General features: G+C 27.0%; 3 protein-coding genes across 5 annotated transcripts; all 3 read right to left on the bottom strand.

Moving 5' to 3' along the window:
* Window positions 1-7148: 7148 nt before the first annotated feature.
* LOC136087892 (uncharacterized) lies at window positions 7149-7619 on the bottom strand. Its single transcript, XM_065811512.1, has one exon. The coding sequence runs from the start codon at window positions 7617-7619 to the stop codon at window positions 7149-7151; it is 471 nt and encodes a 156-aa protein (XP_065667584.1).
* Window positions 7620-12787: 5168 nt separating this feature from the next.
* LOC101239974 (lysosome membrane protein 2) lies at window positions 12788-79346 on the bottom strand. The gene is made up of 13 exons (XM_065811283.1): window positions 79170-79346; window positions 74359-74519; window positions 74102-74246; window positions 69548-69781; window positions 69369-69472; window positions 69041-69096; window positions 64992-65061; window positions 40378-40556; window positions 26520-26638; window positions 25535-25608; window positions 19778-19832; window positions 14820-14999; window positions 12788-13179 (listed from the first exon to the last, which is right to left on the bottom strand). The coding sequence occupies exons 1-13, from the start codon at window positions 79302-79304 to the stop codon at window positions 13156-13158; spliced, it is 1536 nt and encodes a 511-aa protein (XP_065667355.1). The 5' UTR covers window positions 79305-79346; the 3' UTR covers window positions 12788-13155.
* A 769-nt stretch (window positions 79347-80115) lies between these two features.
* LOC100214458 (TAR DNA-binding protein 43) lies at window positions 80116-108151 on the bottom strand. Of its 3 annotated transcripts, XR_010642068.1 has the most exons (8): window positions 108128-108151; window positions 107611-107907; window positions 97576-97754; window positions 90268-90408; window positions 89847-90041; window positions 86073-86376; window positions 80741-80880; window positions 80116-80672 (listed from the first exon to the last, which is right to left on the bottom strand). XR_010642068.1 is itself a non-coding variant. In XM_065811282.1 (7 exons), the coding sequence occupies exons 2-6, from the start codon at window positions 107885-107887 to the stop codon at window positions 86074-86076; spliced, it is 1095 nt and encodes a 364-aa protein (XP_065667354.1). In that variant the 5' UTR covers window positions 107888-107907; window positions 108128-108151; the 3' UTR covers window positions 80736-80880; window position 86073. The 3 variants fall into 3 exon arrangements, 2 of the variants coding, with proteins under 2 accessions (XP_065667354.1, XP_065667353.1); XM_065811282.1 differs by lacking the exon at window positions 80116-80672 and having other exon boundaries at window positions 80736-80880; XM_065811281.1 differs by lacking the exons at window positions 80116-80672; window positions 80741-80880 and adding an exon at window positions 84691-84918 and having other exon boundaries at window positions 108128-108150.
* Window positions 108152-118594: the final 10443 nt, after the last annotated feature.

The raw sequence follows: 118594 nt of genomic DNA, 5'->3' as shown, positions 1-118594 counted from the left end.
TTATTTGACCATTTAAAGAGGTACTCGACGATAAGATTTCAGTTACTTTTTATGATAAGAAACATTTACGTCGTATTAATGTTACGTTACAAACGAAGCATTACGTTATTCTTTGTAAAATTACGTTATCTGTTATATATATGTTTTATGCATTGCATTTTATCATGTCATGGTATTGTAACGCAACTGTAAATACAATATAATTAAAAAACAAAAACAAAAAACAAACGAAATTAAAAGTCATCTTTTATTGTTGAAGAAAAAAATAGCGAAATTTATTCACTTTTTTCCGTTAAACTGAACGCGACGGAAAAGTGTATATAGCTTAAAAAAAAAAAACCCAACACATCATCATGAATTTGTAGTTCTTAAACTTCAGCTATGCACAAAAGTTTAATCGAAGTGGTAAATTTAATCAATACTTTTTCAACTGGGTTTTTTCAACTAAAAAAAAAAAAATCAGGAAAATAAATTTAATAAGTTTTTTTAATCTTTTTAAAAGAACAATCTATTAGCTATACAATTAACATTAACGAGATAAGATAGCTAAAAAAATAATTAAAAAAAAAATTGAATAAATAATTATATAATCATAAAATGAGTTGTATCAAAGTTTAATCAAGTTAAGGTGAATAACACAAAAAATTAAAAAAAAATTCAAATTTAATATTTAAAATGTCTTCCTTTGGCTCAATAGCAAAGAAGAACTAGTCTCTGCATTGGTTCAATCAATATCATCCACATCTCGTGTGGCACTTTTAACTAGTACTCGTTCAAAAGTTGTTTCAAATGCTCAGTTGATTGAATTTAATGGTTTACCAATTAAGTGTTAATCCATGACCAAATATTTTCTATTGGGTTGATTTTTGGTGATCTAGGGCACCAAGGCAACAAATTGATCTTCTTTGTGTGCTGGAACCTTGTTTTGCTGAAAGATGTATTGCTTGCTTCTGCCGAACAATCGTCTTGTCGATGGAATATATATTGCCAGTAGAAAGAATAGAGTTTTTTAATTTTTAAAAACGGAAAACGAAATTGACAAATCAAAGTTAGGAACAACAGTTTTGTTCCATAAGTACAGTGCTCGATAGTTTATGCAAAATTGATTAAACTTTGTTTGACAAAAGGTTTCAATTAATAAATTATTATTTCGTAAAGTACATTTGTTTATAGCTTTATGGGTAAAAAGATCTTTAAAAATGAACAATGGTTGTTCACTTTTACAACGAAACATAAAACGTAAAATATTACAGACATACTTTGACGTTTTTAAATAAAATATTTGAATGAGAAAAACGATTTTCGAAACATTAAACGCATTGCGTGTTTCTGACGATGGTAGAGATTTCGTAACTTACTTTTAGAGGTATTTTCCCAAATAATATTTGCATAATTTATATATCTATGAATAAATGAGTAGTAGAGTTGAGTTAAATTTTGTTTACTTAGATAGTATCTAACTTTGTTCACTTAGATAGTATCTAACCTAATATAGAATTCTAATACTTTTAGCCAATTTAATAGAAATAAAGTTGGTATGACACTTCCGTGCAATATTTTCATCAATGTAAATGCCTAAAAATCTTGTAACCGACTCCTTTTGTATTTCAATTTTATCGATAAAAAGTTTAGGTAAATTATTTGGTAAAAAACGGTTTTTTTGCGAGAGAGTGGAAAAGGATCCATTTTGTTTTATCAATGTTTAAAGTTAACCTGTTGCACTTAAACCAGTTGGAGATGTGATTGAGTTCTTTATTCATATTTGGAAAAAGCTCATAAATGTCATTGTTTGACAGAAATAAATTAGTATCGTCCGCAAACATGATACTCATAAGGTTAGAAGCTTTATTTAAATCATTTACATAGACTAAAAACAAATGTGGGTCTAGAATAAAACTCTGTGGAACACCACATTTTATGTCAATTAATTTTTCATTTTGAAAATAATCTCCATAGAAAATAAATTGTTTTCTATTTGTCAAGTAACTTTTACATTGTATATACTTTTATTAATTTGCCATTAATTCCGTAAAATTTGAGTTTTTTAAGTAGAATTTTGTGATCGACCGTGTCGAATGCTTTTGATAGGTCAATAAAAATACCTAGTGTTTATTGTGATCTACTAAATAAATTAGAGATTTCACGAATGAACTGTGTAATGGCTTGTTTAGTTAAACAATTTTTTTTAAAACAGAATTGATTTTTATATAGAAGCTTATTTAGATTAAGGTAATTGTATGTTATATTGTATTAATTCTTCTTAAAATTTTCGAGAAGGTTGAAGGAACTGAGATAGGGTGATAATTTCAACTTTTACCGTCTTTATAAATTTGAGTAACTTTAGCTATTTTTAATTGGTCGGAGAATACACCTGCTGAATAGATACCCTGAAGTCTTTATAAAGAATACATTTTAAATTTTCAAAGCAATCTATGACTAAGTTGCCATTTATTTCGTCCGCACCCGTAGCTTTGTTTCTTTTGAGAGATTTGTAAGCTCTCATTTGCCAATTTAGTTCCTATATCAATGAAATATTTATTAAACTCGTTTGCAATTTCATTTGGTTTATAGATATTTGTTTTATTTATCTTAATTACTTTAGGAAGGGAGTTTGAATTTGTTTTTCGCATTCCTGCTATTTCTTTCAACGTTTTCCAAGTATTTTTTTGAGTCATTTTTAAATTTACTAATTAAATTTGAATAATAATTTTTTTTTAGTTTTTTACGAATTTTTTCAAATAAATGTTGGTAATTTTTATATTTTTGTTGGTTTTCATTTGACTTTGTTTTTAAATATTTTTATTTATATATAGTTTCTGTTTGATTTTAGAAGATTTTCTTTGTCTTTTGTCCGAAGTCCTTTGGTGACCCATGGGCTGTTCAAGGGTTTTATTTTTATTATTTTTCACTAAGTGGGAAGTTTGCATTGTATATTGAAAAGAACGTATCAAAGAATTTATTATATATTGTATTTGCGTCATCATTAAAGTTAATATGTTTCCAATGCAGAAGTGATAATTGATATTGGAAGGATTTTATATTGTTTTGGTTGAAGACACGTTTTTTTATTATATTTTGTTTTTGGGGGTTATTAGAGGATACGGTATGGATTGTTAGAAAAATGGGGAAACGAGCGGATATGTCGGTTTTATAATTCCTTTTTGTAATTTCTTATTATATATATCTGTTGTAAAAATATTATCAATCAACGTCGTTAAAGCTTTGGTTATTCTAGTAGGGCGATTGTTTAAAGGAAGAGCTCCTGCCATAAATATTTCATCATAAAAATTTTTTACTTTTTTATCTTTACTGTAAGTTAAACAGTTCATGCTGAAATCTTCAATTATAAAAGTAATTCTGTTTTCTTTGCTACCTCTGTGAATGATATTATGCTTTAAAAAGAAGCTAAGATTTTCAGACGCACCATCAGGTGGTCTATAACAGCAGCTTAATAGAATATACTTTTTTTTATTGTTTAAAATTCCAATATTACAATTTCTTTATCACCGTCAGAAACGCACGTATCATTCCTAATGTTATGTACAATGTGTTCCTTAACGTAAATCAGAACTACTCCACCCCGTTTATTTGTTTGTCTTTCTAAAAAAATTCTTTCGAAACCTGGAAATGGAAAATAGAATTACCTTTAAACTCATTCAAAGAAATCCATGTTTCTGTTAAGCAAATCTTTTAACGTATATTCTTCCTTTGCGGTTCACAATCTGAATGTTTAACTCATTTCTCCAAATCATTTTTGCCAAATCTTTAACTGCCCAATGTAAACGTTATTTGCACCATTTTCGTCTTTTGCATCGGTCTATGATTGTCATGATAGGCTTTCTTATTGCAATGTAAGACTCAATACCTTTTTTTGCAAATGTTCTTCTAACCAGTGATTTTTAAGTTTGAAATATAATTTCTATTTCAGTTTCTACTCAGTTCTAGTAGCGTTGATTTAATTTCTAATTCTAATTTTACTTATAAAATAATTCCCATTTAAGTTTTAAATCAGTTCTCTTAAAATTAATTTCAGATCAGTTCTTATAATTCCAACAACTGTACTTCTTATTTCAGTTCATAATTTAGTTAATACTTCACTTCTGTCAAGTTTTTCTGGAAGTTTCAAATTTTCGAGTCAACAATATTAAAGCAATTTCTTAAAATAATTTCTTAAAATAAAGCAAACAAAAATTGTAAAACAATCATTTAACAATTCAATTGAATTGAGGTTTTTTTTGAAACTGTGAGAAAATATATGCTTGATTTTCAGTCACATACTCTTGTTTCGTAAAAATCTCTAATGATTTTGTCATTCAATTACGGCGCCCAACAATTAAAATTCCACAAAGTGAAAAAATCCTTTCTGCAAACGCCTGTGATGCTGGAGCAGAATCAAATCTTCAGCCAATATTAAAATCTTACTACAATTGCTTTTGTTTTGTTTCCAAAATATGAATATGACGATATGAATATGACGATATAAATACGTTCTGACAGGGATAAATCAGTTGAGCCAAAATGAGAATGGGTGTCTTCCTCATTTATTTTATGTTCAGACTCTTCAGACTCAGACTCTTTTAGATTTTATGGTTGCGTAGTCTTCATGTAATAGTCTGATTACTTTAACCATATTAGACTCATTGTCTAAAACAATTAGCATAACTTGATCTCCTCTAATACCTAAATGGTCAAGACATTTTTTCTCGTATCTCACACGTGTGCGAATGTTGAAGTGCCGTCAAATTTTGGAAAACATGTTGTGTTTGATCAATGGTGGTGTTATAGAAACACCCAGATATTCTAAAGATCGATGCTGTGAGACCCTTCTTTGTCTAACCATCGCAACAAGTTGTTACTTTGCGTGCAAAAATCAACAAGTCAAAAAACGTTTGTTCAGTTTTGCAGACCCTGCAGTGTGAAAATTAAAGTTAAAATTATAGCATTTAGTGTTGTAATTACAATAATTATGGGTAAACGTGAATTAAAGTTGAAATAAATATGTAACTTTTGTTAAATTAGTGTTAATGTAAATTTGCTAAAATTTACCATAACTTTACTTTAAATTTTAGTATTTTTCCATAAATTCCGATAACTTTACAAAAATCATGGTTAACCTTAAATAATTTAAAATAACCATGTTGTAACATCATGGTTATTTTTGGTTACTAATAATGGTTATTGGTAATAATGGTTATTATTTACATTTAACTATAAGTTGCTTTTCATTATTTTTTTTATTTTGGATTTCTAGGGTTTTTTCGTTCTTTTGACGCTCCGATAATATGTATTTTTTTTAGGCAACCCACTGCACTATATAAAGTTTAAATTCGGCTAACTCTAAAATATCACAAATTTGGCTACTGGAAATTTCTATACACTCTTATAGGCTAGTTTGTTAATTTTGTTAATTAACTGGCAATTTAAATTTTAGCTCAAACGTTACTATCATCTTTCAAAATGACGGCTGATTGAACAATGTCAGTGGGTAGCTTGTATTGCCAATCATTTCAATTACACTGTTCTGAAGCAGTCGATGTTCACTCAATTTCGCTGGCTACTTGGTTACTTGGCGTTCAAAGCACTCTCCTATCGTCTGGATCTTGGTTTTTCTACTATTTCAGGAAAATGTAGAATCGTTATCGTCAATTTTACGCTTTAAAAATTGTTTTTTTGCATCTTGTTTTTTCTTTTCTTTAATGTAAATTTTGTGTGCCTCTTTATGTAGTCTCTAAATATGCATTACCAAGTTACTGGTATTTTTTTCGGCAATAGTTGTGCCACATGCGTCTTCGTTATTTTGTCCTAAACTAAGCATGTGGATGTGTCGGTTTTTTTATCGTAGATTAAAAATTTCCATACATAACTTTCACGTCTCCTACCAGCCAGCAACCTTGATAAACTCATTTTTTTTAATGATTGTTTTTTAACTCATTAGTATCTTTAAATATTTTTTTTTTTGCAACAAAAGATTAAAATGTGGCGTTGATACATTTAATTTTTTTGTTACAAAAGAAATTCAAAGCATGGCAAACAAGCCAAAGAGCACGTGACCAGATTGGTGATCAGACATGTGCAACAACAATAAAGGAAATGTAAATAAATTGTCAAAAAATTTTTTTGATAAATTTTACTTTTGAATTCAATAATTTTCGTTCAGTAATAATAAACAATTTTACTTTTATTTTTGTCATGATGTTGATATTCAATTGTATTTCAGTTTTCGTTCTTCAAATAACTCCTAATTTCAGCTTTCAGTCACGTTAACATTAACAAAATTTTTACTTCTAATTTTACTTAACGTTAACTTAAATACAGTGTCTTAAAAAATTATCCGACCAAACATTTTTTTAAATATTTTTTCTAAAAAAAGTGCTGTATTTTTGTAAATTTAGACTTTTTTGGTAAACTCAAGATTAATAAAAATAAAATAACATGTTTTTAAACAGATTTTGTTTATTTTAATGTAAAATATAAATCACAAAGTTTTCAGTCTTAAAATAAAGGAATTTAGGCCGTTTTTTTATTGTCAAAAAAATATTGACCAAACACATTATTTGTTTTATAATAAATTATTATATAACAAAAAAATTATTTTAATACTTTGTTGGGCCTCCTTTTGCTTGGATTACAGCTTCTAGACGTCTAGATTGATTCGACTAAAGATTTTGTTACTTCTGGTTGAATCTTTTCCGAGGCTTCTTCAATTGCCATTTTGAGGTTATCTTTTTTGGAAAATGACCGATCTCCAATATTTCGGTCTAAAATTTCCAACAAATGTTCAATGGGATTAAGGTTTGGTGATTGTGCGGGTCATTCCAAGACCTCAACATTATTTTGAGCAAACCACTTCTTGGTTTTTGTGGCACTATGCTTTGGATCGTTATGTTGCTGAAATGTAAGATGAGATCCTAGCCGAAGTTTTTGAGCAGATGACTTCAAATTTTGCTTTAATATGTTTCTGTATTGCACCTGATCCATTATAGTATCAATAAATTAGAGTTTTCCGATACCCCTCCAAGCCATTGAACCACATACCATCACATTACCGCCACTATACTTGACATTTCCTCTTACGCAGCTTAATTTTTAGGCTTCTCCGGCTTTTCTCCAAACTTTTTGGGCTCCATCAGATGACTTTAAGTTGAATTTCAATTCGTCGTCCACAGGATCTTTTTCCAGAAACTTAACGGTATGTTTTTGAACTTCCTAGCAAACTCTAATCTTCTTTTCATGTGTTTCTTACTCAAATATGGTTTATTACGCACAAGTCGTCCTTGAAATCCCTGGTCTCGGATACGATTTCTGTCTGTCTGATGGGATAACTTGATTCCATAACTCTCTTCAGCTTGCTCAGCCAGTTTTCGAGCAGAAATGAAGCGATTTTTCTTGACTTGTATAATTATGTTTCTATCAAAACTCTTAGAAGTCTTTTCTTTGCAACCCTGCCCCTCTTTTGTGGCTGTTGTTCCAATCAAATTATACTTTTTCATTATGTCGGATACTGTATTATGAGGAATTCCAGTCTTTAGCTGCACCTGATGATAGGTTTTACCCTGATTGACTAGATCGACAGCTAAATTTCTCCGAGAAACAGTCCAGTGACGTTTACTTCCAATCATTTACTTAAAAAAATATGAAAGCTTTTTTTTTATACAAAACTTTTTTTTTACTACAAAAAAACAGTTTTTTGTAATACAATTTCATTAATTGTATAAAAATTTGCTAAAATATTTCAACAAATTTTACATAAAATTAATTAAATCAATGTAACTCATGTTTTGTCGTGTAAGAAAGATGGCTTCATTTTAAGTCGCCATGATAACATAAGAAATTTGATTACTACATTGCTTAAAAGAGTGTGCGTAAATGTTCAATTCAAACCACACCTCATACCCCTTGATAATGAGATTTTTCATTTCCATATCACAAATAAAAATGACCAAGCTTGTTTGGATAAAAAAGCAAATGGTTATTGGCGAAATGGACAGACAGCTTTTTTGACCGGAGAGTTACTCATGTCAATTCCATGAGAAACAAAAATCTGGATATAGCTGCTATATTCAGAAAAGACGAAAAGGAAAAAAAAAGAGAATATGGCGAACGAGTTTGTGAAGTCGAACATGGCAGTTTGACGCCACTAGTGTTTGGTACAAATGGAGGTATGGGTAAAGAATGTCATAAGTTTGTTAGAATACTAGCCCAGAAACTATCGGAAAAACAAAACGAAAAATACTAAACTGTTATGACGTGGTTAAGAACGAAGTTATCTTTCGAGATTAGGTTCAAGATAACGAAGTTATGTTTCGAGATAACTTCGTTATCTCGAAACATAACTTCGTTATCTTGAACCTTATCTCGAAACATAACTTCGTTATCTTGAACCTTATCGAAACATAACTATCGTTATCTTGAACCTCTTAAACAAAAGATAGTTAAGCTTCGCCTTACTATCTTTTGTTTAAGAGGTTCAAGAACACCGTGGACTAGAAAAAATGATCTTGAAATCGGTGTTGATTTTAAGATCGATGCTCTAAATGCAAGAATCTGAGTTTTTATTTTTGTTTGTTTCTTGTCTGTTAAATTTTATATTATTGTAAATATAGTTTATTGTTAACAAAAGTATTCTCAAAAAAGTATTCATGATAAGTAGAGCATTAAACTTACCTAAATATTGCTTGGTCGGATAATTTTTTTACAAGCCTATTCAATACTAAGTTTCTTTTAGGTCAAATAATAAACCAACTAAAGCATGAATCAATAAATATGAACGCTAAATAACATACTATTCCCAATAGAATTAAAATGACAGACAAAGTAAGTATCGCTATTCATTATTTTTAGTATAATTTAGAGCGTAAACATTTTTTTTTGGGGAAAAATTTGTTTGGTCGGATAATTTTTTGAGACACTGTATCACTGCTTCTAACAAGTTCTTTGCGTACATTTCGATTAGAAAAGGATTGGTTGAACATTTGAGCGAGCTTTTTGTTGCTGAGCCTACGATTTTTTCTTTTGGTTCTGAATATGTTACTTTAGTCACGGTCACTAAGCTTCAGAGGTCTTCCAGAACGAGGCATGTCACAACGTTACCTGTTAGCTTCCAGGTTTTCACTGTTTTTCGCACGAAAAATTCAGAATCACCCATAAGTTTACTAATTGTTATGATTCTTTACCAGTCCAATAATTTGCCATTTGATGCTCTCTGACACTACTTTTCTACACATTTGTAAGCGAATTAAAATTAAAAAATTTTTTTTAATTATTTTTATTATTACAGTTATTCATTAGATAATTTTTTGCAATTAAAATTTTTTTTTGTAATTTTGAAATTATTTATTTATTTAAGGTCATGAATAGTCTTTATATATAATGTTAGAAAAACTGGCACATAGTTATGAAAAACTCAATCTCGATTAAACTTTAGTGCATAGCTGTTTAAAGTTTTAATCAATTTAATTAGTGATAAATAATTGAACGTTTCTATATGAGACAAAAGCAACAGCTTTTAGCATTTTAGAACCTCTTTAACTCTTTAATATAAAAAATCACAATATAGAAAAAAAAAATGGACAAGCAATGTATAGCCAATGATATATATACTAGATGTCTAACTTCGGTCCGAAAAGTGAAGCCGTGGAAGCCATTTCTTTTTCGGGCAAAAAAGCTTAATTTTGAATGATGCTGTCATTTTTACTGTTGTTTTTTTAATATTTATGAAGCCATTTTTTTTACCGATTTTTTCCTCCTTTAAAAGTGGCGTGTTTCTACACGAGAACTTGATCAACTTAAGCAAAGTTTAGCTTTTTTATGCGAAGAAACTATCAGTAGTTTAAATTATGCAAAAAAAAAAAAAAAAAATTAAATTAAGCTATTATTTATGAAAGTGCTGTTCAAAATAGTTCGTGTGTCATGTTTTAACCAAAAAGGGGCTACTTTGCACCAGCTAAGAAAGTGGTGAAAAGCAACCTCAGACTATATATTTTTAAGCATTTTATGGTTTTAAATCTAGTTAACAGATACAAATTTTTTTAGAGGATGGTAAGGTATTACAAAAGGAAGATAGGAGCTCGTAGTTACAAAAATTACTCAACTGAAACACTAAAATTATGTTCGGATTTAATAAAAAAATGGAACACTAAGTCAACGTATAGCTGCTAAACAATTTAATATACCAAGAAAGACAATAATTAATAAGTTAAACCAAAAAAATTTGATGAGACCAGGTAAACAGCCTATATTTTCAAGATTTGAATAAGAGTTTTGCTGCAAATATCAAATGCTACAGAGCTGCAGTAAACAAGGAAACAATACGAGCATATATTGAAAATTTGAAGGAGATTGTGAAAAACTTACCTGCAGAAAACATATGGAACCTAGACGAAACTTACTTAACTGATGATCCTGGAATAAGAAGAGTGATATGTCGTCGTGGCATTAAGTATCCAGAGAAAGTTTGTAGTTTTTCAAAGTCCAGCACTTTCCTAATGATGTGTGGTAGTGCAGCTGGTGAATTGCTTCCACCATTTGTTTTGTACGAAGCCACTAAAATTTGGAATACATGGACAGAGGGAGGGCCAAAATATTGTCGCTTTCAAAGTACTAAATCAGGTTGGTTTGATTTATTTGCTTTTAATAATTGGTTTAAAAGTCTTATGTTGCCAAAACTATAAAAATAGTTAATTAGTAAAAAGGTTCTCATTGCTGACAACGTATCTACTCACCTTAATGTTACTATATTTCAAAAGTGCAGAGAAGAAAATATTTCATATGCATGTTTGCCTCCTAACAGTACGCATCTTACACAACCCTTAGATGTTGCTTTTTTTAGGCCAATGAAAATAGCATGGAGAAAATTTTTTTTAGAGTGGAAAGAAACTCCAGAAGGTTTATGTTTTGGTGTCTTACCTAAGCAGTACTTTCCGTCGCTACTAAAACAAGTCCTTGATTTTCTAGAACCAAATATTATAAAAATCTTTAAAGTAGTTTTCAAAAGTGTGGAATTTACCCTTGTGATGTGCAACCACTGCTTGATAGAATTTCTAATAAAAAAATTGAGGCGTCAGCCATCAGTTTGTCATTTTTGGATGCTCTCAAATTGACAACAACTTTAATTGTGACAAGACCAAAGTTAGCAAAAAAGAAATTAGTTAACATACCAGCAGGAAAAAGTCTTTCTCATTTAGAGTTACTTGATATGGAACTAGATGGTTCCAGTAAAACAGAATCCTTATCAACCCAGCTTCTTGATAACCATTTATTTTATGACCTGGTGAAACCGATTAACAAGCAGATTGATGCATTTGTAATTGTAATAAATTGTAAAAATGAATATTTTCCTGGAATCATAAAATGTTTTGACGAGAATGAAGCAACAGTACGTATCATGGTAAAATCTTCATATAAATGGAAATGGCCTCTGAAAAAAAAAAAGTTTTTTTTTTATTCGTGGGATACAATAATTGGAGGAATAAGCCCTTCTAAAATTTTGAGCAAAAGAGGGATCTTTTCAGTGCCAGAATTGTTTAATAGTGTGGAATAATGTGAAAACATTGGTATTTTAATTCATTTATTTTATTTATGAGATGGCCTATTTTTGGATTTTTGTTTGTTTTATTTTTGATGTTTGTTTATTTAAAAGAAAATATTACACCTATTTAATAAATTGTTTTGTGAAATTACTGAATATAACCTCATAATTAAATTAACTTTCAGGGCTTTTTTTTTTTTTTTTAGAGTTTAAAGACCATATTTTTAAACACATAAAAATATTTTAACTATTTAAAATAAAACTCTAGTATCATTAGCTCCATTTAAGCCCTTAAATGAACACAACTTATTAAAAAAGTATGTAGTATTTATTTTAATATGAGATTTGCTCGGTATGCACAGGTGTACACTGAAAGTTTAAAAAAGTCTACACTTGGGCTAAGACAACAAACAAATAAACTCCTTTTTTTTAAAAAGGTTTGTAAAAATGTTTATTAAATTTTAAAAAAACATACGAGAATGTTTGATTATTGTTTCCTAAATTCTTTTCTGATAAGGTAGGGATTAAAGTTTTAAATAAAAAAGCTCCAAGTTATTTAACTTGGTACAGACGCTTTTAGAGCATTTCTATGAGTTATGATATTTTATAAAGAACCTAGGCTAATAAAAAACTTATCTTAGTAATTATTAAAATGAGTTTTCAAATGATCTTTAACTTATTGGTAACTTTACATGCTCTGAACATTTTTAACTTTTATTTCGCACGTCGGATATAGCTTTTGCCTTTATTACTAATGGCGGATTCAATTTGTAAACAAAAAAAGCGGCTTCACTTTTCCTATAAATAAAATCCCGCAAGTTAGTCTAGTATATATATATCATTGGATATAGCCTACATGTAGTCATGACAGCAAGTTGGCTATCGGCTGATCACTTATGGCGCATGTCCTTAACGGTCCAATAAGTAACTAATAATCTTCAATAGAGCGCTAAAAATCTATTATAAAGCGCTTGCTGGTCAATCTATTGGATCTATTTACGAAATCTATTTACGAAAACGGTTTAAAAAAACAAAAAACACAAGTCTTCATTTTACTGCAATGAAACGGTTTACTAGAAAAACTCCAATTGATTTCTTGCACTTTCTAGTAAAAAAAATGCAGAAGTTAAGTCTAATTTTTCAATTTAACAGTATAGCCAACTAGGCCCACTCTACTGTAACAAATACGAAAATATAGCGCGGTTTATGCATGTAATAAGAACAGACTACTGCGAGAATGTTTAAAAACAAAAACGTTGGTTTCTTTAAAAATACTTTTTTAAATACCAAGAGTAATTATAAATTTTTAATCTTTTTAAAATATATAAAAACTAAATATATATTTATATAGATATTAAGAATATAAATTAGAGCTAGATTTAAGAATATAAATTATTGCTCCGATATAATAAAAATCTTTTAAAAATATATAAAACGCTTTTTTGAACGCGAGTAAAAAACGTCAAAGAAAAATTTATTAGAAATCAGATACAAGTATAAAAATATAAAATTATCAGTTTATAAAAAAAAAAAAAAAAAAGTAACAGTGATTTAAGTTCACAAATATTAAGTTTGAATGGATTAAAATGATGAGATCAAAGTAACAGACCAAAACGATTACCAACCACTTACACGCAATCAGCATCTTTGAACTAAAAAAAGATTTAAAAAAAAAGTAAAAATTTTTAAAAATAAATTAAATTTGCAGTTAATAGTAAATTTTATAAGTGTTAGCCGACCGGACCCAAACAAATAATTGGCTCTTTTATTAAACCCAGCCCCGGTTATAAATTTAAATTGGCAGGAATAACTTTTAAAATATATTAATGATTTTAACACTATTAACTGCTTTAAAAGCGAATGCAAAAAATATTTTCATTGAAGTTTTTTAAAAACAATTTATATTTACAAAAAAAAGAAGAGAGAAAAAAAATTGTCTCAAACCTTTAAATTATATTCTTACTTTTTTTAAAAAAAAAAAAAATTTAATCGCAACATCGCTGCAAGCACTAATTAAGCAAATAGAAAACAACGAGAGTTAAAAAGTAAGCGACACTTGAAAAACATTGTGATTTTTTGTCAAGAGAATATAGTTCTTTCATCAATAAATCATTTTAGAGATTAGCAGGAAGATCAATAGCATAAAAATTCTTTGAAATCAGTACTCCTTTATTCTTTGGAAAGGTAATAAGATCATACCCATGTATGAGAAATGAAATGTTAGACATAAAAAGCTGAACCAAACGATACCTTTTTGAATCGTTTTCTTGCAACGATTAAAAAATGTTTTTTTTTATAGAGTTTTTTTTGTAGAAAAAGATGAAAACAATGATTAGAAAGAGCAGCAGCAAAAGAAAACCAAGATTGAGGCTTGAAACAATGAGAGTGAGGCTTGAAATCGCGAGAGAGAGGCTTGAATTCATGAGAGTGAGACTTGACTTAAAATTAATGAGAAGAAATGAGAAAAACTTTCTATGCTTGCCTAAATCCAGGAGATAATAAAAGAAGCGCATTTAGCAGAGATAAAAGACATCAGCCCAAAGACCATCATGAAAAAAATCACGAAAAGCTCAATTAGCCTTACAGTAGAATAAGAAGTGTGATAGGTGAATCTTATGTAGAAGTACAGAAAAAAGTAAAACAGAAGTATATAGAAGTTTTAGCGAAATGATCTGAAAATGACCTAAAAAGAGAACGAGGAGAAACTGAGCACAAGATAAGTGACAAGACACAAATCAAGGAGTGAAGGTAGATGATTAGGGTTGTCATGATTTTTTTTTGGAGCTTTAGAGCCAGCAACGTCAGTGATACTCCTATAAGATAGCACGACATGAAGCGGGTTGTATTCATTATCATTCTTATCGTGACTAGGATTTACTTAATAATAATTTGTAAAATGTAAATGCAATTGCAATTATGAGGAATATGTTAGTACTGAATGATTAATAGAATCAATCTTTAAGAACATCTAAATAAATAACAGCTTAGGACGGTTTCTACCACTTAGCAAGTTTAAGCAGACACATAAGCTGGCAATATTTTAGAGGAGGAAGAAGATTCGAAAACAAAAATTTATGCAAATAAAAGAAAAGTATAGAGGTAAAGTAAAAAATTAGAATAATTTTTTAATAACATAAAAAACAATGATGAAACTATATTTGAAGTTTGAATAACAATCAGGTAAAAGTAAATTAAGTAAATATTTGTAAATTATATATGTATATAACTATAAATATACAATGAATAAAATTTATATAGATGAATTCTTTAAATTAAAAACTAAATTTTTTACCTCTTTATACTCAATATTCTTTCGCTTTTTATAAAAACGTCGAGAAAAAACTGCAATTACAACCAATAAGATTAAAACACCGATACCAAAAATTGTATATGATCCAGCTTCCAAATACACTTTTGGTTTTAAAACTTGACTTTTAAACTTTTCAGCAGTATTTTGATCAATTATAGCTTGCTAAATAATTTATTTGATAATATCAGTCATTTTTGCATATAAAATATTTCATTACAGGACTCCAAGCTTTATTGTATAAGTGTAAAGAAAATAATTTTAATAAACGAAATTGCAAAACATTTTATAAATCATATTTTTTTGTCCTACCATATGCACCACTTTCTTGTATAATGTTATAAAACAAACATTGATAATTTTTACTTTTAACAATCTTGTTAATAATCTAAGTCATGAGAGACTTTCTCAAGATCAAGAACTAATCATGAGAGTCACCTGTTCAATGGAGCACATATAATTTATTTTAAAAAGTTGATTTCTTGATGCATTATATCGTAACTTTGTATAGAAACATCTAAATTAATTGCTTCACAAGATTTAAAACAATTTCTAATTTTTTTTTTTTTTTTTTTGTTATTCACCTCCTCAAGGCCACTACAGATAAGGAGGCTACTTAATAGTGGTTATAACCCTCTCTCAACTCTATAACTCCGAAACACAAACCTCGACGAACAAGGCCGCTGCGCGGAGAAACAAGTTGATTTCACAATTCAATATGATGAAATAAAAAATTGAACCCATATATTTTTATGTATTGGTTTGCAGACTTGCTTTAAAGTCAGTTTTAAACCCTGAATATTTTTTATACAATTTTGATTAGTAACACCTTTCTCAACTTTTTTATACAATTTCAATTAACAACACCTTACTTTTTTTTGAAGTAGTTACTGAATTGAGCAAGCTTTGATGTTAATATTTTTAGCCTATCACTACTGTTGTTGTTTTGTTGAACTTAATACTGAGTGTCTCTTTTTATACAGACAAAACCTTTATCTTTAATAATCTACAGATAGTTAAAACCATAAATCTTTCTTTCTGTATAGAATAAATAACGTTTTTATGATCGAAAAAAGTAAAAATGTAAAAATTGTCCAACTCTAAAGCCTATTAATTTTAAATAAATAAACCTAGTTTTTAACTTAAAACACTTTCAGAAAATTTTTGTTAGTGTTAACTAAGAAAAGTCTAATACTCTACTTTACATGAGACAAAAGTATTTTCAAATGTCTCAGATTTTCAAACATGAGAGGTATAACCCCTCACTTGTTTGGGCATCTGAGACAAAAAGAATAATGGATTTTTAGACATTCTAACCAATTTGGCCCTTTTTGCTAAAGTTATTTCTTACATAAACACTTCTATAGCTTGTAGAACAGTGGTGGCCAAACCACTGCCTGTGGACAAATAAATACCTCCAGAAACTTTTTTAAATGCCCATTAAACAATTTGAATATCTAGGAGAATGATGGTTAAAATTTTAATTCCACTGGTGATAAAGGGTTGAATCGCATTAAATGTGTTAACTTAAATAAGTCAAGTTTTTTCAATCAAGTTCACCACTCCTAATATTTATATTGCTTTAATACAAATGATTATAATAGTTAATAGTCACCTTTATTTTTGTGGAAATAAATATTTTTTGCTCACGAAATTGTTTTTTAACTTAGAATTATTCAAGAGTTTTTCTGTTGTTATTAAGCCATTTTCTGCATCTGGCTGCATATTTTCACACATACAAACTGTTTTCAACAAACTAGTGAGTGTTCAAAGAACTAGCAATTATCCAACAAACTAGCAATATATAGTAGAGGTTTTATATAACAAGAATATAATATTAAATGATCATAATTTTAATACTACAACATAAAACCAATGAAAATTATTAACAATTATAAAAAAAAATTAAAAAAGTAACAATAAAAAACCTGAAAAAATGGTGACATTTTAAGCAACTAGATAAATAGTGTCAGCTTTTACTAAGTGTCAATTTTGATGCTGTTTTTTTTAGTCTATGTGGAGCTATACTTTTATAGTGTATTTATGTATACTTTTGTAAAGTCAAATTTGTTAGAGGCAGATTCCAAGATTAAAAAAACACTCATAGGTAAATTAAGCAAAGCAACTTTTTTATTTCTAAACATGATTTATCATTTAACTGAATGTGTTTAATAATGAAATGAATAAAAAAAATTATAAAGTCTTAGAGTCTTAAGCATAATAAATGTCAAAAAAAGTTTCTTTTAAAGCAACAATTTATTTTGAAACTTTTGCAAAACAGTTTGGAATGGATAAAATTCATCTAATATTTGCTTTTCACAAAAAATTAAATAAAAGCAAACAAATTTTAAAACTTTTACTTCAAATACTGGTAAAAAACTAACTTGAGTTGTTTCTCATACTTATGTGACTTTAGTTTGTATTGGACTCCTTAATAATACTGTGTTTTATTTTCAAGTTTTTATCTTTGCTATATTGTTTAGTCATTAGTGTTAAGATTTCTTAAAAAAACCTTACGTCAGTTCATAAGAAAAAAAAACCTATATAATTAACTATTAAATCTAACTAAAAAAATTGAAATTTAAAAAAAAAAAAAAAAATTATCAAGTTGATACTTTTTTTTTAAATCTGTTTGGGTTTACAAACAGATAAAAAAGAAGTTGTCATCACCAAAGAAAAATAACTAACTCTTTTTTGAGAAACTCAGAAAAAATCTTTTTCTTGAGTTTCTTTGATGATTTTATAGATAACAAAATGTATCCTTTAGACTTTTATCCTGCTTACATCTTTAGCCTTTCAAAAAGCATAAAAATAGTTCTTATCTTCATATAAATTTCAGGCTTATATAAATAAATGTGATTGAAAAAAAATGCAACAATTTTTTTAGAAAATTTTCATGCTTTTGTATCCAGTTTGAAACAGTAGTCAATAAGAGAATAACAGTGGTCCGTAGTCATTCACTCATTTCATTGTAGTCATTCACTCATTTCATTTATTTTCTCTATCAAACAACAATTAAATGAAACATTTTATAACATTATGTACCTTAGGTTCAAGGCTTAAAAGCTTTCCATGAATATGGTCCATTTCATAGTCAATTTCATTTCATGAATATGGTCATTTCATGAATGGTCCATTTCATAGACAAAAGAACTACTTAATAGTAATCTTTTTGCACACACACAAACCTAATGCCTTCCTTTTTTAGGTCTGCAAGTTCCTCTGCAAGTTTGAGTTTTGGCTTTACATTATATGATATATGATGGCCCATTCCCAGCATTCTTTCTTTTAGGTTTATCATTGAATTTAAAATCTGCACAGCTAATTGGTTCATCCTTCAGCTTATTGATTACCCTTATTATCATTTTTCTTGGATAAGTACCTCCCAGAGGAATTAAATTTGGAGCTCTATGGTTTCAAGATATTTATGTTTGGAAAAGCAATAGCAGGTTTTCAATCATTTCAAATAACATTAGAAGAGAAACAAGCACTTTGTGTTGCTTTATTGATATTTATAATCTATTGATAGTTTTCATGCACAAACGAATGATCTAATGTTATTATATCATTCAGTTGTTCTAATAATATTAGATATTTATCAAAAATCATTAAAACAACATATATAAATAATACATATGTATCTTATATCTATGACCTTTGTTAGATATTGCCTTAATTTTCTAAATCTTTGCAGGAACTGTTTTTAAGTAATCTGAAATAGAAGTAGATTGTAGATTTTCTAATTTCAAAAAAAAAAAGGCTAAAACCAACATTAAAAAAAACCCAGTATAAACAGTAAGATAATAAAAAGACATTATTGCTGTAAATTAAAATTAAGTGATAGACTCCAATGAAACTGAAAAGATGATGAAAACGATAAAAATACATTTTTGTATCCCTCCATCATCACTTGTAGCCATTAAAAACAAAACAAAAAACAATTTAAATGTGAGCTTATTTTAATTTTACCATTAATTTATTTTAAACAATTTGACTATTGTTGATTATATAAACAAATTTACCACTCATCAGGGCATTTGTTTTAAACTATGAGCACTTGTAATCCAACATTTTACAAGCATTTGTAATCATGTTCTTATGTTCTGGGTTATTAAAAGCAACATTAATTTTTTTAGTAGTAACCATTTCAGACTTGTCTTTCAGCTATGAAAGCTATATTAATACAAATTTAAAACATGACAAGTCTTTTATTTAAACAAAGATATTATCAACATTTACTTAGTTAAAAAAACTTACAAATTCTAAACATTTTAAACTACCGTTCATTGAAAACATTTAAAAAAAAGTTTACCAAAATAAAACCTAAATGCATTTACCAAAAGATGGTATCAAAAAAAGAATTGACAACTGACCAACCAAGTCAATCATTGCATAATTGACTTTCATTCCACAGAAAATTTAGCACATTTTATAATAATAAAACAGCATAGTGAAAATAATTTAAGCTTATAATTTAATTTGAATCCATTAACTGAATTTTTCTTTCTCCAAACCTCTAATACAATAATTACAACCAAATTATTTCAAATAAATAATTACTATAATGTAAAATTTCTGTAATTACAATATAAAAATAATACAAAACAACAAAATAGCATTTATTTTAGAATAAAAGAAAGATTAAAAAAGTTTTTTTTAGTATTTGAGTAATAGGTAAAGTTGCTAAATTTATTGTTTATTACAATGAAATCTTGTGTCAACTACAATGAAATCTTGTGTCAACTACAAAGAAATCTTGTGTCAACTACAATGAAATTTTGTGCTAACTACAATAATTTTTTTTTTTTTTAAACTACAATCATATCTACTTACTTTATTAATAAAAATAAAGTAATAAAAGTTATTCATAAAATTAAAAAATAATTTTAAACTAAAGAATGATTTTATTAATTAATTGATGAATGTTAAGTAAAATTTCAAACCTCATCGACATAAAGTATTGGCAGAAAAACATCTTCATAAATGTTTTTTGTTATACTAAATTGAAAAAAAAAAAAAAAAACCTTTTTGTAAAAAACATTTTTAACAAGTGCATAACAAACTTTATTTATACAATTGGTTATAAATATATATTATTATTTAAAATATTTCAATTATCTATCTATCTATCTATCTATCTATCTATCTATATATATATATATATATATATATATATATATATATATATATATATATATATATATACATATTTTGTAATTCACCTCCCCAAAGCCAAGAAGGCCACTACAGATGAGGAGGCTACTTGTGGTTATAACCCTCTCCCAACTCTATAACTCCGAAACATGAACCTTGACAAACAAGGCTGCTGCACGGAGAAACAAGTTGAGCACGGTACTACCAGGGACGTGGTGGGAATCGAACTCGGTATATAATATTGCTGAACTTAATAGTAGTGTTAGTAGTGCCCTTTCACTACTATTAATAGTAATAGTTTACTTAATAGTAGTGCCCTTTTGAGCATATTTGACACAGAACTCTTGGCAGCCATTGTAACCGAGGTAATGGCGAGAAAGAGTTGTTTTATGAGAAAATGTGAATGAAAGTGTATGCAAATACCTAACGTACGTATACTTCAAATTATGTAATGTTAAAACATACTTAAACATATATCAAGTTTATGCAGCATGACTTTTACTTGAAAATTGCATTGTTTCAACCTCTCCTTAATTTTTGATCTACAGCATTTATTTACATTAAAAAAATTTTTTATATAGCCTTAAAATTTCAATAGTCAATGTGCCAACATAGCCAAGTGGTTAGCGCGCTGAGCTTCTGAACAAAAAAGCTGTGGTTCAAGTTCCACCACCGGCAACTTTTTTAAAAAAATTTTTTAAGATTTTTTAAAATACAAAATACTTGTGAAGTTTTAAAAAGATATACAAACATATCTAACAATATTATACACTTTAACAAACAAAAAGATTTTTAAAAAAGCTAAAAATTCTAAAAACATTAAAAAACAGGGGGGATATTTGTTGCGTATGTGTCTTGATTGAGATACTTATGTTATTTTAGTTTTACATTTCAAGTTTTTTTTACAACTAAGTTGAGTTTGTGCAAGAAAAATGAGTATACATGTTTATATATAGAATATAAAATCTATAGAACTGTAAAGTTGTTTTATTTTGCATTTTAATAAAAAAAATTAAAAAATAAAGCAATCTGATGATTTGAACTTGCACGCAGCAGTCTTAACTTTTTTAAAACATTAAGGGAGTTTAAAAAGTATATTTTATATTAAGAACTTAATTGAAAATTTTAAATTTTATACTTAAATTAAACCATTTTATTAAATTAAATTACTTTTAAAAATAATTAAAAGTTAAAGTTATTTAATATTGAAACAATAAGGAAATTTAGAGTTTTACAGCTATTTTACCATGCCCCTGTTAAACATTCTAAACCAAGTGCGCAACAACAGAATTTATATAACCACCAAAATAGTATTATACTCCATTATTTTTTGGCTGATCCCTAATCTAAACTTTTAAATAAGAATTTCACTAATAAACAGAACAAAAAAGATCAAAATTTTCCCTCACAGAGTCTATGACATGTCAATTGGAAGATTAAATAAAAAATCAAACTAGCTCATTAAGTTAAATGAAAACCTAAAGGAACTGAAGATCTCCTTTTTTAAAAATAAATTTAGTGCTGCATAATTTATGGACAATCCCTTAGTGCTTTTTAGTCTATAGTTTTTAATGGTCTAAGATCTTCTTAGTTCTGCTGTTTGTATAGCGTTGTATACAAACATCTGTAAGTGTAAACGTCTTTAGCATATGTTGAGTTTGCAGGCTTTTATAAAAATCAGAAAATTTATAAAAATCAGAAAACTTTTGAATTTTATTTTAACAATTAGAAATCTTTTTTGCTATATTAATATGTTTTTGCTATAAATATTGCTATAATTATTATAGATATATACTTATTATAGATATATACTATTATAAAATTTTTGTTATAAATATTGCTATAAATACAGCAAGATTGAAAAATTTTCAAAATTTATAAGGGAATGTCTTTAAAACAAACCTAATTAAATATCTCTAATAAGCTCTAGATATACTGAAAGAGTGCACACATTAATTTTTTTGCTCTTAAAGCAACTTTTAAAATGAATCATTTTATGTAAAAATATTGAAGTAAACTAATAATAGGTATAGAAATGGTGTGGAATAGATAAGTATAGAAATGGTAGATTTGGTGAAGACCCGTATTTTATGAGTCCGGAAAGCTAGGATATATATAAGAAATAAGTAAAAGGTCAGTGTGGAATAGACTTACAAAGACCTGTATTTTTACGGGTCAGATCAGCTCGTATTCTATTATTCAAAATATTTGGATGTGAATCTTACCAATATTTTATATATATATATATATATATATATATAAATATATATATATATATATATATATATATATATATATATATATATATATATATATATATATATATATATATATATATATATATATGTATATATTATATATACATTAAAAACAAAATTAGATTGGCAATCTAATGCCATATTGATTTAGCAATCTACTGATGTAGCTTCTGCTACATCAAGTGAGGTTTTAAAGAAGTTAGAGGTTTTTTTTATTATTCTTTGTTGTTTTTTTTACAAAAAAACATGAGTTTAGGATTTATTTTTTTGTCTACCAGGTCTATAAGCATGAAGTGAGAAATTTTTTTTCAATTTTGTTGCTATGACATCTGTCAAATCTGTTTATACAATGACTTGATGTTTAGTAAACATCAAGTCATTGTATAAACATATTTTTTAATTGTGTTAAAAATGTCGAATTTTGTACCAGAAAATGATGATTTGCGGAAAGCACTAATTTTTTGTTTTCATTTGAAGAAAAGTGCTGCAGAATTGCATCGAATGCTTGTCGAAGCTTATGATGATAATGCTCTATCGGAAGCAACATGCAAAAGATGGTTTCAACGGTTCAGAGATAATGATTTTGATGTGCGAAATGAAAAATGTGGAAGACCACCAAAAAAGTTTGAAGACACAGAATTGCAAGCAATACTGGATGAAGATGACACTCTAAGTCAAAAACAAATGGCAGAAATGTTAAATGTTTCACAACCAGCAATTTCTGACCGTTTAAAAGCAATGGAAAAGATCCAAAAGTGCAGGAAATGGGTGCCACATGAATTGAATGACAGGCAGATGGAAAAGCGAAAAACCACATATGAAATGTTGCTGTTACGACACAAAAGGAAGTCAGTATTGCATGGAATTGTGACTGGTGATGAAAAATGGATTTATTTTAAGAATCCCAAATGCAAAAGATCATGGGTAAATCCAGGAGATGCATCAACATCGACTGCAAAGCCTAATCGGTTCGGAAAAAAGACAATGCTCTGTGTTTGGTGGGACCAGAAGGGAGTGGTGTATCATGAACTTCTAAAACCTGGCAAAACTGTTGATACGCAATGCTACCGACAACAAATGATCAATTTAAACCATGCATTGATTGAAAAACGACCAGAATGGGCCAGAAGACATGGAAAGGTAATTTTGTTGCATGATAATGCTCCGACTCATACAGCAAAAGCAGTCAAAGAAACGATAACATCACTTGGCTGGGAAGAGTTACCACACCCACCATATTCAACAGACTTGGCTCCTTCTGACAACCATTTGTTTTCATTGATAGGACACACATTGAATGAGCACCACTTCAATTCCTACGAAGAAGTCGAAAAATGGGTCTCCGAATGGTTTGCCTCAAAAAATGATCAGTTTTATTGGCGCGGTATCCACAAATTTCCAGAAAGGTGGTCAAAATGTGTAGAAAGCAATGGCAAATACTTTGAATAAAATATGTTTTACTTTTTCATTAGAAAATAGTATTTTATTTTGAAAAAAAAACACGCTTATTTCATACTTATAGACCTGGTATATTAAATAATTTTTTATAATATAATAATAATAATTATATTTAAAAATGTTATCAAATAGTGACAAAAAAATATAGACAAAAAATTTGATAAAAATGCAATTTTTTCTAATGTAGTTAATAAACTTTATTTTTTATTCTGTTAATTCTAACACATATTTATTTTTATATAATATAGTAATCATTTTTAAAATTTCAATTGATTTCGTTTTATTTGAGACCGTTTTTATCTGAGTTTTATTTGGTACTACTTTTTTCTTTGATACTTTTAGGAACTCCATTATGTTCAAAGGTCTTGAGGGACCCTTAAATATATTTTTTATTAAAAATATTTAAAAACCAGTGCTTTTTTACATTTTTCAAAAGTGTTGTTTTTTAGGGAATATATATATATATATATATATATATATATATATATATATATATATATATATATATATATATATATATATATATATATATATATATATATTATATATATATATATACACATATATACACATATATAAATATACACACATATCTACACACACACAATTTATATGTATGTATGCATGTGCATATGAATGTATATATATATACATATATATATATATATATATATATATATATATATATATATATATATATATATATATATATATATATCCAAAATTTCTTTTTAGCACAAAAAATGTAAGTATTTTAATAAACAAGACAAACTTTTTAATTAATAAAACCATTTTTTTAATTAAAGTTGAAGTTTAATTTTTTTTTTAAATTAAACTTCAACTGAAGATGACTATTGATAGTCGAAACATGTATTGTTTTGTTTAGAATTAATAAAATGGTTTTATTAATTAAAAAGTTTGTCTTGTTTATTAAAAAATATATATATTCATATATATATATACATATATATATATACATATATATATATACACATATATACATAAATACACATATATACATATATACACATATATAAATATATACTCATATATACACACACAATTTATATGTATGTATGCATGTGCATATGAATGTATATAGCATTTTAAATTATATTTATAATTCAAACTATAAACAGCTTAGACATTAGCATTGTCAGACCCTCAGTTATAATGTAAGTAAATTGTATGGATGAAATTAGTATAAAAATAGTAAAAATAAAAAAACAGACATAATGTTTTTAATAAAAAATTTATTATAGATATAATAAATTTTACAATAGGAAATAGAGATAAATCAAAAAAATTTGGACAAAACTCATATGTCATAGAAACATTTCTACAATTACAATATCTTTGTTTTTATATACTGTTTTAACTCTTTTGATGTCAATTTTGTTCACATATTTTAATTTGTCAAGAAATAAAACTAGAAAACTAACACTATACCAGAGGATAACTATGCTTATTTGAAATGTATTAATAATTTAAAAATTAAATTATTATAAAAATATAAATATATAAATAAGATAAAAAAAAAGTTGTTTTGTTAATTAAAATTTTTATAATAGAAAATTTTTTTTTGAAAAAAAACTCTATATATATTTATTGAAGTAACAAGTATATTTTCTATTTTTATTTGATCTGATCAATATCTTGTTCAGTAGCTATGTATTTTTTATTTTTTTAGTTTTAATTCCCAACAAGGCTGCAAGCAACTGCTATTAAGTTGGAAGATACTAGAAAACAAAAAATAGATTTGAAGAGTATTGTATTGTAAGAGTAATGTATGCAAATTGTAAAAAAATGAACAAAGAAAGTATAAAATACCTGATTTGTTCATCTGGCTGAATTAGTATATTAATTTGTAAACGCTTGTGTGCTTGCATTACTATGCCAGTTGTCTATAACAGGTAATAAAACATTTTTTGAAAAATTACTGCCAGTTGTATATGTGATAAAACATACAACAATAAAAAATATTAGTGCTAATTACTGGATATGTTTTTCTGGTAGGTTATCTAACCATTTGAGAAATTTTTATCAAAAATTTTTACTACCAATATTTTCCTGTTCTAACATAAATTGAAACATACTTACAGAGTATCTTTTCGTTATTAAATTTTGTATTAAATAATGAAATGTATGATTAACTTACATAAAAGATAGATAGCAATTATAACTTATTTTATGCTATAATTTACAATTATAAATGTTTATTTCAATTTGGGGTTTATAAAGTAATACGCAGGTATGAGGAGAAGAGGTTACCCGAAAACTTATAAATGCATACTCTCAAGTCCTTAATAATAGTGTTATTGTTTAATGATTTTTGGAAAATTTTCCTTTTTTTTTAAAATTTCTGTCCTCCCCCCCGTTTATAAGATCTGGACTAAAATTCCCCCCCCCCCCTGTATTAAGGACTCAAGAGTACAAGGAGGGGAGGGGGAGGGGGAGAGGTTTAAGACAGTAAGTATGTACACGGTTTGACTCTCATTCTGTCTCTCCTAAAATTTAATTTCTTTCAAGAAATCAAGTTTTAGGACAGATAGAGAAGGAAAGGGAGAGGTAGTGAGGTATTAAATGCATACAGGTGCATACAAGGGGAGAGGATCCTTAATCAATGGTTTTACTGCGTACGTACTTTAAGGATGCCCCCTTTGTCAAATTTTCATTGTAATTTATAATTTATGATTAACTAGTATTTAAAAGTTTATTGCTAATTTTTAAAAAAACAATTTTAAGCAGTTATTTTTTTTTTCAAAACTAAAACAAAATCAAACAATTTAGTCTAAAAAATCAAAAACAAAAATACTGGTTCAGCATCTAGAAATGTAGCATGTAGAGATTTATTCGGATGAAGACCATTGATTGCATCAACTAACTTTTGATCCCCTTGATAGAAGTGAGGACTAGACATAAACAATGGAGGATCTAGTAAATAAAGAATAAATAAAAAATAATATTACTATTATTTTTTATAACTAAAAAAATAATAATAAAATAGTTCAGTCTTTTGCCAACTAAAAAGGTAAAAAGAATTCCTTAATTCTGTTAACCTTTTTAGTTTGCAAAAGACTGAAAAAATTAATGAAATATTTAAAATAAATTTTAAACTTGGAAAATTCTACAAATAAAATATTTTAAGCTCAGATATATGTCAGCATTAAGTTATTCTTTTATTAAGTTGTTTAATTAAGTTATTTATCTAATAAAGGCTTTATTTTTAACACAGTCATTTTAAATATCTAACAACTGCTAATTTTGTACTCTTATTCATTTTCTGAATTGCACAAGACTGCCTTCAATTAATTGTTCCCCTACATCTTTATGACATGATTATGGCTTTATGATGGCTGGTTTGTTCTATTATCATTATCGTCATCAACGATGCAGATAACTCAAATTATTAGGCTTTGGTAGAACTAACGATGCTGTTTTGGATTATAACCTGCATAGGTAAAAAGAATTTTTTTTTCAGTATTTTAGCATTCAGCATTGATACCATTTGCAGTCTTTCACAGGAAGACATGCAATCGCACGTCTTTATATGATCAGGCAAATTACATTTTGCTATGATGATTTGACTGTGGCTATTTCAAAAAACATTTTAAAAATGCGCTAAATAAAAAATATTCTGAAAAAATAAAATTAGTTACATCAAAATTTCTTAACAAATGTTTTTATATTAGCAAAATGCTTTTAAATAAAGTAACAGTTTACTGGTTTTTTTTAAGAGTTTAACTGACGGGTGTATATATTTTTTTAATTTATAATATATAAATTGTTCAAGTGTGCATTTCTATAATAAACATTATTAAAAAATAAAAAATTGTTTTGTTTTTATAAACGATGACATTCTACGACAACGAAAGTCTCTTAAACAAATTTTAATATAAGAATAATTAAAGTTAACACATTTAAAAAGATAAACAAAATTTTGTTGGAAAAAAAAAAAAGGCAATTGTTTTAGAAAGCTGTTACAATTAAATAAGTTTGACCTTAAATGCTTTTATATTATTGAAACGCTTTTTAACGAAGTAACAAAACACTTCTAATTTATTTATTTTTATAATTATGTATTTTTTATGAGAAATGTTTATCGTTTGAAACATATTAAATAAAAAAAAAAACAAAGTACAAATGTTAAAACAAAGATTGAAATGGTTTTTCAATGCGTAAATTAAATAGAATAAGCATTTTAGTTTGATGAGTTTTGTTTTAGTTGAGTTATATATATATATATATATATATATATATATATATATATATATATATATATATATATATATATATATATATATATATATATATATATATATATACACATATATATATGTATATATATATATTTGTGTTTTTGCTTTGGTTAAGTATTTTTTTTACTTTCTCTTTTGTTAAGATTTGTTTTTATTTTTTAAATTTTTTTTAGATAAGTTTAGGTAAGTTTTTATAGCACTTTTTTAAATTTTGAAAATATGTCAAAAGCTGTGGTAAACCATCAAAACATATTTTTTGCATGGTCATATAAAGACATGCAATCGCACGTCTTCCTGTGAAAGACTGATTTGGAGAAACAATTATTTACTTGTCAATACATGGATTGAAAAACATCCTTGCTGATTTATCATTCATATTTATTCGTATTTATTATTAATTGTAATTATTGCTAATTTTATGTTTTTATTATTTGACAGATGCTTTATGATGTATAGATTGATGGTTTATATTATGATGTATAGACAGATTTATATCTCTTCATGATCAGTTGAAATATGGACAATTTTAAATTAAGTTTTCTCAAAAACCACTTAATCAATTGTAATGATTTTTTATTATAATAATGCTTACATATTTATTTTTTATTTCAACAAAAATAAATTAACCCTTTACTTTACGACATGCAAGTAATTTAACTTTTTGTAAAGTACCTGCCATCATCTCCACAATTTTACTTTGTGTAACCTTTTTTGTAGCATTAATCCATAAATTACAAAAATTCTTAACACTATTTGCACAATTGCCTCTTTTCCTCAATATTCCCTTCACAACTGTCCAGTAAAATTCGATTACTTGTTGCTCATAACAGTTTGGTGGATTAGCATCCTTTGGAACAAAATTGACTCTATTTTTCTTATACCACTGGATTACTTTTTTGGAATAGTGAATCTATGCCAGATCTGGCCAAAATAAGGATGGTTGTTCGTGCTTTTTAATTAGAGGAAGAAGTCATTTTTTCAAGCATTCAGTCACATATAGATCTGATGTCAAAGATTGGTTTGTTATGAAAGGAGAGCTTTTATAACTACAACTGCAAATAGCCTGCTATACAATGAACTTGGGAGCGAATTTTTCAACTCGAACGTTCTTAAATTATTCAGAACCTTTATAATGTTTTGACTGATAATAGTATTGATTACCTGTATTGATTACCTGATTACTGATAATAGTATTGATTACCTGACTGATAATAGTATTGACTCCAATAGTCACATGCTTGGCCTGGGCATTTACATTCGTAAGAATTCACCAGTTTGTCGTGAAACTAGGTTTGAATCCACAGACTGTTCTTTCATGTGCTTTCGTTTAGCACCACTTCACTCTATTGCCTTTCTCTTTGTTCTATATCGCTCTCCTTCATCTCAAGACTGCACTCTTTTTGATGTTATTTCTGATCATATTGACCAAGCCCTCTCTCTTTATCCATCAGCTAATATAGTTGTTTTCGGTGACTTTAATGCTCACCACTCTGAATGGCTTGGCTCTAGTATCAGTGACTCTGCAGGCTTTAAAGCCCACAACTTTTGCCTTTCTCAATCCCTAACTCAAATAGTCAACTTTCCAACTCGCTTTCCTGACAACCCTAATCATTTACCTTCTCTACTCGACTTATGTCTTGTTTCTGATCCTAGTCAGTGCTCAGTTTCTCCGCATTCACCCTTAGGTTCTTCTGATCACAGTTTGATCTCTCTAAAACTAATATCTCATTCTCCTTCATCACCTGAATCCCCCTATTACCAAACGTCTTTCAACTACAGTAAAGCTGACTGGGATTCTTTCCGTGACTTTCTTCGTGATGGCCCTTGGGTAGAAATCTTTCAACTTCCTGTCGACAAATGTGCTTCTTACATAACTTCGTGGATTCAGGCTGGCATGGAATCTTTTATTCCCTCTCGACGATTCCAGGTCAAGTCTCACTCTCCTCCATGGTTTTCCTCGCACTGTGCTGCTGCGATTGCCAATCGAACCCGTTACTTCCATATTTATCAGCAAAACTATTCTCCAGAAAACAGGCGTCTGTTTATTACTGCTCGAAACAACTGTAAAAAGGTTTTGTCTAACGCCAAAACCCGCTATTCTCAGGTCATGAAATCTCGTATCTCATCTCAAAAATTAGGCTCTCGTGACTTCTGGAGAATCTTTAATAATAACAATAATAAGGGCAAATCTATAATTCCACCTCTCTTGTATGGTTTAGATTTTGTCACCTCACCTAAAGACAAAGCATAATTGTTTGCTAAAAACTTTTCATCAATATCATCTCTTGATTCCACTAGTTGCGTTCTACCTGATATTGCCAACAAACAGGTTGATCCTTTGCTTGACATTCATATCACTCCAGCATCTGTATCTAAAGTGATTTCCTGCCTAGATTCTTCTACAGCTTGTGGCCCGGACAACATACCTGTTATTGTCTTGCAGAAGTGTTCTCCGGAGCTGTCGTCTATACTCTCAAAACTATTCAACAAGTGCTTATCAGAGTCTTGTTTTCCAGCCTGCTGGAAAGCCGCATCTGTTATCCCTATCTTCAAAAATTCTGGGGAGCGATCTGATTCGTCTAACTACCGTCCCATAAGTCTTCTTCCTATCATAAGCAAGGTTTTTGAGTCTTTAATTAATAAACACTTAATTTCTCATCTTGAATCTAATAACTTACTTTCTGACCATCAATATGGATTTCGATCTTCTCGTTCTACAGCTGATTTGCTAACAGTAATAACTGACAGGTTTTATCGTGCATTAGATGAAGGTGGAGAGGTTAAGGCCATCGCTCTTGACATTTCAAAAGCTTTTGATAAAGTTTGGCATGCTGGTCTTCTCCATAAGCTTTCTTCTTATGGTGTATCCGGCAACATCTTTAAGATCATTGAATCCTTCCTTTCCAATCGTAGCATAAAAGTTGTCCTCGATGGACAACACTCTTCTTCTTATTCTGTAACTTCAGGGGTTCCTCAAGGTTCTATCCTTGGCCCTATACTCTTTTTAATTTACATTAACGATCTTCCAGATATTCTCACATCTAAGGTGGCATTGTTTGCCGATGATACTACCATTTATTCTTGTCGTGATAAGAAACCAACACCCTCTGATTGCTTGGAGGGGGCATTTGAACTTGAAAAGGATCTCACTTCTGCTACAGCATGGGGCTCACAGTGGCTGGTGAACTTTAATTCAGATAAAACTCAATTTTTTTCAGCCAATCGTTATCGCAATAATTTAGATCTTCCTATATTTATGAACGGTGATGTACTCGATGAGTCACCTACTCTTCATCTTCTAGGATTAACTCTTACTTCCAATCTTTCTTGGAAACCATATATCAAATCAGTTGCAAAATTAGCATCTGCTAAGGTTGCATCTCTTTATCGAGCTCGTCACTTTCTTACTTCGGATTCTATTCTCTATCTCTATAAATCTCAAATCCGGCCTTGTATGGAATACTGTTGCCATATCTGGGGCGGATCTTCTAATGATGCCCTTTCTCTTTTAGACAAGGTGCAAAAACGCATTGTAAACATAGTTGGACCTGCTCTTGCAGCCAACCTCCAACCATTATCACATCGTCGTAATGTTGCTTCTCTTTCTCTTTTTTACAAATACTATAATGGGCACTGCTCTAAAGAGCTAGCGTCTCTTGTGCCATCTACTAAAATTCATTCTCGTGTTACTCGTCATTCAATTAAGTGTCATCCTTTTTCTGTGACTGTTCCTAAGTGCTCCAAAAGCGCTTATTCGTCTAGTTTTTTCCTCGAACATCAGTTCTTTGGAATTCGCTTCCTTCATCTTGCTTTCCTGATTCATATAATTTGCAATCTTTTAAGTCGTCCGTCAATCGTTATCTTGCTCTACAATCTTCATCTTTTCTCTTACAGTAACTTCCAACTTTAATTAGTGGCTGCTTGCAGCCTTGTTGGAAGCGAAGATGTTTAAAAAAAAAAAAAAACCTGGAAGCACCGAGTGATCTTTCTTACATTAAGTTTCATTGCCTTCTAAAATGCAAAAAAAAAATTTTTTTGTAATTAGTTTAAGCAAATTTTTAGCTCGTTCAATTGACTTGATTTCAGCATCATTCAATTGACTTGATTTCTCCATCATACAATTCACTTGATTTCTCCATCATCCAATTGACTTGATTTCTCCATCATCCAATTGACTTGATTTCTCCATTATCCAATTGACTTGATTTCTCCATCATCCAATTACCTCGATTTCTCTATCAAGCAACACTTTTGGTATTTTTTTCTAGTAATACACTTTTAAATTTTCTTTTTTGAATACTCTTTGAACTAAAGATCTACTGCATTTAAACTTCGTAGCTAAATCTTGTTGTGACTGAGTCGGATTTTGATAAACTATGAGTCGACTATTGATTTTGCCTTCTTTTTGGAAATAAATTTTGATTTTCCACCACTTCCTGATTTTCTTTTTACGATTTTGCTTTCCTTATAATGTTTTATAACAATTCCAACAGTTGATTTTAAAAAACTTACATGCTTATGAAATCATAGAATACGCGATCAATGGAATTTCTATGTAAAATTTCAAAATTTTTCTTTGATTTTCAGACTCTTTACTTTACATTGCAAAAACTAATGAGAAGTAAATAAAATATATAACAGTTATTTTAATTAACATTGCATAAAACTTTTCATAAAATAAAAAATTGACACAAAAAATGATGTAAACACCCACTCACAAAAAAACTAATTATCCATCATTATATTAAAAAATCATTAAAATTAATTAAGTGGTTTTTGAGAAAACTCAAGTTAAAATCATCTAAATTTCAACCGATCATGGTGATATGATACATAGATTGTTCTTTTTTACTTTGATCATGTTATAAACTTTATAATAAAATAAATAAAACATAAGCCATTATAATGAACAAAAATTTTTTCACTACCTCAACAACACTTATTACAAAAAAAAGTAATTTAATTTTTTATCATATAATATTTGACAAATTTGTTATTTTTGATATCTGCTATTATTTTTGATATTTTGATTGTCAAAATAACAAATTTATTTTGCTAACTCAAATTTAAATTTTTATCATAGAAATAAAACATCAACACGGTCGTGTTAAATTTTATCAACAGCAACTAACAGCAATACACACCTAATGTCATTTGTTGAAGAATCAACAGTAACAAAAAATTTGCTCTTCCATAATGCTCTAGTTGTTGGAAATCAGAAAAAATAAATTTTATTTTTTTCTTAACAACAGAGAAGAAAAAAAGTCTCATCGCAAATACGCTTCAAATCAAGTATTTAAGAAAACATCAACTAATTGAAATTTGTAACAAAGCAAAAGCTTCTTTTAAAATATATGAGAAAATCTAACAAGACTATCACAAGGATACATATCAGCTGGTCAAAAGCATATAGAGTAGGTACAAGACTTTTTTGAGTGCGATGATAACAGTAGAAAAACCACTAGAAAAAAATAAACATTAAAAAATAAGGAAAACAGAAAAGGTTATTACCTGACTCAAAAAAAAATTTGCAGACCAAATATGAAAATGTATTAGCTAAAGTAATACATTATTACAAATCTTTCTCCATTTTGGGTGAATAAAGCAATCATGAAAGACCATCAGGCATGTCTGTGAGAGAGGCTAAAGCTTGGCAGATAGAGCAGGTCAAACTACATTTACAACCCGTTTTTTGACCTTGTATAGAAGTGAAAGAGCATCATTAGAAGAACTAGGGTAATTAATGCAAAAGCATTCCATACAGGAGCAAATAAGAATTTGTATAGGTAGAGGATGAAATCAGGAGTAATAAAATGGTGAGCACTATAAAGAAAAGCAACCTTAGCAGATGCTAACTTAGCAATCGATTGTATATATGGTTTCCATGAGAGGTCAGGAGTAAACGATAATCCAAGAAGGCGTAAAGCAGAATAGTCAGTGAGAGGGTTGCCAGTCGTTAATATAGGAATGTCAACAGTGTTGTGATTATTTTTTGCATTAAATGGCTGAGTTTTGTTGAAGTGAAAACTCACAAGCCACTTGGGTTGTAAATTTTCTGGAGGATGGAGGGTTGCCATTCATTAATATAGGAATGTGAACAGTGTTGCAATTGTTGTTTGCAATAAACAACTGAGATTTGTTGGAGTAAAAGTTCACTAGCCACTGCAAATTCTAAATAGCTACAAAAGTGAGATCAGATTCAAGAACGGCTACTTGCTCTAAGTGATTCAAAAGAGAAGTTTTTTAAGTTGGAAATGAAAATAAGTGTTGCTCTTCAAGGATGACTCTAATAAAGTGGTTAGAAAGAAATGGTTTGATTGTCTTATAAATTTTCACAGATGGACCATATTTAAAAAAAAAAGAGAAAAGGTTATGGAGAAGACCAGCAAAATCAATTCGAAAAAAAATTTTGAAACAAGGTTTGACATACCGACAAATGTGCAAAATTTTAGCATAAAATCAACTGAAAAACCAAAAACCCTGAGTTTGCCGACTTTTCTCTCAAATGCTTACACTAAAAATGTTAGCATTTGAAAGAAATGTCCGAAATTAAAATTTGAAATGAAAACAAATGAAAGTTTTGCTAAATATTTTTTAAAGATTTGTTAGCAATTTAAATAAAAAGGTTTGTATTTGAAAAATAAATAGACTGTTATTTTGCCAATATATTTCCAATATAAAAACCTTTTATTAAATAAAATGTTTGTTTTGCTTTTTTATTTTAATTATTTTAATTAGATTTATTTATTTAATTACATTTTGTAAATTTACATAAGTTTTACATAATATAAAAAATAATGATTACACAAGTTTTTTCAACTTTATTACTACAGACGTCTGTTTACTATTGCTAGAAACCATTGTAAAGAGGTTTTATCTAACGACAAAGCCTGCTATTCTCAGGTCATGAAATCTTGTATTTTATCTAAAAAATTAGGCTCTTGTGAATTCTGGAGAATCATTAACAATATCAATAATAAGGGCAAAACTGTTATTCCACCTCCTTTGCATGGTTCAGATTTTGTCACCTCACCTAAAGACAAAGCTGAACTGTTTGCTAAGAACTTTTCATCAATATCATCTCTTGATTCCACTAATTGTGTTCTACCTGATATTGCTAACAAACAGGTTCATCCATTGCTTGACATTCGTTAAGCAATGGATCAACCTGTTTGTTAGCAATATCAGGTAACAACAGGTATGTTGTAGTCTTGCAGAAGTATACTCCAGAGCTGTCGTCTATACTTTCAAAACAATTTAACAAGTGCGTATCAGAGTCTGGTTTTCCAGCCTGCTGTAAAGCGGCATCAGTTATCCCTATTTTCAAAAAATCTAGAGAGCAATATGAAGATTGTCTAACTACCATCCCATTAGTCTTCTTCTTATCATAAGCAAGGGTTTTGAGTCTTTGATTAACAAGTACTTAATCTCTCATCTTGAATCTAATAACTTACTTTCTTATCATTAATATGGATTTGGATCCTCTCATTCAACAGCTGATTTGCTTACAGTAATAACCGGTAGGTTTTATCTTGCATTAGATTGAGGTGGAGAGGTTAAGACTACCTCTTTATACTTCTAAAGCTTTTGATAAAGTTTGGCATGCTGGTCTTCACCATAAGCTTTCTTCTTACGGTGTATTAGGTAACATCTTTAAGATTACTGAATCCTTCCTTACCAATATCGTAGTATAAAAGTTGTCCTTGATGGACAGCACTCTTCTTCATATCCTGTAACTTCAGGGGTTCCTCAAGGTTCTATCCTTGGCCCTATACTCTTTTTAATTTACATTAATGATCTTGAGGGGACATTGCTTGAAAAGGATCTCACTTCTGCTACAGCATGGGGCTTAACAGTGGCTGGTGAACTTTAATTCAGATAAACCCAATTTTTTTCAGCTAATTGTTATTGCAAATAATCTTCCTATATTTATGAATGGTAATGTACTCATTGAGTCATCTACCCTTTATCTTCAAGGATTAACTCTTACTTCCGATCATTCTTGGAAACCATATATATCAAATTCATTGCAAAATTAGCATCTGCTAAGGTTGCATATGTGGTTGCATAAGGTGCATCTCTTTATCATGCTCGACACTTTCTTACTCCAGATTCTATTCTTTAACTCTATTATTCTCTAATCCACCCTTGTATGGAATACTGTTGCCATAGCTGAGGCAGATCTTCTAATGATGCCCTTTCTCTTTAGACAAGGTGCAAAAACACATTGTAAACATAGTTGGACCTGCTCTTGCAGCCAACCTCCAACCATTATCACATCGTCGTAATGTTGCTTCTCTTTCTCTTTTTTATAGATATTATAATGGGCACTGCTCTAAAGAGCTAGCGCCTCTTGTGCCTACTAAAATTCGTTCTTGTGTTACTCGCCATTTAATTAAGTCTCATCTTTTTACTGTGACTGTTCCTAAGTGCTCGAAATAATCTTATTCATCTAGTTTTTTTCCACGAATTGCAGATCTTTGGAATTCACTTCCTTCATCTTGTTTTCCTGATTCATATAGTTTGCAATCTTTTAAGTGGTCTGTCAATCATTATCTTGCTTTATAAACTTTTTTATAAATCTTTTCTCTTTGAGTACCTTCCAACTCTAACAGTGGTTGCTTGCAGCCTTGTTGGAAGCGAAGATGTTCAAAAAAAAAAAAAAAAATTTATTATTTTATTCAGAATTTATATAAAACGTTCGGTTTTTTGTTTTTATCATAACTATTCCACAGCTATTTTTCCAAATGAAAAATTTTTTTTTTCCTAAAGGTATTTTTCAAAAGGAAAAAATAAATAACAAGATAATTTCTATGTGCGCAAGATGTTTATAATATATAATTTTGAAATTGAAGAATTGTTAAATGAAAAAACTCTTATTCTTTGACCAACAAATTTTTCCGAAACTCTCTTCTATTTGGGGGCATTACAGGACAGAGTGTTAAAACGAGTTTTGATTTTTGGATTGGATTGATTCTGGCTTTTAAATCTCGCATAGTATATAGTAAAGTTGACATATTTTTTTTCTGCTTTTTGGATAAAACTGACACTTAAATCACGGGGCCATCAAAATCACAATGATAAAACATGCTATAAGAACCATATTCGAACCCGATTTTGGCAATGTTTTCCATATATGGTTACGAGACAATTTTATTCAACATATATTGAGTGATTTTTTCCTTAAGCACAAATAGGTTTGTAGCCTTAAAAGAATAAAAGCTCACTTAGTTACAGCCACAACTTTTAAAAATTTTATGGAACTAAAATTGAACTTACCTGCAAAATTTTCTCTTTTGAATTTCAGTTCGCTGCTTCCATGCTTTGAATTAAATCATTAAAATCGTTCACATGACTTAGTTTCAGTTGCTTCTATATTAAATGATGAAATGAGTCACAACTCAAAAATGTGTGACCACTTATTTTCCAAATATTTTAATTTGATTTTGTTGATTGCAATTTCATTGCCATTATTCATATACATCACACCGAATAGAGATTTCAGATTTGTACCGATATTCTTGCAAAAACAAATAATATGTAGAAATTAGCTCTTCTTTGCAACACCCAGTAATTTCTTCATGCCAAACAATTGAAACTACACTTTCCTTCTTTTTTCCATTAAGCACAAATGTTTGATTGTATGATGTTAATCATTGACAAAATATTGCTTCTTTAATATTTTCCATTCTTGGTAGCATGATTACTTTTTCCATGTCCGTTGCCACCATTATTTCTTGTGCACAATCAGTTCGATCAGCATCAAGTCTATATTTGTTTCTGGGGTGTCTGACCTATTTCATGTGAATATTTTATGTCATGCAATCTGTAAAGTCTGGAGTTAAAGTTAATTTAGAATAATTTTTTGCTCCAAAATATGTAAAGAACTAAAGGCATGTGTAACACTCTTCCTTTGTTTGATTTGCGAACGAAATATTTAATTTTTTTATAGTTTTTCTGTACGTTGATTCAGAGTAAACAACATTATTGTACTTGTTGAAGTCCCCCAACATTTTCTTTATGTTCAAATCTGAAGTAAGATATAGTCGATTAGGGCAGTTCTTACGTTTGTAATGTCATGAGACTGGTGAGTAGCTCATTATGTGTGCAACTATTTCTTCTACCGTATATTTTTATGTTTAGCTGTTGTTTTTTTTTTTCAAAAGCTTGACTAATCATTTTATTACTTGTATTTTTTGATCCTAAATTGTTAAGATTAAATTTTTGGCATACTAAATAGTTGACATCATTGTCACCAACCAAAAAATAACAAAAGTTGAACTTTTTGGATTTGCTATTATTCATTTTTTTGGTAAAATTTGTGTTTTAAATACTTTTAGTGATCTAATTGTAGCAGTTTTTGAGCGATTTTTTTTGTTATTCACTTCCTTAAGGCCGAGAAGGCCACTATAGATGAGGAGGCTACTTAATAGTGGTTATAACCCTCTCTCAACTCTATAACTCCGAAACACGAACCTTGACGAACAAGGCCGCCGCGAGGAGAGACAAGTTGAGCACGGTACTACCAGGGACGTGGTGGAGATCGAACTTGAAACCTCTCGCTTATGAAGCGAGCGCTTTACCACTACACCACTACCAATTTACTCCAGAAATCATCATTAACCTTATGTCTTATATCGTTAGCGATATTTTTGGCACATTCATATTTGCAATTGCAATCTTCTGCTTTAATCTTATGTATCAATTTTCTTTTAATCTCAGAATCTTTTTTTTTCTGTTTTTCGTGAAATTTCTTAGGATGCTCCTTTATTTAACACTGTGGATTCCTTTTTATTTTTATTTTCTAAATTCTCATCACTTAAACTGTTGTAGTTCTGACAAATAAGGTCCACTTTGAATAGATTTTTACTTATATTTTGATAAAGTTTTTAAGTTCATGAGTTTGTAAAAAGTGCAGATAATAAAATATTTGGATGCGTGATTAAAATAGATGATTTTTGTGTAAAAGTTTATAAAAAGATCATAAAACATCTCGAGCTAGTTGTAATAATTGCTCCAAATATTGTGTGGTTTTTTTAAAAACAACAACACAAAAATAGTTACATTTTGAAGTAAAATAAATATTTATTTTTAATAAAAGTCAAAATATTGATTTTCATAGAGGAAAAATTTACATACACTGATATACTTTTAAAAACGTATATCTATTATGGTTTGGATGCATAGCCAAATTTTTAGAAAAATTTTTTGGGAAAAATTGTAGTAAATTTACATGTTATTTTTTCATAAAGGGATTTCAATGCCACTTTTATCTATAACAAAACCTGTCTACATTTTTTCCGACAAAAAACTCAACAAAAATGGTTATTTTTTTAAAATAATCTTTTTTTTTTTAATCCTTAATATAATTAAGATATAATTATATGTTTATATATATTTTTATTACAAATCTCTTGTAAAACTGCAAAATTTAAAATATAAATCAAATAGTATTTTTCTCGTAAAACGTAAAAAGCAACTAAAGGCATTTTGAAAAAACAGCTGTAGTATTTAGAATTTAAATAAAATATTTGTTTTGACATTTTCAATTTAAAAATGTAAAATATAATTTTAAAATTATAAGGTCGCCAGTTTTTGCTAGCCTCAGATTCAGTCGTGTGTCGAACCTAACTTCAAGTTCAAAAAACAACTCTGTTAGGCATTATGACTTATTGAGTTTGCTTTGGGTAAAACTGTCTTGTCTCTTACTTTGAATGGATTTAATGAAAACCTTAACTTATATCAAATTTAAAAAAAAGTTTTATGTTTTTTAATTAATATATTTCTTCTCCATATGTTTTTAACATAACTATATCAAAACTAAACTTAATGAACTTTCTGATCTTAATAATATTTAAAAAACTGTAAACATGTAAATGTTTAAGGTTTATTTAGTATTATTTAAGATCAGATATAAATATTTAAGATTCAATGTTCTGATATGTTTAAAGTTTCAATAATAAAATAAAACAATATTAGATTTTAAAACTTTATAAAATAATAATTGCGCTACAGTTTTGAATAAAATTGTGTTAGAACAACAGACATTTTAATTTTAAATGAATTAATAACTTAACTATGCTTGAATAAATTTGAAAAAAAAAAAAAAATTCAAAAAAAAAAAGATATATTTTTAAAAAATAAAATTTGTTAAACTTGAAAAAAGTAATTACAACAAATAAATTGTTAACTTATAATGAACAAATATTACATATTTCTTTTATATATATTTATTTTTGCATGCCAACACTTTAAGAGATTTAGGTTGGCAGCTATATGCCATCGTAAAGCAAAGATAGGTCGGTTTTTGTATCAGCGTTGCTGAATGCGGATCTGAATTTTCAGGCTGCTATAATAAAACTACAATAACAACTATAATATCAACAATAAAAACACTAGAAAATATTTATTTACTTCCAGCTTGAGTTTGTCCAATAGGAAGTAATCCAGTTCCCCAGCATTTCGTTGGTCCACAAAAAGCTGCGTTATCAGGGTTTACTGAACTGTTCATGAATAACCATTGAGAAGTAGTATGACGATACAATGTTATGTCAAAAACAGTTATATCTTTTTCATATTCAACATAAAGAGACCTAATATAGTATTAAAACATACAATATTGTTGTTTAAATTTTGATATTTTTTATAAATATACTAGAATAAATTTTTAATATATTTGACAAGAACAAACATTATAAAATAAAAATATATTTTACACTTTTTAATTTTTTTTATAAACAAATTCACTTCTAACAAAGCTGCAAGCACTGCAGCTTTGTTAGAAGTGAATTTGATTTAGACCATAAATTTTTGAAAATAGGTATAACAGATGCTTTAAAGCAGGCTGGAAAACAAGAGTCTGATAAGCACTTGTTAAATAGTTTTGAAGTTTTGATGACAACTCTGCATAACTATAACAGGTATGTTGTCCGGACCACAAGCTTTAGAAGATTCTAAGCAGGAAATCACTTTCAGAATCACAGAAGTTAGATAGATAAAAATGTCAACCAATAGATCACCTGCTTGTCAGCTATATAAGGTAGGATGTGATGAGAAGAACCATGAGACAAGATTAATAAAAATTCTTAGCACACAATTCAGCTTCGTCTTGAGTTAATTAAGGTTCTCTCATCTAAAGTGGCATTTTTTAGTGATGATACTATCATTTATTTTTGTTTTGATAAGAAGCCAACACTCTCCAATTGCTTGGATAAGGCATTTGAGCTTGAAAAAGATTTAACATCAGCTACTGCATGGGGCTTTCAGTGGTTAATGAACTTTAATTCAGATAAAAAATTTTTTCAGTTTATCGTTATCACAATTATGTAGATCTACCTATATTTATAAACAATAAATTATCTACCCATCATCTTCTAGGAACAATAATTACTTCCCATCTTTCTTGGCAACCATATATCAAATCCATTGCAAAATTATCATCTGTTAAGGTTACATCTCTTTATCATGCTCGCCACTTTATTTCTCTGTATACTATTCTTTATCTCTATATATCTCAAATCAGCCAATAATTGTAATGTTGCCTCTTTTCCTTTTTTCTATAAATACTATAATGGGAGCTGCTCTAAAGAGTTAGCGTCTCATGTGGTATCTATTAAAATTCATTCTCCCTTTACTTGCCATTCAATTAACTCTCATCCTTTCACTGTGACTGTACCTAAGTGCCCCAAAATGTCTTATTTGTCTAGTTTTTTTCCTCAAACATCAGTTCTTTTTGGCTAATCTAGCTTTGTAAACTTCACTTTTTCTCTTCCAGTAACTTCCAACTCTAATACTGGTTGCTGGCAGCCTTGTTGGAAATAAAGATGTTAAAAAAAAAAAGTAACAAAATCTGAACCATACAAGAGAGGTGGGATAACAGATTTGCCCTTATTATACGTGACCTGAGAATAAAGGGGTTTGGCATAAGAAAAAACTTTTTTACAATTTTTTCTAGCAATAGTAAATAGACGACTGTTTTCTGAAGAATTGTTTTAACATGGAATTGGAATTAATGGTTACGGTTGAAAATTGCAGCAGCACAATGAGAGAAAAACCACGAAGGAGAACCTTGTTGAGAGGGAATAAAAGATTCCGTGCCAGCTTGAATCCAAAAAGTTACATAAGGAGCACATTTGCCAGCATGAAGATAAAAGATTTCTTCCCAAGGGCCATCACAAAGAAAATCACAGAAAGAGTCCCAGTCAGCTTTAAGGTAGTTGTAAGAGGTTCAATGACAAAGGGATTTTGATTATAAAGTAGAAAGAGATATTTTTTTTTGAGAGTTTTCAAACTGTGATTAGAAGCACTTAAGGGAAAATGTGGAGAAACTGAGCACTGGATAGGATCAGAAACAAGACACAAGTCAAGTAGAGAAGGTAAATGATTCGGATTGTCTGGAAAGCGAGTTGGAAAGTTGATTATTTGTGTTGGAGAAGTGTTAGAAGGCAAAAAATGTGGGCCTTAACAACTACAGAGTCACTGGCACTAGAATCAAGCCATTCAGTGTGATGAGCATTAAAGTCATCAACAACAACAATATTGGCTGAAAGATAAAAGGAAAGAGCTAGGTCAATGCGATCAAAATTAACATCTAAATGAGTGCAGTCTTGAGATGAAAGTAAGTGATATAGAACAAAAAGAAAGGCGATAGAGTGAGGTGGTGCTAAGCAAAAGCACATAAAAGAAAAGTCAGTGGATTCAAACTTAGTTTCCTGACAAATGGGTTTGTGTATAGATTCTTAAAGAAAAGTGAATTTTTTACAAATATAATTGAAATTGAAAAAGTTCATCTCGCAAAGTTAGAAAATTAGGAAAAAAATGTCAATAGCAGCTGTTATATATATGTTATATGCAGCTGAAAATAAATGAAAAGGCTAAAAAAAATTAGAAAATAAATGTAAGGGCTATAAAAAAAAAAAAAAAATTAGGAAATAAAGCGTGTACACAAAATAAATGTGAAAGTAGAAAAACAACTACAAAAAAGTGCTCTTCAATTTTTATTTCGAACCAAGTAATAATTTTAATACAATAATATAAGAAGATCAAACATTAAAAAAAAAAAAAATTATTCCTGTGGGAATCTAATAAAATTTCGAGCTTTTGCTTTAGTGGTACCCATAAGCTTGCGCACAGAATAAGAATCAAAATTATTTGGTGCTTTTTTAAATGATATTTTAATATCTTTAATGTTTCTGCAAAGCTCTTTTGTTTTTTTCATTTTTCTTTTAATAATAGCCCAGTACTTTTCAATAACTCTCAATTCTGGCCAGTTTGGAGGATTTTCTGTTTTAGGCACAAATTTCACATTATTCTCTTTATACCATTCTATAGCTAGTTTACAATAATGAATTGAAGCTAAATCAGGCCAGAACACAGGTCTGTCATTGTGTGATTTAATGAGAGGTAAAAGGTGTTTTTGTAAACATTCTTCAACATACATTTGACCAGAAAGTGTGGACTGAGAAATATAAGGTGCTGATTTTTTGCCACAACTGCAAATAGCTTGCCAAATCAAAGCTTTTTTAGCAAACTTGTCATGTTTTGTGTATTTAAATTTCTTATCTGCTTTTCCCCTATATTTGGCAATATAATAAACAGCACCAGAAATTTGTTGATGATCGTAGTTGATATAAGTTCCATCCTCTTCAATAATAAAGAAATTTTTAGAAATAAAAATGTCATACAACTTTCTGCCACGGGTTCTTGCACTTTTTTGTTGAGTTTCAGAACGGTTGGGCGCTTTTTGTGCTTTGAAAGAATGAAAACCATATTTGTTTCTAACTTTTGCAACAAAACTATGAGAAAATCCATACATTTTTACGCATTCCCTTAGGTTATTCTTAAAACTGTAAACCAGTTTTCTAACTAGTTTTATATCTTTAAAACCTTCCTTTCTTACACCACCAGATTTAAGTTCGATCGATTTTGTTTGAGAAAAACATTGAATAACACGACTAACAGTGTATGGATGTATTTGCAACGATTTTGCTATCGAATTGTAGCTACTATTAATTTATTTCGTGTACACGCTTTAAATGCTGCTGTTGACATTGTTAGAACACAAATTTCTTCATGAAAAGCAGCTAAAATATGCTAAACATTAGCAGAAAATCAAATATTAACATTTCAAAACTAATAACATCAGCTGTTTATAAGGCAACCATAAATGGGTATAACCACAAGGTGGTAAAAAAAAAACTCAAAATACATTACATAGAAAAACTAAAAAGAGAAAAATAGTCTCTCTTGTTGAATAGTAAACCCAATATAATTTACAATGGAATAATACAAGTTTTGCAAGAGTTTTTTTTTTTTTAAATATCTTTATTTCCAACAAAGTTTCAACTATTAAAGTTTCTGAAAAAAAAAGATGAAGTTTATAAAGCAAGACAAAAATTAATAGACAACTTATAAGATTGCAAATTATATAAGGAAAAAAAATTCCAAAGAACTGATGTTCGAGAAAAAAAACTAGACAAAATAGAATTTTTTGGGCACTTAGGAACAGTCACAGTAAAAGGATGAGACTTAATTGACAAGTAACACAAGAATGAATTTAGTAGATGACACAAGAAACACTACCTCTTTAGAGCAGCACCCATTATAGTACTTAGTAAAAAAAGAAAGAGAAGCAACATTATGACAATGTGACAATGGTTGAAGGTTGGCTGCTAGCACAGGTATAACTATTTTTATGATGCATTTTTGTACCTTGTCTAAAAGAGAAAGGAAATCAATTGAAAAGGGTAGATATCTCATTGAGCTTGATTAGATGTTTTTTTTGGTGAATTTATCCTAATATTATCTTACAAATACCTAATCTTCCTTCTGCCAATCGTACCAAAAGCCTTATCTTCAATCTCCTTAATCTTATTCTAATCTGTCTTAAGTCTAGTGTTGTTATAACTTTTAAATAACTCAACTGTAGACTAAATTGACTAATGCATTTTGGTCATTCCATATCAAACCATTAGGTAATTAATTAGTAATTAATTACCTAATGGTTTTACCATTTAGTAATTAAGTTTGAGGTGGTCCCCAGGGTACCACCTCAAACTTGCTTCAAATTTTGACCATCCACAGTATTTATGAAAAAAATACAAACCTCAAAACTTCAGCTTAATTGACCAAACCGTTCAAAAGATATAATTGATTTAATATTTACAAAAATCAAAAAAATTTAAGTATCTGGAGCTTACAGTAGACTTTTTTGATTTTTGACAGAGCATAACTATGTAAATAAAAAAGGTGATCACCTGAAATTTTGCATGTTAATAGTTTTTAACTCAAATAATCCTATTTTGCAGGTATTATTGATTGGCTTTGAGGAATTGATGAGTTATTGTACCCTAATGTTGCAATAATACTCAATAATGGAAAAATTTTTGGAAACTTTTATGTGCTGCAGTTTAATACCTACACAGACAGGCAGTACCAATTTTTTTCTACTTTTGTGTATTTAGAGCAACCACTTGTGGAAAAATTTGAAAGTGTGAATTAAAAGTTAGTTTAAAGCTTGCAGCAGCAGCCTATTAAAATATTACTTTTTTTGAAAAATATAATCAACTAAATACACTTGGCAGGCATAGAGAATAGTGTAAACAGTTGAAATAAATTATGAAACTTTTTACTGACGAGGTTCTATAAAAAGACAATCACCAAAAAAAATTTTAAAGACCTACACACTTCATCTTACGACATAATTTAAGCATTTTGAGTGCGATGCTTTTTTAGTTTAAAAGGATACCTAATAGCGCAAGTTATATTATATTTCAAAAAAATAAAAATGCTGAAAGAAGAAGTTTATATACACATAAAACACAAGTACACTAATTTCTTTATCTCTAATTTACATAACTCATAATACTGTCATAATCATTATTAGCAAGTTTGTAGTCACGAGCAATTCTACCCTTAATGGATGGAGCACTTATTTGATATATTACTTTGTCAAATGGAACCCAACACTGACTTGATCATGCATCATTAGTCCATTTTAAATTTAATTTGTTACTATGCATGAATTTTACATTAACATCTTGGTTTTCATTACAAATCTCAAGCACAAACCCTATGTACCATTCATCATTTTAGAAACATGCATTGTATTTACCAGGTTAAACATTTGAAGGATCTTTTTTTGCCAAGTTTATTTAGCAAATGGGTATCAAAGACAGAGTCGCTAGAAATTCTCCGTAAAAATAATTTCTTTCCACCTAGTACAAAACTATGATAGCTTCTTGTGCCTGGGACTGTGCTCATCTCTTCATATCATTTCTTAAGATTAAAATAAATTTCATGGTTACTGAAATCATTATTTAAAATTTAAAATTTGTTAACACCTTTAATGTTTTTTTCAGCCCTTCAAAACTGTTGATTTTGTGCGAGAATCTGGTTTGTATTTGGTGCTCATAGACTTACTTTTGCTGCTTCTCTTTTTATAGTTCCTCCTATTCCATGACATGGACTTTTGCCATGGGATGTATTTATTTTGTGATCTTCAAGATTTATCAGCATTTATAATGTGATCTTAAAGATGGTACATTAAGTTTAACAGACATTTTTAATTTAGTACAGTGACACAGCACCATCACTGAAGTATTTTACTTTATTCATTGTGGGTAGTTTGATTTTGATCATAAGGAGTAACTTTGTGAGAAAACAATAAACTGTTGTTTGGTCATGGTGAAAATGGTCAAAAATTGTACAATAGCATTCACATTTGAGTTGATTCTTTTCATCTTTGCAATAAACAGCATATGGATGTAAGGTAGCTTGATAAGCTTACCAGTAAAACCCTTGTACAGCATCTTGCACAAGAAAACTATAGCTTTCTGCAAAATCCATAAGAATAAGACAAATAGGTTGATCTAATGTTTTTATTGCCTCTGATAAGTAGGAGGATTATGCTTCTTTGAAAAAAAGGTGGTGACAAAGGTCATACAAAGTTTCGCTTAGAGTTTCAGTAAACTCAATAATGCTTGTTTAGACTGTGACAAGTGCAGCTTGATCAGTTGACACCCATTGTTTGTATGCGATCTGATCATCAAAATCAAAATCATTATTTTCAAACAAACTTTCCAAGTAAATCTTCAAACTTACTTAACCAAGGCAGTTAGAACATGTATAAAACATGCAGCTTTGACAAACTATATTACAAACACATACTTTTATCAAATCTTTGTAATATATTAAATGGCCCTTAGGTAAAGCAGCGCACATCAACTTAGCATTTTGATGATAAGAACATACTCAAACTGAGTAACTTCCATTACTGTCAACTGTGATGCCCCATTTCAGCCTTAGTTCACAGAACCTGCTGAATCTAACTTCAGCCTTAGTTCACAGAAACTGCTGAATCTAACTGTGTGTAGGGTATAACTTCTTAAACTCAAGATATTTATGAACTTTTACATTATTTACATGCACAGAAACAAAGTATTTTTTCCTGGACATTGTCTTGTGAACTCTTCGGATTCATAAACTTCAATGACTTTTTATTTAACAACATTTTCTAAAGGCTGTCCTATTTTAGCCTCAGATTTAGCAAGTATTTCTTTTTCATTTTTTTAACTTTCGAGCTTTCTTAACAAAATGTTTTAAAACTGTATTGAAAATATTTTGCAAGTTTTTTCAATTGACTAACTATCAAAAGTTAGTGTTAGTAGTTGAACTTTTTCTTCGTTCAAACTTCTGTAATTTTTTCAAGTTTGAATTCATTCATACAGTTAGGACAAACTTTTTGACCAGGTTTGATCTTAAGTTGATTTGCTATTGATATGTTGACTTTACACAATCCCTTGATAATTTTTTTCTTGTGGACTTAAAATGGATCACAACAGTATTTTTGAAGTGCTTCATATCTAGAAATATAAGCTTTTTTCATGGTGAAAACATGAAAAAGCCTATATTTATTATTCTTCCTTACATTCTACAATATGACATTTTATCATAATCTTGATTTAAAACTCTTTCCACACAACATTTCTCTGACATTTTTTACTAATCTAAAATATTAAAATCGAGGTTAAACATGTAACATAATCTAAAAAAAAACTTTTTTATATTTTTCCAGTAATAAAATCAGCAAAAATGAAGTCTCAAGTACAAATGTGATTAAAACTGTCTAAAATGAAACCAATAAACTGATTCTACATATAACTATTTCTGCATACACAAAACTTTTTAGTTTTTGGTTATATATTAAAAAATATTAAATATATATTAAAAAATATATTAAATAATAAAATAATATATATTAAAAATATATTAAAAAATATATTATATATTATAATATATTAAAAAATATATATTATATTATATATTAAAAAATAAAATAATATATATATTAAAAAATAAAATAATAAAATCCAGAAAATACTGTGCAGATTTAGATTTTAATACTAACTCTTAAAGCAATTGAAGTATTTTACACTCAAATTATAACCATGTGAAAATTATATCATTATAATTATACTATATGCATAAAATTAAACAAATACATATTATAAAATCATATCAAATAAATTAGGCTAAGACACTGATAATGTTATTTTAAGGAAAACTGATTATATTTATTCAGGGAAAAATTAAAAATATACATCTAAGTCATAGGGCTACAATCATGTCATAAGAGTATAGGTTTTTAATTTTTTTTTGGTAATTGTCTATATATAGAGCCTTGTCAGTAAAAAGTTTCATAACTTATTTAAACTGTCTACGCTACTTTCTATGCCTACAAAATGAATAAAATTTATCGTATTTTTTAATAAAGTGATTTTTTAACAAGCTGCTGCAAGTGTTAACTTTTTCCTCAAGTGGTTACTTTAAGTACACAAAAGTAACAAAAAATGGGCACAGCTTGTCTATTGGTGTTGAACTGTAACACATTAAAGTTTCCAAAACTTTTTCTAATATTTTTTAAAATCAGTCAAAAACGCCTGCAAAAATAGATAATTTGGGTAAAAAATTATTACCGTAAAATATTTTAGGTGATCATATATTTTATTTAAAAAGTTATGTTAAAAATCAAAAGAATTTACTGTAAGCTCCAGATACTCAAATTTTTCTGATTTTGGTCAATATTGATTCAATTATAACTTTTGAACGGTTTGGTCAATCAAGCTGAAATTTTCAGGATTGTGTTTTTTTCATGAAAGCTGTGGGTGGTCAAAATTTGAAGCAAATTTGGGGTGGTACCCTGGGAATCGCCCATAAATTACATAACGCAAACTTTCGCAATAAACAAAACAAAAAAGATCAAAAGTTTACCCTCGCAGAGTCTTAATTAAAAAAAAAATGTAAAAGAGCTTAATATCTCCTACTTCTGTCTTTAAGTATATTTTGTGTTGCATAAATTATGGACACTCCCTTATTAAAAAACTAGGTGATTTCATATGGAATAACCCATTTGCTAAAGTTGACTAAAATTTACTGATACATTTTTTAAATCGATTAAGTTGATTTAATTTTAAATTGATTAAGTCAATTTAGCCGAAATATGGTAATAATTTATTTTTTTGAAATAAATTGTAATAAAAATAATAAAGTAATTTATATTCACTTTCTTTTTTTTTTAAATCATTCCATTTTAATAATAATGGAGCAAAACAATATGCGTAAAGAGTCACTCTGATAACAGGACAATTTATTCCCAGATCCAATGATTTAGAAACTGCCTTAAATAATTGCTAAATATCAAAAAGTCTATACAATCATATTTACAATGTTATTGTGTAATTAGATTTTAAATTAGAATTAGATACATTTAGATTTTGGAGCTTGGAACGTATGAAAGTTTTTATAAAAATTACAAACAAGAACAACAAAAAAAATTAAATGAAATATATAACCAAAAGTTTAATAAGGCAGGCCTTCTGAGGACGCGTGCGATTGCACCTCTTATTTGACCACCATATAATTTTATTTCTTGATAAATTGGCCACAATTTTTTTGCATATATTAAAGATGGCGAGTTTTAGAAAAGCGCTGAAAGTCTAAATGAAATGATGCTTAAAAATCATAATTATGCTTATAATTACATTCGGTTAAGTAAATAACTTAAATAAAAACACACACACTCACACACACACTCACACACACACACATATATATATAAATATAAATATCTATAAATATCTATAAATATATAAATATATATATATATATATATATATATATATATATATATATATATATATATATATATATATATATATATATATATATATATATATGTATATATATATATATATATATATATATTAAATAACTTTGATCTTTATAAATGTTTTTATTTTACGCAAAACGCTTTTAAATAAAGTTTTAACGTTGCAATTTACTTCTGTTTATAATAAACACATTAAAATTTAGGAATATTATATTCTTATAATCATTTTAATATATTTTAATAATAAATATATATAATATATGTAATTATATTTTTATTTTTTTGTTCATGTTTTTTTAATATAGATTTAATTTTATAAATATTTCTATAATTCAATTTATTTTGTTTTTTTAATGCGAAAAACCTTTAGCGCTTTATCGTTAAAACTAAAACCTTTTTTTTAAAAAACATTTTCTTTAATAAATTAAACATTTTCTTTGATAAATGCAACAATTTTTTTTATTATTATTATTTATTTATACATCTACAATCAATAAATCATAAATATTTACATTATTTTTAACTGAATCTTAAATATTTTTTACTAATTTAAATCGTTTATAACTATTTCTACGATTAATTTTATAAAGAACATTTAATCAACGTGTTGATTTAAGTCGTAAAAAAAAAATATAAACAACAACAACTTTATTAATGTAAAATCACTTTAAAAGTTTAAACCTTTCGCTGTGAAGTCATTCCATTTTTTGCAACAATAGAAATCGGAGATTTCAATGCAAAACACATTAGTACAAAAAAACTGGCTTTAATGTCTTTCTGTAAGACGTTAAAGTTTTTTTTACGAAAGACTTTTTACAAAAGACTTTTTTTATAAAAGAAAAATCTTAATGATAGGTTGCAAAAAAAAAAAAAGAATTAAAAAAAGATTTGTTTTTTAAAGGTTTTTTTATAAGCCTAATTTTTTTTTTTTAATCTCACTTTAATCTAATTTTTTAATTATATTTTAATTTTAGTTTAGTTTGGATTTTCAGCGCCTTTTTAAAATGTGCCATTTTTAATATATACAAAAAAATCGCGGCCAAGATATCAACAAAAAAAATTATATGCATGATCAAATAAGAGGTGCCATCGCACGCATCTCCTCAGAAGGCCTGATTAGGTATAAATGCAAATTAGATAAAACTTAGTTAGAGAGTTAACAAAAAATAGTATGTAAAAGTTATAATAGTACATGCTATGGTTATTAAATGAACAAACGAAAACACAAAAATTAAAATCGATTGAAAAGACATTAAGATTTTAAGATTAATACTTAATTAAGTCAACTTTTAGTCGATTAGCAGGAAATTCATAGTCGATTAAGAAATAATCGATTGTTTGATCATTTTAAGTAGACTAATTTTGACTAGTCAATTTAGTCAAAGTCAACACTAATCATTCTAGCATTGTGATTTTATAGATAAAATTTAGATTTTGGAGCTTTGCAACTTGATTTTGCCCCAGGACTCCAAGCCATCTTCAAATGGCCCTGTATGGAATGAAAATCACAAGCATCGAGTAAACAAAAGAAAAAAAGAAATCAATTAAATACATAACCAAATGTTTAACTAGGTATAAATAATGCTAATAAACATGTGATGAACTTAAAGAGAGTAAACAAAAAACTAGGCAATAGTTATAATAGTACATGTTACTGTTATGAAATGAATAAACAAAACAAAATAAACAATTTAAAGGTTGAAAAGTTAATTAAAAAGATATAGGGATTTTAAGATTCTTACTTAACTAAATCAACTAAAGTTGATTTAGTCAAGTAATAAGTCTATAGTGAATTAAATTGACTAATAGATTTTTCACAGTTGACTAATTTCGATTTTCGACTAGTTAACTTTTAGTCTATTAGTTGATTAGTCAAAGGCGATAACAATACTAGTTAAGTCTCATTTGTGATAATTTTCCCATGCACATGTACAGCAGCACTAGCTATCGCTTTTTTTTTTTAAAACTTGCCTAAAACTTTTTATCATTGCAAGAAATTGAAGCAAAAACTGTTTAATGCCGAAGCACATTGTTCTCAGATTTAAAAATCTTAATAACTTTTCTAAATCTAATTACCATTCTTCATGACTCACCAGACAAACATGTTATTCTATTGCTAAAAAGTTTAACAAGACTCTCGCTCCTAAAATAGGGTAAAATTTTATGATTTTTCAACAAATTTTATGAGATTTTTTTTTGTTGACTTTTTAGGACAAATTAGAGTGAAATTTAGGACAGTATAAAATTAAGAATGAGTTTCCTGATTTAATTTTTCAAATTTAAGTTAGGACATTTTTACCCTTTAAAATAGATAATTAACAAAATAAAATTTAAACATTATTACGTCTTATACTGTATAATACAAAGTACCAAAGTTAAACATACTTGTAATTTATTATATGCATATTATATTTATAATTTATTATATGATAGATTTTAAAGGAAAATAAGCTATAGAAACATGGAAAAAAGTACCAAAATTGATAAATTTTTTATTTTATGAAAAATTTATTAATAGATAATTATCCTACTAAGATTTGAATTGAAAGCAAACTAAATTCTTTTAGAATTAAAATAGAATTAGAACAGAAGTCTCTGGTAGTTATTGAAAACATAAACTCCTGCTCTTAATGTGTTATAAACAACATGCAGCAGGCATGAACCAAAGGGTATTCAAACCTTTTATTTTCTCTGACAACTTTAAAAGTCTCTCAAACTTAATATTTACATTAGGATCATCCATACCGATATGTAGTATAACTTTTTCTACAAGCTCATGAAAATGTTTTAATAATTTTTCAGCAGTACAATGTGTTACAATAACTGTTCTGCAGTATGCAATATTAATGCACTTGTGTTAATTGTACATCAGCATCATACTTTTTATTAAGTTGCTGAGTTGTAGATTCATCAAACTTAAATGTAAAAACAGAACTCTTTAAACCCTCCAAAAATAATGTTTTTAAATACTGAAAGATGCCATACTCAGACTTGAACAGGAATGGCATGCGATCAAGCACTATTGCTGACCATAAAAATGATTTTATTTCTTGATTACTAACCACAACTGTTTAGATGTTTAGATGATTTTTAATCATTTTAGAGACGTGCTGAAAAAAAGAAACGCTAGCTAAACTTAAACTAAGAAAAAAGCAAAAATAATAAAATAATGAAAAAAGAAAATCTTTACGAAAATGAAAATATATAAGCACTAAATAAATTTTTTTTAAATATCAAAGCGATAATTACTTTTTGTTGCATTTTTAATTGCGTTTAAAACTAATTACTTAAAAATTTATCTTTTAAAATGTTTTATTGAAGTTATGCTTTTACAAATTACTTCTGATTGTTTAAAAAAACCCTTTTACAAATTATTAACTAATGGTTGTTTAATGATTGTTGAATGAAATTAACTAATGATTGTTTAATGAATGAACAAATTTTATTTAAATTACTAAAAAGTGTTATATATATTATTTTTAAATTGTATATACATTTATATTTTCCAAAAAGTTGGAGGAAAAAAATGGTATAAAAAAATATTATAGTCTAATTAAAACAGCCATTTTTATTTATTTCATGGTCTGATTTAGTAAATCCAGTAAAAAAAATAAAAAAAGGTTTAAACAATTTTTTTTTAAAATAGAAAAAAAAAAATAAAGCAATTAAATCTTTCCATTGCAACGGAAGGTTTTATTTTACTTATTCATAATTTAAAGTATTTTAATTGAATAGTTAGTCAAGTTAAAAAAAAGAAAAAGTTTTAAACAATTCTTTGTAAAAATAGAAAAAAAAAATAAAATAATAAAATTAAACCATTCCATTGCAACAGAAGATTTAATTTAACTTATTATTTAAAGTATTTTAAAAAATAATCTTTCGAAAGATTTTTAGAAAGACATGGAAAAATAGTTTCAAACAGATTATTATATTTAAACTTATCATAAAAAAAACATGCCTACATAAAATAAATTTAAATATAACATTTGTTAATTTACACAAAATACGTTAATTTTAAACAATCATTATAATTGCTTTCTTATTTTATTTAAAGCCTTCGCGTAAAGTAAAAACTTTAGTAAAGATCAACAATTAAAAGTTATTTATAATATTTATATATATATATATAGTTTTTTTATAGGATTTAAATTGTTAAAATATCAAAACTGTTGTGGTTAAATTATAAAGAAAAAATATTATAAGTGTGGTCAATTACAGCATGCAATCTCACGCCATTCCTGTCCAAGCCTGCATACTGCATAGTGTATTCAGACTTTGTTTCACTTGTTTGTATCCTTTAGCAACATTTGAATCTGGGAACAAACATTTTACCATCTCTTTTGGTTGATGCAAATAGCAAAATTCAACACCTTTAAATTATGAATGATTTTGAATTTTAAAATTCGAAATCATTCATAGAGAGGTGTTACTAATATTTGAAGCTTTTAATTAAAATACTATATCTTAACTTTAATAAATTTTGATAGTACATCTCCTGCTTTAAACCTTGGCATTTAAAGTTTGCTAATTGGATGGCTACTTACTTGTCTAGCTCCATTTTCACTGACTGAAAAGGTTTTCTGGCATAATTTGCAACTTGCAAAATAATGATCACTAAAATTTACTTGGATTCATTTAAACTATTATGCCCACCATTTATTATAATATATTTTTCTCTTATAAATTTAAACAAACAGTTGAAAACTGTTTGAAACTGTTTGAAATTTGACAAAGCAATCTCAAAACATTTTTATAACTTTTTTTATTTTATAGTTTAATTAGAAAACTTATTTTATCAATAAATTTGACAAAACTAACACATACATAATAAATATATATAACACACTAACACACACATATAAATATGTAAAAAAGAAATAGTAAAAAATACTTGTCTTACTTTATCTGTTAATTCTCTATTTCCGGATGATTAGAAAATGATAATCCAGAAATGGAGAAAAAAGAAGTTAAAGTTTGATAAGTATTTCTTATTAATTCAGAGCTCAAAATAATTATTTGAAGGTTGCCAATTAACAATGATTGGCAGAAGTGATAAAAATTGAAAAGTAGATGACTAAATAATTTTCCAGTTGATCAAATTTTCCTTAAATTTTTACTTTAACCGAATTGCATAAAGGTAACATCAAACTGTTTGTTTGTCCAAATATCAATCCCACAATAATATCTAGAAAATTTTATTGATTTTTTTCTTTTTCCTTCTTTTATAAGTTTTACTTTTTCCTCAGCGGGTGTTTCAGATACTGATTTCCTTTTAAAAGAAATGTTTTTCGCATTTTGCATTCTTTCCTTTTTTCCTCTTTAACTTTTTTATTTTTCAGATTTTTTAATTTACAGTTGATTAACTTTCGAACTGAAGGCTCTTACAAAATTAATGTTACAAGCCTTCCTGGGAAGCACATGCAATTGCATGCCTTGTTTGTCCACGCTTAAAGTAATTTTTTTAGACACTAAACACAACAGTTCACATCTTTTAACTTTTTTAAAGCCTAAAAAAAATCCTAAAAAAAGAAAACAAAATTGTAACAAAATATCAAGTTATAATTAAATAAACTAGAAAAATTTAATAATTAAAAAAGAAAAATTAAAAAAAAAACTTTTGTACTCTTTTTAGAGTGGTTGTTGTTTTTAGCTACCAAGTTTGATACAACTTGAGGGTAAAAAGCTATTATCTTATATAACAATTTATTATTTTTGATATGCAATTTATTCACGATTTTTATCAGTCTGTATAATTAACAAACTAATTTGCTATGTATGCTAGAACAATGAGAAATTTTTCTTTTACGTTTATTTGCTTTGACGTCTTTTCACTTTTAAAAATGTTTTTGCTATATTTGACGTTTTTTTTCATTACTTGTATAATAGGAAAATAAGAAAATAAATTGCTATTTATTTGTAAAATATATTATTTAATTAATAAATTTTGTAATGATGGAAGAAATTAAATAAAAAAATAGCAAGGCTTCTTTTATAAATGTATTTATCACATTTGATGTATGTCTAAAATTGTTTATTTTATATTGCCTAATTTCTAACATTAATACATGTTGCTAGAGATAACAAACATAACAATTGCTCTTTTTGAAAAATTGTATTTTAAAACTTAAAAAAAAGTTGAAACAAAGTCAAAATAACCAAATATTTTATATTTGAATATTATGACTTTTTATTTTTTTACATGAAAAAAAAATTTTTTTTTCTTTCAAATAAATAGCAATTAGTTTTCTTGCTTTCTTGTGCATTAATAAAAATAGTAAAGTTTAGCAAAAACATTTGAAAAACAAATTTAAAAATTGTCAGTATTTCTAGTGCGAATAATAAAGTATTTCTTTATTATTCGCACTTTTTATTCAGTATAAAGAAAGACTAAGTAAGTCTTTCTTTATACTGAATAAAAAAAGTCGCAAAAAAGTAGTATAACAAAGAATGTTTTTATTTTTGTTATACACTTATATTTTTTTTTTTTGACAAAATTTTCAAAACTTCTTAAAACGCCTAATATATAAAAATGTGATCAAATTGTCTAAAAAAATTATCTTAAGCTTAGCACAGTGGAAAATAAAGGTCTGTTTTGGATCAAAAATCAATAACTTTTTTGTTACTAAAGTTAAAGTGTTGAAATTTTGCACAAAGGTAGAGTAGTATATGAGGCTTCTAAGGAAATATTTTTTATAAAAAAAAATTTAATATAAAACTTGTAAATAAAAATCAAAAACCTCACAATTTTCATTTTTTTTGTACTTTTAACTAAACATGTTCTTTTTAATTTTATTTAAAAACTTTAAAAGTATTAGAAACGACAAAAAATGCTTATTTATTTGGAAAATATATTAATATTAAATTTATATAATAAAAAAAACATTATTACAAGCTTTTGGCTAATCTCTAGACAAAAAAAAAAAAAAACTTACTTTTTAAACTTTTAAACAAACATTTTCCTTATTTTAGGTTTAACTGCTTTACTAATTTGATTTTTTAATAGTTGCGTGTAATTAATTAATTTGCGTATATTTAAACATTTACATAATTACATGACATATTTTCAAGAGTTCATAAAATGTTCTAAAAGTTGACCAATAGGCAGTACTGCAAAATGTTTTATGATATTTTCTCCATGAAGTAAAATTTTGTGTACTGAAGATGGTATAAAGTACCAGCTATAATTACTCACATAAATGTGGGCAGCTTCTGTAGCATATGTCCCAAAACTTTCAGCATTTATCATAACACCTGAGGAGAGAGCTTGTAGAATTATGTAAAGTTGCTTAACCAAATTTTCATTTACTCCGGTGATTTCAGAGGAGCAGCTTGCATTGTAAAAAAATCACCTAGCAGTATTACCATCATTGGTATTACCACTTACTTGTTTTGGTTTGTCAACAATTAACCCTAGCTGTTCACGAAAACGCTGTTTCTTTTGTTGTTTATTTTCTTCACCTTTAGCTGACCATGTTTGTAAAGACAGGTTGTAGGAAATATGTAATATCAATATGTAATAGTCTGAAATAAAAAGCGGTTTTCGGTTTTCTGACTTTTATTACTTTCATTATCTATAACTTTATAAACCGCACGTATTCGTACCTGATTTTTAATAAATCATTTTTATAGACACCTAAGCTATTATTTCGGGAAGTGTCAGTGACTGCCAAAATTATTGATGAACTTTAAGAATTTTTTTTTCTTTCTTACTTTATAGTCCAATTAATTTGTAAACAAAACCATATAATTAAATAAATGAATTTGTTCTAAAATCTCCATAACATGATGCTTTCAAAAATATATAATACTTTATACTTATTCATAAAAAGTTTTATAAAAAATAACTTTTAAAGTTATGATGCAAATAAGTTTAAATTGAAAATTTTCAAAAATAGGAAACGGTAGGGCTTCAAAAATGATCTTTTTACATAAAATTAGGTAAAATTTCTACATTATAGTAAAGATTGACTATTAAACTATTAAAAAAATTAAAAATAAAATTTCAGTAGTGAAATTGAAATTTGAACAAAAAACATTTATGGTACAATTTTGTAGTACTATTTTCCACTCTGCATAGACGAACAAGGCGTGCGATTGCACATGCTTCCTGGGAAGGCTTGATGTTATGTTTGTTCCATTAATCAAAAACAGTAGTTTTTTTTATTATTCAGTTTTTTTGCTATTTAAAATAAATTTTGTGATTTTTTTAAATTACCACTTTTAATATGAACTATGGTTTTAAAACTATGGTTAATTTAGCAATCATAAATTAGCATTAAAACATAAAGAATCTAATAACAAAAAGAATGCTAATTTAATAACTTTAAGGTTCTTTTTTAAATGAAAAAATATCATATAACAAAGTTTGACTTGCAAATGTTAACAGCCATAATTAATTTTAGGAATTACAAATATCATTTTTTTTAAAAGTCAACAATCATTGATGATTGATCAGCTGTTATTTTAAGTGCTGCAAATTTATAACTGCACAATCACTAAAAACATTGAGCACTCTTTGTAAAAAACATTAACAAACTATCATTCATTATAATTATATATATATATATATATATAAATATATATATATATATATATATATATATATATATATATATATATACATATATATATATATATATATATATATATATAATATATATATATATATATATATATAATAAAATACATTAACTAAATATCATTCATTATATATATATACAACCCTCGGAATTAGAGTCGGCATTCGGCAATGCCAACCTAAAAGTGTTTGAGGTGGGCAATAAATTGCCGACCTTGTTTTGATGTTTTATGGTAAAACCTTTTTATCAAATTTTTTTGCCGACCTGATGCTGACCTTTAAAAGATTGAGGTCGGCAAATTGTTGCCGACCTCAATTTTCCTAATTCCAAGGGTTGTGTATATATATATATATATATATATAATATATATATACACATATAAATACACATATATATATATGCATATATATATACATATATATATATATATATATATATATATATATATATATATATATATATATATATATATATATATATATATATATATATATATATATATATATATATATACATCAAAAAAATAATAATAATAAATATCATTCATTTTATATATATATATATACACACACATATATACGTATATATACATAAAAAAAAAAAAAGATTTATTATATATATATATATATATATATATATATATATATATATATATATATATATATATATATATATATATATACAGTATCGGACAAAACGAGTGCAACCAAATAATGCTAATTTAGTTTCTTTATATAAAAGTGCTGCATTTTTTCAATTTAGAGAAATAACTATGTTACTGTTTAGAGACAAAGTTCTTCAAGTTTTATTCATCACAAAGTTCATTATTTGTACACGAAAATTAATAAATTAATCAAAAGTACTAAAAAAAGTTGATTTCCTTCTGGACAAAACAACTCGACAAAATGTTGAACAAGCTGTATTTCGCTATCAATATTTCGTGGCGAATCTTTTGTTGTCAATCACAGCCTTGCATCTTTGACGCATAGATTTGATCAGGTGATCAATGAAACTTTGTGGAATCGCTGCCCAGGCCTTTTGGATTTGTTCAAACAGTTGATCCTTATTACAAACACCTTCACAATTAATTCTGCGGTTGACGATCTCCCACAGGTTCTCGATAGGGTTGAGATTCGGAGATTGAGGCGGCCAATCCATCACCGATAGGTGGTTGTCTTGAAACCACAGCTTGACTACTTTTGCAGTGTGTTTGGGATTGTTATCTTGCTGAAAAACCCATTTTATTGGCATATTCCATTCAGCATAAGGTAACATAACATCTTTAAGGATATTTTTATACATGAAACGGTCCATTATTCCATTGTTTCAATGTATTGGACCTAGACCGTTAGCAGAAAAATACCCCCAGACCATTACATTGCCTCCACCATGCTTCACAGTCTTATGACAGTAACGTAAATCGAGGCATTTTCCAGCCGGTCGACGTACATGGCAAATGCCATCGCTCCCAATGATGTTGAATTTTGATTCATCACTGAACAGGACAGTTTGCCATTTCTGCACATTCCAGTCAATATGAGATGTAGCAAACAGGAGTTCTTCTGGTTTTTAAGTAAAATCAGCGGTTTCTTTGCAGGGCGTCGAGAAAACAACCCGGCTTCAACAGCACATCGTCTGATTGTTTGGTCCGATACAGGCAGCTCTAATTGCTTTTGTATCTCGACTGATGATATCCAGAGATCCTTCTTGACGGATCTGATGATCATAGAATCCTCTCTAGAAGTGGTGGAACGCGGTCTTCCACCTTTGTTATCTGCTGCCAACTTCCCCGTAGAACGATATTTGGAACATAGTCTTGATACGGTCCATTTTTTCACGCGATATTTATCACAAATACTTTTTTGTGACATTCCACTTACGTAATCGCCAATAATTTTCTTTCTAACGACATTAACGACATTTATATACTTTTATCTCACACAGGTGTTTATCAGTTTTCATTTATAACCTAGAGTTTAGACCATAAATAGTAGCACATTTATTAGTCTATTTTTTTATTTTATATTGCCCGTACTATCATTTTTTATAATTTTTCTTATTATTTTGTTATCTACTTATTTTATTTTATTGTTTTTGTATGGTGCAATAATTTTAGCCATGGCTGCCGTTTATAAACCAGCGGATCTATATTGACTTGTTTAGTCATAGACCATTGTTTCATCATTTGTTTAGGATGACTAGAGCGTGAGTTATTGTTCACCCTATCCATGAGACCTAACATTTTATTCCTCCTGCAGATTAGTCTTTGCATTCATATATGACTCTCACTCAATGACATCATCTACAATCTACTTCTATTTTCACATCTACCAGGTCTACGTAACTGGACGGCTCCGTTGGTCACTTTTTGCGACCATTGTGTCGCATAAACAAACATGATTAGTTTTCTTGTGTGTAAGTGTAGTTTTGTTTACTCCTCATTAGTTTTTCCAATGTTTAGTAAAGTGTCAGAAAATCAAAAGAAAAAAAAAAATGAAGTTTTACATAGAAAATCCATGTTCTCATATTCCATGATTTCAAAAGCATGTAAAGTTTCAAAATCAACTGTTGGAATTATTATAAAATGTTATAAGGAAAACAAAACTGTAAAATAAAATTGGGAAGTGGTGGAAAATCAAGATTTATTTCTAAAAAGAAGACAAAATCAATAGTTGACTCAACTTATCAAAATCTGACTCAGTCACAACAAGATTTAGCTACGAAGTTTAAATGCATTAAAGCATTCATTCAAAGAGTATTCAAAAAAAAAAATCTGAAAGAATATTACAAGAAAAAACACCAAAAAGGTCGCTTGATGGAGAAATCAAGGCAATTGGATTAGCTAAAAATTTGCTTTAATGAATAACAGAAAAAAATTTATGCATTTTAGAAGACTATGAAACTAACTGTAAAAAAGATCACTCGATGCTTCCAGGTAATCAATACTATTATCAGTCAAAACTTTATAAAGCTTCTGACAAATTCAAGGTAATTTAAGTAAGAAAATCACTTTCGAGTTCCTTGTATGGCAGACAATTTGCAATTGAGGTTTTAAAAGCTCACCTTTCATAACAAACTAATCTTTGACACCAAATCTATTTGTAAGTGAGCGCTTGAAAAAACGACTTTTTCCTTTAATTAAAAAGCACAAATAATCAAGCTTATTTCAGCCAGATCTGGCATCGATCCACTATTCTAAAAAAGTAATTCAGTGTTATAACAAAAAAAGAGTCAATTTTGTTCCAAAGGATGCTAATCCACCAAACTGTCCCGAGTAGCAAGTTATCGAATCTTAAAGGGCAATTGTGAAAGAAATATTGAGGGAAAGAGGTAAATATGAAAACAGTATTGAAAATTTTTGAGATTTATGGGTTAATGCTACTAAAAAAGTGGGGCAAAGAAAAATATGGAGACAATGGCAGGTACATTACAAAAAATTAAATTACTTGCACATTGTAATGTTAAGGCTATATTCATTTTTATTGAAATAAAAATTAATTATGTTAGCATCATTATAAAAAGAAAATAATTGCAATTGGTTAAGTTGTCTTTGAGAAAACTTAATTTCAAATCATCCAAATTTGAACCGATCATAGTGATACTCTCAAAAACTCTAACATTCTCTAACAAGCTTATTTTTTGGTTCATGGAGGTTTGAGCTATTGAAAGTTTACTGTAATATGTTACGCCATTATGCTATTTATTATTCTTTTTGATGTTTTGTGTTAAAAGACAACTTGGCTTATTGGGTAGTTTCAATAATGAAACTAACTACATCATTTCTTATTTGTTAACTATTTAGTCACATTTTTGAGTTTTCAAATAAATAGAGTACATAACAAATTAAGGTATAATTAATATGCAATAAGTGTTTTCAATAATAACTTTGTTACATTTTTCATTTCATTGGTCGAATTCCTTCTCTCATGACTGATTTTTGAAAGTTTTAAGAAGTGTTCTGAATGTTAATTATTTTCTAAAAGCTAAAATGAAGTTTCGTTAAACTTCATACCATTTACTAAAAGCTATATAATAATAAAATTCAAATTGCTTTTATAAGAACTTTTGATATACTTTTTTTATGTTTTTTATTTCATTTTATTGTAATTTTTTTTTACAAAATATAGATTTTGTTTTTTATCTCAAGAAAAATATGTTTTAAAAATATATTATCACCTTTGGTGATAACAATCCAGTTGGTTTCCATTTGCATATATTATCAATTTTCAGCACAAACAACAACTTTACTATTAATTTAATTGCCATGATCGGTATTAAAAACAGGTTAATTGTAAAATTTGTTAAGAGTTTTTTATAGAAAAATTTCTATAAAAAATCTTTAAAAGATAAAGCTTATTTGACATAACTAGGATCTGTGATCCGTGCTATATGTCCTCTTTTGCTTTTTGAATAAATCTTAATAAGAGATTTAAAAAAATTTAATTTACAAAAACTTTAATCATAACCTCAAGTTTCTAAAAACACTAGAAGAAATGTTATACAACAGTCATCTACATTAAAGATACTTTTGTTATATAAAAAATATTGAAGTAAATTAGTATAGTAAATTATTAACCAAAAGCCAAGAATTTTAAATCAATTAATTTTCTGTTGTTTACTTACTGAAGTAAACAGACCAAATTAAGAACAAGTTTAAATATCGTACGAATCCTGACAGCTCTTTGTAAAATATAATGATTGTTTACCTTTAGTTTAAAAAAAACCCTCAAAAATATAATATTTCTCTTTGAAATAATAACTTTGTATGGATATATTGGCCGACTTTATTATTGATATCAAATTATTGACATCAGGGCACAACAAATTGTTTTTTTTTAAATGAACGCCAATGCTCATATCATAATTTATTGGCGAACTTCTAATTTACGAGATATATGTCAATTATGAGAGTTTTATTTTCAGATGATTTTTATTCTAGTTAACAAGTTATAAGATATATCAAGATGTTTATTGAACTTTATCAATTTCTATTTTTTCAAAACAATTTTTTACGCATTTGCAAAGCGCACAAATTAATAATTAATATGCAATGACCTATTGATTGTCAACTGTAACCCGTTGATACTAAATAGTGAATTTTTCTCAATTTAGTTTGTTAAATTTATTTACTAATAAAAAACCTATGAAGAAACATAAAATTTAAAATATAAAAGAAACTAAAAATAAAATAATAATATTTTTAGACATTTCTTTTTTAAACTTTTAAAAATGATAATATCATATTAAGTATTTAATAATAAGTAAATGAAAATATCATATTATTGGTGTTGTTAAACGCACAATAATAAAAGAAAACTATAATAAACATAATAGTTTTATATATTCTATTAGATGATATATATTTCAGGAAAACTAAAAAATAATTTTAAAAAAACTTTCAAAAGTGGTTTTAATATGCAAACAAACATTACTTCCCTTTAAGGAAAATGAGAAAAATTAAAAAAACACTATACAAGAAAGCAACCATACTTTTAAAGCATGGTTTTTTTTAAGGTGATTGCAGACGTATTCTTTTCATGTAAAAAATGTTGTGCTTTTGTTAACGCATGCTAAAACATAATTACTTGTAAAATATACTTAGTTATTATTGTAATTACTTGTATAGGGTATTTAGTTTATTTTAAATTATGCAAATATTGTATGGGGAAGCGCGCACTAAACTACACCTAAAACTCTTTATCAACATCAGAAACATGCAGCTTGCTTAATTAATTTTGTAAATGGATTTTCAAATTCAAAATCACTTCTGAGAGAAATGAAAGCCTTAAATGTATACAAACTAAATGTTTATAATATCTCATGTTTCATGTTTAAATGTAAAAATCATTTATCTCCTGATGTATTTATAAACCTTTATAATGTAAAACACATAAACAAATACAATCTTCGCAGTGGAAAAAAATCTACAAGAACCTTTCTGCCAAACTAAATTTAAACAATTATTCATTTCTTATTGCGGTCCTTATTTATTTTGATAAAATAAATCAACAGAATTTCGCTGTCAAAACAAAAATAAAAATATTTTAAATCATAATACTTAACAAACATTGAATAATTTTAGAAAACAATGTAATTAAATGAAAAAAAAATTGAAAATTAAAATTTACAAAACAAAAACAAAAAAAGAGTTACTGATATTTCAATTTTAAAAAAACAAAATTAGCATGCAAAAAAATTAACAGTAAACAACTCCAACATAAATAATGCTAAAAAATAAAAACAAATAATAGTTTAATTAAACAAATTAAGAATTTAAATACCTTGCTAAGTCTGCTGTAAACAAATACACTTTGCTGTTTCGTTCAAGAAAAGGCTGGGTATGAGAGCCATCTAAATATCAAAACTTAAATTTAACTGTTCTATTTGTAAATCGTTTACTGTAAAATATTCAAAATATACTAATAAACATACAAATTTACATGCATATATATATATATATATATATATATATATATATATATATATATATATATATATATATACATAAGTGTATATATATGAATAAAGAAAATATCATATATTATCATGTATAATCATGTATACTTAAAAGAGTGCTCAATAGATAAACTAGAGCTATATAGTATATATGTTACTGTTACCCACAGTACCAGGAATTAGCTAAATGCTAATGTTTATAATACGGTTTATATTTGTATTTTGGATTGTTACGGAACGGAAATTGATTAGTAGTTAGGTTAATAATATTATTAATTTATTTTTAGTTGGCTAATAGTTGTGAAATAGTTATATGTTTAATGTTGTTTAAAATATTTTTTATGTGATAATGTGTATTATTTGTGTATTAAAAAATAGAAATTAAAATTGATATAAAAATATATATAATTTTATGAAATATGTTACAAAAGCTGTGTATGTGATTAATTTATTAGTTAGCCTAGAGATATATGGAGTAGATTAATGTAGTTATTTTTAGTAATTTATTAATAAGAATTTATAGCATTGCCATGTAACAATAAGCAGCTACGATGGCGCTGAAATTTGCGAACTTGTAGGAATCAACATACTCACTGAATTATCTAATATAATAATAAAAACTGACATAGGGCTTTACCGTGATGATGGCATGTTGATAATACGTAATTTTAACAGCCAAGAAATGGAGCGAATGCAAAAAAACATAATCCAAAAGTTTAAAGATGTTGGATTTCAAATAGACATAAAAACAAATCTTAAATCAGTTAACTTCCTTGATGTCTCCCTTAAATATCAGATCAAACAAAAAACACCCCAAAAAAACCTTCAACGCAATATCATATGGTTCAACCCCCCATTTAATCAAAACGTCTCCAAAAATGTTCTTGTATTTACTAGAAAAAAACTTCCCTAAGACACACAAACTTCACAAAATCTTAAACAGAAACACTGTAAAAGTAAGCTACAGTATCACTGAAAATATAAAAAAAATTAGAAAAAACCACAACAAAAAAATTATCTTCCCAAGAATTGAAAATAATAATCCAAAATGCAATTGTCGAAACAAAGCAGAATGCCCCCTGAATGGTAAGTGCAAATCCACAAATATTATATATAAATGCATCATCGCAGCAAAAAACAACCCAACAAAGTTTATATCAGATTAACGGAAGGTGAGTGGAATACCAGATATAACAACCACAAATCATCATTCAATAATATTAAATACAAAAAGTCTACCACCCTATCAAACTACATCTGGGATTTAATAAACAATTTTAATGAAACCCCTATGCTAACATGGTCTATTCTCAAGTCTGTAACCCCCTAATCAAATATTTCAAAAAGATGCCCACTATGTCTGTATGAGAAATTTACTATTATATCATATCCAAAACCTGAAGAACTGTTAAATAAAGGAACCAAAATTATATTAAAGTGCCACCACGAAAATAAATTCTTATTATTAAATTACAAAGCTCGCTACAAACCTGACTAACAACTAAAAATAACTACATTAATATACTCCATATATATCTAGGCTAACTAATAAATTACTCACATACACAGCTTTTGTAACATATTTCATAATATTATATATATTTTTATATCAATTTTAATTCTTATTTTAATTTGCAATCTTTCAAGTTGTCTGTTAATCATTATCTTGCTTTATAAACTCCATCGTTTCTACAGTAACTTCAGACTCTAATAGTGGTTGCTTGCAGCCTTGTTGGAAGTGAAGATATTTATAAATATATATATATATATATATATATATATATATATATATATATATATATATACATACATACATACATACATACATATATGCATACATACATACATACATACATACATACATACATACATACATACATACATACATACATACATACATACATACATACACACATACATACATATATATATTTATATATTCAGCAGCCATGGATAGGCAGCCAACCTCCAACCATTATCACATTGTTGTAATGTTGCTTCTCTTTCTCTTTTCTACAAATACTATAATGGGCACTGCTCTAAAGAGCTAGCGTCTCTTGTGCCATCTACTAAAATTCATTCTCCTGTTACTCGTCATTCAATTAAGTCTCATCCTTTTTCTGTGACTGTTCTTAAGTGCTCCAAAAACGCTTATTCGTCTAGTTTTTTTCCTCGAACATCAGCTCTTTGGAATTCGCTTCCTTCATCTTGCTTTCCTGATTCAAATAATTTGCAATCCTTTAAGTCATCTGTCAATCGTTATCTTGCTCTACAATCTTCATCTTTTCTCTCCCAGTAACTTCCAACTTTAATTAGTGGCTGCTTGCAGCCTTGTTGGAAGCGAAGATGTTTTTAAAAAAAAAATACTACAGTAAAAGATAAATTCCATGTGATTTTTTGATATTTTCTGATATAATTTAATACAAAAGTGTACAAAATATCTTAGTTTATAGTATGATAATTTTGGTTGCAAAACTTTTTTGAAAAATGTATTTTTTGATTATAAACAAAATCTCTAATTTTTTTACAATCTTTATATTTTTAAAAAAAATTTTAAAACCTAGTGACATTATTTAGAAAACATTTCATAAAAATTTAGCATGTTATCTCTCACTCAAATCAATATTATTTACAAAACATAAATAATGTTGATTTGAGATTATTTGCTGAATTTTAGCATTAAAAAATAAATATAAAATCATAGATTATACTCTGTTTTATTGCTGTAAGATGCATAGGGGACACTGAGTCTAATTGACAACATGGGTAGACACAGTATTAAACTTTTGAGACTTAACTAGAAAGATAACCATTAAATTTTATAGCACAAAAACACTTTTTATGTCTAATAAATTTTTAATCAATAAAAATAGTTGTGTGCATTCAATATTATTTTAATATTTTTCTTCTAAAAAGATAACATTTTTGAATGATGTCATGAAAATACTTTTTAAACAAGAATTTAGTAATAAACTTAATTGTTCTGCAATCAAGCTATAAAAATATTTCTTTATTTTAGTTGTTCAATTTTTAACTTTTCCACTTTTTCTTTGAACTTACTTTATTTCTGAAATTCTTTGATAAAACTGACTGGTAAAAGCACCATAGTTTAATTTTTTTAACTTTAGTTTTAGCTAAAGTTTTCTGTTCCAATGGTTCTGGTATTAAAAAAATAACCTGAATTGATTTGGATAATACTGTCATAGGATTGGATGAAAATGAAATAAATGAATTCATTGAAGTAAAAGATGAACAACTGAAATTCTTTTGTCTTAAACAATTCTTTATCCGTTGAATTAATACTTTTTTGTAAAAAAAACTGAAATACAATTTAATACTTTTGTATCAATTGAATAAATCAATGCTTTTGAAAAATAAATTTTTGGATCTGCAAAATTTTTTTTCTTCAAAAAAAAAACGAATTAAATATTTTCATTTGGCTTACAACTTATATATATATATATATATATATTTTTTTTTGATGTTATAAGGTTCTACCATTTATCAGCTTAGTAGTGACTGGATAGTTAACTAAATCTCTATTAGTTTTATAAAATAAAAAGGGGATTATGAATGAATGAAGGGGGATTATGAATGAATGAAGGGGGATTATGAATGACTAAAGGGGGATTATGAATGAATGAAGGGGGATTATGAGCTTTAAAATCAGACTTTAAAAAAGGATAAAATATAAGCAATAAGTGATAAAATATTAAAAATGAAAATCTTATTTTTTTCAAAATATAAAAATAAAATAAAAGTTTAAAAAAAATTATACATTAGACTATTTTATATTGTATTTGTATTAAATAAGATGGAAATGACAAAGAAAATAACAAGGTGAGTAAAATAAGAGCATTTAAAAATCTCTCACCACTTCCATTTAGCATCCTGCCGTATGTTGTATTCCAGAAAGTTACATCAGTATGGCTATTAAATAAATACAACAATAATAACAAATGTAATGATAATTATAAAAGGGTGAAGATACAAATAGCATTACAATTAAATAACTAAATTTAAAAAAATTTCAAAATAAAAAATAAAATAAAATAATAAGTTGAACAAAATTACTTCTCCATATAATAACCAATTTATTCCTCTCTTTGACTCCTCTCCTCAAATTCTCTCCTCTTCATTAAACAAATTTACCCAACTCCTCATAATTTAATAACAAACATACTCCTTTCCTTTTAACTTACTTGACTCCTCTCCATTTAATAACCTTTTGAACATCATTAATATTTGATTTTCCAGTAAGTATTGTAATATTTCCAATGCTTTCGGCTTCTTTTGTCCCATTATGCTTTAAAAATCATGAAAGATTAAAATATGAAAAATTTAAAAACAAAATAAATTTTTAAATGGTAAAATTACGAACCTGCAGAACAATGTAAGGATCGATTTTTGGAAGTTTTATTTTAGGAATGAGTTTCTGAATTATATCTTCTATTTTTTTAATGCTTTCAACAAACGGATCATTATATCCCCATAATATTTGATAAACTGAACGATTTTGAAATAGTGAAGGCTTTTGGGTACTTAAATAATTTAGATAAAAATCAATAGCATCTTTTACGAAAGATGGCAAAGGATTGATGACACTCAAAATTGTCTAAAAACATAAAATGTAGCAATTACAGTTGCTAATAATAAGTTTTTGAATCTATGGTTCCCTTTCAATCAAGAAAATTTTTAAAGTATTTCAAACCTTATATCCAAAAAATGTATATCATCAAGGATCTATCATTAAGGAAAAAATTAAAAACATTCTGAATATATATACACTAGATATTGATTATAACTTTTGCTTGGATTGATAATATCTTAAAAAAATTATATTATATTATAGTAAAATTAATAATAAAAATTTAAAGGTAATATTAATCTTTCAACAAGGTTTTGTTGTTCTCATGTTTCATCAAGAAACCAAAATAAACCAAATCAACTAATAAAGTTAGTTGCAGAATTTATTGTCTCTGTGAGTTGGGATTAAGACTCTTCTAAAACATCAGTCAAGTAAAGCACTAAATATTTCTATGGCAACAGTTTAAAACTTGGCGTATTACAATTTCTGAATCATATCATCATACAAGCCATGCACTGCTTTTTTTTATTTGGTTATTAAAGGGCATTTGAAGACCTAACGGACTTCTCCAGAGCAATGTGGATAAACATTTAACTAGAAAACTTATGCTTCATTCCTTACCAATATCACAAATAAGGCTAAAGCATTGAACCTTGGACCTCTCAATTCTACAGCAAGCACTCTAACTACTGCACCATAGCTGCTAAAGAAACTAAATGAAATGTAAAATTGAAGAGAAAAGTGGTGAAGATATTAAAACCTGGCAGCCAAAAAGCTACTAACAATTGACAAAAATGAACTTACAGATAAGTATTTATATGATTTCTTCATAACATTTTAAATTGAATTGAAATTTGAACTTGTTCTTAAAATAAAAAAAACATAAAAATTAATAAAATTGGATACTGATCAACTAATTGTGAATTAACATGAAAGAAAGTGATATTCCTGGAGGAAAAGAGACTTTGACTATTTACAATTTGTAAACTAAGCTTTTTTAATAAAAATAAAATTGTTGAAGTGAAAAAATTAAACTTTCAATATACTTAAACCTTCTACAACTTCACTTTCAGATGATTTATTGAGATGATTTTTAGACAATTAAATAACTGTGAAAAATATGAAAGCTCTTTTTATAAAAAGTAAAATTATTGCAACATTTTAAAACTGAATTAAAAGAAAAATAAGCATAAATTATTATAAAAATAATACAAAATGTAGTGTAAAGTAAGATCATCAAAAAGACTGTTAATTTTTTTATTTTGTTATATATTTTAAATAAAAGTAAACAATTACAAAAGTGTAAATGTTTATTAAAAAATGTAAACGTTTATTAAAACGTTTATTTCAATGACATAGCTCCATCAAAATACAAAAAGCAAAAAAAAAAACTCATTTAACCATAGAAAAAGTTTTGCAATTTCTGCACAGTGGCACTTTTTTACAATATTACTAGGTAAAACCCTTTGTGATGGATTTGGTGGGACCGCAAAACAATGCCTTCCATGCATATATCAATTAACAATCTTAATGGCCTAAAAAAATTTTTTAACTGTTGTTCCTTTCTCAAACCCATCTTATTTCTGAACCACAAAACTTGACAAAGAAGATTACTGTGTAGAGAAACAAGTTAGACTCAGTACTACTGGGAGCATGATAGGTATCAAACATTTTTCTAAAAGTTTTTTTTTTTGCTAGTCTTTTTATCAAAATATCAAAATAAGTTGTGATACTTGTGATACTTGTGATACTTGTGATACTTGTGATACTTGTGGATATTATTAAAACTTGATTTGTATAAGAACAGTTTTTAAAAAAAGATGCAATCTCCAGAAAAAGAGCCCATCTTAGGCTGATCTTAGGCAAGAGTTGTTTTGAATTGAGGTCAAATTTTTAAAAAACCTTGGTTCAACTCACCTTGGTGACAACATGAAGATTTCTAATCAACTGATTTTTTCTATTTGAAAATGTTTTATACGCTATAAGTAGATCAACATTAAAATTGTTTTATTTAATCATATTTGTTCAATCATTTTTTAAGTTTTTAAAAACAAATACTTTGAACTAAAAAACATTTCAATTTAATGACATATGTCGATTTCATTTTATATGATTTCATATATATTCAAATCGACTTGAGCGAATCTTAATACAGAAATCAGTACCAGTCAGATTTTGCTAAAATCGATTAATTGGTATCAGCACAAAAAAGATTGATCCAAATAGTGATCCAAATAGTGAAAATAAAGAAAACAAAATAAGTAAATAACCAAACCAAAATACCAAAAGACCATATAACCTAAAGAAAATGTTTTTTGCATAATAAAGCAGAAAAACTCGAAAAGCATTTATAGAAAAACACCACTCTCCATATATTACTTATTTCTTCAGTTTTGTTGATTTAACAAACACATTGTTTAATGAGCATGACATCAAATATCAAATGTAATTATGTAACCTAACTATCCGGATTGTATCCAGAAAATGCCAAATTAAAAAATCTGGAACCCAGAATTGGCAGAAAATGTCAATTGGCCCTAACAACTTAAAAAAAAAAATAACAACTTTAAAAAAAAAATTTGTTTCACATCTTGAAACTTTATATTTTTATCTAGAAAATTAAAAGCTTTTGTTTAGACTGATTGGTGAAGAAAACCTTCAAAAGAATAGTAAACTTAAAAAGCCTTTAAAAAGATCTAAAAAGTTCCTTTATTAACTTATCTAAAATCTTTTATTAATTTTATTTAGAACAAAACTAACACGTTTAAACTGATTTTAAAAACATTTCAACTATTTTATAGAAAATATGATTTATACAAACCATGAGACTTAATATGAAGTAAATTTTGGTAAAGTAAATTTTTGGTTAACCTAATTGTTTAATAGTAATTTAAAGTTACTAAAGATATGCAACAATATAGATTACATTATATATATATATATATATATATATATATATATATATATATATATATATATATATATATATATATATATATATATATATATATATATATATATACACACACTTATCTACTATAGTGTATAAAAATAACAATTTTTCCTATCATTATAGCATATAGGCGTTGTCAAAAAAAGAAGAAAAAAACAAAGAATAATTAAAAAAAGAGCGCTGCCTCGTGCCAAACCCTCAGTTGATGTAACAACACTCCTTTCTTTTTACAAGATTTCTTTTCTTTTGTTTTTTTTCTTAACATTTCCTTTCTTTTTACATAAATGCTTTTTCTGTTTTGAAGTCTTAATGTTTTAAACCTGTTTTCAAGCTTTGATTTAAATTGATGACAATTAGAATACAAGGCTTAACTTTTAATTTGTTTATCAGTTTAAATTTGTTAATCAATTGGCTTTCTCTAAAAGCATAGCACTACAATTCTTATGATATGGCTAAATGATCTAAATAATAATTTTATTTAAAAAAAAAAAAATGCAAAGTTTGTTTCATTAGCAAAAAAAAATAAGTTTTAAGTCATTTTTAAATTGAATAGCTGTAGAAATTAATTGTTTTGCCAGTGAAAAAAGATTTTATAACCAGTCCGGGTTAAACCCCAGTGGCTTATAAAACCAATTTTTTTTTAAAGGAAATTTAATTTGCAATAGTTGATATTGTTGATAAAAGAACACCAGATGGAATAAGTTTCCATCTTGTTTTTCCACATTGACTAAATACATGTAATCCACATAATACCTCTATAATTTCATTTTAAAAAGTTATTGTTTCATTGTCAAGTTAGTGATTTTTCATGCTAAGAGCCATAGCTGGTAATGTCATTATTGTAAATCATTTATAAATAGTTTATTTAAACCAACAAGTTGTGAGTATTGTGAATCATCTTTTTTTCGTTTGAAATAAATTTTAATCCACAACTTACTTCATGATTTATTACATGTTACTCTTAATACTTTTGTTTTGTTGAAATATAGGACTACATATATATTCGCTCTCTGAGTATATAGGCTCTAGTTTTTTGCTTAAGCTTGCTTCAAATAGCATATCTAGGAAAAATTACTAAATCACTCCTTTCTAAAATTGTCCAAGAAAGCCAACTTCTTTTTTTTATATTAACTTATATTACATGTATCTTTCGAAGTACCCCAAAATTGGTTGTATTCTCGCTATAATATGTATATACTCATTATATTTATAAAAAAATAAATTCCTTGTAATTAAACTGCTTTGATAAGTAGATAATATCATTAGTGACATTTCTTGCAGACATTAATATGTCAAATTTAATTTAATTAAAATTTATTTAAAACATAAGAAAATTTAATTAAAACATTAGAAAAGAAAATTACACTGATATTAATATTAATAATACAACATACTAGTACAGCTACATTTGGAGCCCAAACCATATCATTCTCATTACAACCTTCACAAGATGTTGCTGGATCAAAGACATAAGAATAATTTTGCAAGTAAGTTATTTCATAATCATTTTGTTCCACAACCGCATTGATGCGTATCTCCCTAATAAAACAGTTTTTAGATTAAAGCTCACACACTTAAAAATCAATACAATGTTTTTTTTATTAGGGTTTTCATCAATAAAATATTATGCATATATAAACTTAATTTGTACTTGTATGAGTATGGTCCAATTTGTTGAACTTGTGGTTTTTTGCCATCAGTAAATATATCTGCTACATTAGTGTAATTATAGATAAAATACTGCATATACACAGGTGTTGGTGGAGAATACCAATTATTATATGCTTCATTACCAGGTTTCATAACTAACTCCTTTAAATTTGTAAAAAATTGAAATTGAAAAACACAATTAAAAAAAGCAAATATTTTATTAAAACCTTTATGAAAAAACCTCTTTAATAACTTTTAATTTTTAAAATAACTTTGTTTTATTTGGTGCAGGAAATCTACATTTTGGAAATTTTTGAAAAGTGAAATTTTTGAAAGTGTTGAAAACTTACAAGAAATATGAAATACATATGGAAAAAAAATTATCAAGGAGAATAACTAATACAAAGAAAAACAAACAGATGTTAAGAGAGAACAAAGAACAAGTAGAAAAAGAGTCAAACTAATTCTTTGTAAGGTCCCGGACAAAATGTCACAATAAAATTTTGTTGGGTCAGACAATGTCTGATTAAATTTTTTAAATGAAATTTGGTAGCTGATTAAATTTTTTAAATGAAATTTGGTATTCTTTTTTAAAAGTATTGTCAAACACTCATATTTCTTTAGTTAAAGGAAACACAGACAAAAAAATAGAAAAAAAGCACAAGAAAAAATACTATAAATGTCAAAAGTGAAAATGCAGATTAGTTTGCTGAAACTAGATATGGGCATATTTGGGTTTTACAGAACAGAATATCAAGTGAAGTTGAGCTTTTTTATTATTGTTTAGAATTTTTTATTTACTTATTACACAATGCAGCGCGGAAAATAAGAAATCAAAGGCGAGCGGTCAATTCGACTGGTCAACACAAGGAATTGACAGTCAATTGTTTTTTTTGGACAGTCAAAATTTTATTATTTTAATTGTTTAAATTTTATCTTAGTAATAGTTCTTCATGACTAAACTTTATAAATGCAAAAATAAGTTAATGTGTGAAAATTAATAAATTTGTATTATTTTAATAATAACAATTTTAAATAAAATCAATGCTAACAAAACAATTTTAAATAAAATCAATTTTAAATAAAATCAATTTTTAAAAGTGCAAATGGGCAATTGATACTTTTAAATTTATGTTAAAATAATTTATTTCATTGCAATGACTTTGCAAATGGCGTGAAAATCTATGAGAATATAATTGAAAAGATTGAATGAAAAAAAAAACTAATGTTCTTAATTACATACAATTATTTCGAACAATAATGAAATAAGAACTTTATTCTCTGAAGTTAAAGTAGAATAACTAGTGTACATTTTATATCTCTTGCTCATCAAAATTGTTTCAAAAACTGCTAATGTTAATTAGTTAATAACAATGTTATTAACACTTGTTTGCAGATACTACTAAAGGCGGATCCAAAGGAGGGGGTCAACAAAGCTAGAGAATGAGGCAATCGCACCCCCCCCCCCCCACTCCTTAGATATTTAGAAAATAATTTTTTTGTAAATTTATGTATTTAACTGAGCCATTGTTTAGAAGTAAATTAGAGAGACTGTTTAAATATGATAAAAAATTTTAATAACTTTTTGTTATGCAAATGACTGATAAGATATCGATATATAACTTAATTTCACATAGATTAAGACAATAAAAGATTAATACTTTTAAAAAATTAACTAAAAAACCTAAAAATCACTTCCCCCTACTTTACTTGATAGTTTAAACCAACCAAATCAACCCCCCAAACTAATTTGAGCATACTGATTTTGATTATGATATTGTCTGGCATGGATCTTCATCAAGTAATGCTCCAATTTGATATGTTCAAACTTTTTCTCAGCACCATAATGTTCTTCATGTTTAAGGTCATCTTCTGCATGTTTGTTTTGAAAGAGCATTGTCACCGTATGTTTCCAATAATATTCTATGCACATCCCCGCAAAAACAGTTTTTTAGGCACAAATTCAGCAATGTTTAAAATTTTGGAAAAAACGTCTTTGCACTCCAACAGTTGAAATTGGACTGACGTTTGCAGCCTAGGGATATAGCTTTTAGGTAAAACTTAATTCAGCCTGTTGGATATATACCTGCATATGAATGGACATATATCAAATTATGAATCTCAATATAAAACATTCATCTGCAATGCATACTCCCAATATTTTTATTATAACCTTTGCAATATTGTTGCGTTGAATTTGTGTAAGTTTAAAAAACTACATGCATTTTTTTTTAATTATTTTATTTTATTTGATATTTAATATATAATATATATATATATATTTAATTAATAATTTAATTTAATTATATAATGCAACTTTTCACACATTTGTAACACTCTTTTGTTTGGATTAAATGAAGTGATCTATCATAATTTTTCAGCTCAATGTCTTGAAAATGATATTTTTCCTCCAAATAGTGAGACTTTTGAAAGCAAACCTTTTGTGGGGGTTTTTCAAAAAAATAATTTAAAACTAAATCCAAACAATCTTTTGCTTTCAACAAAAAATACATCATACTAACCATATCATAATTTTCATACATCATACCAACTATATTATACTTTTCATACATCATACTAACCATATTAATTTTATCACTTTGCATAGAAAAAGATAACTTTGATTGGATTTAAAAGAAATTTAATCTGACTACCATTTCCATACTATTCAATTCCTATTTTCATTAGATAATTCTTTGTAGCAATTTACAACCTCTTTGTAGCAATTTACAATCTCTTTGTAGCATCAGTAGCTGCAGTAGTTTTTAAATTACTTATGAATACTATTTATACTTGAAATTCGCCACTTTCCACTGATTTAGGGTCAAAATTATTCTACCCATGATTAGAATATATTAGTCGTTCAGATGCAAAAACATTAATAAATTCTGACTTGTATGTTTCCACGGTTGCTACGGTAGCAGTTGATGTAAAGTGAGGATTGTGAAGTATTAATTCAGATATTTCGGGTTTATTTTTCTGGCTAACTGGTACTCTCCAAATGTTACAAAAACTGCCTTTTGTACTTTTTTCAGAAGTTTAAAATTTTAATTTAATAAAAACTTTTATAATTTAATTATTATAAAATATATTTTTCACTTAAATATATTTAATTAAAAAAGTTTAAATTTTTTTTTAAATATTTTTTCTAACTTTAAAAATAAAATTAAAAATAAATTTTTAAAACTTCTTAATTAGTTAGTAACTTTTACTATAACTGGCTTGGTAAGGATTTAAGGATAATATTATATCGATAGATTCGTCCAACAGTCAAAGCTTGCTTTAAAGAGTTAACTGTCTAAAACTCCACAATTTCTGAAAGCATTGAGTTTTGCAGATCTGTTGTAAAAAAAATTGTCTTAATTGATTTTTCAGTGTTTCTTTGTAATGTTTGAAATAGCGACCTCTAACTTAATTTTTATCAATTTTTATTATATTTTCTGTTTTATTTACTTTGCTCATGATTTCATATAGTTGAATCATACCCCCCCCCCCCCTTTCACTCCCTTCAGATAGAGTTATCAATCCTAGAACTTGTAAACGCTCCTCATAACTTAACCATTGAATTGATTCAACCAATTCCGCGGCTGGATGCTGCACTCTTTCAATTACTTTACAGTCACTTTTTGAGTATAGGGACCAAACTGATACTGAAAACTCTAAAGGAGGACGTATTTAAGTGACATTAAGTGATTTTAGTATTTGGGGATCCAATATGGTAAAAGCTTTCTTCACACGACCCAACATTCTACTTGCATTACTTGTTGCAGAAATCACTTGGTCCTTCCACTTAAGATTTTTCAAAAAAATCACTCCTAAATCTTTTGTACTTTCTGATTCAGGTAACTTTGTAACATTATTATAGAGAGGGTTCTTTTTATTGATTACTATATAGTGCATTAATCCCCATTTTCAGACATTAAATCTTATAAGATTTAATGTCCAAAATTCTTATATAGTCTTATATATTATACATTTGAATGCTGCTTTTAAATTATTCAGTAGAATTGAGGTACTATCCTCAGAAATTACCTTGGATAAAATCTTGGTAGCATCAGCAAATAATTTGCATATAATGATTAACTTGTCTGGCAGATCGTTAATATATAGAATAAACATCAATGGTCCAATAACAGAGGTCTGTGGCATGCCACTAAAAACTTCAAGCCACTCAGAAACAATTTTACTAAGAACAATTCTTTGTGTTTTATTTTTAAAAAGTTTTCTATCCATTTTAAAACTAAACCCTGAATACCAAAAGCATTTAATTTAGTTAAGAGTCTCTTGTGTGGAAAAAAAAGTGTCAAAAGCTTTAGCAAAGTTTAGCATTACTACATCCACAGGTATACCATTGCTAATGCAAAAAGAAATGAAGTCTAGAGTTTCTAATAAATTAGTGGTGCAAGATTTCCCTTTTATAAATCCATGTCGTTGAGTTGTCAATAAATTGTTGTTGTAAAGATATGTTTCAATTTTCTCTCTTATAATAGATTCTAATATTTTGCAGGGGACAGATGTTAATGAGACAGGGCGATAGTTGCTGGCAATAGTTTTGTCATTAAAACATTAAATTTTATATATATAAATAAATTTAAGCTTAGAACTTTTCAATGGATATTTTTTATAATTGAAAATTTCTTAAATGTTCTATGATATTTTTCAAAAGCTAATTTCTTAAATTTTATTTTATTATAAAGAACACACATAGATGTGACTTTTTTAAATCTAGTTTTAACTAATTCTTATATTTATAAACCAAATATTGATTTTGCATTATTTAAAAAAATATCAATATAATATAATAAACAAAACCTTTTCCACAATGTATCTATAAAGCTTAGGATGAAAAATTGCTGCTAAAATACCAAGACATAAAAGCAATCCACCAATCACAGTAAAAATACAAAGCACTAAGTTGTAAGTGCAGCATTTCTTTTTTGCTGCCATTTTTATTTATGCAAGTTTAACTATTTTTAATTTAATCTATTCATCGCATACACATTTGCATTTGATTAAAATAATGTTAAAATATATTAATGATAAATAATGATAAAAAAGATTATTAAAATTTTATAATGAATAAAAATAATATTGAAACAAAATTATTATAAAATAAACATAAAAATCATCCTGATATGTAAACACAAAATCATCATGAAACAGTAAACAGTAATAAAATGATGATGTCATCATCATCATTATTATTTTATTTAACTTGTTAATGATGATGATGATGATGACAACGATGATGATGATAATGATGATGATGATGATGACGATGATGATGATGATGATGAGGATGATGATGATGAGAATGATGAGGATGATGAGGATGATGCTGATGAAGATGATGAAAGTTTTTATTTATATTGAAATATATATTTTATAAATACTATATTAACTTACGTTTACATAAAGGTATATCGAAATTTATATAACTCTGTAACAATTTAAAATATAAAGTCAAGCCTTCCCAGGTGGAAAAGCATATTCAACTTTAGCATACAAATTACATTACCTAGTTGAAAACTTATTAAACAGATATCAACATGAAAAAAACTGAAGTGGTAGGATGTTGTGAAAATTTTGATTTAAATTATATTTTCTATATAAACCAAATGTTAAATATGTGGAAAAAATACAAATAACATCTAAGAACAAAATCATGGGTTTAATTGGATTTTCAGACAAGCTTGTTATGAAAAATTATGTAGTTGTTGTTTCTTAAGATAATGAACAAACTTAAAACATTTATGAGTAATCTATTAAAATTTATTACAATAATAAAAAAAAATTTGAAAACTTTAATAAAAAAGTTTCTGAAAAAAGTACAGTAAATAATCTTAAAAACAAAAAAAAACGGTTCTTTAAAGTAAAAGATCTAATAAATAGTAGAATATAAAATAGGAAAAGTAAATAGTCTAAAAAATAAAACAATTTAAGTTAAAGAAATTTTGTTTGTTAAAGATATAATGATAACCACTCTTGTTTCAAATAAACTATAAAAATATTTACTTCTTTATTTTTTTTGGACATTATAAGTCACAGTTTTTAATTACAATTACAAATTTTTTAAATTTAGCTTTCTAAAATATAGGCATAATTTGCCCATCTTCACTTGTAGTCAAAGTGTTTTGATCTAAGGAATGGATGAAGACCAAAGTAAAAAGTTACATAAAAATTCATAATACACAAACAACTTTTCATCAATTTTCATCAAACAAATTTTCATCAATTAAATGTTGGAGTAGTAACTTTTAACGTTTGTGACAGTTTGATTTGATGTTTTCCAATCATAATGATTTTTGTTAAAAACTAAAAAAAAAAAATTCTTTTTTATTTCTGACTAATAAATCATTATTAAAAATAATAGTTAAAAATACCTGATCTTACTAGCATTGCATGTAACACATGTGTAGCACATCTGTTGTCATATATTGAACAATTGATTTGAAATATGCAATAGTTAAAGCAGAAAAGTTGATAAGCTATGTGTTGTCATAGAAGCAAATCTATTTTGTTACTATTATATGAAAAAAATTCTTATAAAAATTAGAAATATGTTTAAAAATAATTTTCTTAGAAAAGAAAAAAGCTTGTAAGTAAAATTTTTAATCCAGAAAACTTAAACTTAAATATATAACTCAATACAAAAATATACTAACATAGAAAATCTCAACAAAATTTTTGTTGAGATTTCCAAAATGCCAAACTAAAAAAAAGTAAATAAAAACTTTTTAAAAATTTAATATTTGACTGTTAAAATACTTTTTCAATCTACTCCACAGAGCTACCACAAATTTTTTAATGACTCCTAAATTTTCTAAATATCAGTAAACTACATATGATTTTCATAAAAGACCACTTAAGAGTTTCTCATTTAAGAATAACAGAGAAGGGATAATGACAGATGAGCAAAAAAAGTTAAGTTATAAATTATTAATCAAAGGTCACAGTTTAACCAGAAAGTTTTATATCAATATTTTCCATGTTCCGTATAAACTCCAGGGTGCACTCTGAGTCTAAATCGTGAAAAAGTGTCAAAAGCTTTTTTCAGAATTTTTTTTCAAATAGAAGGTGAATTTACAGCAATCTTTTTATACTAACCTTATTTAAACTCAAAATAAATTATTTTTCTGTAGCAAAGTTTGAATTCTATATTGTTGGAAATTATTTACTGTAAAGCGTACAAGATTTTGTTTTCAAAATTATACAAGTATTTTTTTTGTTGTTGATTAAACATGAAAAGATTACAACTTATAAATATAAATAAAGTATTAATCATTAAAATAATTATTAATCAAAAAAATTAAAGAAGTTGGCATGTCATGTGTGTCAGTTGTATGTGTCATTAATCATATGAATTTGCAAGCTATTTGCAATCACCAAAAAAAGAACTGTCTGATGTGGTACTCTAAGAAAAATTAGACTTTTTATTTTGAAATAAAATTGAGCCTGAATTGAGTATAAATAAATTGAGTATAAATTTTTGTCTGAGTAAAGTATAAAAAGTATTATCACAATTTAGCAAATTTTATTAAACAAGAAGTATCTTTGTAGGGTACTTCTTGTTTAATTGGTCTTATCCAGAGGGTAAATTGTTTCAGAATAAAAATACTAAACCTGATTTAGCTTTAAAAGCAGGAATACAAAAAGGAGGAAAGTTTCAAGGTACTTTAGAAGTAATTGTTGTGTTTATTTTTAAAGACCTGTGATTTAAAAAATAAGTTTTAATAAAAAATACATGTAATAAAATGTATATGTAAGGCAAGTGAAACCTGTATATAAGAAGTGAATCTCTATTCTAATTCTAATATAAAATCCCCTCTTAATAGTGGCTAAAGGTAGGAGGAGCTCTTAAACCTTCTATGGTAATCTTCCTAGTGATAGCTTCATGGTAAAAATACTCAGTTCTGTTATATATTAGTTTTATGTTGGAAGGGGATTGATTTGTAAAAGTTTTCTTCGCATACATAGTATCATTTTATTAAGAAATGACACTAATAAAAACTGAACTGAAGTAACACAAGTGTCAAACTAGGGACAAATAATTTCAACACAAAAAAGAAAAAAAATCTGTCAAATAACCTCAATGAGAATTTGCATTATCATAATTGTAAAACTTTATCCAATAATGATTATGTTATTTTAGCTTAGCTAAAACCCATTCAATGGAAGAGACTAAGCACTAAGCTGCTGTTGTGCGAACTAAGTCTTGGAAAATCAGATTTGGGAACAAGTATTAAAAGCTTGTGTAACTTATTTTTTAAAGATTAAACAAGTTAAGATTAAAGATTTTTAAGATTAAACAAACAATAGTGACATCAGTCAATTATGATGTCTGCAGATCAAGCTTTGTCACTTAAAATTAAAAATCTAGAGGACTATATTTTAGATCTAGATCTTTTTAGCAATGACAGGGCCTATTCTAGAAAAAAAATTTGGGTGGCGGTACCCACTGTCCCAGAGAAATTTAGCGTAAAATTTCTATTTTTTAGCGGGGGAGGGGGGAATGCCATAAAAATGTAAAAAAAAAAAATTGTCGTAAAAAAAAAAAAAATTTAAAAAAATAAGGTCCTCAAATTTTAATTTGGGCAGTGCCCAAATACAGTTGATGCTGTCGAAAACAGTCTAGAATAGCCCCTGAATGAAAAAAAAATTAAAATTGTTATTGACTTAACTATGCTTGGTGGAAAGTCGAAAAATGATAAACATGCATGGCTATGGTTCCTCAAACACAGGTGATACAGCCAGAAGAGCATTTGAGAATGCAGATACTTTTGCAAATATTAAAAGAGTTGATTTTAAAATCATTGTTAGATTAAATAATATAATGAAAGCTGTGTGCAGTAGGTACCACCTTGATTCAAAGGCAAAAAATATTGTTTAGCTACTTTTAAAATAATAATTGAAAAATATGTTACATAATGCCAGTAACTGTACACAAGCTATTAAAGCAAGGTTATCAGATTTCATGGTTATCAGATTTTGGATTGCTTTGAACTCCTGATAGGTATATATTCAGAAGAGGCTCAGGAAGCACAAAATAAATACATTCAAATTGCCTAAACCTTACATGTAAAATACTGACTGAATCATACACATAAAATTTCGACAACAAATGCAATGAAAAACCAATATCATTATCTGCTGTTACAAAGTGATCCAACAGTATCATCAACCAGCTTCAAAATAACTAAACTGATTGATGCTGTTAACTAAGATTTTGAAATTTTAAAACTTTTTGACACCTTTTTGCGATTTGGACTCATTGTGGGGTTGTGGCTCAAAAATAGTGGTGCCACATGGCCTTAAAAATTCGATTGGTCCCTAATTAAAAAAAAAAAGTCATGTAAGGTTTTCAATAAAGCTTAATTTTAAAAGAAATTTCACAAACAACCATTTTATAAAAAAATATTATTTTAAATTTTATGCAGAAAAACTGTTTCTGCAAAAAAGGTTTTTTGAGAAACACCCTATAAAACCCTTATACTACATTTATTTTTCCTTAAGATAAACTGCCTTCATCAAAACAACTTTGTGTTGATTTTTTGAAGAATTAAGTAAAGGTAATTATGGGTTAAACTATTTCAAAAACCAATAAGATTATTTAAATTGATGTTTACTTTAATTTGCTTTTAAGTTAAGCCAAACAGATTTATTTTATATAGTTATAATTTAAATTTTAAACTTATGTAAAAAAACTATAATTTAAAAAATTATAGTTTAAATTTTATATTTATGTAAAAAAAATTTATAAATACAATTTTTAAATTTTTTTTAAATAAATGTTGTTCAGAAACTGTTTTCTTTTTCACTAATCAGACTTGATTTTATTTTGCACTAAACAAGCTTATTTATCTTCTTATAATTCTAAATCTTATATATTTTCATTTGAACAAATTTAGTTTTACATTAGTCTGGGTATTTATTGCTCTAAGGTCTTTTTTTCTCCTATTAATATAATGTTAATATCTAATAACTAATTTATACAAATAAAAGTATTTTTTAGGCAGTTTTGTTAAACAATATTTTGTGAGTTTTTTACTGTTTTGAAGTTTTTGCCATGATAAAAATAGAGATATTTGCATGCATTTCAGCACATGAAAGTGCAATTTTGTGGGAACTCTGGTTAAATTTATGGTAAAAGTTTTTGTTTTTTTCAAATATGTAATTTTTATTTTACTTTTAATAACACTATTTTATTTTACATTTCAATGACCTATTTTTGTTGAAATAATAATAAAAAATAATAATAATAATAATAATAATAAACAAAGAAATACTTCCCTAAAAACAACTTTGAATATCAGATGGTTTGACTATTACACAGTTTTGATACACAGCTTGATTTCTTCAAATTATTATTATAACATTTTATAGAAATTACACCATTAATGAACAACATCATCGTATAAATATTTTATACATTTAACTCGTTTATATTCACTCGTTAAAGAAGTCATTGTAACTCTCTCACTTTAAATAACACTTGATACGCTCGAAAATCTTCCTGGAATGTTGATATCGCTCAATACTACATTCTGGTCGATCTCATTCTCTATTGATAAAAACAAATTTTAACTAAAAACTTAATTTTATCAAATAAACTCAATTTTACATAATGCCATTTTTGATGCCTATAGAATTTGCTGAAAAATATCTGGATGTACAACATATTGCATCTTCATAATCAAATCCTGTTATTGTAGAACTAACACAATTGAAATTTTAAAATTTTGATAAAAAATTTTTAAAAAATAAATAATAAAGTTTTTGAAAAAAACATACACACCCAGTTTTTAAATAAACTAACATCACTTGTCAAATCTAAAGATGGAGGAGTGTTGGAAATTTGTAAAGCATTATGCTGAAGATTAACAACAATGAACTTGAGTAGAAGTTTATTATGGTAAAATTAAAATTTGGTAAGCACTTTGTTTAAGTATAAACACTGTGATTTTGAGCGCTTCAAATAAAAGTAGTCAAATATTGAGCGCTGTTATTTTGTTCAATGGTCAAACTAATTTTTTAATGTTTTGTTTAATTTGGAAACAATTATGAACATTTGATAACAACTCTTTTATAAAATCAAAAATCAGAAGGAAAAAAAACGTTTATATTATGATAAAATATTAAATACAACTATTTCTTAAATTTTGAAAAACTATGCTATATATAGAAATTATTTTTTAAGTTAATATATTCAAAATATATATATATATATATATATATATATATATATATATATATATATATATATATATATATTATTATTATTATTATTATTTTTTTTTTTTACAGCTGTAACAATCAGCTATGACTCTACAGAAAGTTGATTAAATAAAAAAGATCTTTGATAGCTAAATACAAAAATGAATATTATATATAAGTAAAAATTTACAATATTAACAAAAAAAACTAAATATACACTTTTTTTTATGTTTTTATATATATTTTAATTTTTTAATATCAAAATAGAGTTTCAATTTCAATTAGGTTATATTTTTTTTTTATAGAGCACAAAGCTTTTTTAAAAAAAAATTTAAAAGTTCAAACTTTTTTTAATTTTGATAAATGTAATTTAATAAACATAACTTTCGAACTTTAAAACTTGTTTAAAGTAAAAAAATTATTTTTCTTTATAATGCACTTATTTATGTAAATTAAACATGAACCTGTTATAAAGTAAATAAGCATAAACTTTTGGATTACCTTATTTTTCACTTTCAGGAGCCCAGAAATTTCGTGAAGTTGCTTGTTGAAGAGCTGCATCAGGGATAAAAGTAACAGCTTCTTTAGGTTCAACAGTTCGAGATTTTCCATAACCATAATTTTCATTAGATAAAAAGCCATTTGTTAAGGCAGATGAATAACCTCTGGTATTGTTGTACATAAGCCGACGCATGTCTTCAAAGTCAAATGTTTGTCTAGAACTGCGTCCACTACTTTCTCTGCGACCAAAATCTCTTCTTGTTTCACCTTTTGGTTCAGCAATGGTGACATTCATCCTGCTACCCTTTTAATATAAATTTAAATTTACTTCATAAATTAAGTATACTTAATTTATTTTAAAAGTATTTTTTAAGTTATATAATAAACAATTTAATTAATAGTAAGATGAAATTTTTAATTACTAATTCATTATTGTCTAAAATTTTGTTTTGTAAAACAAATAAAAATATTTTAAATTTTTTTTTTAATTAAGAATATACCTAAACATACTATCTATAGGATAACTAACAGGTGGCAACTGAAAAATGGGACTGGATTTATAGAGGTACAACTCTTATAAAATGTGAGGTAAAACTAAAAAGAAAAATGTTATTTCATGTATTTTCTTTATAGTTTTTATATATAAGTATATGTATGTATATGCATATATATATATATATATATATCCATATATGCATATATATATATATATATATATATATATATATATATATATATATATATATATATATAATATATATATATATATATATATATATATATATATATATATATATATATATATATATATATATATATATATATATATATATATATATATATATATATATATATATATATATAGGCCTACACTCCCCTAAAACGGTTTTTAGTATAACTTTTTTCTCAAAAGTATAATTAGTATTGTAACTAAAATGAAAAACACATTTAAAAAAAAAAAAATTATATTTTATAGAAAAATTTTTATAGAAAAAGTCATTTTTTATAAAAAAAAAATTAATTGTATCATAAACTGCAATGCTTTTTAAAAGGCACGGTTGTTACAAAAAAAAATTTTAAAAGAGCGTCAATTTAAATGCAAAAGTTTTTGATAATATTGGACTATTTGGTAAATATAAAATTATTACACACTAAATTATATATATAAAATATAAAACTATGTAACTGATATAAATATAAATATATGTAACTGATGAAAAATAAAATTATTAAACTCTAAATCATTGAATTATAATTTTTATTTATATAGTGGATAATATATTTCATATTTTAATTACTTTAATATATTATAGTGTAAATAAATATACTAATATATATATAAATATATATTTAATATATTTTAATTGTTGTAATAATTCTTAAAATGCCTGCATTCTATTACAATAAGAAAATATAAAACATTTTTCATAATCAGTAAAAACTTTAATAGGTCTTTGTCAAATTTTTTATTAGATAAGTAATGTTATTAATAAATAAAAGGATAGCTAGTGTGAAAGACAATGCTCATCTAAAGAACTGTATGTATATATTCTCGTAACATTAACGTTACAAACATATGCATATAACAAGTATAAAACCAAATTTTGTATTTATTAAGCAATTTTTTAAATAAATAAACAGATAGCTTGTGCATAATTATTGAGTTTATTGACTCTAAAAAAATTGAGGTCGGCAATAAATTGCCAATCTCAATCTTTTAAAGGTCGGCATCAGGTCAGCAAAAAAAAATTTGATGCAAAGGTCTTACCATAAAACATAGAAACAAGGTCAGCAAAAAATTGCTAATCTCAAACACTGAGTCTCTGGTCGGCAGTTAGGTCGACCCTTATTCCAAGGGTTGATATATATATATATATATATATATATATATATATATATATATATATATATATATATATATATATATATATATATATATATATATATGTATATGTATATAAAATCAGTTATTCTTAATTAAACTATTCTTTTTAACATTATCCACTAGACCTAATTAAGTCTAAATTATGTATGAGCTCAATATCAACTGTAAAAAAGCAACACTTGATACTTAAACAAAGTTTTATAAAATTTTCTTGTGAACTTTTTTCTTGTTTAGATACCCACTGAAATGTTTCTGCATAGTGAGATTATGCTAAACAATTTAAATAGATTTCTAAATGTAAAGCTAGCTAAACACAAAACAGAGCTGAGAAATTCTCAACAATATTTTTGTCATATTTTAGGAAATATCTTATTGATAGAACTTTTAGGTTCTCAATTTAAAATGGTCATGAGTGAACTTTTTATCAAAATGTATTTTAAATAAAATTTATACACTGTTTCCTTACTTTTTTTTGTTTTGAATTATTTTTCTATTTTTCTAAAAAAAATAGGAATACATAAAATATTATAAATATAATAATAATAAACAAACTAGAACAAAAGCTTAAAGATTTTTCCTTTTGATTTTACATGACAATTCAAGGAACTTTTAATTATTTTTATCTTTTAATTATTTTTTTCAAACCCAGTCCCATTTTTCAGTTGTCACTTGTTAGTACTTGATAATTTGTACTAGATACTTTTCAAACTGCTTTTGCCTTAATTAAATTAATAATTTGGGTCCATCATTAACAACTTATACCAAAAATATTCAAAAGTTGATGGCTAATAAATCCACAGCACTACACTTATTTATTAATGACATAAAAACATTTAATTATTTAAACAAATAAGTTTTCCATTATGTAGACATTATTTGTATGCGCGTACAAATAATCCAGGGTTGGCAAAAAAACCCAAAAGACATCCCAATTAACGATAACTTACAAAGTTGCATTATGATGTAGCAAACTTGTTGTTACATATTGTAAACTTGTGCAAACTAGTTTTTGAAGTAACATGTTGAACATGTATAAAAAAAAGTTTGCAAGATTTATAATGTCTTACCAACTTTGAATAACTCAGTTGTTATAATAATTTTAAATGTAATTTTTCTGAGTCAATAATATACTGAACATTTTTTTTTTAAATTTAATGCTTTTAATTAACATCATTTATAGTTGTAGGAGTCCCCTTTTGTATCGTAGTTTCCTTTTTTTTTCTTCAGGTTTCCTTGTTTAAAAATAATTGTGTTTCTAATTTAAGGATTAAGAAAAAAAAAATTTTAAATTTATTATTATTAATAAATTTATATTACATTTATTATATATAAATTTTAGAAGTAAATTGTATAAAGCTCAGTAAATTATTTAATTATTTAAATTATTTAATTATTTAAATTTTTTAATTTATGTAAATTATTTAATTATTTAAATTATTTAATTATTTAAACTATACATTGCATAAAAAATATACAATATTTATTTGCAAACAAATATCAATTTTTTTATCTAAAAAAAATATATTTTTTATGATGAATACAATTTGTTATTATATATTGTAATAATTATAATTTTCTCATACAGCTCATGCGGTAGTGGCGTAGTGTATAACTTTTTTAACTTTGTTTTGTTTTAAGTTATTTAAGTTCTTATTAATAAAAATAGGGTTTCTTTCTTTTTTGAGTAAAGTTTTTTTTTAGTAATTGTCTCTCCATTATTAAGTTAAGCTTTTTTGCACACTTTTGAAAAGTTATCAAAGCATCTATAGAAACAGGGTCAAGTTGTTACAATAAAATATTTAAAATGTGGTCAGGAATTTGCTATTCCTGACAATAACAGTTATGCAGCTGTAATATCTATCAACAAATTATTAAAAAAAAAAAAATACTTTTAAAGAATGTGATTTATGAAGAACAATTTGTGCATCATCTGCTTGAGCATAGGTAACAAAACCAAACCCACGAAATGGAGTTGGTAGGTAGACATCAGTAAGCTCACCATAATCACTGAAATACTTGCGTAAATCATCTTCACTTGTATCTGCTGGTAAACGTCCAATGAAAAGCTTTACACGCTTATTTTCCTGTTAAATAACAAAAAATAAAAAAATAAAAACTCAAAAGATTCTAGGTATCTCGAAAAATGATTATTTTTAAAAAACTTATTTTTTGAAACTATTAGTATTTAATTTATTACTTTAAATATTTATTCATGTATATTTTATGTATTCATTCATATTTTTTTTAATAAACTTTAATAACTATTGTTATTATTACTCATTAATTTATTTATAAAAAATACATACACACCTTTTTTTTTGGAAGTCGTACTTCACACCTCCTACCAAGAATACTATGGTCAACTTTAAGCACCTTTTGAGCAGCGGCTTCATTCTTAAAGCGAATAAAAGCAAACCCTCGAGATTCTTTAGTTAAAGGATCAATTTTTATCTAAATCAAAATTTAAAACAAAATTTATTTTTAATAGCGATAATTATAAAAAAATCAAACGATACCAAAATAAATAAAAAAAAGTATGATTATATATGTAAAAATATGATAAAAATTGCTAAAATATTTTTTATATAAATTTAATATTAAAGATATTTTAAAAATAACATAATATATTTAATTCTTCAAATATTTTGTAAATTTGTTTTTACATTTTCAAACAATTTATTTTAAAATAAAAAAATAATAATGAACAGCTTTGAAATGCGCTCCACAATTGGGAATATAATTATCTGTAAAAATTGTAATTAAACAATTTTATATAAAATTTAAAAAAAATAAGATTTTAAAACTTAATAACAATTTAGTAATTATACAAAAAAATATTTTCATCAACTTTTTAACAACTGATACCTAGCAGTGCTAATGACTTTTTTTAAATGTTGTTATTTAAAGAAAGGTCATAAATTGTAAAAAAAAATATGAAGGTACAAAGGTATACAGGGCTTGAATAAACGGAAAAAAATTTAATTGCAAAAAAAAATTTTTCTTTGCTTTACACTCCTCTCTCAACCGCCGCCCCCCCCCCCCAGTACAAAACAGTTGCGTACAAAAATTGTATCTTTTGTACGCAACTGTTATTTTATTAACATACTATCTCTCATATTTAAATATTATCTAATAATTTTCTTGTTTGGCAGAGATTAAAATAGTGTAAGTTACTGTTATAATTTACAGCTTAAGTTTTAATTTAAAGTTTAAGTTGCAGTTGATGAGTAGGTAACGTATATAATACTATTAAGATATTTCTTTTAGAAATTGTTTTTATTTAACATAATACTTAAAAAACTAGAAGTAAAAAAGTAAGAGTGAAAAGCAAACATATTTAAACCACTTTAATTAGTCATAGATAAATATATAATACATTCATGCTGACAATAAAAATGTGTTATTTTTAAAGAATTGTTATTGTAAAAAGCTATAAAACAACAATAAAACAAACTTCAAAGTTGTTTTAAAAATATAAAGACCTTGTGTTATTGTAAAACAACTTCGTGACACTGTTTCGTGCTGTTTTATACAGTTTATAAATTTAATAACATAAAATGTGTTTAAAAACCAAACGAAGCAAATAAATAAAATTGTTCTAATAAATAAATTAAAACATTATTGCCATATAACTTCATATTTGCGCAAAAACATGCCTATTGACCATACAAGTCTATAATCTATAGATCAAACGAGTAAGATCAAAGCAAAAAAACATTAGATACCACGTTTTTTATAAATTATTATTTCTTGATCTAGAGTACTATTAAAAATTAAAGTATAATTTAGTTTTTTATTCAAATGGTTTTTAAATTGATGGTCTCATTCAATTTTTTTTATTAAAATTGTTTTCCAATAAAAAGTGAAACAAGAAAATTTGGTTTAATAAATTGAATTATATCTTCTTAAGTTTAAGAATATGCTTAAATTATTTTTTAAGAAAAAAATTTCTTTGAACAGAAGTAAAATAATTTATTAATTTTAATTTTAATTTTTTATAACTTAATTTTTATTTTAACTTTTGCAATCACTGGTTTAATGTTTGCAATTTCAAAACTATTTTCAAGAAACATAATATAATTAACTATTCAAAACGTTTACGAAATTTATGATTTACAAAAAAAAAAACTTTCTTCCTTGTACTTGTTTCTTCAAAAATTTTTAAAATTTTCCTAATTTTATTTCAATTTTAAATTTCAATTGCAAAATTATTTGAATAAGAGAATTTTAGAAGACTAAAATTCTTTTGTTCAAATAGATTTCTTTTAAAATAAAAATTCCTAAAAACAACTTGCGTATTTATAGAAAATGTTTAATCTTGATATAGTCTTAAATAAAATGAAAATATAAAAAAATGGTGTCACGTTTTTTATTTTCTATTTAACAATTTTTGTAAAAATAAGTTTTAGTTAGAAGCCTGTATTATGTGTTAACAAGATGTAAGATACAAATAGAAACATTTGTATGGCCAACTTTTGCAAGTCTTTGAGTATATTAAGTAATTGATAAGTTAATATTTTAATAACTGTATGTTACTGCAGTAACTTAACTGGTTGTTTTGATTTAGTTTATAAGTAAATTTCATGTGATTTACTTTATCCATTCAGTAAATCAAAGTAAATAACTTTAAAAGGTTCAAGGTTGTTAAAGCCAAAAGCATTGAAGCAAAAAAGTTGCTGGTTTCTATTAGCATTGATTAACTAATAGAATTTTTTTTTAATAAAAACGAATTAATATATATTTTAATATACTTAAAGTTGTAAAATTAATAATATAAAATTGTTGATAAAATAATAATTTAAATTATTATAAGTTAATTTGGTGTAACATTTTAAGATAAAAACCAGGCTGTTTTGTTAAAAAAAAAGAATGAAGGAAAAATTCTCTTAAATGTCTTTTCCCTTTTCAACTTTTCACTTTAACAACCTTTTAAAATATTATTGGCTTTCATGCAGAGATTTTTTATTCAAAAGATTAATTTAGCGCGACTACTTTATGATATAAACATTACTTTTAAGAATTCCCAAAAAAAAATGCTAAATTACAAAAAAAGTAAAAAAACAACCAAAAAAAAACAAATCGCAAAAATAATTTTTTAAAGAAAAAACTAATCACAAAGGTGTGAAAAGCAATTGCGATTCCCAATCACAATATCTCAACTCGAGTCCTGGTATATATAAAAAAATAATAAGCCAAGGCTTTTTCTTGTTATTTTTTTTTTCACTTGAGGAAAACTTTTTTTGAAAATACTTTATTTATGCATTGAATAAAGCAAAATGAACATAACTGCTGATATTCAAATCAAAATCGAAATAATTTTCTTTCAAATATCTTTTAGACTAAGTGTTTTGTAGACATCTTAGGTTTGTAGACATTTGAGTGTTAAATATGCTTCAAACAATTTAGATAAATATTAGCATCACATTTACAATATATTTTGTAGTCAAGTCAAGAAAGATTAGGATATTTATAACAATAGCAAATATTTGTTATGAAAAATAATTTTTTTTTCAGAAAGATAATTAACTATCTTGTTACTCATGCTATTTCATTCTAAAAAAGAGGGTTATAAAGGCAGTTATTATTTGTATTGTACTAAATAAGCAGATAATTGCGATTTATTGCAATTTTGACAGCTTTAAAAACTTTGGTTTGCATAGCCTCGCCCTAAAGATAAGAAATTTTATTTAAATTTGTTCTATATATTTATTTTTATGTATATATTTCAAACTACCTTCTTAACTAATTTTAATGTATTGATAGTTACCTTGAAGGTTTGAAACAGCTTTATTTTAAATAAATTACATTTTCGTCCCATTCCTATGAATGAATTTTATAATATTTTCCACCGCTTTCTAAATTATAAAAACACATCACTGCCAGTAGGAAAATTGATAACTCAGCAGCATCTTATAAATATCCTATGCGTGATATGCAGTTTTTATAAACTTGCATTGCAAGCCTCATAGATTTTGAATCTCAGAACCTTAAATGAAAATGAATTTTTACAAATTACCTATCCTGCCTATCCAAATAGTTTCAACTTTTGAGAGCTGCTAACTAGACAATGTCTTATCCTGAATCAGTGTGGTTTTAAAATAATATTTTTTATTTGGAGAATGAATATGAAAAACATTATACATTGATTGTTTGAACAAGTAAATTTTCTTGTTTAAATTGTTTTTTTTTATTCAATCGTACTTTCACTGTTGTATAAGAGATGCCACTGTTAAGTAGTTGGAATTTATATTACTAATGTATATGACTAACATAAACCATTACCAATGTGGTAGTGGTATGGTGATAGAGGGCTCACCTTGTTAACAAGAAATTCCAAGTTCCAACCCATCACACCCCTGGTTGTACCGCACTCAACTTGTTTCTCCAGCAATTTTGTTTGTCAAAGTTTGTGTTTTGAAGTTAAAGAGTTGAGAGAGGGTTACAATCGCAACTTAAAATTTAAAAAAAAAAAAAAAAAAGGAGTCTCCTTGACTGTAATGGCCTCCTCGGCTTTGGGGAGGGGAATTCGTTAAAAAAAAAAGTTATATAAATTATAAGCATATAAAGCATGTTGATTTTTAAAACAAATGCAAAAATTAAATAACTATTGGAACAATAAGTTTTTAATTACAATTTTATTTAATTTAAATCATAAAACTTTGTGTTTTATCTTTTATCTTAAAAAATAAACACTATGCAGTAAATTTGTATTCCAGTTCTCTAGTGAAAACTGGATATTAAAATGTGTCTGTTATTGTTATTCAGAGTTTTTCCAGTGTTTGTTTGATATGTATTTGGATTGTTTCTATCAATAATAACACTACATAAAAAATCTGCTTCTGAATATACATTCTTGTCAAAAGGAAATATTCAACTTTTCCTAAATCCATTTTGAATATTTGATAGTAAAACTTTTTTCATATGCGATGCTAAAACAAGATGCAATTTCGTAAATAGTGATTCTCCAGGGATGATATAGAACACTCAGTGACACTCCAGGATAATTTGGAAGCCAAGATTTTATTGTGTCATTATAATAAACTTTAAATGGAGCAAATACAGAAGCATCTAGGGGCTGCACTTTGTGACTACTATGTGGTAGTATAGTAAGATTAGTAACACTGTTACATTTAGCAAGATCAAAGGCATTTTTAGATAAGCGGCTCTCGTGATTATCAAATATAAGTAGAGATGGATTTTTCATTATTGAGAATTTTTTGATATAAAATGTTGAACTACTTCTACAAATAACTCTGTATTCATCTATCCGGTTGGATTTGCAAGACCAAGAGATCCAAATGGTGCATTATTAAGCATATGTTGCTTATAGATCTTTAATTTACAACATGTGTCCATAATACATTTGAGAGCAGGTGACAATTTACTGCTTCAAAAGATCTTCTTGCTCTTTACTTCTTGTAGAAAATTTGGGTTTCATAGTAATGATTTCTCCTTCTTTTATTTCTTTTTTCTTTTTTACATATCTGTATACATAAAAACACACATTTAGAATTTGCTTTTAGTCACCAACTTATACGAGTTTCATTTACTAAGTAGGGCAAATACTAATTGGTGCAGAATACTTGATAAAGGTGCTGTAATTAAGATCAACTTTTTTTGCAGCATTTGATGAACACCCTCCTGTTAAATGTTAAACTAAATCAACAGCTACCTTCATTGAACAACTCGAGAAGGTTCCTTTACTAGTTTTCCAATAACAAAGAGGCTTTACAATGTATAATTGCATATTTCTATTGTTCTTCATGTTTGTTTACATGAAGAACAATAGAAATATGCAATTATTAGTAAGCATTAAACAGAACAGATGCAATTGAAGTTTTATGTTTTAGTTTTATCTAATTAATTTAGACTAAAAATGAAATTCGGCTGAACTTAGAGATGAGCTTAACATTTTTATAACAAAAAATGATTTTAATAGTAAAAGGAACAATATTTTATGTAGCTATTAGTAAAACTGATTCTTTGAAATATTTATAAGGTACCGTGGCCTGCCCTAATATAACAGAGCTCCAATTAAGTGATCGCAAATTGCGTTACCTGGAAATGCTTGCGGTTATTAAACTTACAGTTTTTTAAAACCGTAAACTCTGTTTTGATAACTAAACTCAATAGCTGTTATTCAATAAAAAGTATTAATATTGATCTTGAGTTATGAGATAAAATCTTATTATAAAACCATATTATTACTACTATTTTTATTTTATTATTACTATTATATATATATATATATATATATATATATATATATATATATATATATATATATATATATATATATATATATATATATATATATCGCTTATTTTGAGACCCAACATGATAAACTTCTGAAGAACTTTTTTTTTTAAGGGTCTTGAGCTACCATTAAAAACATTTTAATTTTTGAAAATTTTTAATTCCAGTATTATTTTATTACATAGAACACTTTTTTTTGTTATTATTTTATTACATAGAACACATTTTTTGTTAAATCACCTCCCCAAGGCCCAGAAGGCCACTAGATAAGAGGAGGCTACTTAATTGTGGTTATAACCCTCTCTCAACTCTGTAACTCTGAAACACGAACCTTGGCAAACAAGGCCACTGCGCTGAGAAACAAGCTGAAACAAGTTGAGCGCTCTAACACTACAACACTATCGCATTTAGAGGGTGAAGCAGACATTTAAAAGTGGTTTTAATGACCACCCAAATATATATTTAAAAAATTCTAAACGCTTTAGTAGTCAACCACTATTTATCAGCGGTTCGGATATAAGTACCAGTCTAAACAATACTTAGAATACCTACTTGAAATGTGTTGATTAATTTGGTATTATTGGTATCAATTGGTATAAAAGTTAGAAAAACATGTTTAAAAAATAGATTTTAAAATATGAAAAAATAATGGACTTACCATGACCTGTATAATATATGTCATGGTAAGTCTATTCCACACGACCATTTCTATACTTATTTTTTATATAGTCGTTTTACTTTAATAATTTTTAGTGGTAGAAAATAAAATTCTTTAAAATCTTTGTTTTGAGTTAACAATAAATGTTCAATAACTTCTTATTGTAAAATTGTAAACTTCTATATAAAAAAAAAAAAAACAGGGACAAGATTATTAAATCTTTTTCTTTATTAAGACTTGAATTAAGTTTCTAATTTTTTGATTTCATAAAAATTAAAAAAAAATTTAATTCTTAAGAATTTTAATTTAACTTTCTAATAAGTTTTTAGTACATTTTTTTTTTTATCTGCAGCTTATTAGGACCCTAATCCGCATAATTAATTTTTAAGAAATTAAAAGTGTGAATGTAAAATCTTTTTAAATAGGCATACTATGCAAATAGTTTTTAACATTATTTATCAGGCAAAAAACTATAACTATAAAACGGCAAATAAATGCTATAAATTAAAATTAAGGAGATATTGCCACCATGCAACTTTCAATTAAATTTTGAATATTGTTACAACTAATTTTTGACACTCCAAAACACAACCTTAATAAAGACTGCTGCACCAACTAACAAAAAAAAATTATTGTAGTACTAACACAAATGTGATGGGATTTAAACCACTACAAAATAGGAATTAGAATAAAGAAATTTATACCTCATACATAGCTAACTCTCCAAATTTCAAAAAATAATCCTTCAAATCTTGATTTGTAGCTTTATATGGTAGACCCAAAACAATAAGATCTGACAAAAAATCATTTTCAGTTCCTGTTTTTACTAATTTTGCTTCAGGTTCACGATTAGGAGATTCATCTAACTTTCTTTTCACAGAGTCTAAATTGAAAATGAAGTTACTTACATCATGGTACAAAAAACATATATACAGATTATATATATTTGTATATTGACTTTTTTGCAAACATTCTCAAAAAGAACATTGATTTTGAATCACTAATTAATCAAGCTATCTAGTGTCAAGGAGCTTCAAAAAACATTAAGACTAAGGCAAAACATTGAAAAAAAAATATATAGGGGATTATTTTTTCTTTAAAGTAGTCTATAAATATATTATAATGTAATATCACATTATTAAGGGGGTGATCATAGTCTTAAAAAAGATTATTTTAAGTAAACTGTTTCAGAACATATTTGAGTTAAAGCAGGTTCTGCTTTAACTCAAATATGTTCTGAAACCCAGAATGCTTATTTGGAACTTTATCTTCCTGACTGCAGTGACTTTTGATATTAAAACTAATAACATTTAGTAACTAATATTCTTCATTTCATGAACTACTAAGTTAGATCTTTAAGTACCAAAAAACAGCAACATTAAATTTATTTTACAGTAATACTTTATAGTTGTAATTTTAGGACATAAAAACAAACTTCACCCTGGAGAGCAACATCTATAACATGTTAATAAATAATATAAAAAGGGTCTCTAAACTATTAGTTCCATTATTCTAAATGTAAAGTTCACATTTTTTACTTTATATTTAGAAATATTGCTAAATGATGGTCTTAAAACTAACTGATACTTTACATAAGCATACCCAAACCTGTTTCAAAAATTTCAGATATTTATAAAATAACAAATATGTAACAGTTTGCTTAATTAACAACCATTTTAATATTTGTAAAAAAAAAAGACAATATTACAAAAACATCACAGAGGCGTTCAATCTTGGTAGATAGACTAGATTTAACTATATTTACAATGCTTTTTAAACTTTGTCTGATATTGCTATTGGAGGTAATGGTATTTCAAATGCGATTTCAAATTTAGTTAACTAATTTAATAAATTCTTAGGAAAAAAGTTCAAATAGGTAGCTTCGAAAAAAGTTTTAGCTTTGAGAGGGTACTACACAGCATACCTCAAGGATCAGTCTTGCATCATTTTCTTGATTTCTAATAATTTAGATCTAACTAGCAAATAATAATGAGACAAATTTAAAGTCATTTTGTTTCAATAAGTAATGATTGTTTATTTAAAATAAAACAATTTTAATTTTATTTTATTAAACTTTGTTTATACGATTATTTAGTTCATTATATAATTTTAAATTCACACATGGAATTGGTCAAAAAGCTAAAAAAAAATAGACAAAAATAACATAAACAAGATCAAAAAATGTTTGACCACTCCAATGAAGTTTCCTAGCCCCAAGCAGCTTGAAAATTAAATTGCAGCCATTAGTATTTAGGTCACATTCTTAAAAACAAGACTTTTTAAGACTAAGAACTTTATCAATAACCAGCCTGTGACCAGCTAAATGAGACTTCTTACAAATTATAAGATTTAGCAGGGGTTGATAGCCAGGGCTAGGAGAAAATTTATAATACATTATTAATTTTAAATACATGCATATATTTACTGTTTATTAAATACTGGCATATAATATGGATATATATAGATATAAACATACACATTTACTACCTATTTATAAACTGGCATACAATATCATTACATATTTTATACAAACTTTAGTAGGGGAGAATTGCAGAAATTGGAGCACCTAAGGAATAAATATTTTATGTTTAGTGGTTTAACTATGAAACATGCTTTTAGCCATAATTTGTCCTTATTTATTGCACTATTATTAAAAACAAATTTGTTTTGTCAAAGCACTAACTTGTTCCAATCAAGGCAACCGGTTTTCTAAATCGAAATACTTTGATTCCTTAAATGACTTGCTTCGTTTAAAAAAAATACCCAGTAAAATCAACAAAAGTAATTGTGAATCAGAAATTGCGATGGGCCAAAGCAATCTTGAAAGTAAATTGTTTGAAGCAATTTTTATTACCAATAAATTAGCAATTGTGATTGCTAGTTTTCATTTTACTAAAGGAAAAAATATTATAAAAAAAGATTTTATCATGTTTAAAAATGACTTTGATACAAAACATTACTTATAACATTTGTCTGTCTGGTCGGGTTTTAACAATTTAAGCGCAATTAAAAAATCGTTACATTATGAATAACTTTAAATCATTGGTCTTTTCTAAAGCTTTTTATTTTACGCGAAGGCTTTAAAATTAATTATATCGATTCTTTAAAATAAACGCAATTTGTGTAAATTAACAAGAAAAGTTATATTAAAATTTTTTTATATAGGCATGCATTTTTATGATGAATTTAAATGTTTGAAACTGTTTCTCCATGTTTTCCTAAAAATCTTCTGAAAGATAATTTTTTTTAACTTTAAATTATGAATAAGCACTGATGCGTAAGTCCTAAAAAGGACTCCAGATTTGAAAGTCACGAAAAGATTACTTCTTCCTAGTTTTTGGTATCCAGGAGTTCTAATAATATAAAAAACGCTTATGGACTACTGTTGGTATAAAAATTAAGACTTTTAGGTTAGTGGAACAATCACTTTTTGAACCGGAGTCCTTAGGTATAATGTTGGCAAGGACTCCAGGACTCTGAGCTTAAAAACAATGTTTCAAGTCATTAAATTTCATGAGTTTTTTTATATAGCAGATCATAAGTCAGTCAACATGTTCAGAGCTTCTGGACACCAGAGACCAAGAAAAAATAAAGAAGATATAAAGCCGGAGTTCTTTTGGGACTCCGCATCTCTGTGAAGTATTCCTTCCCATTTCATTTAATTGATTTACTAGTTTTTTTGTTGTTTTTTTCTGCTTTTTTGTTTCTATTTTTAAAAAGATTTCATTTTTTTTCATTAGGAATTGTTTTTTTTTTGTTTTTTCATTAGTTTTATTATTATTACTTTCTTTTTAGTAGTTTAAGTTAAGCTTAGCATTTCTTTTTTCAGCGTATTACTAAAATGCTTAGATTATCAAAACATCTAAACAGTTGTGGTCAAGTTATCAACAAAAAAATCATTTGCGTGGTCAGCAGTAGCGTTCGATCGCACGCCATTCCTGTCCAAGCCTGTGTAAGGTGTAGTATTTGCATAAATCGAAAATGATAGTTAGATTGTTGTGTGATATGACTCTAACAAAAAAAGAAAAAAAGCCATGATCTTAGATAATAATTAGGAATAGCAACCCTCGGAATTAGGAAAAATGAGGTTGGCAATAATTTGCCGACCTCAATCTTTTAGAGGTTGGCAGCAGGTCAGCAAAAATATTTGATACAAAGGTTATACCATAAAACATAGAAACAAGGTCAACAATTTTTTGCCGACCTCTAACACTTATAGGTCAGCAGTTTGGTCAGCATTGCCGAATGCCGACCCTAATTCTGAGGGTTGTAATAGTGAGTGTATTGAACAAGATTTGTCAACAAGAAGATTAAGGTGGTTTTGGTATAATGAGCAATTGAAATTGCTACATCATGTAGAGAGGTAGCAGCTTCAGGAGAAAAAAGGTAGAAGTAAGAAAACTTGGAGAGTGTGTTACATATGGTATGAACAAGCTTCAGTTAAGGAAAAAAGATACTCAAGATTATTTATAAATTAAGCGAGATTATTATTATATACAGCAGGCCTAGTTAAGAAGCATTATGCAGCTCGCATTTTACCTGCGAAAAGGCAATTTGCCTATGCGTTCAGCAGTTTTGCGCTACGCAAAAACTTTTATCTTTTAGAATATTTTAAATTATCTTTTGATGTCGTTAACGTGACGTTTATTCAGAAAAAATAAAGTCGTAAGTAAAAAATAAAGTCGTAAGTAAAAGTTTCTCTACAAATCTACTCGCCCGGTTCCCCACAAGGTTGCTTATCGGTCAGGTAGAGCTGCTGACACTGTTGCACTGATACGATCTACCAATATTGAAATCTTAGTTGATTCACCGTATGAAATACAAGTTGCTTGCAAGAACTTTTATCATTCTATACTCTCTGACCAAGACATCTGCCAACCTCTAAAATCAACAACGCTCGTTAACCCTAAGCCCTGGATGACACCACTTATTCAAGGCCTTATAAAAGAGTGTCAACAACTCTTTTTCTCCGGGTACTACAAAGAGTGGAAAGCACTTGCAAATCAAATTAGTAAACTAATTACCAAAAGAAGGAGAATCTATAACAGGCGTTTCACTACTGGAAAAACTGATTTTCGGCGTGAAATCAGTCTTGCTGATAAATGCCAAATCACCACCCCTATCTCTGAGACACTAGCAAACCAGTTAAATAATCATTTTCATTTTCAAACCAGTTAAATGATCAAGTGTTTGGACTGGCAAGAAACAACCCAGCCTCTCATGCTTCATTAACCGAGAGGCAAACCCGCCTACTTCCCCCATTTTTACCCTTAATAACATTGTCAACCAACTCAGCAAACTCAAACCAGGTTCCTCAGGACCAGATGATCTCTCTTGGTTTTTACTCAAATCTGCTCGCTTTGAAATCGCCTCATCACTCTGCATCCTATTCAACCGCCACATAGAAAACAATTACCTACCTGACCAATGGAAATCAGCAAACAACACCGATTCCAAAAATTTCTAACCCACAATCGTCTAATGACTATTGACCAATTGCCATTACATCCGCATTATGTAAAGTTTTTGAACGTATTATTACCATATTCATTGTCCATCACACCAAGCACTTATGGGTCTCAAACAAACAGTTCGGTTTCCTTCCAGGCCGAAGTACAATGGACGCTATTATTCAAATTATAGAGGACTGGAGTCATGCGAAAGATAACAACAAATCAATTTATGCAATATTCTTTGATTTCGAAAAAGCTTTTGATCTTGTCAGTCATGACAAGTTACTGTTAAAGTTAGTGAACATTCTACCTAGCTGGCTCACCTCTTGGATCGCAGCTTACTTATCTAATCGTCAACAAAGAATTAAAACAAATAATAACACCACTGACTGGAAATGTATCGAAGCAGGTGTACTTCAGGTAGTGTTCTAGGTCCAGTCCTGTTCATTCTATTTATTTCTGACATTAATGTCTATCTTCCACCTGAAACCATCCTCGAAAAATATGCTGATGACATACTGACCTATATAATTAATGATAAAGTTCCTACCAACCTACCTCAATACATTGTTGATGGTGTCGCTCTTTGGTCTAAGGTAAATGGAATGAAACTTAATGGCCCGAAATGTAAAATCATAAGAATTATTCCCAGATGCTTTGAAATTCAAGCTTTACCATCCATTGTACTCAATAATACTGAACTTGAAATAGTCAGCAGCCATAAATACCTTGGAATCATGCTCAATGAGAATATTGATTGGGATGAACAATGGACAAAAGTTCACAACAATATAAAATCAGTTCCGTATCTGTTCAAACGTCTTAAGCAAATTGGACACACTCAGCCAAACCTTTTACAAGTCTACTGATCTTACGCTATTAGCCACTTGATATATAGTGCTCACTTCGTGCAGTGCTGCTGCAAAAAGAGAGATCCAACATTTTCATAAAAATGCCCTGCATATTATTAGAATTGATGTAACCAATTCAAGCCGCTTCAATATTATATTTGACATTGAAGAGTTACTTGACAGGATCTGTATTAATATACTCAAAAAGATCCTTGCAGACCCATGCCATCCTATAACCACTAAATTAACTCAAACCAACAGCAGAAACCCTAATAGATTCCTGTATGCTTTTAACACCGCAAAAACTACTACTTACCAAAAAACTTTTATTCAAAAATACCTCTGTATCCTTCGTGATGGCATCAGTGACCTCTACCTCCCAAGCAATATTGGAAGCTCTACTGCCTTTTCAATGCATAAATAATATGTTCCTCCTCTGTATTCTAAGTAAACTATTAATATTAAAGGACAGATAAAATTGTACAACTCATTACTTAAAACGCTATTCAATTTTAAATAAAGATTTATAAAAATAAAATAAATAAAATAAAAGCATTTAACCGCAATTGTAAACTAATAGATTTTTTGTTAAAGAAACAGTTAGTTTAATAATTTTTTTTGTTGTTGTTAAAAATTAGTTAAAAAAAAATAAAGTGTTTTAAGTTTTATCTTAAGGAATTAAATATATAAATTACTTTTAAATATAAAAATTATTTTTTGTCATAATAGTTTATAAATGCACGATTTATTTTGATGTAAATATTTTATTAATAAGATATTTTGTTTATTGTTAATTCAATAACATAAAGTTTTAATGACGTTCGTTTGATTTATGAAAATAAATTATGATCACAATATGTTATCAGTAACTGATAAATAATTAAAAAAAACTCTTTATTGTTTAAAAACATTATTAAAAAGAGTTCACAAAATAAATAAGAAAAAATTTATTTTAACAGTTAATAAAATAACCAAAACCCAACTGTAAAATTATAAGAAAATAATCAAATACTATTTTACGTTTTATGAAAAAAATATTTTTTTCAAAATAAAATTTAGTTCATATTTGGAAAAAAGAAAAAAATGATTTTTCAAATAGGAACTTAGATTTTATTTGTAACTTTTGTTATAGTGAGAAAAAAAAAAAAAGTTTGTATGATTTTTAACGCGTTAATAAAATAACTTTAATTGCAATGCGGTACTTGAAAAGACGCTAGTGATGCAATATAACTTCTAACAATACAAAATATATTTGCCAAGTTGAGTAACTTAGAAATGCGTTACGCATTTTTGTTACACAGCAAAATCTCGTAACAAGGCCTGATACAGGCACATATATATATATATATATATATATATATATATATATATATATATATATATATATATATATATACATACATATTGTTATATATATATATATATATGTGCCTATATACATATTTATATATATATATATATATATATATATATATATATATATATATATATATATATATATATATATATACATACATATTTTTATATATATATATATGTGCCTATATACATATTTATATATATATATATATATATATATATATATATATATATATATATATATATATATATATATATTGATATATATTTAGATAAAAAAGCTCATGGCGTGTCTAGGGGTGTTCAAGTAACGGAAAAACATTACTTAAGTAATTTTAAGTTATTTTTTTCAAATTACTTAGGTATCTTAAGTAATTTTAAGTAATTTTAGTTATTTTCCAAACAATCAAAAATTACATCTAATATTACATTTTTGTGTGATGTAGTACTATATAGGTATAACAAATCATAACCTAACTAAACTTTCAAGATAAAACGCTGAAAACTTAAAATTTCTATCAATTTATCACTAAAAGATATTCTCAAATTTGTAATAAAAAAAAAGGTCTAGAGCGCTAAAGCATCTTTCTGTAATGTATCCTACTGATGATGCTGATAAAAACTTTAAAATACAGTGCAATTTTTTAAGCATTTTTGAACGGTCTAATGACTGTTTTCAAATTCAGTCGTTTCCTTTTTGATGCAATCAAAAACATTTAAGTAAGCCTTGTTTTTTATTAAATTGGAGTTTTGAGCAAGAAATAGTGAAGTTCTTCATTCTTCAGTTATTTATTTTTCGTAAATATTTAGTTTCAATATTGAAGGCTTTACATTTAACTGTTAATGCTCTAGGATGTTTGAGATCACAAGAAAGACGTAAATACATATCTCCTGCTATAATTTCTTATAATTTATAAATTATACTTTTTTAGATAGCCTATAATCTTTTTTTGGAAAATATGGTAAATCAAACCAAGGAATAATCAAAATTTAAACTAAAAAAAATATAATACTTTAATTTTAGGGTTCAAAATTGAAAATTGGACAACTTTTATACAAATTTTTATAAAATATCAATTTTCTGTTGATTTAATTCAGAAAAAAATTATTTTATTTTACTTAAGTAAAAAAAATTTACTTGAGTACTTAATTAGTTTAAACAATTACTTAAGTACTTAAGTACTTAAGTTACTTAAACAGCCCTAAGTGTGTCATCAATAAAATTGATTACACTTTATTAATAGTTTTAGTTTAAGTTTTACGCAGTAATGTTTTGTATAATAACATAAATACATTACTGACAGCAACGGCTATTTTTCTGATATTTATTTATTCAAGCATTGTAACGCTTTCTAGAAAAATTGTTAAAAAGAACGTTGTATTTGACCAAATTTAATAAACTCTATTTTAATATATATTTAGATGGCTTTTTTATTGAAACGATTATGTTAATTTTACAAATATTATTTTTTGTTGCATTTCTGCTTATTTTCATATTAAAAAAATATATTTGTTACTCTTTTTCTTTGTCAGAATATTTTTTTCTAGTTTATATATAATATATAGCGAATTGAAACTTTCTTTTTTTTAGTGACAAATTAGTTACAAAAAAAAAAAGGAACTAATTAAGACGAATCTATTTTACAATTGAAATAAACAATGATAATTAGCAGTTTCAAAAAAAAATTTAAGTTACAAATGTCTCAACAAACACATTGTTAAATACTGTAACTCATGAGTTACGGTATTGAACAAAAAATTTTTATTAACAATATTATTTATATAATTGATTGTTTATGCATTTAATTATTGAAAACGCAATGGCGCATTAATTTTCAAAAAAATTATCCCACCCTTGTGGGTTAGTTTTTAAAAAAGACTCGCAACGGAGTGCTGCTATATCGACTGACAAATAGCCTGATTCGCAATGGAGTGCTGCTACATCTACTATCTTTTAGCCTGACTTGCAAGGGAGTGCTGCTACATCGACTGACAAATAGCCTTACTCGCAACGGAGTGCTGCTATATCGACTGACAAATAGCCTGACTCGCAACGGAGTGCTGCTACATCTACTATCTTTTAGTCTTACTCGCAAGGGAGTGCTGCTACATCGACTGAGGGTTTGGTTGGGGCAGGCAGTCTATCAATTATTAAAAAAAAAATTCCGGTCTTGCATTTTAATTTTTACTTTTTGTATATATATATATATATATATATATATATATATATATATATATATATATATATATATATATATATATATATATATATATATATATATATATATATATATATATATATATAATGATATTCTATAAAAATATGTTAAAAACTCACAATCTGCTTTATGCTTTACTTTACATAAGTAAATATAGTTTCTTCTTCAAACAATAGTGTATTTAATTGAATTTCTAGATATTTTCTATTTTTGTTTGAAATATAGCTACACTACACAACGCATTAAATTTATATATATATATATATATATATATATATATATATATATATATATATATATATATTGTTACTTTATATATATATATATATATATATATATATATATATATATATATATATTGTTACTTTATATATATATATATATATATATATATATATATATATATATATATATATATATATATATATATATATATATATATATATATATATTGTTACTTTATATATATATATATATATATATATATATATATATATATATATATATATATATATATATATATATATATATATATTGTTACTTTATATATATATATATATATATATATATATATATATATATATATATATATATATATATATATATATATATATATATTTTGTTACTTTTTAGGATACATATTTTATTATAGAGGTGATTTCTTTTGGAGCACAAAAAAGCAATTTAAAATTTATGACATCATACAAATATTTAACACTAGTTTCTTTAAATTCCGTTTATTCAATAACCAAAAAATGCATAAAAGCTACATAAATTGAAGGTTTTGTTGTATAAATTTAAAAAATAATAAGCTTAAATTATAATTGTTTGGTTTATTGTAATTTATAGATTGATACCTGTTTTTTGAATTGTTGTGCAAAAAACATTTTCACCCCATCCCTCAAATGGAGGGTCAAGAATATTACCAGATATTCGAACTCCTCTCCATGCACCACTTGACCCTTTATATTTTAAGCCTATTGCGTTTGGAAACTGTGCCTGTATTGTTGATAACATTATAGTACCATCTTTTTCAGTTGGTATCTCAATAACATCTGTTACATGATCATCATCTGCTACTTTTACATAGCATGGATAAACCTCAGTTTTAGCAACTTCTGTTTCAGATTCCATTTATTTTTGCTTAGTTTTATCTAAAAGAAATCAAATTTTTTCAAAAGAAAAAAATTATGCATGATTACATAAACTTAGGTGCAAATACTATGTAGAAGTGTAAAAAAAACTATTTAATAATATACAGCAGACAAAACTCTACTTATTATTTGTACTAAACAACTAAAAAATACTTGAAAACAAATGTTTAGGCATATTTAAAGAAATGCAAAAGATATTTAAAATTTTAAATAAGTATGCAGCCGACATGAAAATTGAAACTGTAAGGAACACCAATCGTGAGTCTCACGAAAGCCTCATCAACCATCCAAAACTTTAATCGAATCGACGTCTCCTTTAAAGCCGTGATAAACCAAAGAAAAAGTTGGTGGCGAAAATTCTGGGAATCCAGAAATACCGTCTAAAGCGACGTTGACCAAAATTAAAATCACTTCACGCTCTATTAACAATAGGTTATTCTATTATATTCTATTACACTAAGGTTATTGTAATATTATTCATACTTAAAACCAAATCTTAGCCGCTTATATTTTATTGCTCATTTTATTTTATTGCTCAATTATTTTATTGCGCGTGACCTTCCAAAAACACAACAAAAAATCATATAAAGCCCATTTTGAATTACCTATAATCTTCAGAGTATCTTAAACTGTTTTGTATGCAGAAAGAAAATGTTTAGTACTTCTAAACCGTAATAGTCTAAGAGCCCTTGACCGCCAGATCTACGTTGTTTTATAAAAGTTTAAAATTTCTTAGTGCATGCGTCCAACACAAGTAGGTTTAAGATCATGATGGCTTTAACTGGTAACCGGTACCTAAGGTGTTTAAAATAACGATTAAAGTTTATCAAATAATAAAGTGTAATTTTCAAATAATTTTCTTCGGAGTAGTATTAGAAATCATGTCATCTATTGCTAGACACTTATCATGTTGGCAACCCCGTTGCCAAACACCCTTAAACTTAAAGATCTTGTAACTGTATTTAGGTTAAATTATATAAGTGGAAACTTATACAGGTTACTTGGATAATTATAAGAAGTTTCTTTATTAGGCAGACACTTTCTACCGTTTTAATCCTTAGCCAGACAAACATATCCGTAAGCTATATTATAAGTTATATATGTATAAACGAAAGAGCGAAAACCTTAGTTGCGTAATTTATATTATATTAATATTATATTATTTTAACTGAAAACAACTGCTGTTTGATTTCTTAATAAATGTACTGGTCTCTATTTGCATTTAATAATTGTTTGATGAAAATTGTAATAAAATTGTGATAACTATAACGAAAATGATTTTGTAAATTTTTAGGAAATAAGATAGAAAAAAGTTTAAAAACTTAAGTTAAATACTAGTAAAGAAAAATATTATGAGACTTTTAGTCTGTCCGTACCAAAGTTCTCAGTTGATGTATGAACATTTTAATGTGACGATCTCTATTTAAATCAGTAGATGGATGTCACATATAATATATTTAAAGTAGCACAATTAATAATATAAATTTTTTTTTAAGTATTAGTTTAAATCATCAATAAAAAGTTAATTTATTGCAATAATAAAAACCAGGCTTTGTTTTAATAAAATAGAATTGAGAAAAAATTCGCTTTAACAACCCGCTTTATGTATACGTATCTGAATCAGTATTACTGACAAGTTTTACTATTTAAGCAGTAAAATAAAATATACATAGTTCAGTTTTAATATAGAGTTATATTAATACCGTATGATCTTGGGAGACGTATTAAGTAAGTAACAAAAATAATAATTGTAGTAGTAACAAAAACAATATTGTTTTCTAACGAAACATTGAAAAAATGTTAACGTTTTCAAAATTTCGACACAAATATTGCCTCAAATACAAGGACATGTTACCTGCTGAATATATTAATAATGGTTATCACAGAGAGTGTTATTAATTACTTTTAAAGGAATCATGAAAAAATACTTTACCTCTGGAGTCTCAAAATTAAAAAAAAAAACTTATGAAGCAGTTTAAAAAAAACAACAGAAAAAGATAATTCAAAGTATCAGTTAGACAGCCTGGTTTTTATCTTTGTTGTTGCAATAAACTAACTTTTTAATAATACTTTTTATATAACTTTATGTTGTTTATAGTACTACTTTAAATATAATTAAAGTGACATACGTCGACTGATTTAAATAGAGATTGGGGCATTAGAGTGTTTATACATTAAATATGGGTTTTAGTTTGAACAGTCTATAGTTTAAAAATTGTTTTTAAAAATTTAAGATAAAAATATTCATCTAAAATTTTTATTCTACTTTATTCCCTAAAAATTTACAAACTGATTTCCTTTACAATTATCACTGTTATTGCCTTTGTTTTTTTTATTTTTTTGATAAAAGCAGCTATTAAGTTCATTTTTATCTATCTTAGAATCAAACATTTATTGAATGCTAATAGAAACCAGTATTTTTTTTTAAAGATACCAAACAGTAGTCGTTTTCAGTTAAATTACGTAGCATAGGTTTTCGCTCTTTCGTTTTTACACATAAAAACTTACAATAATGCTAACAATTATGTTTGTCTGGCTTTGGGTTAGAACTGCAGAAAGTGTCTGCCTAATGAGGAAACATCGTCTAACAGTTACCCAGTTAACCTGTATAAAATTCCACCTTTGAACTATAACGTAAATATAGTTACAACTTTTTAAAGTTTATCAGTGTCTGGCAAGGTGTCACCGTCATGATAGGTGCCTGCCAATAGATGGCATCATTTCTAATAATTCTCAAAAGGAAATTATAAGAAAACTGCACATTATTTGATAAATTTTAGCCGGTATTTTAAACACCTTTGGTACCTGTTACCAGTCAAAGCCACTATGATCTAAAGTAATTTTTTTTTTTTAGTTTACATTATTTACATGTCGTGATTTAACATATAAACTTGGAATCCGGAAGAAGATCATATTCATCTTGTCGCCAGAACCATATAAATATTACAATATAAATATAATATAAAATAATACAGTTTATAACAAAATAAAAATCCAAAATATTTGGAATAATAAATGGTTAAAATAGTATCTCAAAAATATTTCAATATATTATCCGTTGAAAAAATAATATTCTTTAACTTGTTTTTAAAAACAGAACAAGAGATAGATGAATCTAAATTAGGTCGAACAATTTTATTCCAGAGATAAGGTGCTCGATAATCTATACAAAATTGATTAAACTTTGTTTGACAAAAGGGTTCTTTTAAATAGTTTTTATTTCGTAAACTATATTTATTCTTTACTTTAAAGGTAAATAGGTCTTAAAAATTAAAGTTTGTTCATACAACAAAACGTAAAACATAAAGTATTATACAAGTTAAGTTCATAAACGTTTAATACATTCATATCTTTGTATAAAGGTTTTGTGTTTTAAAAACGATTTAAAAAATAAATATTATTCTCATTGCATGTTTCTGATGGCGGTAAAGACGTTGCAACTTACTTTTACTTGTACTTCCCCAGACAATATTTGCATAGTTTTTTATTCCCCAGACAATATTTGCATAGTTTATATGATCGAATGAGTAGTATAGTTGTTTTAAAGTATTTAAGAAATTATTTAAATAATTTCTGGCCTTAAAAAGGATTGATTATAGAGGATTGATATAATCAATACGAGTTTTCCATGTCCTATTTTCGTCAAGAAAAATATCTAAGAATTTTAAAATAGAATCTTTTTTTATTTCTTCTTCATCAAAACAAAGTTTAGGTAAATCATTAGGCAAAAAAGTTTTTTTGTTGAGGAGTGGAAAAGGATCCACTTTTTTTTGTCAATATTTAAGGTAAGTTTATTGCATTTAAACCAAGTAGAAATTTGTATAAGTTCTTTATTCATATTTTAAAAAAGTTTGTTAATGTCTTTGTTTGATAAAAATAAATTGGTATCGTCTGCAAACATGATGCTCATAAGGTTCCAGGCCTTATTTAAATTGTTGATGTATACTAAAAAGAGAAATGGACCAAGGGTAGAACCCTGTGGAACACCACATTTTATTTCAATTAATGCTTTATTTTAAAGATCAATAGGAAGCAATTTTTCTCCGTGGTAGACGAATTGCTTTCTATTTGAGAAGTAGCTTTTATACCATTTGATCAATTAACCAGTTATTCCGTATATAGTTAGCCATCATTCCTACTTGTGTTAAACGTATGCGCTGAAAAACTATCAACGCATGCATTTTAGAATAAGATTAAATTAGAACAAATTTATGGCTTTGAAGTTTAAATTAGAACAAAATTTATGGCTTTGAAGTTTATCTACTTTGAAATAATTTTTAGCTAAAAAGAAGTTTTTTTTTGTAAGATAAAATTTGAAGTGTACTTGTTCAAAGCAACAATCATAGTCAATTTTTTTGCTCAATTTAAATTATTTTGCTCAATGTAAGTGTAAACTTAAAGTTGCGAATTTGCTGCTGTTTATTGAAAATTGTAATTAATTTCTAATTTTTTATTGTTGTTTAAGTTAATGACGTTGCGCTAACCTTAATGCGCATACAAAAACCTAACTTAAATTAAATAAGGTTTCATCTACATACCATAATGCAATATTTTTCGGTAATATTATAAGTTACAAAAACTTTGTGAAACAACTTTATGATTTGATAAAAAAAAATGGTCTTAAATATTTTAACTTGTCAGTAAAAATTATACATAAAAAATACAAAACATTAATGATAAGAGACAGTTATAACAAATCCTAATTAAAAGTAAAATAATTAACAGTAAAGTTTCAGACATGCATTATTCACCATTACTAAATATATCAAATTCCATGACCTTTAACATTTGAGCATGATCAGAAAATTAATTATCTAATTTTGATAAATCTAGTTTTGGTTTTGATACTATGGATTACTATATATATATATATATATATATATATATATATATATATATATATATATATATATATATATATATATATATATATATATATATATATATATATATATATATATATATATATATATATATATATATATATATATATATATATATATATAAATATATATATATATATATATATATATATATATATATATATATATATATACATATTTTAAACATCTTCGCTTCCAACAAGCAGCCACTAATTAAAGTTGGAAGTTACTAATTAAAGTTGGAAGTTAGAAAGAAAAAAGATGAAGATTGTAGAGCAAGATAACGATTGACGGACAACTTAAAGGATTGCAAATTATATGAATCAGGAAAACAAGATGAAGGAAGCAAATTCCAAAGAGCCGATGTTCGAGGAAAAAAACTAGACGAATAAGCATTTTTGGAGCACTTAGGAACAGCCACAGAAATAGGATGATACTTAATTGAATAACGAGTAACACGAGAATGAATTTTAGTAGATGGCACAAGAGACGCTAGCTCTTTAGAGCAGTGCCCATTATAGTATTTGTAGAAAAGAGAAAGAGAAGCAACATTACGACGATGTGATAATGGTTGGAGGTTGGCTGCAAAAGCAGGTCCAACTATGTTTACAATGCGTTTTTGCACCTTGTCTAAAAGAGAAAGGGCTTCGTTAGAAGATCCGCCCCAGATATGGCAACAGCATTCCATACAAGGCTGGATTTGAGATTTATAGAGATAGAGAATAGAATCCGAAGTACAAAGGTGATGAGCTCGATAAAGAGATGCAACCTTAGCAGATGCTAATTTTGCAACTGATTTGATATATGGTTTCCAAGAAAGATTGGAAGTAAGAGTTAATTCTAGAAGATGAAGAGTAGATGACTCATCGAGTACATTACCATTCATAAATATAGGAAGATCTAAATTATTGCGATAACGATTGGCTGAAAAAAATTAAGTTTTATCTGTATTGAAGTTCACCAGCCAATGTGAGCCCCATAGCAGAAGTGAGATCCTTTTCAAGCTCAAATGCCCCCCTCAAAGCAATGAGAGAGTGTTGGTTTCTTATCACGACAAGAATAAATGGTAGTATCATCAGCAAACAATGCCACCTTTGATGTGAGAACATCTGGAAGATCGTTAATGTAAATTAAAAAGAGTATAGGGCAAAGGATAGAACCTTGAGGAACCCCTGAAGTTACAAAATAAGAAGAAGAGTGCTGTCCATCGAGGACAACTTTTATACTACAATTGGAAAGGAAGAATTCAATAATCTTAAAGATGTTGCCGGATACACCATAAGAAGAAAGCTTATGGAGAAGACCAGCATGCCAAACTTTATCAAAAGCTTTTGAAATGTCAAGAGCGATGGCCTAAACCTCTCCACCTTTATCTAATGCACGATAAAACTTATCAGTTATTACTGTTAGCAAATCAGCTGTAGAACAAGAAGATCCAATTCCATATTGATGGTCAGAAAGTAAGTTATCAGGTTCAAGATGAGAGATTAAGTGTTTGTTAATTAAAGATTCAAAAACCTTGCTTATGATAGGAAGAAGACTAATGGGCCGGTAGTGAGAAGAAGCTGGAGCGATACGAATGTCAAGCAATGGATCAACCTGTTTGTTGGCAATATCAGGTAGAACGCAACTAGTGGAATCAAGAGATGATATTGATGAAAAGTTTTTAGCAAACAATTCAGCTTTGTCTTTAGGTGAGGTGACAAAGTCTTAACCATACAAGAGAGGTGGAATTAAAGATTTGCCCTTATTATTGATACTATTAAAGATTCTCCAGAAGTCACGAGAGCCTAATTTTTGAGATTAGATACGAGATTTCATGACCTGAGAATAGCGGGCTTTGGCGTTAGACAAAACCTTTTTACAATAGTTTCTAGCTGTAATAAACAGATGTCTGTTTTCTGGAGAATTGTTTTGCTGATAAATATAGAAGTAACGGTTTTGATTGGCAATCGCAGCAGCACAGTGTGAGGAAAACCATGGAGGAGAGTGAGGCTTGACCCGAAACCGTCGAGAGGGAACAAAAGATTCCATGCCAGCCTGAATCCATGAAGTTATGTAAGATGCGCATTTGTCGACAGGAAGACAAAAGATTTCTACCAAAGGGCCATCATGAATAAAATCACGGAAAGAATCCCAGTCAGCATTACTGTAGTTGTAAGAGGTACGATAATAGGGGGATTCAGGTGATGAAGCAGAATGAGATATTAGTTTTAGAGAGATCAAACTGTGATCAGAAGCACCTAAGGGTAAATGTGGAGAAACTGAGCACTGGCTAGGATCAGAAACAAGACAAAAGTTGAGTAGAGAATGTAAATGATTCGGGTTGTCAGGAAAGCAAGTTGGAAAGTTGACTATTTGAGTTAGGAATTGTGAAAGGCAAAAGTTGTGGGCTTTAAAGCCTGCAGAGTCACTGACACTAGAGCCAAGCCATTCAGAGCGGTGAGCATTAAAGTCACCGACAACAACTATATTAGCTGATGGATAAAGAGAGAGGGCTTGGTCAATATGATCAGAAATAACATCAAAACGAGTGTCTTTAGTTGAAGGAGAGCAATATAGAACAATTAGAAAGGCAATAGAGTGAAGTGGTGCTAAACGAAAGCACATGAAAGAATAGTCTGTGGATTAGATCAGGTAGATCTGGTGAACTTTGCAAGAGATAAGACTCAACAGAAAAAAAGTTACTTTGAAGACCACGAATATTAGTGAACGATAGGTTTAGAGAACTTGGTGATGATGATTTTTTGTGTTTTATAGCTTTTGGTACTTTATTCATTTTTAAATTAGATTGAAGAACTTGACTCAAAGCATAGATAGTACTCAGAACACTGTTTAATAGCCCAAGCAATTGCCTCATTACTACTAATAAACCCTAAGCCGTAACAAAGGGCTCCAAATGTGGCCTCCCCAATGCACACTAAAAGTACAAACAGGGACTCCATCCATGTGTAACATGGCACTGTTAATACTTTGATATTTTCCAGCTGTTGATGGAATCAGCCTCTCTGAGAGCTACCACAGAGTTCGGGAAACCTGACTACCAGCCGGCCTCAGAACCATAAAACTGAGTTTTAGAGCTGTACCCTCATAAGGAGATAATAGAATGAGTTGTCTAGTCATAAAAACAGAGACACAAGCAAAACCCATGCATTGAGTCAAGAAGTTCCAGCATTCAACATCTTTAACTGGAAACAATGTATTAAAAATACATCTGCGCCAGCCTAATAGATGAGGAAGGGGTGCGAAGCTGGTCAACAGATAGAATCTATTTACCCCTTAATTCTTTGCCTAGGAGGCCTTCTGCAAGACACTAGCTGGATGCAATTTAACATCTGCCCAAGATGAGTATTTTTATTGAGACACCATCTCTAGCCTTTACTCAACCAAGAGCCCTAAGGCAGGGGGTTTTTTAAGTCGGAGTTGGCATCTCCTAGCCTTTGCCTAAAAAGGTGTATCCTACAAGGCAGCAGGATATAAAGCAGATTGTACTGGGTTACATGTTACCAGTAGCAGGATAACCTGACCTGACAAATATATATATATATATATATATATATATATATATATATATATATATATATATATATATATATATATATATATATATATATATATATATATATATATATATATATATATATATATATGAAGACCTCAGTGGAAAAACCGGCGTTGTCACATTTAAAAAGTATTAAGAAAGTATTTGTTGATCATTAATAAATGTCTTTATTTAAAGCAAAGAAAAATAAATTTTTGTATAAAAAATTACAAAATGTTTTGTTTTTGAATAAATTTTTAAATAAAATAATTATAATATAATTTTTTTTTAATTGCTTAGTTTCATTTGCTTTTAATAAAGACTTTTATTAATGATTAATAAATACTTTCTTAATACTTTTTAAATGTGACAACGCCGGTTTTTCCACTGAAGTCTTCATATATATATATATATATATATATATATATATATATATATATATATATATATATATATATATATATATATATATATATATATATATATATATATATTGTAAAAATTAATATATATAAGTTAATTCTTTTTAACAATAATGATGCACAATAATTTAAAATGTTTTATCAAAAAAAATTTTGGAAAAAAAAGAATTATTAGCTCAGATATAAGGTTTAAGGCATAACTGTCCCGTTATGCCCCACTGTCCCGATATGCCTCGCTTTACCCTATTTTTATTATTACCCTATATATATTATATATAGGGTAATAATTAAATTTAATTTTTAAGATTGTCCAAATTGGAAACCTTTCAAGCAAGAAGTTGAAAAGATGCTGGCTAAAGGTCTTTAAAAAGAACTGCCACGTTATACAATCAAAAAAAAAGAGTTAATGTTATTAAGGTGTTTCCAAAAGTTCTTACGATCTTATCAACAAAGCACCGCAAAAGAGCGTTTAACTAGAAAGTTTACGACTTCTTCCTTACCAATTTCGCTTATTGAGCTAGTGCCGGCCTCAAACTATGGACCTCTTGATTCTGAGCCAGAACTCTAACCACTGCGAGAATAAATATATATTTTGGACTTGAAGATCCTAATCTAAAATACAATTTTTATGAACTTTATATTGGTAGACACAAAATTTGATTGTTTTAGGGTTTAAGAAAAGGAATTTCTTGAAAAAGACTTTGGAATTGCTGTGGGTGCGAGGCTGCATTCACAAAATATGTATTTAGCAAAAACAGTTTTAGTTCAAAATTTTCTTGATCAGATTGCTGAAAAAATATCTGATGATAATCCTGTTCCATCTAAATCTTAAATGCAACTGCATTTCATATCAGCTAGAAAAAAGACAAAAACTTCACAGAGGTACAAAGACATTTTTAATGTTAAAAAAATGGTATAACAAAGACAGTGGTGTAACCAATACCCTCTTTTGCATTATACAACTTTTATATTTCACTATCAGCGTGAGTTTGCTTTGAAAACTAGGGGTGATCTATATTTTGTGATGATGACAAGTATTAAATCAAAGAAGGAGAACCTTCATGTCAAGTAGCATAGGGCGAGAGAGGTCGTCAGGTTCTTTTTCATGGAAGAACATTGTTTCACACGATTCAGTAAAATTCTGTCTGTATCACTTGTTTTGATATACCAAAAAAATACTAGTCATGGTATAATGGGAAAGTAAATTTTTTCTCCAATTAGAAATGGGGCTGAACTAGCAAATCTTATATATGAGGCTGCTACAATTTTTAAACTAAAAATTTTTTTGTATATCTATTTTGATGGTTGTCCTGACCACAAAGTGACCAATATGAGTGTCAGGTTATCCATGATTTCACTTTTTCCTTATTATACTTATATAAATCATGTATGTATGCATTTGATTTTTATAAGATTTTTAAATTTACGAGCGGTTCCCGATGAAGACTTGATGGTCTTCTGCGAGTGTCAGCTTTCTTTTTAGTTATTAAATCAAGTACTTGTATATTTTTTGTTTATTTATATTTTCTAGTTGTAAAAGGATTTTTTATACTTAACGATTTCATTTATTTGTATAACGACTTTTATATTTTGTATAAATTTTAAGTTTCAAGTTCTTCATCAACGATTCTCTGTGACAAGGCCTAATGGTCTTCTTTGAGTATCCGCGTTATTTATTTATTTTTACGATATCTTCACTTGTAATTTTTCTTTTGTATATTTGTATTTGTATCTTAAACATTGTAATAAAGAACAATACAAAAAAGAAAAAAAAAATCCTGCAGAATGAGTCATGTTAATTTTGAATTTAAAACTTCAATCTGTTAGCGTTGCTTGTGATA

The sequence above is a fragment of the Hydra vulgaris genome, chromosome 12 (genome assembly GCF_038396675.1).
Source record: "Hydra vulgaris chromosome 12, alternate assembly HydraT2T_AEP".
Taxonomy (NCBI): Eukaryota; Metazoa; Cnidaria; class Hydrozoa; order Anthoathecata; family Hydridae; genus Hydra; species Hydra vulgaris.
Note: the sequence above shows the minus strand (reverse complement) of the source record. Positions and strands in the feature narration are given on the sequence as shown.

What these genes read in the sequence shown, in the direction of transcription:
- LOC136087892 (XM_065811512.1), bottom strand. Translation starts at nt 7,619, where the DNA reads ATGATTGGAAGTAAACGTCACTGGACTGTTTCTCGGAGAAATTTAGCT.
- LOC101239974 (XM_065811283.1), bottom strand. Translation starts at nt 79,304, where the DNA reads ATGGCAGCAAAAAAGAAATGCTGCACTTACAACTTAGTGCTTTGTATT. An exon ending in ATAGATACATTGTGGAAAAG is followed by an intron (nt 74,520 to 79,169) that starts GTTTTGTTTATT and finishes ACAAATTTAAAG; the next exon opens with GAGTTAGTTATGAAACCTGG. An exon ending in AGAATATTGAGTATAAAGAG is followed by an intron (nt 13,180 to 14,819) that starts GTAAAAAATTTA and finishes ATCTTTTTTTAG; the next exon opens with TTCAAAGATGCTGATTGCGT.
- LOC100214458 (XM_065811282.1), bottom strand. Translation starts at nt 107,887, where the DNA reads ATGGAATCTGAAACAGAAGTTGCTAAAACTGAGGTTTATCCATGCTAT. An exon ending in GAGAGTTAGCTATGTATGAG is followed by an intron (nt 90,409 to 97,575) that starts GTATAAATTTCT and finishes ATTTTGATTTAG; the next exon opens with ATAAAAATTGATCCTTTAAC. An exon ending in ATAAATCACATTCTTTAAAA is followed by an intron (nt 86,377 to 89,846) that starts GTATTTTTTTTT and finishes TTATATTAAAAG; the next exon opens with GGTAGCAGGATGAATGTCAC.